This window comes from Danio aesculapii, chromosome 15 (assembly GCF_903798145.1).
Source record: "Danio aesculapii chromosome 15, fDanAes4.1, whole genome shotgun sequence".
Taxonomy (NCBI): domain Eukaryota; kingdom Metazoa; phylum Chordata; class Actinopteri; order Cypriniformes; family Danionidae; genus Danio; species Danio aesculapii.
Window position 1 is genome coordinate 19655991 of NC_079449.1, and position 144179 is coordinate 19800169.

General features: G+C 34.5%; 4 protein-coding genes and 1 long non-coding RNA gene across 6 annotated transcripts; 2 read left to right on the forward strand and 3 right to left on the reverse strand.

Annotated features, from left to right (window-relative positions):
* Positions 1 to 5172: 5172 nt before the first annotated feature.
* si:ch211-137a8.2 (uncharacterized protein LOC777613 homolog) lies at positions 5173 to 55866 on the reverse strand. The gene is given in 14 exon segments (XM_056473583.1): positions 5173 to 6150; positions 11422 to 11486; positions 11735 to 11905; positions 16100 to 16263; positions 16573 to 16624; positions 19508 to 19530; positions 19533 to 19571; positions 21506 to 21716; positions 25788 to 25982; positions 27413 to 27550; positions 32026 to 32208; positions 34358 to 34508; positions 34599 to 34874; positions 55640 to 55866. Coding segments are annotated over 13 exon segments (1893 nt in total). The 5' UTR covers positions 34868 to 34874; positions 55640 to 55866; the 3' UTR covers positions 5173 to 5918.
* A 7627-nt stretch (positions 55867 to 63493) lies between these two features.
* LOC130242216 (uncharacterized) lies at positions 63494 to 64829 on the forward strand. The gene is made up of 3 exons (XR_008838944.1): positions 63494 to 63812; positions 63892 to 63986; positions 64352 to 64829. It is a non-coding gene; the product is annotated as an uncharacterized LOC130242216 (long non-coding RNA).
* Positions 64830 to 80469: 15640 nt separating this feature from the next.
* dharma lies at positions 80470 to 81460 on the forward strand. The gene is made up of 3 exons (XM_056473096.1): positions 80470 to 80764; positions 81083 to 81267; positions 81362 to 81460. The coding sequence occupies exons 1-3, from the start codon at positions 80470 to 80472 to the stop codon at positions 81458 to 81460; spliced, it is 579 nt and encodes a 192-aa protein (XP_056329071.1).
* Positions 81461 to 87903: 6443 nt separating this feature from the next.
* clip3 (CAP-GLY domain containing linker protein 3) lies at positions 87904 to 106160 on the reverse strand. 2 transcript variants are annotated; one of them, XM_056474285.1, is made up of 14 exons: positions 106059 to 106160; positions 102292 to 102440; positions 101240 to 101379; positions 97955 to 98048; positions 97608 to 97769; positions 95772 to 95890; positions 94352 to 94588; positions 92820 to 92955; positions 92558 to 92704; positions 91718 to 91852; positions 91501 to 91624; positions 89427 to 89491; positions 89048 to 89120; positions 87904 to 88924 (listed from the first exon to the last, which is right to left on the reverse strand). In XM_056474285.1, the coding sequence occupies exons 2-14, from the start codon at positions 102419 to 102421 to the stop codon at positions 88870 to 88872; spliced, it is 1617 nt and encodes a 538-aa protein (XP_056330260.1). In that variant the 5' UTR covers positions 102422 to 102440; positions 106059 to 106160; the 3' UTR covers positions 87904 to 88869. The 2 variants fall into 2 exon arrangements, with proteins under 2 accessions (XP_056330260.1, XP_056330259.1); XM_056474284.1 differs by having other exon boundaries at positions 87904 to 88927.
* A 12039-nt stretch (positions 106161 to 118199) lies between these two features.
* Positions 118200 to 136370, reverse strand: gipr (gastric inhibitory polypeptide receptor). The gene is made up of 13 exons (XM_056473813.1): positions 136219 to 136370; positions 133677 to 133773; positions 133230 to 133337; positions 132056 to 132177; positions 130016 to 130122; positions 127535 to 127688; positions 123360 to 123519; positions 122595 to 122655; positions 122200 to 122269; positions 121563 to 121651; positions 120516 to 120654; positions 120325 to 120366; positions 118200 to 119071 (listed from the first exon to the last, which is right to left on the reverse strand). Exons 1-13 carry the CDS (start codon positions 136273 to 136275, stop codon positions 118733 to 118735), a joined length of 1545 nt encoding a protein of 514 aa, XP_056329788.1. The 5' UTR covers positions 136276 to 136370; the 3' UTR covers positions 118200 to 118732.
* Positions 136371 to 144179: the final 7809 nt, after the last annotated feature.

Below are 144179 nucleotides of genomic sequence, written 5' to 3' on the forward strand. Positions count from 1 at the left end.
CAAAAGTAACGCTTCCATAATGTGTGCAAAGCGAAGAAATCAAAATGTTCACTGAATGTTTGGAAACATTTATAAAACTGAACCCTTTGAACTTTCGGTGAACGTTCAGAAATGACTTTTGATCATAATAGCCTCTTTCACATACACTATTACTGGTAAATGACTGCAAAGAGACCATGTGTGAACAGGCCTTTTCAGAAATTGCAGTAAATCAGTCCTGGCTGTTTTCCAGGATTAGAAGCTGTAACGTCGCCACTAAATTATTGGTATGAAGCTGTTTGTGAACAAAGAACAGGACCACTAGGAGCGCATTAAAACTCTTTGAACCAGTTACTTTATAAGCTTTGCTGCATTTAATCCTTTATAGAACACTTAAAATACTCATTTTTAAAAAATCTGGAGTGTTACTGTTAGTTATTACAAGACTTTTGTGACTTTCATAAAACGTGTCAATGAAGTTACCACATACCAGTCAACATTGGGATATTAAAATAAAAGGATAACAATCTGACATTCACGCACCGCTACAGGAACTGACTGTTTTGAGGATTGTGTAAGAGGGACCACGGTGACTGTAATGGAAAGGAATGGAATCCCACCTTTTTTTATATTTATTTCAAAGTGTTTCTTGTCTAAATAAAACGAAAGCACGGAAAAGATTCACAGAAGGGTTGACATGTATGTACATAACAATCCTTAATCTCGGATAAAGACTTATGTGTGAAGTTCAGTGTGATCCTCTCCTGTTCCTTAGAGGTTTTTAAAAAATCTTCTCAGATTTAATAGATCATTCAGAACGTAGGGTATATTTCTTTGTTGATTTACATGGAGTTTACCGTTTTGTTACTGTTTGTGTTACAGGCATAAAACTGTACGACGTTTCAGATGACTGTTCTAGAGCCTACAGCTAATTAATCTGTCAGATTCTGGAGTTCATTCAAGTTCTAAAGAAAAATATAAATGATAAATTATGCTAAATAAATCTAATACATTTATAGATATGATATACAAGTATATAATTTCACTCACCCGGGAAATGGAGGCCACATGAATAGTTTGCGAGCACAATTAAGTGCACACAGCATGCCATATTATCTGATAATTGTAGGAAATAATTCCAAGAAGCAATTGACTGTGTAAAGCCACATAAAACAAAACAAAAATACGATTTATATGCTGAGCTCAGCAGCTAATCAGCCGGAATCAGCTGAGATCGGTGACCAGCGAGACCTAGCTGTCACTCAAGTGACCACACCCTTAATTATGCAGATTTAATAAAGCTTAATATGAACGAAATGGATGAGTTATAAAAAAAAAAAACTCACCCCCTCACAGTTGTCATGATGGGTAATATTAGCTATATGCACCAAAACCATCTTTTGTACCAGGCTGTAAACATGTTTTTATCAGCTGTAAAATTGGCCAGTTTAGCATTGCAGTAGGTGAACATCTGAAGTTCCTGGAGCCAGCCCCTAAAGGCCAGTCGATGAATTGCAGTTTCAGTTACTTCCGTATTGGCTTCATGAGGGAGAGTGGGAGGTTGCCGCTTGCGTATGACAGAACTTTGCAAGCTCAAACTCTAGTGTGACCGTGGCTTAAGTCCCTGCTTTTTTTGTTGTTATTGTTTTCATTTTTCATGATGTGTTCCTAAAGTCACAATAATTTTCATCATTTCAAACTATTGTGACTTACAAATGTTAATAGAAATGTTCAAACATCAGGATCCCACAGACTTCCAATGTACAAGTCAAAACTTTCTTCAAAATATCTTGTTTTCCACCATAGTCAGTCAGTCAGTCACACAATTTGGAACAACATAAGTTTAAGAAAAAAACAAAATGCTAATTTCTTTGCGAACTTTCCCTTTAAATTATGATTATCTGAGTCACGGTATTAGTTTTACGATCACATATTTGTCCCCATCAGCAACTCATTTAAGATATTTGTCAATTTACAAAAAAATCTGATCATTTGTCCCAGTGCCCCAGTGAACAACTCAGACTAGCTGTAGTGTTCGCTGACCTTTAATTGTAATGTGCTGATTGGTTAATGTGTCTGTTACGGCCTATAAACGTAACGTTATCTTCACGCATGGCCAACCTTTGAGGTGCAGCTGTTCTAGATCTGCAAATGCGCGGCTGTCCTGAAGTGCTGGCTTCGGACGGATTTCCATGTAATCTCTTTATTAGCACACAGCCTGTCAATCTCAATCACGTCTGTGGCCCTGCTGTGTGGCCCAGCCAATGGTGCCCCATCCTGTCGATTAACTCCATGCTATCTCATTAAGACACTTGAGTGCTTTTGCCCACTTCTGTTGGCAGGACGCAGAAAACAACAGGTTTAATCATTCATTTTAGTATTGATCGAGGAGGCTTTGGTTTGCCTGATGGACATGGACTTGTGCACCTTATGCAGAGGATGAAATGTGTGGGATTCACAGCTGCGATGCCAAAGGTGATGAATAAACGAGCCACACTAATGTTTATCTGTTAAAGATTATTGACATATTAAACTGGCCATTTCAAAAGGAAAACCAAAACTATGTTCTTTAGTATTTTGGCTGTTCTTAATTTTTCTATCTATCTCTCCGTCCATCCCTTCCACTCTCTATCCATCCCTCCATCTATCCTTCCACCTCTCCATCCATTCATCTCTATCCACCTCTCTCTATCCATCCAACTCTCCCTATCCATCCATCTATATCTATCTCTCTCTCTATCCATCCACATCTATCACTATCTGTTTATTCATCTCTCCGTCCATCCCTTCCACTCTCTATCCATCCCTCCATCCACCTCTCCATCCATTTATCTCTATACATCCAACTCTCCTTATCCATCCATCTATATCTATCTCTCCATCCATCCCTCCATCTATCCATCCACCTCTCCATCCATTCATCTCTATCCATCTCTCTCTATCCATCCAACTCTCCCTATCCATCCATCTATATCTATCTATCCATCTCTCTTTCTCCATCCATTCACATCTATCACTATCTATCTGTCTATTCATCTCTTTGTCCATCCCTTCCACTCTCTCTATCCATCCCTCCATCCACCTCTCCATCCATCTCTCTCTATACATCCAACTCTCCCTATCCATCCATCTATATCTATCTCTCCATCCACCAATCTCTATCCATCTCTCTCTATCAATCTATCTATATCTATTTATCCATCTCTCTCTATTCATCCATCAACATCTATCACTATCTATCTGTCTGTCTATTCATCTCTCTGTCCATCCCTTCCACTCTCTCTATCCATCCCTCCATCCACCTCTCCATCCATTCATCTCTATCCATCTCTCTCTATACATCCAGCTCTCCCTATCCATCCATCTATATCTATCTCTCTATCCATCCATCTAACTCTCTCTCTCTCCATCCATCCATCTTTCCATCTATCTATCTACTGTATACGTCTATCACTATCTATCTGTTCATTCATCTCTCCGTCCATCCCTTCCTCTCTCTCTATACATCCCTCCATCTATCCATCCATCTTTGTCCATCTCTCTCTATCCATCTATCAAACTCTATCCATCCATCCATCTATCCATCTATCTATCCATCTATCCATCTATCTATCTTCATCCATCCACATCTATCACTATCTATCTGTCTGTCTATTCATCTCTCTGTCCATCCCTTCCACTCTCTCTATCCATCCCTCCATCCACCTCTCCATCCATTCATCTCTATCCATCTCTCTCTATACATCCAGCTCTCCCTATCCATCCATCTATATCTATCTCTCTATCCATCCATCAAACTCTCTCTCTCTCCATCCATCCATCTTTCCATCTATCTATCTACTGTATACGTCTATCACTATCTATCGGTTCATTCATCTCTCCGTCCATCCCTTCCTCTCTCTCTATACATCCCTCCATCTATATCCATCTCTCTCTATCCATCTATCAAACTCTATCCATCTATCCATCTATCCATCTATCTATCTATCTACCCATCTCTCTCTCTCTTTCTCTCTCCATCTATCTATTTATCAATACCTCAATCAATCTATCTATCCTTTGACAACAGCTAAAATTAGAAAGGATATTTACACATTTTAAATTTTATTTAGTAAAAAATTAAAGAGGAAAATGTAATTAAACCGTGTTTACAGGATTGTAAATGTTAATGCTGTTACTGACACTCTGAAACACAGAGGAATGCAAAAGGCTGGGCCTTTAAGATTAGTTCAGCCAGATTTCAGCTGAATAGTACGCAAACAAAATGCTGTCTGTTCCGAAGCGTGGCAGTTCTCCTGACACAGACGAGGCTTGTTGTGGTCAGTGGCATCACATTAATCCACAGTAACCGTCGCAAAACTGAGTTTGCGATGCTCCCTAATCAGAGTCAGGTTGTCCAGCTCACATTTTTTTCATTTTCTGATACACATCTTCTGCCCTGTCAATTTGCGATGCAGCATCTAAAAGCACAAAATTGAGTCAGAAGGCAAAATTAAAATGCATTTGCACTCATTACAAAAAAAAAGTAGCATTTAGTTTAAGATCATGCGAGTTATGTAGCCCAGATAAATTGATATGCATATTTGATTAAATAGCCATGTTTCATAGCAACCAAATCAACACTTTATATTAGTAATTCCTAATACTGTAACGGCAACACTGACCTTCAATGCCTCTAAAAAGGCCATTTCCTCTAAAGATTTTATTGCAGAAATCCTCCATTTGTTCACATCCTCCTCAGGTGGATACCAGAGTTTATTTACTCTGACTTCATGGGCTTGCAGAAGTATAAGGTTCAATTGGATTGTGTTTTTTTTTTTTTTTTTGCTCTTGCCAAGCAAATAAACCCATGATCAAAAGAAAGGCAGGCTTGCTTACCCATGCACACTTCATTCTCGTCAGTGTTGACTGTAGTTGAGCTCTGAATGGATGGTTTTGGGGGTTGAAAGGCCATCTGTAGACGTTTCCAGCAAAGATCATTTGTGCGCTAATTGAATTTGAAACATTCTTTCATAATCTTTTTGAGTGTCCTCCTCTGGCAGCAGCACAAAACCCTCTTTCAGCATGTCCACCAAACCAGATACGCAGAGAAAGACGCTGACCGATTCTCCCCCCTCCCTAACTGAATGAGAATCACACGGCGAATTGCTTCAACACGCATTCCAATATCAGCCACATCCACAGCCAACAAACTTGTTCTCTCTCATCTCTTTTATTTTAGAAGCCATATAAAAACAGATAACAGTGCAAAAACGGTTCCTTGATGGTCACAAGGACTTGCTTTAAAGCTTGATTGGGTGTCTTCTTCATTTGGACTGACGCAAAAATTAAATACAGTGCAGAATGCCCCCCCCTTTTTAAAAAAAATGTAGTGATTACGGTGTACAATTCAGTGGTTCTTCAAATAATACATTTTGTGACGGGTTGAAATGTTCAATGATTTTCTAAGTAAAAAATAATTAGTTGAAAGCTACAAAATGTCCAGCAAGATTTTCTTTTTTTTTACATTTTAAAGCAAATACTATAGCACAAACATATATTCAATCATAATATCTACTTTTTTTACATTATTATTAATATCCCTCCAAAACAACAATATTTGGTTAGCCAACAAATATCTTAACATCAAAGTAAACATGCGTGACAAGGCGGTTTTAAATAGCGATGCTTTCCAAAGCTGTCAGATTCGTTCAATTCTATACGATTTACTCTGACACTGTGAGAAAATGACTATCTGAGCAGAATTAAGTGCACTTGTTACTTTGGTTTGCACTCATAGGCTTTGAGCCCAACCATAATTTAATGTAGCGGACAAGGCCTTAAGGTCAAAGTCAAATAAAGCAGAACTGTCCATCTTCAGGAGACATGCTTTTCTCAATTTCCTATCCTACATCTCTCTCGTTTGTTTTACTTTCTAAAATCTTACTGTAATGCCGTCCTCAGGTTGGAGGAGGTCCATTGTAATGTAAGGCCAGGTGAAATGAGCGGGTCAGGGTGTTGGACTGATGGCATGGGGTTTCGTGGGGCGAGAGGAGAAACCAGATCACCACAGCCAGCAGGACGGCAAATAGGAGAATAAGCAGTGGCACTGAGGCCTTTCCAAAGCCCTTAAACCTCACGATTCTTGATGACCATAAGCTTCCCGTAGAGGCCTTCGGTTGACACAGGTCACTGGAAACAGAAATAGATCATGATAAACGGGCATTTTTGACATTAACATAAGTTATTATAGTTCTCTGCTATGGTAAATATCAAAAGTCATGTAAATTTCCCCACCATTTTACTCACACTCAAATGGTGCTAAACATTCTTTTACACAAAATAAGATATTTTGAAGAATGTTGGAATAAAAACAGCCATTGACATCTGTAGTAGGAACAAAAATACTATGAATATTAACTGCTGTTTTCCCCACATTCTTCAATATAGAACTAAACTCAGACAGGTTTGGAACAAGTGAAGACTGAGTAAATCAGCGTTTCTCCAGGTTTCATCAAGTCAAATTTTAAGACCCTTTTAATACCAGAAAGAACGAAATTTAAGGCTTACACAGGGTTAAATACTAACAATTCTTTCTAATGGCCCTGAGGAATCATGTAATTGGTTTTAGTTTTCTTTCCCTGATTAAAGAACTGAATGGGGACGTTGTTGTATTCACAACAGCTGTGAATATCTCTTTGAAATTTAAACCTAAATATAAAAAACAAGGTTTTATTTAGATGGACTGTTGGTCATTGGATGATGTTAGCCCGACTGAGTAGCTTTACTTGAAAAAAGCTAAATTAAGACCCGTTTAAAATGATTTAAGACCTACAACACAATATTTCAGTGAATTTAAGACTTTACATTTAGTTTTTGAAATTTAAGACTTTAAGAGCCAGCAGATACCCTGGTAAAATGATTTCATTTTTAGGTGAACTATCCCTTTAAGTGAAATTAGAGAGAGATTACCAAAGCAATTAAGTTCCGTTGTTACAAACATAGTTCATCAATTTAATGTTTCCCTAATGTGTCGTACCAACGAACAATTGCAATCTGCATCGCAAACTTGAACGCTTGCAACTACACCACTAGAGCTGTATTTAAAGCATAGTTCCTGGTTGTGTTCTATTCTCAGTCATACATTTTTACAGTTTAGTTTTAGCGATCGTCATGTTTACAATTGCGCTCCCTTTGTAATGCACTTCGAAAACATTGATGACATTTTGAACGCAGCCGTGGCTCATGACGAAAGCTGTAAGTGACTATTATTTAAATGAGGAATTTTCATTACGTCTCCAAAGCTTGTGAAAACAAAAGTATATAGCATACGTTAATGCTTTTAACTTATAGTAGTTAGAACATATGAGTGGTTAGAACATTTCTGCAGTGGTTTGAATGAGTCACAGTTGTAAAAGTAGACTTTTCAAAAAAAAAAATTTAATAAAAATAAATAAATGAACAATATCCTACTTAATAATAATAATAATAAAATAATAATAATAATGATGATAATAATAATAATTACCATTATTATTATTACTATTTTTCTTAATAAATAGCCTACTGTAAATTACAACCATAAACAATTTATAGGATTTATATATGAGATTAGAGTGTACCAAGTAGTTTTATGTTTTAGCATAGAATATTGAATATTCTCAATAATATTTGTAATGGAAACATATATGTGCCATTTACATATATTTAAGTTAATATAGAAAACGAGAGCATGTTTTTACTAAAAGTAATATTGGATTTTTTTAAAGTGCGTGTGTGTATAAAACTTAAATTTTTTATACAAAAAATGATGGTCATTTTCTCTTTTGTTACTCCGCCCCGTCTAGAGCGTCATTATGGAGGTTTTACTTTATAACTAACATGGTTCAAATGATGGATCTGCGACAGAGAAACTACGGTTTTTGGGGTAACTGGTCATTACATCATTCATTTCTCAAATGATGCATCGTACTATGACAGTTCAGCCACTGGTTATGTCGTTGTTTGGGAAACGCACCCCTGGTTTCCAACTACTATTCCCTTTTTGAAAAGCATCACATGTGCATTATAAATCAAAAAAAGTAATTAAATTAAAAAAATGTAAAAAAAATAATCACATGATGTTCACTAATAGTATACCGCTGCACAGATATATAATAAAATAAATAAATAAATAAATAAACAAACATTCTTAACCATAAGCAAATAGCTAAAAAGGGTTTAGCAGTATGTATATATCAGGTTGTCCAATCCCACATCTGCAGAGTTGAGCTCCAGCTTGCTCCAACAGTGTCTAGTAATCCTGAAGGCCTTGCTTAACTAGTTGAGCTGTGTTTAATTAGGATCGGCTCTAAACACTGCAGGATAGTGAACTCCAGTCTTGCTATAAGCTTGCTTTTAAAATGAATTAGCTTAACTCGATTATAGTCCTTTGACTACTAAAAGTAGGGAATTCATGGATTGACTGATCTCTAAAAGTGTGAAGATATAATACCTTGGACATTGGATGTGATCTGCTCAAATCTGCCAATCACATTTCAGCTAGACCAATAACAAGAGTTTGGGGTGTGGCTACTGCAGGCTGAGCCAGAGGGTGTTTAGCTGGCGTGACACCATGACTGATGCATTAAATAGGAAAATTAATTGATTCATATGAAGATTAAGACTTGCAAAAATATGCAAAAACAGAAAGCAGGGTAAAATGAGGATAAATGTTGGTAGATTTCATTTGAGATGCTGATCTGTTGTTCCAAACCTGTTTGAGTTTCTTACTTCTGTTGAACACAAAAGAAGATATTTTGAAGAATGTTGGAAACCACAGAGTTCCATAGTATTTATTTTCCTAATATGGATTTCAATGGGTGATAGTAACATTCTTAAAAAATATACATCGTTGTGTTGGACAGAAAAAAGAATCCATGACCACTCAGGGCGAGTAAACTCCCTTTTTAAAAATAGGTCTGGTTGGAATAAAGGGGTTTACAAATATTGTTTGAAATTATGCTTTATCTCTGTAATTCAGCTCTGTGACACTAGTAGTGCAGAAACAACATACTTCACTAAGTTTGGTATGCGTCAAAAACTGCAGTAAAATGTCTAAAATCCACGGTTGTCCTTAAATAAACTCTACTGTGAACAGTGCTGATGCAAAAAATGACTTTAATAAAGATTTAAACACTCAAACCTAATATCTGCCTCCTTGCTTCATGTTTAAGTCCATTTAAATTGATTTCTTTCACAAAATTGGCCTCACTGCTCAAGGAAGCACATGACTTCACTTTGTTAAATGATTCTCATTGCATTTTTGCAGTCTAACAGACCCAAACCTTTCTTTGGACAGAGACCAAATCATTGGCTCAAGGGTAACTAAGAATGTTGCGTACAATAAATGTTGTACCAAAGAGATTTGAGGGGGTGAGGGGAAAAAACATTGGGTGTTGGTGAAGAGTTAAGGCAGGTTTTAGCTTTTAACTGCCATGAGAATAAGTAAATTATGACAAGTTGAGTGAACAGTCCCTCTAGATTTCCATAGTGAATATTTGCATTGCTACAAGTTACAACATTAACAGAAAGGCAATCTCACGAACACTGAAAGTTTGGAGCTGGTACAATTTTTAAATATGTCTTGTGCTCACCAACATGCATCGTATTGATCAAAACTACAGAGTAAACCAGTTCTATTTAAACAGGTTAAAATGTTAATTATTCCTGTGAGTAAAAGCTGAAATTCGAGCATCATTATTTCTGTCTTTAATTAAACATGATCCTTCAGAAATTATTGGAATATGTTATTTTGATCAACAATGGTATAAAAATAAAGGTGCGCTGCTTAATATTTTTGTGTAACCACAAAAAGTTCTTAATGAATCTTTGATGAATGGAATGTTCAATAATCTGAAATATTCTATTTCACTCATTGATGTAAAGCTGTTTTGACTAGGGTTGTCGCGATACTGTTAATTCATGCTACGATACTATACCAGCTGAAGTATCGTGATACTGTAATTCATAACTCAAATCTATAAAATAATAAAAATTGTCAAAAATACTATTTTAAAATGTCATAATAGGCCTACTTGAATTTAATTCATAAATCCCTTATTACTGAAAAAAGTAATATTTGCACATCACTTTACCAGCTGCAGGTACAAAATGTGTTGAATAAATGCTAGCTTTAATAAACAAATTATTTATTTATAAACCTAATAAAAATGTAAAAAATAAAAAAAAATAAAAACACGATTTTTAGCTAATCAATAAAAATTTTTTGCTAATCAATAAACAGTTAATACTGTTTGAAAGTTTGACAAAATATTTTAGATGTTGGGTTTTGTTTTATTTTGAAAAGAACTTGCAACAATTCCATATTTTATTGGGAAATAAATGTTTTGTCCATTATTATAAATAGACTTTTTCAATAATCTAAAAAGTTGGGTTGGTAAAGGGACACATTACCTTTATAAAAATAGACATTTTATAATCACATTGCAATGAAAATATATTTATATTACTATGAATTTGTTTAAGACACAATTTGAGGTTTGTTTACTGTTTTTCTGCTTGCAGTTTATTTATAAAAAGGGCTGGAGCTGACCAACATTAACTTGTGCTATAATTCATATTTATTATACACATTACTATGTGGTTAAATCAAAAATATCAAACTTTTTTTTTAATTCTGGTGTCTTAAAGGCACTTTATAGTGATATTGACATGTACTGTAGATAGAGCGTTGATGGCGATACTATCGTTTACAAACCACAGTGGCACTGCCAGTATTTTTGGACCCATAGTATCACGATACTACCATTGTACCGGTAAACCGTGCAACCCTAGTTTTGACACAATTTCTATAGCGCTTTTTGCAATGGAGATTAAGACGAATTAAATCTAATTAAATGGAATATTCTAAAGAAATTCGTTTAAACAGACAAATAATAATAATGATAATAATAATAATAATAATAAAGGCATTTATAATGACTTTTAAGGCACTAGTTAAACTTACTATTATCTTACTATCACTTATTATTAACATTTCCTCAAGTGGTTCCAAAGCTTTGAGTTTCTTTATTCTGTTGAACACAAAAAACATATTGTGAAGAGAGCTGAAAACCTGTAACCATTGACATCCACAGTAGGAAAATAAATGGAAGTCAATGGTTACTGGTTTGCAGCTTTCTCCACAATATCATTTCTCTTTAACAGAAGAAACTCAGACAAGTAAAAAAAAAAAAAAAAAAAGTGACATCCTTTTCAGTTTTGGCTGAACTATCCCTTTAAAGCAACTTTTGATCAATTTCATGCCTCTTTACTGATTATCTTTATACATTTTTCAAAAAGTACTAACCCCAAACTTTTGAATGCCAGTGAAACGTTTATTCGTCAACCTGAAAATATAACTAATGCCAAGCACAGTAAATCAAAATATCTTCCGCATACTGTAGGAAAACCATTTCTCACCGACTCAACTTTGTACGGCTGTTGTCCTCCAATGAGTCGGGGAGACAAAGCCTCTCCTGCTGCCTCTAGTGACAGAAAAGAACAAGACGATAATAGCTTGAGATTAACAAAGCCCTGCAGGGACTCTATTGTTTACCAGCTCTTTGGCACTGGTGCACATTACAAGCGCAATTATGTGCTGGGTGTGTCGAGAGGTGTAAAATGCAGCATCATAAAAATCATGCATTCGCTACACATTAACAGACCCAGCTTTAAACCCCAGGTGATCTCAAAAATGCATTTTGTGAGGGGGACGAACTTGTCAATAATGTACCTGTGGGTCTTGGTGACGCTGCTGAAAGTGATGCTGGAGGTCACATGACTGGGACGGGTGAAGGTTGGCGCACGTGGGTCTCGGGGGATGATGCACGTTCTCCTGGTACTCAAAACCCTCCTCCTCCTTGTCTTCTTTTCCGGATGGTAGAGATGAAAAACTGGAGCGAGGCTATAAAGATTCACAGAAGCAACAAACACTTTAGATTGCCAAAAGCTAGGACGGCACAGTTCTCACTACATGTGACAGCTTCGCTATGCTACAAAAAGGCGCTTGTAAATCGAAAGAGACGGGGCTCCATTAACTAATAAGGTTCAAGGGGGCTTCTGTGTTTTTTGTGCTCGCTCTCGTTCTTTGAGTCCTTTAATGGGACCGGCAGATCCGCGTCCACCTTTTTTCGCGTGACATTACACGGGCGCTCTTGGCCCTTTTGCGGTGCCAGTTCCCCACTATGTTTGTGCCCACAATTACGGCAGCCATTAAAGAGGCTGTTAGAGCGGCGAGTCTTTTTCCCATCCCTGTAAAGCTGCCAATTAGCCATGAGCGCTGAGAAATTACAAGAGGCTCTTTGAAATGGAAATGGCCTCTCTCGCTCGTGGAGGTTTTTTCAAGGCAGGGAAATCAGCCTCCGCATCAGAGAAGAGGATTCTCTTTCCCAGACAAAAAAACAACGTCTGTCCCCCTCCTTCAGACTTGATAGTTGAGCTTTATAGTTTTAAGTCAAGAATCAAGATGGTGCAGAATCATTGAGATGGATTAATTAGCAGCACTGCTAAAAATATATTTTTATATTGCCTCTAAATTAAGCTTTCGCTCACAGCCATGTTTATAAATACGATGATGATTTATGAATGGCACATTGATGGGTCTTCAAGTCAATGTGGCATCTATGAAGACGATGATCATAACAGAGTGGAGATTGTTATAATGTGCACAGATTTCGATTGTTGTGTTAGATTTGGGGAAGATTTCTATATGCGTAATTACAGAAAGAACTAATTTAGGACTGCAGCACTGATCGTAAAGTGAAGAAACTGAAATCTTATCTAGAACAAAATTGTTATGGAGTTATGAAGATGACTGAACCATACAGAGTAGAAATGAGCGATGAAAAAAAACAACAAACTTATTTGTTTTTGCAATTTAATATAATATGATAACATAATATATAATATTATGTTTATTTTTTACCATATACGATGACAAATTAAGATATAAAAACAACCTAGGTGTCAAATTAAGTTCCACTCATGCAGTGGTTAAATCAGAGGATTCATCCAATTTTCAGCAGCCAAAAATAGCATTAGATAATAGCATAGTGGTGCGCTGCCTAGCAAAGTTCAAATCGCTGGTTGCACTTTCCCTCAAGCTAGTCACTGCACAGAGTGAAGTGGTTTTCACACCGAACACAGAAAGCACTGCGCTATGAAACCCTCATTTAAATGGCTTGGGCTGCTTCGACCAAAGTGCAAGAGCAGTGAGGCGCACTGAAAAGCCCTAGCATGTGCATACCCCATGGTCAGAGTTCAAAATGGCTCAATATTCCACTCAGATGTACTTATCTGCACATCCTTACCAGAAAAGCAAAATCTCAAACACGCGAACACGACATTTTTATGTAATATATTTGATTCTGCTGCTTGCAATAATTCCGTTGTGCTGTTATGGCAATGCTGGTAATATGATGCAGCACTACTCCTTTACTCTCATAAAATGTGGTTATTTTACAGGCTTGAGAATTTTTTTTTAATCTATATAATTTGAGTAAATAATTATTAAACAAAATTACTTTATAGTATTTAATAAAGTAATAAATAACTCTCAAAGCATTTTTGGTTTAGTTTTTCAGCCCAGAATTTTCATTTCGGTGCATCCCTAGTAAAAACCACTAGTTCAGTACGCAAGTTTACAGAACAAAAACAAAAACCTGTTTGTATTGTAAATTGTATTGTACCATGGATAATCTATTCATTTAGGCAGGGATGCACAAAAGTAAGGGGTATATGTGAGAGAAAAAGGAAATGCACTGTGGAAAAAAGCTCAGGCCACTCACATTTGTAGAAAACTAATTGATGGCTATTATTTGGACAATCCCTATTTTAAAGTATATTGACAGCCTGTAATACTGCATTAGAGATCCATCTGAACTGAAAGCATCAGCTATAAGGTGCCAGTTTTAGTTCAAAAAACAAAACTGACATTTTGTGAATAGAGCTGCATATTTTTTTCCAAATGTGCTTCTCATAAAAAAGGCAAGCCATAAGCTTTCTGTTTATACTGGCCAAACTAAATGCTTGCAAATTTAAGAAAAAAAAACAAAACAAAAGTGCATGTATGCTTCTATACAATAGTGGTTACTGATTAAACACCGTTAGCTTCAACTATGTTCACATGTGCACATGACAAGAAAAATGTATTTTCCAACACCCATCTTGACATCATTTATTAAGAGTCTGTGGCTGTGCCATTGATGAAAAGTTCAATGATTTCATATAATTATTCATAATTAATGGCTTCTAAAGCCAACTGAATCCATTCGAAAATCTAGATGACCAATTTTATGAGCTGTAATTTATTTTAAACACACGGGCGACAGCAGGCAGCTGGCCATTTATTGCCTCTAAATAAGTGACACTGAATCCCCCCTCAAAAAGAAAAAGAAAATCAATAACATTGACATTAAACTACTGTCAAACGCAATCCACGAGAGCCATCACGTTTTTTTGACAGACTTATAATGAGCATCATTACTCAGAGCAGATTAAACGTTTTTAAACACTACTGCTCAAAATATTGTTACAAAAAAGTATGTAAGTCAACAATCCTGCAATTATTTGATCTGAAATATTATAAAAACAGTAATAGTCTGTTTTCTGTATTAATCCATTGCAAAATTGTATTCATTTTTGAGATTTAAAGCTGAATCGGCCACATTATTACTTAAAACTTGAGAATCCCTCAGGGTTCTCAAATGTCAAATTCCCTGACTTTCACTGACGTTGAGCACAAAAAAAATAAAATAATAATGTATATATATATTTTTAATGCGTGTTTTCATGTGACACCTGTTAAGGACACTGTGCTAAAGCCTGAAGAAAATCAGAACTAGACGTTATATTGAATTGCCTTATTTTCAAAGGTCTTGCGAATCTTCTCGATTATATTATAACATTAATACAACACGGATTGAAAGTTGGATTGGTGTTAAAAATCATTATTTAAAATGTACAATAATGACTTTCTAAGACTTTACATACGTGACTACATACCGGTTGCAGAGGCAAAATAAATAAATAAATAAATAAATAAATATATAAATAAATATATATATATATATATATATATATATATATATATATATATATATATATATATATATATATATATATATATATATATATATATATATATATATATATATATATATATATATATATATTATTTATTTATTTATTTATTTTTGGTCAAAATTTAAGTAATTAGCTTGCAACCTAATTTGCTATATTTTAATTTAGCAACAACAATAAGATGACAAAAAAAAATTTCATTACTTTTATTTTTACAACAAACATCCCTGCCATTCCATGACCTGGACTAAAATAAAATAAAATTTTAAAATAAATTATAAATCATATAAAATATAAAATGAATAAAATAAATAAAAAAAATAAAAAATAAAAAAATAAAAAATAATAATAATAATAATAATAATAATAATAACCATAAAATTTAAAATAATAATAATAAAAAAAAAAAAATAAATAATAATAATAATAAAATTATAAAAGAAAAAAATAATTAAAATAAATAATTTCAATAAAATTTAATTATAAATTATAAGACAAAAAAACTCATTAAAAATATTTTTAAAAATTATAAAAGAAAAAAAATAAATTAAATAAATGAAAATTATTTTAAAAAATGAAATAAAATTATAAAATAAAAAAAATTTAAATAAAATTAATAATAAACTCTGACTTTAAACGAATTGAATAGAGGTTTTTAAAATGACAAGCTATTTTTGAAATTCCAAGACCCATGGGAACCATTTCTTATGATCCATGATTTGGTACTCAAGAAATATTTATTAATAATGTTAAAAAATAAAACAAAAAAAAGAAACTTAAAAAAAAAATAATAATTTTATGTGGAAACAGTCATGCATTTCTTCCAGCATTCTTTGAGATGCTTCTCTTTTGTGCTTTAAAAAAAAAAATCTTCAATCTTTCTTGACCTCAATCATCAGACCATTAGTGCATAACAGAGGACATTAGTGAGGCCCTCGCTAATCACAAGGTCCAAGACAACATTCTTGGGCTGTGACAAACACATTCAAACTGTGTCACAACACTAAATAAAGTGTACCTGTGGATCATGCTCCGTCTGGACGGCTTTAGTGCACACTTGATGCGTCTGGCCAAGCCAAGCACTGATGCGCTCTGGGTCAAAAGTCAGCAGCTCAGGAGACCTAATTTCAGGTGTGGACATCTGAAACTGACCAGCAAACTGAGGCCTGCCAGCTCTGCTGACTGCATCCAAAACATACACAAACAAGAGATTACACCATAAACAAATCAACTCTGAACTTTCCTTCTGATCAAACAAGATGAATACAAATATATACGTTTAATCCCTGGAAACAAGCACCAAATTTTATGTTTTGAAATCGATCACAAACAAGGTTTAAGGGGGCTGTTGGCCATTTTTCAATGATATTAGAAAACGAGCCAAATTGAGAGCAGCTCTTCCATGATTATCGAGTGATTAAGCTGTGAGAGGAACACTGCCTACTGTGGATGGCACCAGGCACATGGACCAATCAGGAGCCACGGCTTTACCTGGCACTGGCGTCTGGGGTGGAGCCGTCTGATCTAAGCTCTTCTCATGGCCCTGAAAAACACACACTACATTCAGCCTTTACCTACATTACACATGCATCTTATCTATAGTTACTTTTACTTTCTGTGTGTTAAGATGCTTTTATTTAGAATATGTAATGGGCAAATTTTATGTAATGGCTAAATGTGATTAAACTAAACAGTAAATGTAATGGCTGAAGTTTGCTTTGTTTTTACACCTATGCACAGCCCATATATACTGTGTACAGAGAGCATGCAATACAGTGTATGCAAAGCTAGAACATGTGCTTTGAATTGTGTTTGCACTGCTCAGTTTGTCCACCGTGTAAAGACTGAACTGGGTTGCTGTTTTACAGTCAGAAAAAAAATAAACTACTGAAGACTACAAAAAAAAAAAATAGACACCGGTACTGATGAGTGCATGTGTGAAGCATGCATCCCAGGATTCTCACGTTTCACAATTGTATCCTGCTATCATTTCGTAAAGGTATTTTCCCATATTTCTACGAAGAGTGGCAATACACATTAAAGAGCCGATCCTCCCTATGAGCAAATCATCCCGCCGAACCAATAGGTGACGCTCCTTGCTCTTAAATGTGAATCTGTTCTGTGCTTTCATTTTATTTAGGCACAAAAACACTTTGAAACTAGGAGAAAAATGGCGGAATTCCTTTCCTTTCCATTACGGGTGCCGTTGCCCCTCTTATGCAATACTCAAATCAGTCAGATCATGTAGCGGTTCGTGACTGTCAGACTCGCTATATAGTGAAAAATAGACGTTGTTTCCCGAAACGATACTGTACAGGCAATTTGAAGGGGATTGTAAGTGGACACTCTGGGTTCTGGATGTGTGTTTGAACAGACATATACACATAATAATAATAATAATAATAATAATAATAATAATAATAACAACAACACCAACAACGTCGATCTTTTAAACAACAAATTTTGTCTAAAATGAGCATAAACTGTTGGGAAATCAATAGAATGGTTTCATTACAGATCTGTGCATCTTTAAAGTGACAGCTGTTATTTAATGTAATCAAGCAAAAAAAATCTAAACGAGAGATTCATTCGCTGCTCTTTCATCAGAATGTTTAAATTATACGGTGAAGAAAAGGTTAATGAGATTTGAGAACTTGATTCAATTTCTCTATTATAGCCATTCATTTTAATAGGCTAAACTTGAATTTATTAGCAGCTTTTTCTAATGTATACTACTGACCGTTTCAACTGTTTAGTTACAATAAAACAGCTCTTTTATGTGTATTGCCACCCTTCGTAGAAAGATTAAAAATAAGCGTGAAATGAAAAACAAAAAAGAAAAAAAAAATAAATAAATAAATAAAAATAAAAATCACAAGATACGTTTATTTTACTGGAAATTTTTAGAAAGGGGATACAGAAGTACTAAAATAGAAAATGTTTAAAGAAACACATTTTAATGCAATATTCTCATTGTCATAAAATATAAAATCAAATACATAAAATCTCATGAATATTTGGTGAAATAACTAAAACCAATACACATACACAGTTGAAAGGAAAATAATTAGCATTCTTGTTAATTTTTTTAATTTTCACATATCTTCCAAGGGCCATTTAATGGAGAAAATATTGAACACTTTAAACATAATAGTTTGAATAACTAAATCATAATAATGAACTGCTTTTGCATTTGCCATGATGACAGTACAATATTGGACTCGTTATTTTGCAAGACACTAGTATTCAGCTTAGTGTGCAATATAAATGGGTTAATTCTGTTAACTAGGCAGGTTTTCTGATAATGGTGATTAGTTCTGTGGCCAATTGGGGAAGAAGAAAAATGGTTTCTAAAGGGGTCTAATAAATATTTATTAGATATAATTATTAAAACAATTATTTAAATAAATATGAGGGAGAACAATACATTTAAATAAATGAAACAAGACTTTCCTCCAGAAGAAATATAAAATATGAAATACTGTAAAAAAAAAAAAAAAAAAAAAAGTTCTTTTTCTGTTAAACAGGACATAGGAAATTTTTGAAAAAAATAAAATAGACCCCATTTTGAAAATGAATATTTGTATTCATTTCTGAGTGAATATAGGCAATGTATTTTGATGCATTTAACAAAACAGATTTATTAAACAGATATATTTATTATTACAATAATAATTTAGTCACCAAACATATTTAGAAATTGTAAGATAATACAATTAAACTTAAAATATTGAAAAAAAAATTACAACCTACAAAATGTTCAACTCAATTTTTCATTTTAAATGCAAATGTGTATTTAATATCTTTCTCAAACACATACATTTGAGTGTACTAGTTTTTGGAGCGTTATCGTAAGTTATTAGAACAGTTCCAGATTTGGCTTCAGTACCGACTAATCTAACGTATATGCACAAATATAATATTGTATAGCTTCCTATTAAAAACATACATTTAAGATAGATTTGTGAGGGGTGCTTATTTAAATACTGTAAACAATCAGACTGTTCTTTAAAGCAACAATTTTCCAGGTCCAGACAGGAATGTAAAATCAAAGTACCACTTTTAATGCATTATATGAGTGTTAAATGTTCTGAAGTTATATCCAAACCCAGCTGTGTTAAAAAAAGACAAAAATACCATCTACCAAACCCTGTAACCACAGGTTTGCATGTTACACCCTTGCATGCTACAACATGCGCAGGCACACGTGTGTTTGCTTCTGTTCACCCATACAAACACACAGAGCACATATCAGGCAGAAAAAAAAGACTATGCAAGCCTTTCATTTGCATTTCAATGACATTTTGTTCCTGGACTGACTGTGTATTTAAATTCACTACGGGCCAAGGCACTGCAGTCCACATTTTAATGTGTACTTCAATGTAAATAAACACAGATTAAAGTAGGACCTGTTAGATGGACTTACTGGCTGTTTGATGCAGACTCTTTCCTCAGGGGATTTTTGGCAGATTCATCTGTGCTAAAAACACCTGAGAGGATAAAAGAAGACACTGATGCTCCTGGTGGGTCAAAGATAAAGGCTTTGTGTTTTAGAGAGAAAGAGAAAAGCTGCCAGCATTCAGAAAGAATGAAAGGCGATGAAATGCACCAAACCCCACAGTCTTCAAACGGGGTCATGATTATTACATAATCTCTTGATTGTAATTCACACGTGAAGCATGAACGCCTCTGCAGTGGTTCACACCACATGCACATGAATACATAAACTAGGTGTTAATAAGCATAAACCGCTCTAGTTTCAATTTATCTTAATATTCACTTGGGAATGATGTGTGGAATCACTTAAGGACAGAATGTATTACTTTTGGTTAATATTTCACAATTCCGAACAGCAGCAAGAACAGACACTGATAGTACAATACTTGGAAATAAAACGACAACAAACAAAGGTTTGTTAAATTACATGCACAATACAATATTAATTTTAGCAACACAAAACATGTCTACCAGTTTGAATAGTCACATATTTGAATCGATTTTCAACCAGCTCACAGCGAATTGTTACATCCCCATGTATCATATAGCAGAATGACGAAGAAACCATGCCATTTATAGTATTTTTATTATATTAAAGTATAAAGTGATAAATGCAACATCGATTGGCATTGTATTATAAGTGCACTTCATTCTTATCAAAATGCGTAGGATGGCTTGAAACAGATAAACTATATACTGCCATGTTCATATATTCGTTTTACACCGCTTAATTTAAGTCTTTACTTTCAGCCTGCATACGGATTGTGCAAATGTGTTTCACTTGTACTCTTAAGCTTTAGTTTGTTCTGACAGATGAAAGATGACACTTCTTAGGATACAGGACTTTCTTTTTTGTCTCTGTGGATACATATGAATTTTACATCATTAATATAATTACTGCAATAAACACCTGAAACTTGACATGCACTGAATTATTGGCTGGCGAAAAAAATATACTGGTCAAAAATGACAAAAAAGGGCTATGCTGTGCCGCAGTGTGCTTGTTTAGTAGTCACTGGTCAGTCTGAAGTGGCTTTCACACTGGATGCAGAAAGTGCTGCTCAGTAAAACCCATTCATTTCAATGGCTAAAAGCACAAGTATAACATCATACACAGCACATGCACATAAATACATAAACTAGGTATTAATAAGCACAAACTTTATCTTAATATTTATTTGGCAAAGCTGTATGGAAAGGAATCACTTAAGGACAGAAATGTACTGTATTTCTTTTGGTTAATATTTATAATTCAAGACAACAGCCATACCAGACAATGATAGTACAATATTTGGTAGCAAAACGACAACAAACAAATGTTTAATAAAATTACATGCACAATGCAATATTAATTTTAGCAATATTTTTACAAAGCTGTAAAGAATCAATTTAAGAACACTAGTGTTATATTTTATATCCAAGTGTTATAATTGAAAAGGAATAATCAAATCTTAATTATTGTTTTGTTATTTTAAATAATTTACTTATTTGAATATAAAATAAAATAATATAATATAATATAATATAAACACAACTAACTGAAATCAAAACAAAATAAGCATTGTATAATTTCAATACTCCACTGAATGCATTTCATCTTTCTTTCTGAAATCATGTTAAAAATAACTAATAAATGTAAATAAAAAAGAAACAAAAATTGAGAGTTATTGGTATGTCAAAATTTCCATACCAATTTTCATACATATTACTTCCCCTACTAGCATTTTAAGTTGACCATAAATAAGTAACTCAAGTTGTGTGTGCTGGGTTACACAGTCAATGACATGAACAAACAGAGCGCTTAATGCAATTATTAGCATGTCAATTATTAACCATTTCATAAACCCCTGGCCTTATTTTTCAAGAAAATGGTATGATATTTTTGTTCTTGGAGGAACTATGGTATCATAGGGTCAGACTTTATTACCTGCAACAGCACTGAAGGAGGACGAGTCAGTGTCGTCATGAGAGATTGAACCGCCGATGTCCACCGAAGGGTCCCACTCTAGAACCAGCTGATCGTGACTGGACTGAGGAAAAGGAGCCATGATCTTCTCCATGAAACCCTCGTCCTCCAGTAAACTCTCAGAGGGACAGCCGGAGTCAGGAGAGCACAAAGCCCAGTCCTCCTCAAACACCTGCACACATACACACCTGCAGTTACAGAACTACACTTAAGCATAAACAGATTCATTCATGACAAGATTAATTTAAAATATATATATAAATATTGTATGCTCATCAAGGTTGTATTTATTAGATTAAAATAATATAGCATAATATTAATGTTGTAAAATGCCATTTATATGCGTGATGCCAAGTTTAATTTCCTCCAGAAATAATGCTAATATTATTTACTTGAAGCAGAATACTTCTTTTTTTTTTTCTTCAAAGAAGGATTTGCAATGCCAATTAATAGTCATTTTGTGGATGTTTAATGTTGGAGTTTATTCTTTTCGGCTTAGTCACATTACTAATCTGGGGTTGCCACAGTAGAATGAACCGCCAACTTATCCAGCATATGTTTTATGCAACGGATGCCCTTCCAGCCGCAACCCATCACTGGAAAACATTCATACACACTCATTTACACACATACACTACAGACAATTTAGTTTTTTCAATTCACCTATAGTGCATGTCTTTGGACTGTGGGGGAAACCGGAGCACCCGGAGGAAACCTACGCCAACACTGGAGGAGCATGCAAACTCCACAAAGAAATGCCAACTGACCCAGCTGAGGCTCAAACCAGCGACCTTCTTGCTGTGAGGCAATCATGCTACCCACTGCATCACCGTGACACCCCATTGGAGTTTGTAATCCAATGATTACAGTCCTAATTATCCATTCATCAAACAATATCTATCCATCTCTATATTCAACCATCCATCTTTATATCCATCTAAACATCTCTATATCCATTCATCCATACATATTACCATCCATCCAACCATCCATCTCTATGATAAATTCATCTCCATATCCATCTCTGTATTCCTCCATCTCTATATCCATCAATCAATCTCTATATTCATCCATTCAATCATCCATCTATCTCCATATTCATCTATCCAATCATCCATCTCTATATCCATCAAACATCTCTATATCCATTCTTCTCTATCCATCCATCCATCCACCCCTATATCCATCAATCAATCTCTATCTATCCATTCATGCATATATCCATTCATTTCTAGATCCATCAATCCATCTTTATATTCATCCATCTAATTATCCATCTCTACATTCATCTATCCACCCATCTCTATATCCATACATTATTATATCAATCCATCCATGTCTATAGCCATCCATCCATCCATCCACCCATCCATCCAATCATTACACTACAAAACTTTTAGGGTTTGTCTTCTGTAAATCATGGTACAACACACAAGCATTTTTTTTTTGTCCAATTAAATTAACCAAATAAAACAAATCTTTTTATTTTTGACACCATACTATGGTACAATATACATTAAATCAATTGTAAGCCTGGAAAACAAAAGTAAAAAAAAATACATTACATGGGCCAACATTATTGATTTAGATTATTTGCCAAAAATCCTTTAGTTATTGAAGATTATTTCACACAGATATATTTAGCAAATTTTCAGCTGTAGATGGAACAAAACGTATTTTTTGCATGAGTAATATGCACTTGAAACTCAATTTGGACAAATGTGAATATGATTGAGTAGTTTGATTAGTTTTAAGCCTCAAACTTTCAAAAAGCTGCATTTGGACTAAATACTGCCCTAATATTAAGCATACATCAATAGAAAGATTATTTATTCAGCTTTCAGATAATGTACAAATCTCAATTTCCAAAACAATTGACACATCTGTCTGGTTTTGTGGTCCACATTTTGCATTTAGTTATACTGCATCTATGCAATGCAATTCCTTTATTTTGAAGTGTGAAAACATCCTTCTGAATCAAATGCTTCACATTCTAGACATTGCGTGCTTCTATGGAAAATATTCATCGAGATGTCTGGCGTGGGACTCTCCGAACGTCCTATATCCCACATCAGCATAAAGAATACAAGCATGCGACATTTTTAGCATGTCTTTAAGTGATCCACATGGACCTAAAGAGACAAAAGGCTCACAGAAGGAAGTTGTTCAAATGGACAGTACACGTATTGTACAGTGGCTGCTTGGCTGCGACACAACTATTCAGGCTATTCAGAGGACGCATTCATGACTTTTCTGCCAGAACGCATGAAGCTGGATGCTCGGGTAGCTTTCCCTTGGGATAACTGTACAGAACAAAAATGCAACAGGCCTACTCGGAGCGAGTGAACTTAAGATGGCATGAATTAAATGATCAAATAAAAAAAGTTATCAGAGTGACTCTTGATGGTTTCATAGTCGATTGTGCACATGGTGTGTGTATGATAATTCTAATCTATGGAGGACTGACCATAAATATATGTGCTGTCGAAATATAAGCCGCTCGGTTGGCAAATGAGTTGAAACGATTACACGCATCTTGATTTCATTCCAATATAATGGAGCAATTGGATTAGACATGAGTTTAGTAGAGACTATAAAACTTTCTTCACACCTGGAGTGAGGTTAAGCTGGTTTGTGCATGGATTAGGGACGGGTGACATCTTATGGTTTGAAATATACATCAAAAAACTGGAAAAGAATTGGTCTTCGCACAATAATTCAGACAAAACATAGAATCTGGTTTGAACATAGATATGCAGTGTGGAAAAAGAGTATGCAATGAATAAATGTATTACAGTAGCAAATGTGCAAATAAGTTTTGCATGTTTATGAGCCCATTAACAAACAAATCTGACAAACTTTTACTCCAAATTCGCTTCATAACATCAGTTGGGTGTTTTGAAATAACTTCTTAATGTGACCAGATGTACCATATAGCGAAATGACAAAGAAATTACTCTATACTGTATAACATTCTTATTATATTAAAGTATAACGTGATAATGCAACATTAATTAGCATTATAAATGCACTTCATTCTTATCAAAAGGGTGGCTTGAAACACAGATAAACCATATACTGCTATGTTGAAGCATTTATATTTTCATTTTACACCGCTTTACTTAATTCTTTACAATCATCATGCATAATATATGTGCAAATGTGTTTTATTTGTACTCTTAAGCTTTAGTTTGTTCTAACACCATATTTTTGGTTTAAAAATATGAAAGATGACACTTCTAAGGATACAGTTTTTTTTTGTTTCTGTGGATACATATGAATTCAGGGTTTCTGCTGGTTTCACCAAGACAAATATAAGACTTTAAGACCATGATGAATGAAATTTTAGACTTATACAGGACATTTCAAGATTTTTGTTTGCCCCAATAAAAAACTCTTTTTTATAGTTATTTTATAGCCACATATTTTAAATAATGTGTCAAAACAAGCAAGCCCTAGTTGCACGCATACACATTTTATCAACATATATTTGTCTGTTTAAAAAAAAAACAGTGCCCTCAGCATATATGGTCTATTAATACACGAAGAACTTTTAAACAAATGTTACTGTAAGGTAGATAATTAAATCATATTGGTAAATAGAGTTTTGTTAAAAGTTTTATTGAGATGGATTGTTTGTGATTGGATGGGTGTTTGCCCGACTGGGTAGCTTTACATAGACATAGGAGAATTAAGACTCATTTAAAATTATGTAAGACCTACAACACAAGTTTTTGAAATATAAGACCCCGTGGTCACCCTGGAATTTTATATCATTACTAGATTAATCACCAGAAACTTGGGATGGACCGAATTTTTGGCTGCCAAAAAAAATGGTAAAAAATGGCAAAAAAGGCCTATGCTGTGCCGCGAAATGCGCTGGTTTAGTCGTCAGTGCACAGTCTGAAGCAGCTTTTTACACTAAACGCAGAAAGTGCTGCTCAGTGAAACCCATTCATTTCAATGGCTAAAAGCACAAAAGCAAACAGAGTGCATCGTCGACTAATTTGTGCACACAGCAGTCAAATGAGATTCAGACGAGCTGAATATTCCAGTCTATCAATAAAAGTCTTACAGAATTTCTTAATGTTATTTAATAAAATAATTAACAATAACTAATTATCAACTGCATCTAGAGTTTTCGGTTTCTGCCCAGAATTTTCATTTCCATGCATCCCTATCAGAAACTATGGTGAAATACCTGTAAGTCCATTGATATATGGATACAAGCGTGGATATTTACCAGCCTCATGCTGAGCAAGCGGGTGTGCAGGCGTCCAAGGGCCTGAAAGACGTGTGTGCAGTGAAGCAGGAGCTCCTGAAGCTGGCTCTCGATGGCTTGAGCGTCTTCTGGCTCGCTCCTCTGGATCAGCTCTTCTCCTCGCTGGAGCAGATCATTCAGTCGACCTGCGCTCTCTCCAACTGCCTCCTGGAAGCCCTGAGAGACAGATAAACATGCTTCATTACCTTACACATACAACATCTTAAAGATCAGGGCTAGGGTGGAGGAACAAAACCTGGATACGTAATATGTAACTGCTATGTACTTCTTGGAGCAGATCAGAATCCAGATTTTGATGTTGATTTGGTAAAAAAAAATAAAATAAAAAAAATAAAAATTTTGTTAAAAACAAGTTTCTTTACATGAAGACATCAACCGCCTACATATTTTTTACAGTCATAATTTCAGCAGAAAGAAACAACAACAGAACCACTGAAGACAGCAGAAACTAATTTAGTGTGTTCAAACATGTATCATTTTCATTTGTTCACAACGTATTATGGTTTGATGCAGTAAAATGTATTTATTTCAATTTTAGTTTGTTATTGGTTCATGTTTTATAGTAATATATTTAATAATGGCCATTTAAACTTACACTTTATATGATTTAAATTGTAATATTTTAAGTCGATACAGTAATAAATTTATTCATTTAATTTTGTATTTTAATACTTAATGCATTTAAGCTCATTATAATAAAATATGAATCAAGAATTCATTCGTTTACATAAGATATTTTAATTTGATCTTATTTTATTTATTTATATTCATTTGCTTATTTTTATTTAAATTTCATTCATTCATTTTTTTTTCGGCTTAGTCCCTTTATTAATCTAGGGTCGCCACAGTGGAATGAACCACAAACTTATCCAGCATATGTTTTACACAGCAGACGCCCTTCCAGCTGAAACCCATCACTGGTAAACATCCATACACACTCATACACTACTGACAATTTATCCAACCCAATTCACATATACCACGTCTTTGGACTTCTGGGGGAAACTGGAGCACCTGGGAGGAAACCCATGCCAACATGGGGAGAACATGCAAAATTCCACACAGAAACGCCAATTGACCCAGCGACCGACCAATCGATCGAGTGACCGACCGAGCAAGCGACCGACCTTTCGATCGATCAATCTATCGAATAAATTTTTTAATTTAATTAATTTATTTATTCATTTATTTATTTATTTATTTAAGTGCCTGGACACAAAAATTACACTATGCAAGTATTTTCACAGCCTTTTAAAGTAGGCTAGGATTAAAATTTTTTTTACGAAAATATTGAAGGTGAAGACAGAAATCTAATAACACTTTGTAATTAATTTCTGTACCTCAATAATTTTAATGACCTTTTATACACTTATTACAGGGACAAGGTTTGAAATGCAAACTGGTGCTCAAGCTTATAAACCACCTTTTGCTTGTTTGTGTTTTTGTTTCTTAACCTGCAACTCGGGGGTTAAAAACCTGCACCTGTACGCCATAAACCAGACAAGCCAGATGCCGAGCCTCTGCACCACACACACACCATCCCTCTGCATGGCCTGACACTTGAATCTACATCTTGCTGAAAATACCTGAAGCTGGTGCATCTTCGAGCAGGTGTCTGTGCCCGAGAAATGCTCCACTTCAGTCAGCCTGAGGTCCATATCAGCCAACCAGACCGCCATCTCTTCCCTCTGCCTCTCGAAATCCTCCCGCTGGCACACCAAATGCTGTCATACATACACACACACACACACACAGGCAGAGCGTGATTGTGTCTGACCGTCTACATCCTGATGCTGTTTTTAGCACAGACACAGACTGACAGGGAGACGCATCAAAATTACAACAGGGACGTCAAAGTGGAAACGGCATAAACAAAACACTGCACCGCTGAGCACAGAGAGACGGTTTGCAGGGTCACTGTGGCTGGAAGGACAGAATTATGTAAGCCAAAGGCGGGCGCAGCAGAAGGCCGTGTGGATAAAGAGTTAATGGAATTAAAATGAAGGCAGGAAAGGGGCAAGAGAGACTTAGATGAGTAGAAAGTAGTGGCTAAAAGTGTCTTTTAAAAGGGAGACTTTTTTTTGGTTGGTTTTCAGAACCAAAAAGGTTATAATCGGAGAACATTTAAGCACTTTGTACACTGTGAAGGAATGTAAATTACCATTCTAAAAGCCTGTAATTATTGGGTCATTGCTTTACCAAATACTCGCTGTTAAATATCAGTTAAGTAATTAAGCTTGCGATTTACTGGCTTTATTTACGTGTTCTGATTACATTATGAGACCATAATCTGTACTGTCAAATTTTGATGGTGAAAATTTAACTTTTGACACATTTAAGAGTTTTAAATAAAGAATATAATAATAAAATAAATCTATATAGCAATAGGTTGTTTTCAATCACTTGGTTCTGATGGGCAGGAAGTTAAAAATTGAATGGGAGAGAGGAAAGTCTGTATTTTTGTGATTTATACCATATTTCAAAAGAGATATAAATATAAAATAAGCACATGTGTTGGGCATAATCATTATATCATGAAGAGGGCTGAGTTTTTAACTGAACTAAAATATATTTGCCTGTCAGAGGCGGTAAATACTGTAATGCTATTACGTTACATAAAAAAATAGTACAGTAAATACTATAGTGTTTGTAAGCATACTGTAGATGATTACTTGAATTAAACTGTCCTAGTAATTATATAGTCGCTGTGGTACAACCAAGTGTAGTATTAAATTATTCAATAGGCTTCAATTTTCTACTCTATAATTATACACCAACACGATGCACAACAGTTTACACTAACGTTACAGTATTTATTACAGTTTTTCGGTTTACTGTGTTACAGTATTCATCAACGAGTTGTACACATTATACACATTATTATGTGGTTCAAAAACAAGTTTATTATAAATTACTATAGTTTTCGCCCATGTGGATATCCTCCAGACATCACGAAATAACAGATGAAAGCACACAAAAGCGTGGACGCAGGGTCTACATTATTATTTACTTATTTTTGTAAGGGGGAAAAGTGTCCCACAATAATAACCGTATAGCTCTGTCGCAAGTGTTGCATTTCATTTTTGTTGTTTATGAACGTAATCTCAATGAACATTCACCATGCTGCACATATAGATGTGAACATTACAGTTACCAAAACAGCAATAAAGACATGGATTATTGCAAAACAAGACGGACATTTCATTATCGAGATTACATGGCAGGGTATGTTATTTCAATTCTCCTGGATTTTGTATAAGTGTAGTATTTGCATCTGATTTTTATATAACACTAACATATACACATAGCTAGACCTGTATATAATCTTAATTGGTGCTGTCAAGTGAATTATCACGTTAAAAAATAAATAAATAAATAATAAAAAAAGTTTATACACATGGACGTATTGAATAAATGTTTATTACAGGCTGCCTTTTCTTCCGTTTTTCAGCCAGTTTCTTGAACTTTTCCCCCTTTATGAGCAAAAACCTTTGAAAGTCTACAAACGCTGTTCGGCATTAGTTATTTTAGCCAATTTAAACAATTATAAACAACACAAAATAGAAACATTTTGATGTTCTGATAGCAATTCCTATGTATAAGAACCACTTCCTGCCCTCCATCTGAGTCCCGAGTGCCATTATTAAAACAACCTCTAAAGATGTACAATAGAAAAAGTACTAGCAGTTAACTCTTTTGTGTGTGTGTGTGTGTGTGTTATGATATATTGTTTGGGTTATAGATCATATAAAATGATTGAAGTCTGGACATTGAGATCAATAAAACTTTTCAAGATCAAAATGTCATGGCAAAGGTCCCATAATGCAGTTCAAGAGTGTAAATAAACTGAAAACCCCAATGAATCACAAATTATGGGAAACGCTTAATGTACAGTGTGTGTTTTACAGTGTTGCGTGGCTAAAACAGCTTATCTCATGCACAATTACAGTTTATTTACAGTGTCTGGAAGCCAACAAATGAACTTGTCATCCCATAATTTAGAGTGAAAAACATAAATTAACATTCTCTGAATTCCCAGTGTGACACTTCACATGTGATGCTCTTCCACTGTAATAATAGTCTCTTTGTTCTTGTCTTACCGGTCACATATACAGGGTTCATACACATTTTTACTACTAAAATTCCATGAATTTTTATGTCTACGTACACATGGTAAATCATAAGAAAAACAATGCACATTCAAATTTATTACCGATTCATAAAACACGCAATGATCGATTTTGTTTAAATTTGTTTTTATATGTATGTAAAATTTATTTTGATAATGCTTAAACAGCACTAATAATGTGAAAGCACGTTTTTAGCCAAGGACAGAAAAGACAACCAATATTCAAGTTCTATTCAAATTCATATAGTTTCAGTATCAATACTGCAATATGTGCATCCGCAAGTCACATCGCAGGATATGCAACGTTAAATAGGGATTATAGTTTAATATGGAGTTTAATCATAATGGATTAAAAGTTTATCATCTGCATGCATTTGTATAGAGATCATTACTCAAAAATTACTTACCATTTTCAATACACCCTTTACTTTCTTCAAACATTCTTTTTTCAAATAGAACACAAAGACAATTTAATAACGCTACACTATTGAAACAAGCGAAGGGTGGGAAATGTTGAGTGCATTTTAAATAAACTGTCCCTTAAAGGCCTGACACTGTGAACATTTCAATATTTCGGAGTTTAAAACATCCGGCAATAAGTAATTTTTTGTAACTTTAATAAAGATTTAATAATATACAATGAAGACTATACAGTGTTGATTATTCAATATCTGTCCCAGAATAGTTAATACCTGAAAACTGTAATTCACTTTTGTCTTTGCTATATTTTATTTATCAATGCTTGTAATTTATCTGTTATATATTATTCGAGATTCACTTCTCTACCAAATCCCCCAATCAATCCAAATAAACCTGTTAAATCATATGGTGGAATTGTATCACATCGCAATATATACACATCACAGAAATACAAAATATGGTAATTTTTTGATATTGTGCAGCCCTAATTCAGATAAACAGATTTCCATGACTTTGTGGGTTTTTCTGTTTAGCCAAAACTTTTCCAGGCCGGGAAAATGCCAAGTCAAAATTTCATGACTTTTCTAGGTTTTCCATGACTGTATAAACTCTGCATATATTAGGGTTTGTGTTGTATCTAAAAAAATAAAAAAATAAAAATAAACCACAATAATAATAATAACAATAGTTTTTATTATTATTATTATATAAATAGTATGCACACAAAAAAAAACACAACATGATATGCTATATAACATTATGGCCTATAATAAATTGTAATAATAATAAAAGTAAACAAATAATAATAAAAATAAAAAAATAAAGATAAAAAAGGGCTAAAATTAAAAATATATTAGTATAAATAACTACTGTAGTTTAATAGTTTTTGTTTTTATAATTTTCTGTATTTATTTATTCATTCATTCATTTTCTTTTATTAATCTGGGGTCGCCACAGCGTAATGAACCGGCAATTTATCCAGCAAATGTTTTACACAGTGGATGCCCTTCCAGCTGCAACCCATCACTGGAAAACACCCATACACATTCACTCATACACTATGGACAATTTAGCTTACCCAATTCACCTATAGCGCATGTCTTTGGACTTGTGGGGGAAACCGAAGCACGTGGAGGAAACCAACGCCAACACGGGGAGAACATGCAAACTCCACACAGAAATGCCAACTGACCCAGTCGATGCTTAAACCAGCGACCTTCTTGCTATTAGGCGATCGTTCTACCCACTGTGCCACCGTGACGTCACATTTTCTGTATTTAGTTTAGCAAATTTGATATTTCACATTATTCGTTAGTAATATATATTCGTTTAAAGTCCAATATCCATATTTATTTTTAATTATCTACTCTAGTCAACATTTGAAGTGAATAAAAGCCTTTCATCAAAGTTATCCTAAAACTATTCAACAACACTTATTCTTCTCTTAGGACAATTTAAAAAAAAACTATTCTGACCCATTTGTTTTGACCCAAATGTTGAATACTGCATGTAGTTTTAATTTATAATTTTAGTTCTAGTAGTTGTAGTTAACCTAAAATGTCGCTACTGTTTTTACGGTAAAGTCCTGCCAACTGCTTTAGATGGCTTTATTTTTTGGGGTGTTTTTTAAGTTTGAGGGTGTTTGTGTACCTTTAACCTGCGGCACACAGTCTCAAGTGTGTTGCTGAGCTGATCCCAGCGCTGTCCACAGTCTTTGGTCATTTCTACCAGTCGAGTGCCCATCGCGCCTCTAAAGAGCCCAAGCAGAGCGCGACTCCTCTGGGTCAAACCGTCCAGCTGGGTTAAACGCATCCTGGCCTCAGCGCGCAGGTTCTGAGTGCACACAAATAAACAAACAACAAACAAACAAACAGTGACATCAGGAGATTAACTCTGAGGTAAACTCTAAAATTAACCTCCGGAAGGTGAAAAATAAACACATCCCGATTAGCTAAAGTGGGATATTTTAGGAAACTGGTGTGAGGGTTAAGACGCAGGGCGGCGCAGAGCTGTTTAGGAGCGAGCCAAGGAGTTTGATGAGCATTTGGTGTCATTTATCTCCACTGGCACGAGTCCCGGCCTTCGAGACCATCTGAGTAAATGTGCTGTCTGAGCGCGTGTAAGTGTGTCCATGTGTCGTTCATTACACTTTCATTGGAGGAAGCGTCAAAATGCTGGCTGTTCTCCATTCGCCATCAGACACCTGTAATGACTGATCCCAGACTCTCCTCTCATGCAGTAACACAGCAGCTAGAGTTTGGGGGTGCTTTGTCTTTTATTTTATTTTTTTTTTTAAGTTCAGCTTTTAGAGCTTTCAAACTCTCAGCTTGTGGCTTTGCTTCTGCTGTGTTTCTGGGACTATAATGTGTGCAATTTAATTTTTTATAGATTATTTTGAATTAGTTTTTCTTGATGACATTAATTCTGAAAGTTTTTGATGACTATAATCTAAACAAAACATAACTACTTTAGGCAGTTTTAAATGGATTTAAACAATTTAAATTACACACAAAAAAAGTTTAATAAAATATTTTTATTTCAGTTATAATTATAATTTCAGTTATATTTTCATTTTTAAAAAGATTTTTAAAAATACTTTAATTTTTACAATTTTAATTTAAATGGCACCTATTTAGCCCTTTTTCCAAGATTTAAGATAAGTCTTTTCTGTCTCTAGAATGTGTCTGTAAAGGTTCAGCTTAAAATACCCAACAGATTTTTTATTATATCTTTCTAAATCTGCCTGTGCCTTTAATGCAAATGAGCTGGTTCTCCCCCCCCCCCAACGTTTCCCACATGCATGTCAGAGCCACAGAGATCGCTCTGATGGGTGTAGACTTCACGTAGATAAACAGCAGACAAGCCACTGACAGACAGTAAGAACTTTCCCAACTTTTATTTGATATATTTGTTTTTGAGTTAATTCAAGCCTTTCTGCAAAGATGAGTCACACACAATGCTGTTATAAAATTCACACGCGTGCACCCCTTTACCCCCCAACATGTTTTTGCATGACAAATGTGACGGGATACATGTAAATATACACTGCTGTATGGACATCCGTTAAGTTAAGGTACAAAATAAACCTGAGTGGACAAACTGGGATTGAAGCGTCTTTTGTAATTATGCTGACACCATGTGGCTGTGGTGATGAATCATGTAGCAATTTTATTGCCTTTATTAGAAACATGCACTGTTTTAAAAACGTTTTAAACTTGTAAAACTCATTCTTGAGGTGCAGCTGATCGCAATGTGCTGAGATCTTTTAATCCCAGTTGTTTTACGCATGTCCTGTCTTGTGAACATGATTATATGAGTTACTACGACTACGATGGTAATACGCATCCGTCAATCAATTCAGCTGGCAAGGAAACCACACTTTTACGTCACGTTGCGGTGGGCCTCAAAACGGGAGGGATTTGGATGCTTTTTTTATGTCAGGAAATTGAAAAAATAAAAAGACATTGTTTTTCTATTACTCCAATCTGACTGTAGACACACTAGATTTACACAGCTCCACTTACCGCTTACAAAAGATGACTTTCATCATAGGTTGCTTTTAAGTTGACTAGAATAACCCTTACATGCACCAATGTATAAAAATAAAAAACTACATGGTCACTTAGTCAAATCTTTACCATTTTTCAGAAAACATGTTAACGGTTTTAAAACCCCTTTAAAAAAAAAGTATTATTTGAAAACCTTGAATGCATTTCTAAATATTTTCCCCTCTATTAAATCATTCCCAGTGCTTCATGTGAGTGAGCAGAGCTAAAGATTCAGTTCACCAATTAATCCACTGCAGCCCTCTGATTGGTGGAACATTCTACACAGCATCATGGGTAATGTAGTCTTTCCTATACAAATTATAATATTAAACTAAAAAGTAGGGTTCAAAAAAAGCAGAAAAAAAAAATTCAATGTCCCTACAAAGAAAACAAATTAAAGTTTTCATTTCAAAAACTCAAATATCTGTCATTACCTCATACTTTCGTAACTCGTCTTTTGCCGTAACATACAGCACATGGCTGGAGTTTGGTGAGGCTGCAATTTTTTCAGCCGACCGAAGCCATTCATCCATGCAAGAAAGCTCTTTTTTGAACTCGTGCCACAACATCCACCTTCTCTCCAGCCTGACAGATAATAATAAAAAAACAATTACAATAATACAGAACAGATCAATTACACAGACAGGCTGTCAATAGTCATGAATGGCCACTTACTTGACGCAGCCCTCGAGGGAGAACGAAACATCCTGGCTCAAGTCTCCAATGGACGACCACTCATTAGAGAACTCATTCAAGTCATCATCATCATCATGTGGTTTAGGGCTTGTTGTGGGACAGCAGGTCTCTGAGGATTGGAGGTACAGGCCATTTTGGTCCATTTCGACACATGTTGGCTTTTCTTCTCGGTCTTCGTCTCTTCCTCTGCTGATTCCATTGGCTTTGAGTAAAGGCTCTTCTAACATCCTAGCATCAGCAAGCAGCATCTGTTTGCTGGAAAATAAAGAGAGGTCAGTTTATTATAGGGTCAAATTCAACATGATGAACAGATGTATTGGGGTCCTGTTGGTAAAACTGAACTTCTTATGAGGATGTACAGTAAACGCATTGTGAATGTTTTTCAAATGGATACATTAAAATGAAATTTTTAAACCAGTGGTGACCAGTTATCAGAAGCATTTTATATAAGAAATGCAAAAATGCGGATACAAATCAAAACCATTAACAAATATAATATCATTCGAAAGTCTAAACATTAATTCATACGCTGCTATAGATAGATAGATAGATAGATATAAAAACTAATGAACAAATCTAAACGTGTAAATACTAGTAAATTCATAAAATAAGTTGTACAAAATAATATAGAAAATGACAAATATACACAATGATCAATCTCAAAAATCAAAAAATAAAATAGTAAAAAAAAAAATAGTAAAAAAATAAATAATAATAATAATAATAATAATAACGCAAAACATCAATAAAAAAAAACAGCAAAAATGTTCATGAAAGAAAAAGAAAAAAAATCATACAACAAAATGAAAAATGTCACATTTATTAAAAACCTAATAAACAAAACTAAACATGCAAATGTTAGCAATTGATAAAAATTAAATGCACAAAATGACAAATAAATTTAATACAGTTACAATGATCAAAATGTAATAAATATCAAAATAATGAAGATTAATAAAAATAATAATAATAATAATAATAATAATAATAATAATAATAATAAGCAAAACATCAATAACACAGCAAAATGTTCTCTTAAGAAAAAAAAAAATCATGCAACAAAATGAAACATCTCACATTAAAAAAAACTAACAAATTTAAACATTAGCAATTGCATAAAATAAAATTTACAAAATAAAATATATAAAATGACAAAAATATTAGTTACAATAATCACAATCTAATAAAAATTATAAAATGAAAAAAAACAATAGTAAAAAAATAAACAAGAAAAGCAAAACATCAATAATGTTCATTTAATAAAAAGAAAAAAATTATTCATACAACAAAATGAAAAAAAACTCATTTATTTAAAAAAAACAAATCTAAACATGTAAACACTAGTAAGTGCATAAAATAATTTGTACAATATAAAATATATAAAGTGACAAATAAAATATACAAAATGACAAATACATTTAATAGTTAATGATCACAGCCTAATAAAAATCATAAGTAAATAAAATAGTAAAAACATTAATAAAAAAAATAATAATAGTAATAATGCAAAACATCAATATAAAAACAGCAAAAGTTCATTAAAGAAAAAGAAAAAATCATGCAACAAAATGAAAAATCTAACATTTATTAAAAAACTAAAAAACAAATTTAAACATGTAAATACTAGTAAGCGCATATATACAAAATAAAATATATAAAATTACAAAAATATACAATGACAAATACATTTAATGCAGTTACAATGATCACAATCTAATAAAATCATAAAATGAAATAAAATATTAAAAAATGTACTATAACAACAACAACAACAACAACAACAACAACAACAACAACACATTTATAAAATAAAAATCATACAACAAAATGAAATCACATTTATTAAAAAACTATTAAGCAAATCTAAACATGTAAATACTAATAATTGCATAAAATAAAATGCACAAAATGACAAATACACACAAACGCCAAATAAATGTATTAGTTACAATTATCACAACCTAATAAAAGAAAAATCATAAAATAGTCAAGATTGTAAAAAAAAAAAAATTAAATAAATAAAAAAAAAACATGAAAAATGTTTATTACAGAAAATAAAATCATGCAACAAAATAAAAAAAATTAAATAAATAAAAAACCTCACATTTATTAAAAACTAATAAACAAATCTAAACACTAGTTAGTGCATAAAATAAATGTCCAAAAGGAAATCAACTAAAATTAAAACATAAACACACAAGGACAAGGCATGTCTGAAGCATATAACAGCAGTTCATAAATCGGCCAGTTTAAATGTCATACGCCATTCAACTTCCTTCAGAGAGTTTCCACCATTGCCTTGTTTTCTCCAGCCATCCCTCATATCAAAACAATTTCACGATTCATTCATAGTGCCTAGAAACTCACATGTCGCAGAATCTGGTGAGGAAAGCTGTGGTTTCTCTGCATGACAAACGGATTAAAACTTTCAGACATCTCAGACACAGAGAAAAGCTCCTATGCTCTGGGGTAAAACTTCAGCCATCAAAAACCATAAATCAGTTTTATGCCCATTACCCAAAGGAGTTACGACACCGCCGCCTCAGCCCTGACAGAAAAAAAAAAGCCAAATAGATTTTCCTCACTCTAATACCTGCATAATGTGACTGGCAGAGCAAGGTCAGCTTTACCAGGCCACGGCTGCTGTCAGTCAAGAGTCACGGGCCCCAAAAGTGCCTCAGGCTGACCTCAATGAAGACCTCATGACAGAAAAACAACAACCAATGCTCACGAACAACTGCTTCTTGCTTGTTTTACTGTGGCTTCAAAATCAAGTGACCAGCAAATGGTGCTAAAAAGCATGTGTTTGCAGAAACCAACAACAGCCATTGTAATAATATTTGATTAAACTGCTTTACCCATTTATCACAATCTGTTTTTAAAGTTGTAAAGTATTGAATACTGTTTCCAAATACAAGCCTCTACTCTTTTAAACTGAAATCTCCATCTCAATATCGGTTTAAGAGCACTTTTTAGCCATATCACAGACACTGAAGTGAATCCTTTACAAAACCGCGGCGTCACTACTGGGCTGCAAATCCCAAACACCAATATTTTAACTGTAAGATGTAGGGGGAAAAAACCTGTAATATTTCATTTTTCTACTGCAATATGAATGAATATTACTTCACAAGATGATTTAAATAACTATTTGGGAACAATTCATAAGTTTACATTGATTGGGAGTGCAGCTGCATAAAATATAATAAATTAAAAGCATAAATTAATAAAATAGAACAAAGATACAAATGAGACAAACAGTGTTTTATGGTATTCTAGAGTCTAACAGTATAGAGGTATAGAAAATAAATGTTTAAGCTGTAAAATAACACTATATACAGCAGTCAACATTTAAAGTTGATCAAAAGCTTTCATCAAAGTTGTCAAAACTATTCATCCCCCATTATTGACATTTTTTGATTTTTAACTTTTTTATTGGTCCACTTCAAATGTTGACTACTGTACACTATAAACATTGAGGTAAGTGGTTGCAAACAAATTTACTTGTGCTGAATTTAAAAAGACAAATTAAAGTTGAACGTTACTAAATTAAATTTGTTTGTTAAACTAGCATGAAATCTTAGGAGTTAAATTGGTGTTAAACTTTCCATTTGTTCTGAACTGTGCTTTCTGGTTAATTATAATCCCAACTTGACTCGACATCCTGCGATGTGACTATTAAAGATTTGCACATTATCCAATATTGATGCCGAAACGATATATTGTTTAGCCCTAATTTCAACCTCTTAGAAAAGATGAATCGTTGTCTGACCATCTAAAGTTAGGCATGGATATAAACATTACGATTGATCATTATTTCCAATAATACAGCACACAGTGACGCATGATATCAGGCTTAATAAGCTGATTAACATTAATTCAATCCTACATTGTGGGCAAACTAAGGAATGCAAAAACAATTGCATGTGTAAGATATGCATGCATTATGCACAGTTGAGACCCAAGAATACTTAATCATGTGCACACCTCTCGAAGTCGGAGTTCATGCAAGTTTGTCATGTCCCAGTTAGTGGACATGAACATTAACAAAAATTATGATCAGTGCTGACTTTTGAAGTAAACATACAGTTTTAGAAAAATAAAACAGGTTATGCATACAATAAACTGATAATGAACATTATTTCAAAAGCCCTCTGTATGCATACCCATGCAAAACACTGTCAAAACCTAGTTTAGCATTAAACCTACTGATGTTTAAAAGGGCTAAATAATGCGTTTTTGCTTGATTTAAAATCACTTTTGTAAAACCATGATTCTCAGAATTTCTACCAGAGTGTATTGCTATACCAGGTGAGCTTTCGAGCAAGTTTACTACAATGGGAATGTCCTATAGATATAAACCGTAACATTACATGTGCTTTTAATAATTTGGCAGATGTCTTTATCCAGAGCAACTAGATTTAATTTAAACATCTTGGCTCAAGTGAGTAAGACGAGTCCCAGAGAGTATAAAGGTCTTTGCACACTGAATTTTGACATTTTCATATGCATTTTTTCGTAAGCATATGCAAAAAATTCATCACGTAAACAAACCTTGCACACTGAATCCGATGCGTATAAATCAATCCGTTATGAAAAAATGGAGTCGGGTTAAGCAGTGATACGTTCTCCTCTCTTCTCCAAAGTAGAATAGGCTGCATATTGTGTTCCATCAAATAAAGAGGAAGAAGAGTTCAGCTCATTATCAAAGAGCTGCGCTGGATTATCCCAAAGTTTATTTCAGGAAATAAGTGGAATTTTGATACATTGCTTGTGATACTTCACACATTCATGTGCATAAACAAATCCTTAACAGAGACACATTATATGACATTATAATAGATGGCGGCCGCGTTGAGGTATCAAAGCAACATGCCAAAAGTGGACCATGCTTTTTATTAGGTCTATGGGCAGAATGTCAAATGCACGCACGCACAAAGCAGCAGCAAGGGAGATGTGCGCCAGTCACTGAATCCAGCAAATAGGGGCTCTCAACTGTTCGCCAAATTCTGTATTTTATGCACCGTGTTTGTCATTGTTATCTGTAGCTCAAATGGCAGCAATCTGTATTTAGCTTTTCGCTTGTACGCTGGCTCTAAACTGTCAAAACACCTCTCCAAACGCTTTTTCGAATGCGAAAAGTGGGAGAAAAAAACAAACAAACAAAAAAAACGAAACAATAATAATAAAAAAATTATTTTAAAAACACAGTAAGATTTTTTTTTTTTTTTTAAATGACGAACTAAAGTTTCGGAGGCAGTGTGTCAATACGATTTACACAACCTGAGGTCGAATTCATTTTTTTTAACGTGCGAAAATTACCGATTCAGTGTGCAATAAACTTAAAGGTAATATATGGTAGATAGAAGAGAAAAGAGAAGAGAATATCAGTGTTACAAAAATTCTCTCCACTGACGATAGAGTTAGTGAAAACTAATGAAAAAAACTCTTTATACACAAAAAGTTTGACAGTACAGTAACTTTAGGAGATATTTTACTCAAATATGTGCTGTGAATTTATTCATCTTTAGGCTGTTCGTCATGTTATTGGTGATTATTAAAATAGCTAATTCAGCGTCTTAAAAGAAACACCTTTCTGTATGCAGACAAAACAAAATTACCCACATAGACAATATGGTATAGAGGCGCAAAAATGACCCTGTAGCATAATGATGCATCTACAATCAAGGTCAGCTAGTCTTTATTTCATTTTGCCTGTATTTATGTTTGACACCAATAAACAGTGTACCATTGGCATTCTACGAAATCAACAAGAACCACAGAATCAGCTAAAAATATTTGGTTCTAAGAAGAAAAGAAAACTTGGATGTCAAGAGTGTGTGTGTGTACAAAAACTAAATTTTCCATTTTGGCTAAGCTATTCCTTTAAGAGCTCCCATCGTTCTTGAAAGTATATTTATGAATGGACTTGCCTCACTTGAGAAGAATAGTTCTTTCAAAACTTGAAGCCTGACTAGCTTATAACTCAAAGTTAGATGGGTGTAATTTACAGGCAACCTTGTCATCCACCTCACCCGTCTCCACCGCAGGTACATGCCGGCTTCGGGGCTGAGCCGAAAATGGCTGTCATTTCTCAGGGTCTGCTGTGAGTTTGCCCCAATAGAGGGCATTAAGGCACTGGACTGAGTCTCAAGGCAGTCAGCTTGAAAATCGAAGTCTCCGTTATTGCTTTTCTTAGGCTGCAGAGAATGTTGCTCTCGCCTGAGGAGTAATGGAGTGCAAACACCACTGCAATCCATACTCTGTTCCTAACCTTTTCAGGAGTGAACAAACTTATAGCAGGCTGCAGGCCATTTCCTATCTCAGCGCTGAGCCTGTGTCTTCAGGAACAGGTGTGTGTAAGGATGACACAATGACTGTAAATGGGATGTTGAGAATCTGATTTCAGCCTGATTTTCAGCCTTTGGGCCTATAGTGCATCCCAGCCCAGTTTGAGTTACAAATCATAAAGGTTTTAACACAAAAAACAAGCCATGGAGATGGATATACAAGATCAACACGTGGTATAGGAGGACAAGTTCACAAAGAAAAAAAATGCAACAATAACGTGACCATTCTGGCATCATTAATCAAGCAAAAAATAATCGTGCAAGACCGTCAAAAGGATGGTGTTAAAATAATACTGGTGGTAAGTTTAGGACTAGCAACTATTGATTTGAGAAAAATATTAGACATTAAAATTGTTGGAGCAAATCCATGCAAATGTCAACCTTGCCATGAAAAAAAAATTACTTTTCACCAAAATAGGGAAACTATTTCTACAACTATTTATTCACCAAACTATTTCTACATTTGTGTAAGCAAGTATTTTACATTACTTTAAAAATGCTCAAAAATGTCACTGTCTGTGTTTTCAAACTATTATATTTCACACAAGTGCCAATTTCACATCTGTCACATCTATAACAGAGAAGTGTCACATCCGTAACAAAGTTTTTCCCTCATAATTGCAAAAATGTTAAATAAAATAAATGATTTTTGTTTTATAGTGATGAAATTATTCTCCTTTTGATTAGCGTTATTTCTTTTAAGTTGTGCAGTTTAATTCACAGAATTTCTACAAAGTATGTTGTATAGTGTAAACTCGTAAACATTTTTGTCACATCCATAACGCATGTTTATTTTCCTAATTTAAAAAATAAAAAATGTTTACAGATTAATATTTTTCTGGTCCCATAACTCTGTTTTTAGTTGTTTTGGAAAATATAAACAGTTGCTTCAACATAATGTTAACATATACTTTCTCTGTGAATTTATGTTTTGAGTTTTTACTATAACTGTCACATCCATAACGCTGGAATTGGTCGTTTTCTTTCTAATGAATAAAGCCAAAGAATGGTAAAATGGTGTAAAAGTGTTGGTTATTGGTTCTATTTTTTTTAAAGAAACAAATCTTGACAGAATTAATTGCAAATAAATAAATATTTAAATAAATAAAACAAATATTTAAATAAATAAATGTAAACAAATTTAAAAAAGTCACAAATAAAAGTCTATTATTTTTATTAGACTCAAATAAAGTAAATTAAACATGTAATTAAAGAAATGAAATAAAGTAAATAAAATAAATAAAAATAGAAATAATACAGGCGAAGCGGTTGCGCAGTAGGTAGTGCTGTCGCCTCACAGAAAGAAGGTCGCTGATTTGAGCCTCAGCTGGGTCAGTTGGCGTTTCTGTGTGGAGTTTGCATGTTGTCCCTATGTTCGCGTGTGTTTTCTCCGGGTGCTCCGGTTTCTCCCACAGTCCAAAATACATGCGGTACAGGTGAATTGGGTAAGCTAAATTGTCTGTAGTGTTTGTGTGTGAATGAGTGTGTATGGATGTTTCCCAGAGATGGGTTGCTGCTGGAAGGGCATCCGCTGCGTAAAACATATGCTGGATAAGTTGGCGGTTCATTCCGCTGTGGCAACCCCAGATTAATAAAGTGACTAATGAAAGAATGATTAAATAATACATAACACATAAATAAAAATAAGTCACCAAATAAATAAAAACTGAGATCACAACTCAAATAAAATTAAATAAATAAAACAATTAAATAAGTAAATAAAAATAGTAAATAAATCAAGTAAATATTTATTTACGTTACATAAAGAATTAAATGAAGTAAAGTCACTAAATAAATAAAACTTCTATTATTTTTCATGAGAACACAACTCAAATAAAAGAATGTCAATAAAGAAATAAAGAAAATAAATGTATAAAAATGTAAATGTGTATATTTTACTTAAACACGCAAGTAAATAAAAAAAATAGTTTTTTATGAGAACACAACTCAATAAAATAAATAAATAAAACATGTAAATGAATTAAAGTAAATTAATAAAAATGTAAATGTGTAAATAAACAAAAAAACATGTAAATGAAGTAAAATATACCAAATAAATAAAAACTTCTATTATTTTTGAGAACACAACTCATAAATATGTAAATAAAGAAATGAATAAAGTAAATAAATATAATTTACAAAAAAAAAAGTCACCAAATAAATAAAAACTTCTATTATTTTTAAGACTCAAATATAATAAATAAATCTTATGTAAAGAAAGAAAGAAAGGTAAATAAATAAAAAAACTTCTACTATGAGACTCAAATAAAATAAAAAAAAGTAAATAAAGAAATAAGTAAATAAATATAATTTTATAAAAAAAATTATGTCCCCCATAAAAAATATTTTATGAGAACAACTCAAATAAAATAAATAAAATATATGTAAATAAAAGCACAAAATTTAATAAAAGTAAATTAATGAAAATGTAAATAAGTAAATAAAGACAATAAAACTCAAATAACATAAAATAAATAAATAGCAACATGAATCGGTCCGTTTCCCAACCCCATCAAGGATAACTTGGCCATGGTAATCATATACATGTCCTGCAAGACTCATAGACAAGTACCATGTAAAACAAACAAGGAGCACCCCCAGAAAGCAGCATGAGAAATGCAGGGATGTAAATGACAAGCTGGATTACAGATGCTTAGTCATCCCATTGAGCGAGAGTCTGTGGTTTGGCCAGAAACAGACGATGAGGCAGGTGCATCTGGGGACCTTTCCATAACACAGCCCGCATCTGAATGAGCCAAAGCTGAATAAACATGCAAACCGCTGTCTGCCAGTCTGACGGAGAACAAAATAAACAAAACTCTTCCATTTAGGAGAAAGGTGATGCGCGATGAGTCTGCATGTAGAAGCGAATGAAAAGTAATGATGCATTCAACACATCAATGAAGTGCGAATCACTCTCCGGCTCCTTATTCAGGTTTTATAGTCCATTTTTCCACATCACATGACACCTCAATGCAGGCACAAAACACCCTCAGAGACACTGAACGTGGCTCTGGGGGGGAACATCGTTTTTCTTTCTTAACAGCGGATAAAGTGGAGCTCGTCTCCTCTGCAAACGGGGCCAATGTTACCCTTTCGGTGGCCAATGACAATTACTTCGCTCTGTTTATGATAAGCCGAGGAAAGGTCATAACAGACCGAGGCTTTTTTTCATTCAGAGCAGTAAACAGCAGATCTCCTGCCAAGCTCAGGGCTCATACTAGAGCTCATCTCACAGGCTGCCAAGCAAAAAGCACAAGCGACAGTCTCTGCCCACATTCGATTGATGAATCTGAGGTGGACGACAAAAATGAGTTTAACAGCGTCTCTGATGATGCTAATCAATCTCAGGCTCTCCGGTAAATCATCATTAGACTCGTGGACTCAACGTTCTGGATGTAAGCAAACTTTTGCTATAATGACCCGTTTCCACTGAGTGGTACAGTATGGTACGCTTTTATAGCCATTTCCACTGTCAAAAGGTACCTAAAAGCGAGCCGTAGCATACCACTTTTTGGGTACCCTTTGCAAAGGGCACCTAGCACAACAAAAATGTACCAAAAGGCGGAGCTAGACGACAGCTGAATGCTATTGGTTTACAGAGATGCTTCACTCCCTCATGCAACAAGCCAGAATGAAAACAAAGGAACCACCATGTTTTAAATACACAGCCAAGACATTACAACATAATAATACATGCATATAATAATGAGCCATGGTCGACCAGAGCTCAAACAAACCTTGTCGTTGTCTTGATGAAGAGCCACAAAGCCAAGACGAGGAGCAAAATCTACCCTGTGCCCCGCAGTTTTTTTACAAGGCTGTCTAATGCAAGAGCGGTTTTGCTTTCTTGCTTGCGCTTGCCGTGCATCTATATTTGACAAACTTGCTGATGATAATAACGTGCACATGATCATTAAAGTGCATCCGATCCTGTCAGAAATAAACAAACGCGAGACTGACGTGCGAAAAAACAAACTTAGAAGCCTGAAAAACAAAGGAGCAAATGATTGTTTCAGCAACCTAAAACATGAACAAACTCACAACTAACTTTAACTATTATCATCACCTTTTGGACTATTATGAATGACGGAATTACTTTCTAACAAGAGGTTACATGTGCTGGCGAAGATTAAAGAAACAGATGAGAGGTTTGCACTGACTGTGGGCTATATTTAGTGTTATTTTTAAACTCAAGTAAGGACTAAATCTATGCTGTGTGTGGTTTTTCGGTAACATCAGAGACTGTAAAGGTCTGTATGTGTTCATATATGTTGCATTTATTTATTTTATATAATTGCAGATGTTACAGTAGGCTATTTCACCTTATCATTGATCTGCAGTTATAATCTAATCCTGTTCACAAAAAAACGGTACAATGTTGTACCAAAGAAGGTACAAACCCTTGTCACTGGGGCAGTACCTTTTTATTAAACAGAATTGTACTTTAAGACAAGGAAACAAATTTGTTCCATTGCAGTTTGTACCTTTAAGGACATGATTTGTACCATGGGAAACCAAAATGTACCTTTGGTTTTTAAAACCTGCAGATACAATATTGTACCTACACCAAAGATACAAATCTGATCCATGAAGGTACCAATACAGTGACAAGACACTTTTTACCTTAACAGTGTCAAACGTGTTCCTTCAAGAACTATTTAAAGGCATTTTGCTTTATTAAAAATGTGTCGATTTATTTTCAGTAAATATAAAACATCAAATATATTTTTAAACAATGTCTTCAGCTGGTTGTGTATGGTTGTAGGACATTTAAACTTGTTTTAGCTGTCTGTGTATGGTACTAGAAAGTTTACCCACTGTTTCCTTGGTTACTGTAGGAGCTTGTGTGTCGAGCGCCCCCCGCCACAGTTTCGGGTGTTTTTACTCTTTTTTTTTTTTTTATTCGTTTAATGAAGGACATTTAAGACATAGTATAGTAGATGAAATAGTGTCTATTTATTAGATTATCGCTGCATGTTTTAAATTTGAAATAACAAAAATAAAAGTCTTATTTGAAGACAAACCTTAATTCAAATAAGTTACACAAAATAAATTGCTCCTTTAAAACTAGAGGAAAACAATGCATTTAAATCATGATCCAAACAAAGATGCAACATACAAGCAGCATGCGTAATCTAAACATGATTGTATAATTTGAAATGTAAAAAATGTTAATTTTTTTTAACTATTGGCTAGGGGTGTAATGGACCACAGTTAATCCGTACGGATCACAACCCACATGACCTGCGGATTAATAACTTTTTTTGAACTTGTAGGTTAATCCAACATTTATAACAATTGCAGAGAGATCACCACCCGGGTCATTCAAATCAGGTGTATGAAAGCATTTAGGCTTTCCTATAAAATATAATGATGACGGAAAAAATTGTGGTGGGACCTAAATGCTTTCTTAGGTTATTAATTAAAGGTGTTTTCTGTCATTGTTTGTTTAGCCTGCATTAATGCATTCACTGTAAAGCTGCACAATTGAACATTAAAAGACTGTGATCTCAATTCAAACCCACGCAACATGAATGAATAATGATAATGACTTGCATGTTTATTAATCCTTTGAAGCGCTGCATTCAAATCTGCATTTGATCAAGAGACTTTTTACACATTTTCAGTTAATTACAATTAAAGTACTACAGAAGTACTGGGAGAACAGTTTATAGTTCCGATAGAAACACTAATGTTTATGGTAAAGATTAAAATCACCGTTTGGTATTTGACGCTGGTGAATGTTGTAGCAATTACATTGTGTAACCAATAGGTGGCAACAAACAACCATCAAAAATGCAACTGAATAGATTTTCAAAAATGATCCATCTATAAATGAAACATGAAGTGATATGTGTGAATTGTTGAATCATTAATTGAAAAATATGTTGTACAAGATGTTAGATTTCTATATTTGGCATTATCAGCAGCAGCAAATATAAATTTTCGTATTTAATATTTTCCTTTTTTCAGATATTTTTTCCTTAATTTTTATTTTTATTAAAATTACAGGTTCAGTCGGCACCAATTGCCTAGTGGTTACGTGCGCCAACATATAGCACCAAAGTGCTCACGGCGACCCAAGTTCGATTCCTAGCTTGAAGTCCAATGCAGATCCTTCCCCCTCTCTCTGCTCCCAATCCTTTCCTGCCTGTCCTATCAGATTAAAGGTCAAAAAACCCTAAAAATAATAATTATTAAAAAAATTACAGGTTCTAAGTTCTTGAAACCAATGGTTTTTGCAGTAATATTTTTGTATAAATGGAAAGCAATTGACATGTCTCCTCCCTTTTTTGCTGATCCGAAAAATGGTCCGATCCGTGACTCAAAAACCACAGTGTGATCCGAATTGTGAGATTTGTGATGCGTTACAAGACTACTATTGGTAAAGTACTTAAAAACCATTTAAAGAAAACTGCAGATGAACACTACTTTAATATGCATCGTTAAGAGGAGCCAAATATAACGCTTAAACTTTTCTAAAGCCAGTCTAAGAGATTCATTCATATAAACTCCTAAGTTAGTTCAATTGTAAATTACAACTTATTTAGGCATCTCAACCGATTTATTGTTACATCCCTAATCATTTAGCACACGGGTGTCCAACTCGGTCCTGGAGGGCCAGTGTCCTGCTGAGTTTAGCTCCAACTTGCTTCAACACACCTGCCAGGAAGTGTCTAGTATATCTAGTAAGAGCTTGATTAGCTGGTTCAGGTGTGTTTAATTAGGGTTGGAGCTTCAAGCTACAGTCACACTGGGCTTTGTGTGTGCGAAATTCAGTCGTGCGGAGCTGCGAAAAGGGGCAGGATTAAACAAGATGATTAGACATTAAAAAAAAGCGAGTGATTGCTCCATGTTTTAAATTTCTGTCCAGAGAGGTCATGTTTTGATCCTCGATTGGTCTCACGCAGTCAAGTGATGCGATTTCGCAAGTTAGAGTTCACCAAGCTTGAACTTTGCACCGCAGCAACATGCAAAACTTGACGCATGACCTTGCGTTTCCAGTCTGACGCATTCGCGTGCGTATGAATTGAAGTCTATGGGAGGAAAAGCCCAGTGTGACCGCAGCTCAACTCTCCAAGACTGATTTTGGACACCCCTGATTAAGCATATTTGGCCTCTGCAGGTCATGGGAAACGTTTTCATTTTCACCAAAAATTTTGTGTTTTAAAAATGTAAGTACATTACACATGATCCTCACACAAACCCAATGGAGAACTACAGCTTTACATGACAAACCCACTGCATTACCGCCATTTGATCAGTGGGAGTGACAAAACGGTCTACAATCTAAAACAGTCCCGCTCAATGAATCTAAACATCTTCAGAAAATGTATTTTTAAAAATCGCAAATGTGTAAACACACTCCCACCCACTCCCGTCTGTGGCATCCCATGCAGGCATCTGTGTTTCCGGTGCACATGAAGATGGAGGAGAGAAGGACCCTGGTGCTCCGAAAACTCCCTGTCCTCACAGAGACTGCACTCATTGTCTCTTTGGTGCCACAGGCCCAAATCGCAAACAAACAGGCCTTTCTCAGCACCCGGATAGAGAGAAGAGGCCAGTGCCAGGACACCTGATCTGATCCACTACACACACACAAAAGCAGGAGATGAGCGAGGAGCCCCCCAATCTCAATTCGGGCCCCTCTGAGACCAACTGTGGAGATGGCAAAAGAGCATCACACAGCAAACCCGCTCTGGGCCCTGCAAATTACAGTTCATTATGTCCAATTTACCATTAAACAGAAAATGTGTCTCAATTTAAGCCCGACCATGCCCTTAATACTCCTAATAGGAGCTCAATGCTCTCCGAGAAATTGTCAGTATGTGATTCAAGTAGCAAGATCAGCCTTCAAATCCAATCCAGGCTTCTTCTAATCCCATTTACAGCACTCGCAATCTGGTGAGAGCTCTCAAACAGCTTCCTTCTGGAATCGCCTTCATTTCCCTTGCCATCATTAGAGGAACAACAGATGACAAAGACAATCTGCTAAATTTGAGACTATATCAAATGTACAGTCTCAGCTTCTGATGGGCTTTTGGTCTAAATATGCTAACAAAATGGGAAACACTGAGTAATTTGAACCAATTTAGTTCAATTGATCAGGAGATTGGTCATGTTCTTTGACAATCCAAAATTGGAAATGAAGCCATTGGGATACCAAGCCCACTCATGCGCACTTACACATGGCTTTAAAATGCCTCTCCATCAATCTGATCACAAGAGGACAATGCTAAATATAAAAGTAAACAGGGCTTTTAAACGTTTTGAGATTGCCCACTTACAGAAGTACTGGAAAAATCTGTAGCTTCAAAAGAAGAAAGCTTTAACAAAATCAGCGTCAGTGGTTTAGTTCAAAAGCAGAACATAATGAGTGTTTGCTTCTGTCATTTTAGCAAAATTGGTTAAAAACTGAAAACCATAAACACCAAACACTCAAGATGAAGATTACAATGGTGTCAATCATCACAATTTCTGGAGCGAGTTCTGTTCTGCACACAACCTAGAGGAAATTTATATTAAATCAATCCTTACTTCTTTCCTTAAACTGTTTTTATTCAATTTGAATAGCACTTTTAACAATAATTACGGTTTCATTTTTAAAGCAGTTTTACAACTGCTTTAACGTTAAGTTAAAGTGCACAATATTGCATTATAATCAAATTAAGTTATTGAAAACAAGTTATTTTATACAGGCAATGCATGCGGCCATAATGTAGATGCTCAAAAGGCTACCTACTCTGTACCAACAAGCCAAACACGATTGTTATAGGTATTCAGATTTCACTTTGATTCTTCTTTTAAAAAAGACGCGGTTCCAGTTCATGTTGATTGTCCTGTCTCTACGAATTTAGTAGGTGTGTGACCAATGTTCTTTATGTTTATTCAGATGGCAAAGTTACTTAGTATCGTCAGCAGTACTCTTACAGTTTTAAAGACATACCTTAGTCAAAATTATTCAGTTACTAAGTTTACAGTAATATTATTACAATAGTATGGACTGAAAATCCTCCACTTCCACACAGCTCTCAGATCTGCTGCTCTCTGAATCACTGCCTTATCTCCCCTGCGTTTGTGTTGCTGGTGTGAAAATCAGCTGTACTGCATGTAATGAAACTCCCTTTTTCATGCAAACCCTTCCCTCTTTCGCCACTCGACACTCCCACCTAAATAATGCTGGACTCACTGACTTTCCTGTGTGAAAACTGTGTGAATGGGGGTTTGTGTTCATGGCTCTTTAAGGCACTTGGTATAAATGAAAACACCCTGATTTTTTTATTATCAGGACATTGAATTTACATTCTCACAGTAGGTTACATGTCAGTCACACGGCCACTTGAACAACTTTAATCAATGAAAGCAACTGTGTAGTCCAGACCTTCTGCCGTCAGTCTAAAGGTCTGTATAGTAATAGTTTATCAAATGTAGGACATCTTCTATTAATTGCAGCATATAGCCAAAGGCAAACTTCTAGAAAAAGCACTTGTTAAAAGATGAATTTTGCTGTTCCACATGAATGCGTCATAGCTGGAGATGGAAATGATTGTTCTGCGAGCTGTGATTCCCCAGCCAGCAGACGCCTGACAGGTGTTGTGCTCTGGGAGAAAAACACAGACTTATTCACCTGACGACTGACAATTCATTCAAGGACAGACAGCAGGTTTTACACAGCAGAATGTCTGTTTGACACATCGCTGCCGGTGCCCGGAGCGAGGTCATTCTCTCAGGAGAAAAATAAAGACACAATGGAGCTCTGTAATCAATTTAAATGTGCAACAGAATGTAAAACTGGTTATACCTAAGCATAGCTGAATAATAAGCGTTCAGTACACTGTAATGACATGCTGGGAGTCTCAAATGTAATAGTTTCCTTGTTTTAGTAAATTCTTCTGAGTGCTAAGTTCTGGTGTAAAACAGGGCGATTTAAACAAAACACAGAGTCTGACATGATTAAATTTAGGGTCATTTATTGTTATTAGCAGATTTATTTATATATTTACACATGAGATCATTAATATGCACTCCCCTGCTGCAGCATTTAACAGCCAACATTACCTAGTGAGATTTCAATTATATATTATTAACACTTAAGTTTAAAATGGGACAGGCATTAGCTTTGCATTATGTCAATGCGACAGTATCTTATGTTTACAGGTCGTCAAAATTCAGGAAAGACAAATTGTTTATTTAGCACCACCCCTGGGTGGCATACAGTCTGTTTGATTTGTTTAACGTGTATATTGTGAGATTTTCAACGTATAAGTGCATTTGTAATAAGGCAACAGACATGTTCACTGTTGAATATGTTTAATGCACATATATGGATGGTGTTATATCGCTCTGCTCTTTCAGTTATTTTTCTAGTGAAAGGAAGGGCATAAACTTTTGTGGAGGTCACTTTTAAAGGAGTATAAAAAACTAAAAAAGTAAATTATACTTAAGAACTTTTACTATAAATTACATTTTATTGACCTTATTCTGCAATGTAGAAGTGCCATGTGATTTTTAATGACCACAGAGAGTCAGCAACTCGGTTTAACGTCTCATCCGAAAGACGGCGCTCACTGACAGTATAGTGTCCCCTTTAAAATACTGGGGCATTAGGACTCACACAGAACACAGGTTGAGCGCCCCCTGCTGGCCTCACTATAACCACTTCCAAGAGTAACCAAGTTTTCCCATCCAGGTACTGACCAGGCTCAGCCCTGCTTAGCTTCAGTGAGTAACCGGTTTTAGGCTGCAGGTTGACATGGCTGTCTTGAGCCAAAAAGATTCTAATGGCAGCGCCCACTCATACATTAAGAATAAGGTCAATATTATCTCATTTATTTATATATTGCTTGTTTATTTGTTATTGTTTGTTCATGTTTTGCAGTAAAAATACATTATTATTAATAGGTGTGTACACAAATAAACTTTAAATTACTAATATTACTACAACAAACAATCTATTGTAAAAGTATAATATAAATTCATAAACATTCAAATATTAATCATCTGAATACTATCATTAATATACATAATACAAATAAAATTCTTTATAATAAAAATATTATTATGATATAAACAAACTGAATAGCATATTAACAATTTTACAAAGATTTGTAAACAATGCTAATGAAAAATTGTTCAATTACACAAATAAAAATTCTTTTATAGACAATTTTCAAAACAATTTTACATATGTGATTACATGCAAATTATAATTATATTGTCCTCATTACATGATCTATGACTTCAATTTACCTGCTAACACAGATGACATCCATGTATAAAACCAAAGTCAAAACTAACCTAAAAATCACAGATCACCTTCATCCTTCTCCACTTTTCTCATGCGTGAAAACCAGAACACAAAACTGTCATTCATCTCTTACAAGTGTTGGTGAAACCTGACTCCTACCATTCAAATGAAGCTCTGCTCAGGGGGCAAACGCAGTTTCAGCAACCAAACTCACCAGCAGCAACAGTGAGGAGAAAGAACTTACAATGAAAGCCAGAAGCAGCATTAGACTGAATGGCCAATTACTAGCGATGCATGATGCCATTCATCATTAAACTCAGCATGGTGTCATTCTGGCCAAGAAGTGTGTTTTGTTGAATGCATCTATAGCCTGAATTGAAGCACAATAGGCCTGCGAGGGGATATTTAGAAAGAAAAGACAAAGCAGGAAGCTCTCTTTTGCCCTTAACAACCAACATACGTTCTTCAACCAACATTATTCAAATAAATCCACTTAGACTAAAGGGGAAAGCCACAGAAAAAATAGCCTAAAGAGTAGGACATGTTCAAGCAGGAGGATTTTATAATCCATTTTTACATTTAAACTCTAGTTTGTCGAGTTTAGTAATCAAATCATTGGGTTTAAGACTACATTTGAAAAATTAACTAAAGAAAACATCAAATTAGAGGGAATATTGACTGCAAATCAAGTAATTGTTTTTTAAAGGGCTCACTGGAAGGTCTCTGAAAAAAAGATTGAGATAAGATTGAGATGTCTAGAGAGAAAAAAGGCACAACACCGATTCACTTCAAGTCATGCAGCCTTGAAATCCACTCAGATGAATGAAAAAAGCTAATACGCAATTGTTAGTTCACAATCAGCTGTCTGACCATGAATTATTTAACATTCAAATGTCATTCTGATTAAGATGTCAGGAGAACAGCAACCACAGATTGTGCTGTAAATAACAGTGTATTAATAACATTTTGTTATTGCTATATATAAGAACAATATTTAATTACAAATGACTCATTTAAAATTTTACTTAAATTATTTTAAATGGAATAAAAAAAAAACTTCACTTATTAAGATCAACAACAACAGAAAACACATGCAGGTTAAAATTAAAAATACATTAGAATAGGATCAACCATACTGTACTATTTTAATAAAACTAAATAATTATTACAAAGGCTTAAGTATAATATATGGGCCAACATTATATTTAAAAAAAATGCATGCATGTATGTATGTATGTGTATATATATATGTATATATATATGTGTGTGTGTGTGTGTGTGTGTGTGTGTGTATGCATATATATATATATATATATATATACACACACATACATACATACATACATACATACATACATACATACATACATACATACATACATACATACATACATACATACATACATACATACATACATACATACATACATACATACATACATACATACATACATATATATATATATATATATATATACATATTAGAAACAAATTAAAATGTGATTACATAAGTAAGTGTTTAAATAAATAATTATTAGTACTGTAATGTGTTAAAACCTAATAATGAGTTTTTGGAAAATAAAGTAATGATAATGGTGATGATGTTGATCTTAAGAACAGCATGCAAAGAGGATGACTTCAGCAGGTTAAATATTCAAAAAGATTTTACTAATTCCTAAGTATTTCCTAATAGAGTAGATTCAGATGGTAAAATATTATACACCTTAATCGAGATTACACATTGTAGATATTGTAGTCTGATTACACAATACTTTTAGAATACTTCTGACCTAACCTGTCACATAGATTTGATTATTTTGTACCATACAGAACTAAAGATACAAATAGAAAAAAAATACAAACCATTCTTTGTGAAAATATAAATACGTCAACCACAACAATGTAAAAACAAACCCCTTAAAAACAACACTGTTAATATTTTGAAATGTTGAAGGGATAGAGTAATCTGTAGTACTTGAACTAACATTAACTTAAACATAAAAATGACATTGTGTTTTTTTTTCCCTGTGTATATAAAATTCATTTCAAAAAATGACCAAAGGGAAACCACAAAAAGAAAAATCCACTACTAAAACATTGAGGTAAAGTTTATATTCGCACATTCGTCCAGTGTGACACGGACCCTATATTGTTTACTTTAAATATTTGGTATGAAATCACCTGTAAGAATGACTTTAAAACAACTTTAGCACTATTTAATTGGCTGAGAACAACTTTGTATTTTGTCATTGGCTGATAATATGACTTCCGTATTTAGAATCTGTAAACAATCCTTTTCTGAGATTATATTATTAAGGAGAAAGTCGGAATGAGTGAATAGAAAACCAACCTAACCTCAATTTCTAAAACTGACACTACTGGTTACAATAATAGACATTACTGAACTTCTAAACCTCATCTAAAGAAAAATATAAATGATCTGCTTTTGAATTTCTTTATGAATGCTTGCTAGGATTAAAGATTGTCCAGATAAAAAGAGGCCTGCACAGAAACCCCTCATTTAAGTGCTTCAAATCATCACGAGTTCAACCTTATCATCAGCCTCATAGAGTTCAGAGTCAAACTTATGAAGTTCAACCTTATCATTGACATTATGAAGTTGGTTAGGAAAATGCACAGGGCTGTAAATGCAGACACTGTGACTACTACTATACATGGAAAACATAAGCTCCGGCATTTTAAATTCTTTCTATTGCTAAATCGCTGTTCTATAATAGTGGAGTAGATCTAAGCTTTTACTAGGGATCATTAGGCTAGAAACTTTGTCCTAAAAAACAAAAACAGGTCAGAGGCCGGCTCTTTGACCGATTATGGCTGGAAATGCAATTTAAGCACAATATAATTAATTAGATTGACAACAAAAGATCTTTGACCCAGAATACAAGGCCAGTTCACATCTGACTACAACGAGAGGCATCAGATGTCATTGCAGGGATAATCAATGGGCAGTGTGGATCACATTCAGCATTAGTCTGTAACCTGATGGCCTAGTGTTGTCACCCAGCTGGTGACTCATGCATACCATTACACAACAACACAAACACACATTTAACGTTAAATACTTTCAAAACAATGGTTTGTACGGACGCAGAATACTTAAGCTACCCCTGTGTGCAGGTTAAATGAGAAATTACCATCTGGTACGTTTCCCAAAAAGTTTTACGTTGAATTTAAGTCCTATTTAATAGAAAATGTGTTTTAATCAGTCAATATGATAGCTTTTTTTTTTTTAAAGTGTACAAGTTTGTTAGTAATTATACACCACATTGTCGATAAAACGCGCGTGCTAACGTTAAGTTCCCAAAACGCGGTGCAGATGCACGTGGATAATGTTTGCAGGCGATATTTTGTCTTTTTAAAATTCACTATAATGTTGTGTAATTCCTCCTAACACTTACGTGCAAACATGTACTCCAAGCTTCCACTTGTCTGCTTCAGGGAATCCCTCGAGGTTTCAGGAATCACACAGGTGCAAAAGTTTTCATCCTCAGGGTTAGAATACTTCTGATCAGCTTTGAAATGCTAGGTATGCTTTGCTAACACACATCAAACGGAAACTACTCGAAGTTATGTTGTGCGATTAAAAGAGGCTCCCTGTTTCGAGTCACTTAGCACAGCCATTAGACTTTTGAGTTGTAAGCAAATTGAAACGTCACCTGACACAGGTAAAGCGAAGTCACGCCCCCGGAACAGTCCACGCGCTCCGCCTACTCACCTTTACAACTCAGCTGCGTGACTTCAGGCACGGGCATTTATTTACGTGGAAATACGATATGATGTTGGTTTGGAAAATGAGAGAAGGATTGTACTCAGCTACTTGGGAAAGAAATATTGTTTTCTTTTTAATGGTTTTTGTTGTTTTTCTTTTTTTCTTATACTTATTTTTATACTAAAATGTTGCAATGTAGATTCATTCATTTTCTTTTCAGCTTAGTCCCTTCATTAATCTAGTCGCCACAGCGGAATGCAGCGGAATAACTTATCCAGCATATGTTTTACGCAGCGGATGCCCTTCCAGCTGCAACCCATCACTGGGAAACACCCATACGCTCTCATTCGCACACATACACTATGGGGGAAACCAGAGCAGAGGAAATCCACACGAACACGGGGAGAACATGCAATGTTGACTTGTATTTTAAAACGTTGAGACATTCTGGAACTAAATTAATAAAGTTCAGAGATATTTAAAGATGTGTGTGCAATTATCTTGGCAATGTTATTGTTTTGGAAATTAAATCTTGTCATTCATGAAAATTCATTTCTGAATCTTCTTACATAACACAGAGGTCATAAAATCATATTCATAAGAATATAGGAAATATGTATTTAAAAATAATGTTATATGCTATGCATATTCAGAAACAGCCTTGAGAGAACATTGGGCTGTTAACATTTTTATTAGAAAGTGCATATTTGGATAATGCAGCATGATAATTCGGCGTTCAATATAATATGCACACTCTAAAGTAGCCATGTGCGTAATAATATAAGTACAATTAGGAATGAACTTAAATGAACATTATGTTGTGAGACTAAGTTAAATTCGACTAAAGATATGATCAAAATCAAATCATATCATATATAATGATATATAAATATATATTTTAGGCCGGTAGACAGCCTGGTGAAAGGGGTGGTTCTTTTTTCTCAAAAAGTGGACGTTTTTGCAGTAATAGGCGTCATTTAGGCTACTATTTGATTATGAGATTTAAATACTGAATTTTAGTGACATTTTAAGCACTATTTTAGCTGAAATAGATTGTCGGTTGGTCATCATAACCAAAAAAAAAAATGAATGGATAACAACAATAGCCAAATGGTCGCTTTTGGTGCTTTACACCTTTTCATTAGTCATTTTTTTTTGTTTCAAGAATAAGGTACAAGATTTAGAATAAAAGTTACTTGTAAAACATTTACCCTATTTAAAAACAAAACAGTATGTTTTCTTGCACAGCTGGATGTTGAACTCATGAAAAGTAATTGTGTGCACTGGCTAAAACTGATTAGCTGAAGTCACACCGAAGTGACAGCCAACAGAGGATTCCACTTGGTCTTAAAACCTTTTTGGATGGGTTATTTCCACAATTTATGATGGCATAGCAGTCAAAATAGGACAAATGAACTCTTATATGGGGCAAATACTGGACCTTTGTCAGTAAGGGGAGGGTTTTTCGAACCACCCGACCCCCCGGCTACGGGCCTGTATATACTATTATTAGCCCCCTTTGCAGTTTTCCTTTTTTAAATATTTCCCAAATGATGTTTAACAGAGCAAAGACATTTTCACAGTATGTCTGATAATATATTTTCTTGGAGTGTCTTATTTGTTTTATTTCGGCTATAATAAAAGCATTTAAAAAAAAAAAACATTTTAAGGTTTAAATTATTAGCCCCTTTAAGCAATATATACATATTTTTGTTGATAGTCTACAGAACAAACCATCGTTATCCAAAAACTTGCCTAAATACTCTAACCTGCCTAGTTAACCAAATTAACCTAGTTAAGCCTTTAGATGTCACTTTAAGCTAGAAGTGTCTTGAAAAATATCTAGTATTTACTAGATTTTTATTATTATATTATATTATTATATTAAAAATATCTATTATTTACTGTCAACATGACAAAGATAAAAGAAATCAGTTATTAGAAATGAGTTATTAAAACTATTGTGTTTAGAAATGTGTTGAAAAAAAATCTTCTCTCCGTTAAACAGAAATAGGGGGAAAAATAAACAAGGGGGCTAATATTTTTCTGACTTCAACTGTGTGTATATATATATTTATATGCTTCTTTCAAAAAACACTGCTCAGTGCCTTGGAAACTGCAGCATGCATGTATGTTGTATTTGCAGGATGGATTAGCTCACTGTAATAGGCAGATCTCCCACAGGAGCTCCTTTGTTGATTGTGGGGAAACAAAGAAAAAGGTCCCATAAGGGGGCCAGTACAGTCTCTACTGTCTGACAACTGCTGGATATGAACTTGGCAGGACACCATTTAGCCCCCTTGAAGAGCATGTGTGAGCAGACGGTACCAATACACGAGGGTACAGGATCCACTGGCCAACCTTCACTCATGTACCCTGTGTTCACTCATGCAGTCGCCATTTGTCTCATTCCTCATCGAGTAAGGAGGTGCGGCTCCTGCATGTGTTTATAACTCTGAGTGATTCAGCGCTCACGTCAAAATCAATCGGTCACTCTGCTAATTATGAATAAAACACAGTGTAATAATGCAGTGGAGTGCATTTACTGGCTTTGTGCAGCTAAAGAAAAGCCCCCAAATGTGCAAGAACACAAAACAATAGAGATGTGTCCACTGAGGGTGAGAGGTGAAAAGGTCACAAGCTTCATTGTAAGCCAAAAGCAATGATTTAAAGGGACAGTTCACATCGAAAAACTAAATACTTGCGTTGTTCACTCATCATCCTCCTCATGACACAGCAGAAATGATTTTTAAGTGTATGAACTTTTTGTTTAGAGTATTCAGAGCATGGTCAGAATTTTAAGCGAATGTATAATACATATTTTTTACATTTTACATTTCAAAATATGAATGAATTTCTGCATAACAAACAAAACAAAAACATTTTACCTAAATACATTACTATAAACTGAAAATTCAGAGAAACTTAGAATTGTCTAGTGGTCTCTTAATTTTATTTATTTATATATAATTTTGCAGTAGCCTATATTATATATGACATTTGGGCTATTAAGACCCTGCATGTGACCTCACCTTCAAAGCCGTTTTGATTTGCTACGTTTAAATGGTTGCTCCTTTTCTGCAGACAGCATCAACCTGACAAACAGAAAGTATGACACAATTATGTCAGTTTGCATAAATTAACTTCCATTCTTCCTATGAATCATTCAATGTTATTGTAATTATGCAATGTCGTCATCCAGATGGGAGTCGGTCTTCTAATGGAATGTCTCCCTCTTCTGGTCACTCTGTAGACCGTTTAACACGTTCGTCGTCATCCTTTGATGTCGGGCTTCGTCAAAATCATCCTTTCATGGCAGTACTGTAAACCTCAAAGCGTGTCAAATGAGTGTGCTAATATAAGATGTCTTATTTGGAGGGGTTTCAAAGGACACTAGAGGCTTTGTTCGCATTTGCAAGATCGCGAGCCAAAGCAGATGAAATTAGGTCACTGCTGTGTTTCATCCAGCAAAGAAGCGCGCAGCAAATGAGCCTCAACATTTTCACTCAAATGCCTCATGTCTAAAAAAAAAGGGAGGCTGTGTTGTCTGAATCTTGTCTTGGGTGTTTAATATTTTAGCTTAGCCCTCTCTCCCTCTCTCTGGAGCGGGTCTCTGTTTCACCTTATGTGGCCTCCACAGTCTACTGAGCATGTTCGGTCAGAACCGGGTTGCGGAGATGATTAATCGACTCTGTAAAATCTACTGTTAATAACGCAGTCCTCCAGAGAAATATTATTATCTTAAGCTACTCTACAGAGCGAGCTGAACATCCTATTTCATTTCCTGCAGACTGACGTTTTTCCTCCGAGGAGATTAGTCTATAACGTGCATAGAAATTACAGTAGGATATTTGACGCAATTAATCACGCAACCGGGGGTGAAATGCTCCAAAAATATGTCGACGTGAAATGGGTATTATAAGAATGTATCCATTGAACAAGAGCTTTTACAGTTATTCAGTGACATGACATATATAGGTGGGGGTGACACGGTGGCTCAGTGGTTAGCACTGTCGCCTCACAGCAAGAAGGTTACTGGTTCGAGTCCCGGCTGGCAGTTGGCATTTCTGTGTGGAGTTTGCATGTTCTCCGCTTCCTCTGGGACATGTGGTATAGGTGAATAAACGAAATTGGCCAAAATGTGAATGAGTGTATATGGTGCATCTGCAGCTGGAAGGGCATCGTTGTGTAAAACGTATGCTGGATAAGTTGGCGGTTCATTCCCCCGTGTGACCCCTGATGAATAAAGGGACTATGCAGAAGGAAAATGAATGAATATATAGATAAAACTGTGTTTCTCTTTAATTAAACCATGAAAAAAAACAAAGGTTTTGTGACTAACCATAGTTTAACCAAAGTATTTGTAGTAAAATTTTGCTTATATGTGATAATTAACATGGTAAAAAATAAATTAAAAAAATGTCTGCTCTTAATTTTAGGTTCATTTTAGTATAGATAAATATTAAGGCAGTTTAAATGAAAAAAGTATTTATCAGCAGCCCTAAGAATATTATACACTCTCAGAAATAAAGGTACGCAAGCTGTCACTGGGGTGGTACCTTTTCAATAGATACAAATTTGTACCTAAATGGTCCATATTAATACCTCAAGGGTACATATTAGTACCTAAAAAGTACAAAAGTGTTCCTCTTAATATTTGTAGGTACAAATATATAGTTTTGAGGCACCAATATGGACCCTTCAAGTACAAATATGTAGCTTTTAAAAAAGCACCCCAGTGACAGCTTGTGTACTTTTATTTATGAGAGCGTAAAGACTATTATGCTTTTTTTTTTACTTCTAAATGCACTAAAGCCAAATTAAATCAGGCAAAAAAGTCACAAGTTAAAATGATCTGAAAAAAAAATCATGATAACAAATGTTTTCTTATGTTATTTGAATTAAGTGATCAGGTTTCAGCCAAGAAAAAAAATGGTTTTATAAAGTTCAACTTAATATTTTTAGTCAGTTTGGTTGGTTGAATGACTTTAAAATTTAAGTTGATTGAAATATTATAAAACATTTTAGGCAGCATTAATTTGTTTTACAGTGCAAAAGTCAGCTGTATTTTTGAACAAAGTAAATGAGCGAAACTATCAAATGAATGATTCACAGCCATTAAATGAATCAGCGTTTTTGAACTAATCCTTCATGAAATCATTGACCCAAATGACAGTCACTTTTTCACACTGAATGAATATGTCTTGTGCTTGGATTATTGGAGACCAGAAGTAAGATATATTGAAGCATTATAAATTTAATTCACATGTATTTATATAGCATTTTTCAGATCAAATGTAAATTTAAAGTCACTTACAGGAATTAGTTCCCTTCAGAGCTTTAAAAATATCAGATGCAAGAAAAAATTATGTTTTTATTTTATATTTTTATGTTATTTTAGCATTTTAGCCCTATTTTGTCCGATCCCAAAGAAATCTCTTTACAAACTCATTTAGATAACATATAAGATGCTATTCTTTCAAATTAATTAGACATTTTTAATGCTTTATTATATATTGCAGCAATTTAAGTACATTTTATATGTACTGTATCAGTCTCTAAATACTTTTTAGGAAACACAGTAACGCAGTTTGATTTATATAACTCTGGTTTCTGTTCATTGTGATAATCACCTTTCCTTAGCATACTTGTATTCGGTGGCATTTGCTCTCGCTATATCAGGAGCAGCTTGTGTAGAGCTGAATTTGAAAACCTGACCTTCAGATGCTCGACTGAGTCCGTGACACACAGTTCGTAATTCTAATTGCTTTGTGGCAGGGTAACAAATCAAGCCGACCTGATGCAGACACTCTTACCTGGGATGAGATACGAGTTGCTTTTCCAGCCATCTGGAACAGTCAAGAAGAAGCTTGGCCTTTAATACAGTAGTTCACCAGTTGTCACTAGCTCTCAGGAGAAGAGAAAAAAAAACACACACACACACACACACACACACACACACACACACACACACACACACACACACACATACTGGTTTTTGTGAATTACCAGGACACTGCAGCCCAAACTGGTGTGTTGGTGTATTAGGGGGACACCCCTTTCCACTTGCTGTACAGAGATGTGGTGAAGATCAAAAAATCTATTTTGACCCATACAACACAGATTTCACTTTAAAGTTTGTTTACACAAAACACAATCTATAATGTAACAACCTGAAAATATACCCAATTATGAGGACAATTTATAATTTGACACACAAGCTCCGCCTACGACACAAAACTGTATTATAAAGACTAATGTGATTTCTAAGGACACTAGCTATACAACACACAAAAGTGTCATTTGAGTGTATTGAAGGGACATACCTGATCTATGAGGACCAGTGGTTTAACACATACACAACAGTAAAGATTGTGTATTAAAGGGACATACCTGATCTATGAGGACCAATGGTTTAACACATACACAACAGTAAAGATTGTGTATTAAAGGGACATACCTGATCTATGAGGCCCAGTGGTTTAACACATACACAACAGTAAAGACTGTGTATTAAAGGGACATACCTGATCTATGAGGCCCAATGGTTTAACACATACACAACAGTAAAGACTGTGTATTAAAGGGACATACCTCATCTATGAGGACCAATGGTTTAACACATACACAACAGTAAAGACTGTGTATTAAAGGGACATACCTCATCTATGAGGACCAATGGTTTAACACATACCCAACAGTAAAGACTGTGTATTAAAGGGACATACCTGATCTATGAGGCCCAGTGGTTTAACACATACACAACAGTAAAGACTGTGTATTAAAGGGACATACCTCATCTATGAGGACCAATGGTTTAACACATACACAACAGTAAAGACTGTGTATTAAAGGGACATACCTCATCTATGAGGACCAATGGTTTAACACATACCCAACAGTAAAGACTGTGTATTAAAGGGACATACCTGATATATAAGGACCAATGGTTTAACACATACACAACAGTAAAGACTGTGTATTAAAGGGACATACCTGATATATAAGGACCAATGGTTTAACACATACACAATAGTATTAGTAATAGTATTTTATATTATTATAAAATATTGAGAAGATTTCGCTAATATAACTAAGATTTAAATTTCACTTATTTTTTAAGCAAACTAGTGCAATTACTAAGCTTAATTTGAGAAACCAATTAAGCGAATATTATTGAGGAAAGATGGCTTCACGTTTATTTTAAGAAAATTCACTCAATTATGTGGATTTGATTGAGATGTTTGCATTTGAATCTCAACAACGGCAGTGATCAGACGACATTTTGAAGGAGCAGATCAACAGCGAGCATGTTAAGAGGTAAGCATTAACAGTTTATCATTTTATTGTCTTAAGTAGCCTAAGCTCTTTCAGGAAAGACACATGCTGTTCAAACTTGTTCAGGAGGTTAGTTTTTGCCATATGATGTATATAGGGATACACGGGTATTTTTAACCCATTCCTATTTAAAATTGATTTGCTTCAATATTCATTCTGAATTATATAATGAAGTTGAACAAATTATTTGCATCGTAATATTTAACAGCAATGATCAGGCAACAGTTAAGCAGGGTGGACGAACAACAGTGAGCTTGTTAAGTGGTAAGTCTAAGCTAAGCTAAGTTAGCTAGCTATTCAATGGGGTTTATGCACAGCTAGTGCTTTTCCATTTCATAAGGTTCCTTTTACAGCATTGATGATGTAATGTAATGAACTGTGTTTATATATAATACTGTACATAAATACTAATATTTGTTTGCTTCATTTTTCAGATCAAAGAAAACGTTTGCAGTATTTTCCCACTAAAGAGGAGCAGTTTATTGAGGCAGATTTTGATAAAGAGAATGGGTGCCATACATCAGGTATTTTTAATAATGTTATTTGTGTATTATTATTATTATTAGGCAACATTACTAATTTCTACACTTTTTTTTGCATCAGACCTCACATTAAATCAGGGATGAATCGAGAGATGTCGTCCTCTGTTGCTGGTCTATCTGTATAAATAAGATGAAGAGCTCATCCAGGAGTGCAATGTAAGTGTCTCAAACCGTTTCAGATATTTACGATCTTCAGAAAACTGCACTTTATATTTTTGCATGCTTACAAAAAAATATATAGCTACATTGTTGAATGCACTATTCCTTGTATAAACATGGTTTGTTTTTATACATTTCTGTACACTAGTATACATTTAAACACCCTGTCCATTATAAGTCAAAATACTTGTGTACTTGTGTCAGTCAGCAACATCTACTCAAACATTATGAAGAATTACTGTTCACTGAGATACAAAGAAATGGTTTATTTCCTTAATAGATTTCCTTAATGTGTTTTAGTAAACATTTGAAATGTACAACTGCATAATTTAATAATGATAAACGTAATGTTTATTTTACAGTGTGGGAATGCACAGAGAATTGTTGTCTGTCAGAGGGATGACCAACCATGAGGACTTCTGCATTGTCTTGGAGGATAAGCGAGTCATGGCTAGCTTGGAAAATCTAGAATTGCTGAACTAGATTTATACAAATATTCTCCAAATAAAAATCACTTACAAAGAAACGAATATTAAATTTGACACAAATTCACTGCTAAAACCTTTTGGGGAAAATTTCAGTGCATTGACTGATTGATTGTGTTCCTAATATTTTGAGATATGGCTTTTATACTGGTTTTAGATGTTATGCAATACACTAATTCTGTCAAATTTTGTCTAAAATGTGACTGTTCCTATAAAAGAAACATTTGACAGAACATTTTATTTTCCATGACATGGATAAAGGAATTTTTATCAGAGATTAACATTGCTGTAAATTTTATATAGATTTGTTTAACATATTGCACCATTTTGTTATCAGTGTAACATGTAATAAAATGATATTTGGCCAAAATGTATTGTGTATGTATTTCATTATACATTATATATTTTACACTTTATGAATGAGCAATTTTCATTAATAAATCTGAGTAAATGGTGATTTATTTGCATATATTATAAAAGCACATTTCACATGCTTCATTCAAGTGGTTTTTGTAAAAAAAAAAAATATGAGTAAATGGTGGTGGATTAGCTTAAATTATAAAAGCACATTCTGCTTATAATTTTAAAATCTTCATCTATCACTCAAAAAAAAATTGTAATTTTCACATGATTCATTCAAGTGGTTTTTGCTAAAAAAAAAAAAGTCTTGAAATTTACTTAAAACTAATATGTGCAATTGTGTTACCACTATTTTTTTTAGTAAATAGCACATAAGATTTTTTACAGTGTATAACAGTATGCACAGTCTGTGAACAAGGAGCAAAGTTTAATTTTAACAACATTACAGTAGTTGGCCTTAATATTTTCCATCACAAGACCATTTTGTGTATCAAGAAACATTCTGTGTAGTGTAAAGAAAAAACAAACGCTCTCACTCTAAGTGTAAAGAGGGGATCTTAAATATTTTAACTGTTCCTAAACATAACAGTTAAACTAAACATTGCTGAAAGCATATTGAATCCATCAACAAACTTCAACAGCAAAAGAATATTCCACTTATTAACAAAAAGAAAAAACAAAAACACCTAATGAGATGGTTTCTTTTTTAGGGTTAAGCCGCGATTCCTAACAAAATCCCTAATGTTTTGGAGTGTGTGAGTAGCCAAAACTGGATACTCAGCATTCTTGCACTGCTGGCATTCAATTTTAGTGGTGAGTTTACCCCCTGCTATGTGGTCGCGGAAGTGCCTCTGTACTGCTGCAATTTCAGTTGAAGACCAGGTTCGTTTCTGCTTCCTTTTAGCATCGTCCAGATTTTTTTCAGCAGAATTTTCGTGATTCCCTACAAAAGAGAAAAACAGGTTCCTGAACCCTGGGGTGAACACTATGACGACCAGAGCTCCTCTCCCTCTTTTCCCAACCAGCCACACTCTTACCAACCCTTGCTTTAGTCAAGTCTTATTGTATAGATCACTAATCCATAAGAGTAAAAAATTATGGGCTGCTTTTTTTATTAATCATGTTTGTTTTAGTAAAAGGAGCAATTTATTTATTAAGTTTTTTTGTTACATCCTTGTAAAATTGGTTTTAACTGTTGGCCCAATGTTACATTCCTCATATATCACATATCAAATTGTAAATAAAAGAATGAAATTAAAGACCTGACTTGGCCTGTCACTATTTAATTCGTTTAATTTGTCATGTTTAATTAATCATAAAGTCTTCTCAACACAGCGTTTCTGCTGCACGGAACAAAACTGCTGCAACTAAACAAAGTTTTGCAAACTGTGTGCTAGCTTAAAGTTCAGAGCTTATAATAGACATTTTCAATGTCTCTACTCTGGTCCAAAAAGAAAAAAAAAACACTCAATGAAAATACCAAACAATTTTGTAATGTAGTTGATCACAAGTGCCTTTAACTACAGTTGTTCTCTTTAATAGGTAAATACTTAGCAATTTTTTTTTTTATTCTTATTTTTTATTTATGTATTTATTTATTATTCTGTTATTTATTTTCAGTGTAAAATTATTACTGGACTGGAAATGGACTATTAGTTGTTTATCATTATTTTGTGCTGTATTATTTGGTTACTGAGCAGCAATAAATAACACTTTAAAAAATAAGGAGTTTACACCTGATTTTCTTAACTAATAGTGTTTTGTATGAATTAATAAATAATAATCACTGTGATAACCGTGAAAAGTGATTATTCCTCAGACTATAATCGTACAACCAAATCTATAATCGTTGTATCCCTACCTGTCACAATAATCAATATATATCGACCTATCGCACAATAAATATACATGACCTCAATTTTTTGTAATGCAATACATCACCATTTATATTTACATAAAAAACACAATAACATAAATGTTAAATAGGGATTGTGTTTCTCAGCAATAGTGTTTATGTTATCTTATTTTTCAGAGGAAAAAAAAAGAAAAAATCTGTAGATGGAAAAATCTCCATAACGGTTCTATTTGTAAGAAAATGTGAATTTCTTGTTTATTCAAGTTTTTTAAGGCATCTAATATTTGGACACTTAATTTTCATGATCTAAATAATTTATGAATGAAATCTTTGTTCATCAATTGAAAGTGTGTGGCCTTCTTGCATTATTATGCTGTTATATTATGATTTTACATTCATTGGCATAAAACGGTCTTAAAATGTCAATAATATCACTTATTGCGATTATTTTATGGGGCAATATATCGACCAACAAAATGTTATCATGACAGGCCTATATAGATTAGTAGTTAAAAACATTTTATTTTCATCATACCTTGAGATGAGCCTCTAAAGGAAGTCTCGATATCTGTGAATAGACAAATAAAACCCTATAACAAACAGTAGTATTGCTTGGTCTGCATGAATTAAATTAAATCTTAATGGATATGCTGGCTGAGTGAGGTAGATGATCATACCATCTGAGGTGCCTGGTGGGTTCACAACAGGCTGCCTAGCTTTCTTCATTCCTGCAGTATGAATAGTATGGATCAGAATATAGGTTACTCAAACATTTCATAAATTATTCTACAAGTGGAAACTGTAAATCTGTAAAGCAAAAAAATCCTCCTTTATTATAAAACCAGCTAAAATGATTGATCTAAAGAATTCCCTAGTACAGTGTTCTTTCTTTTTATGATTGTGTGCTTTTACCAGGTTGTTCGTGCTCTTCCCTCCTGCTGTGATATTTGTCCTTCTTGCAATGATCTTAAAAAAAATACACATTCAAAACATGGAAACACTTCATGGCAAGTGTGAATCTCATGAATTATCAGGAACTAACACAAGCTCAAAGTCTTTCATTCATGACTTCATGGATGAAAAACACCTTAAGACATTAAGACGAGTACATCATCATGATTTATGTTTATTATGCACAATCATGATTTTCATTGTTCACAAAAAACAAGGTCTTTACTATACATTGTAGATAAACCTATGCTCATGGTACGTTTCAATTCAATTAATTTTAAATTATTAAATATAGAAATATAGAAAAATAATCAATATTACCTCATGCATGCATACAGGCTAGAACAGTATATCAATTAATGTGAGAACTGAATATGAGATATTAAGTATGTTCATGTCTTCTTCATAGTAGCCTATGAATATGTGCTATATATGGACAGAGCACAACACTGGCCAATCACAGCACAGAGTATGCGAAATTTGTTGACATCCAAATACAGCAGTCTTACATCCAAATACAGACTGTATATGTCACTCATTCTTTACACAGTGCAGAGATTGTGAATACAACGGCTAAACAAAAATTGTTTGCAACAAACAGTTTAAGCACAGGTAATTACCATTCTGATAAGCTGTCCCAACCAAAATCTCTCTGCACTGTGTAAACAAATAAGTGACATAATACTACTATGCTAGAGCATGTATTTGGTTTAGTCTGCACATGTTTTTTGACTCTCAAAGCCATGAGACCCATTGACTGCCATATATGACTGAAAGACTGCAGCGGTTTGAGTTAAAAATCTTTGTTTGTGTTCAACTGAAGAAACAAAGTCATCTACATCACTGACTCCTGGGGGTAAGCAGTTAAACATCACATTTTTATTTCTGGGTGAACTATCGCTTTAATAACACACTGTTTATAAGTATTCCAGTGGACCAAGTTACCACTTGAGGGGTCATACACAATGAGGTCATGAGAAATTAATGCTTAGTTAATGATGACTACTGTATTTGGATGTCAACAGAATTCGGTGTTGGGGGTCTGTCCTTTTACATGCAGGCTGCTATAAAGAAGACATATATACGTGCTCATCATTTATCATCATAACTCATCATAATTAATAAAAAACATTAGTTCTCACATTTAGTCTTACTAGATTGAAAAAATAATAATTCAGTACATGTACCATAAGCATAGCTTTACCTATAATGGATATTAAAAATCTTGTTATCTGTGAAAAAGAAAACATCATGATCATGCATAATAACCTATTAATCATGATGATGTACTCATCTTAGTGAATGTCTTAAGGTGTTTTCATCTATGACGTCATGAATAAGATTGTGAACTCATGCTAGTTCCTGATAATTGAGATTTTAATGAATGAAGCAATTCAACATTCTCTATTAATTTATGCATTAATTCATGGTAATTCATGTACCTGTAAATTTCAATGTCATTTACACAATATTATAATTTAAGCAATCAAAAGCAATCGAAACTGAATCTTAAACATTTATAACACTCATTTTGGTTTCAAAAGTATATATACTTTTGATATATGTGGGTTTTCAATTCAATTCAATTCCCCTTTATTTGTATAGCGCTTATACAATGTAGATTGTGTCCAAGCAGCTTCACATAAAAGGTCACAGTAAATAGGAACAGTGTAGTTCAGTTTGTAGTGTTTAAGTTCAGTTCAGTTGAGCTCAGTTCAGTGTGGTTTAATAATCACTACTGAGAGTCCAAATATTGAAGGGCAAATCCAACGATGCGGTTTGAAGTTAAAAAAGTTTTAGTATTGTCATACCTTTAGATGGGCCTCCTAAGGCAGGGTCTGTATCTGTGAATAGAAAAATAAAATACTATAACAAACAGCAGCAGTGTTTAGTCTATATGAATTATGCACACAAACCTTGGTGCAGTTGGACAAAACTTACACTGAACTTCTACCCATCCCCCACAACATGACAAAAGCAGTAAGTATGGGGACATATGACAAAAGCAGTAAGTATGGGGACATACGACACACAAACCATGGTGCCGTTGGACAAAACACACACTAAACTTCTACCCATCCCCCACTACATGACTAAAGTAGTAAGTATGGGGACATACGACATATGATACACATGCTAGCTCAGAATGAACCATCCTTCATACTATTGTAAATTAAACAATTCCTATGACTGATGATACATGGGGCAACTTAGATTATTGTTGGCATCAGAGGGCAACCAGATGAGACACAGGGCCCATGACTGATTTAAAGTATGCAGATAAAAAAATTGTTACCCATTCTCAGTGGGGAAAGTGCCCAATCAACACTGCTTAAAAAAAGTTGCCTGGCAAAATTGCTCAAAATGTTGTCCTGTGTATCATCAGCCTATCGCTGTCTTTCAATTCTTTAAGTTTGATTGTAATTAAAAATCACTGTTGTTGCCAACTAAAGAACATTTAATAAATAAATACTTATTAAATGCTCATTTACCTGTTGAGTGTTGTCATGACATGTCAGCTGAGAATCAGACGTTGTTGAGATCTGAAAAGGTTTGAGTACTGAACATTAATTTTGGATAACACGGCAACACATGGTGATGCTTTGAGTATCCAAAACAACTAATGTGAAAATTACATAATACAAGTGAATTCTTAGATCAAACAATTGTTAGATCAAATAATAGCTATCAAACATTACAGATGATTAGGACTGTGTGCTGCAATGAATTCTCACATATCCTGATGTGAGAATTCATTGCAGCACACAGTCCTAATCATCTGTAATGTTAAGGTAATGATTCTACATCATCTTACCAAAGTTAATGGAGATTTAACTACCTGTTGAGCATTAGAAACACACACTTACCTCCTTTGACCCATCTCCTGCTGCACAGCTGAACAAAGCATGCTCCTGTTGTTCAGTCTCAGAACAAACCTGTAAAATATGAAAGATTTGTGTAATCAGGTTAACAAAAGGTCAACTATACAATGCTATAAAACATTTATGGAAATTTTAAAGAAATCATACAGTTACAGGATTTTGCATCATCTTACCAAAGTTAATGGAGGTTTAACTACACTGTAAAAAAATGGCAGTGTTTTCAACGGTAAAAAACTGTAAATATACTACAGTAAAAATCCGTAACCTGGTTAACGGTATGTTTCCTTAATATATACGGCGAATAACCGAAAATTGACTTTCCCAGTTCCCTGTATGGCACATCACTTTTTATGCTTTTTGTTGACATTACTATGGATCTTTGCAGTTGTTTCTCCATCAGTTATGTACATTAGAGATTTATGTTACATCTAATACTGATAAACAATGTTTTTTTCATGACTTAAATTTTATTTGTGTTACCATACTGGTGTTTAGTAGCTGTTTGAATGACACTGAGCACCTTCTATATACGGACACTTTTCTGCTTGTGGGAAAAGTTGTTAGTGATGAGCTTTGGTTCATTAAGTAACTTACTCATCACCACCTGCATGTGGCTGTGTTAACATGTCTAACTGTGTAACAAAATATGTGTAGATGTTGGTAATTCAAAATACAGACATATTACCTCTATAAATTAATGAAATATGGTAGTTTACCATAAAAATGAGGAATTACTTTTACGGTGTGTACCGTATTTTTAACGGTAAAGTACTGGCAACCACAGCTGCGTTTTTTTTTACCGTAAATTTTACAGTGTACCTGTTGAGCATTAGAAACACACACTTACCTCCTTTGACCCATCTCCTGCTGCACAGCTGACCAAAGCATGCTCCTGTTGTTCAGTCTCAGAACAAACCTGTAAAATATGAAAGATTTGTGTAATCAGATTAACAAAAGGTCAACTATACAATGCTATAAAACATTTAAGGAAATTTTAAAGAAATCAATTAGTTCGACCTCAGAACAAACCTGTGTGGATTCTAAATCAAGTACTATCACTTCTCCACATGGTTGAAAAACTGTTTTTACTGTAAACTCTGTAAATGTCTTTAAATTAAAGTAAAAGGATTATTTCAATCTGTTAATACCTTTCTTCTCCAAGGCCAGTCAGAATCTCAATAATTATACAATATCTCTTCCCCAGGACTTACCCCAGTCAGGGTAAAAGTTAAAACAATACTTAAAACATAGACAATTGTGTTACTCACCTTTAAATGAATTTATATATTTTATTTCAAATCCATCCTTATCTTTGAGCATGGATGAAAAATATGCAGCTTCATCTTTTGGTTTTAGTTTAGCCCTCCAGGACCATGTTGCTGCCATTTCCTGCAAAAGCCAGATGATGTATTTTGTCACTTTATGTAATTATAATAATTCTGTTTTTTTATCACTGACCTAATCAATTATGAGTTTATACTTTTATTTGCTGTAGAGGGCTTAAATATAATCAACAGGGATAATTCTGTACTACTTGCAGGTCAGTAAATAGCACCAGTGAAACAGGAAAAACATCTTAGACCTTACAAATGTGTTTAGTATTTTTAACAATCTGAAACATGCTGCTTTTCTACTTCTCAACTACACTGTGACTGTCACTAAAGGCAAACATTATGATAATAGCTATCAGACTTTTATATACAGTTTATAAAACCTCTACAGAGACCTACAGTAAGGCTAAAACTAACAGCCGGTCTGACAACACTGATTAATATTAATGCACAATTACAGGAATAACCTTCACAAAGAACTGTAAGCAATTAAAAAGGACCTGATTTGGGATCTGACACACAACATAGTTCACAATTAAACAGCTGTGTGCCCTAAAAAACATCAAGTTCACCATTCCCATATGAAAACTACTGTAATGGACTACTGTACTATAGTAAACTAGAGTAATAATCCTAGATACAATAATGTTTTTTAAACTTACCATAGTAAAAATTAAAGAATACTATGGTTTATCAACTCACAAATATTACAGGATACTGAAGTGCATTAACAAAGTGTAGTAATCACTATAACATACTGCAGTAAACTCCAATTTACTACGTCAAATACTACAATATTTTTCCATGTGGCCTTTCGTACATTAACCCAATTATCACTGAACTGCCCAGATAGCAAAATAAATTTGACCTCAATCTGGCATCACGAGTTATTTAGCCATTAGCCATTAACTTTTAAACCCAAAATATACATAATACAAGCGATTTAGTTATTGATTATATGTATTTGTCAGACTAGTTAGTTAATTGTAAATTACTTATACATCCTTATATTCCTTATAGGTCGTGATAAAACGCTAGATAAAAGCTTACAAACGTGACCAAAACTAGCCTGTTTAACTGCTTTATAACGTTAACTAATATAATATAAGGTTTTATTGTTTATTGAGTTTTATCATCAATCTTACCTTAAGTGTCTTCAGAGTGGCGCGCTCATTATCTCAGCCGGAAGTGACTCGGTCGGAGGTGGAGGAGGTGGAAGAAAATGATTCCAATGATATTGCTTCTCTGTGTTTTAATTTTTATTGTTGTGGTGTGGACTTTGTTATTCCTTTATATTTAGAACGATTTTACAAACATATCTTTATCGTTATCGTCCTTTGTGTGAATAGCGTAAAACACAGCGCTTAGACAAAACCCGAATTTATGAGGACTTCTCACCCGTCAGCCAATCAAAACCCGCGATTCCATACACACATGTGAATATTCATAAGGAGGTCCAGTACCAAGACCCACCTACAGGGGCGCAGTTCCGATACACACTGTTAACACAAAGTCTGATGATTGTGAACTATATGGACTTTTGGAGAAAATTTGAATTTGAGCTCCTTACACATGTAGAAGCACTTCTACATTGCTTGAATTATGAGGACACCGGCACTGTCCTCATAATAAAAAATGTCCTCGTAGTGTGGCGTGTATTCATATGAAATGTCCTCTCAAATCACAAAAACCCACACACACACACACACACACACACACACACACACACACACACACACACACACACACACACACACAGAGGAATAAAAAGCTATGTGCAGATTGAGTAACCAATGAATCAAGAGCTGTGAAATGTATCTAAATTATATAGAAATACTGAAATGTTTAAACCACAGTAGTTAGAAGTAAATAAGTGATTTAATACAAAATTTTTGTATGTATTCCAGGCAATGCAATTACATTTTAATATTGATTTGTGAAACCAAACAGAATGACATGATGGATTTCTTAAAAAAATGTTTAAAAATTGGGTAATATTTAATTAAAAGGTGTCATTGTTGCGCATGTTCCATTGACTTATTATTAATAACAATTCATTACATATAATTACATGCAACTAAACTAACCCACATGACCATATAGTAAATACATTACTATTACTCAATAAGAAATTAATAGTTACAATGAAACAAATCAATAAAGTGTAACCAAAATCTGTAACCATTACAGTATGGATGAACGCACAAAGACAGCAAAGAAAAAACTCCATATTGTTTTTGTTTTTGTGTTTTTGTTTACCTAATTTTATCAAATTAATGTAACTTGGAGCAAAGTGGTGAGATTATTATTACTAAATTAACGTTTTTGTTTGTTTACATTGTTAAAATGTCTGAATTTTCAAAAATGTAGCATTTTTCTTCAATATTACACAGCTCTACACTGAGAAATATGGTTCATTGGATTTACTCTTACCTCAATTTTTAAGATAAGGGGTTGCAAACACTTTATATGGGCTGATTTTAAACAAACAAATTACAAGCTGAATTTACTTATAAATGTAAGTATTTCTGTTGTAACTTAGAAGTGTTGAGTTCACTTAACTTGATTTTTGTAAATATGCATGTAGCTTATTTATTTAATAATTTGAAGGCAATGGGTTTACTCACTTTTTCAATTAATCGCTTTTTACAGTGTATAACCGTTTAGATTTTAACGTTGTTACTTCTTTTCAAAACTGGGGGCCCCATGAAAAGGAACCTTCCTTCCGTACTGCACATGAAAATATTAAAATCTAATCACAAATATGGCTAATTAACTGTGCATATAATTTTGTGAACTTGTTTTTTTATTTGTGAATTTATTGTATTTAATTTCACATTAGGTTGATAACGGTTCCACATGCAGTTTATTTACAAAAAAAAAAAAAAATGCAGAAATCTACAGAGAAAAAAATATATATATCTATAGAGCAAGAGAATGTTTCGAGTTTCAATGCAAGGGCCCCATACCTGGAACTGCTTATAGGGCCCCAAAATCATTATTTCCTTTCGTTTTTTCTTGTTAACTCAATTTTTGAAAACATCAGTTTCACTGACTTTGAGTTGAGAGAACAAAAAACTCTTTTGAAAATTGGTACAAAGAAATAAAACATTATCAGAACAAACATAAAACTAAAACGGAGACAAATGTTAACAAAACATTTTAGACACAGAATTAGAAACAAGACAAGAGGCAAAAAACCAACAATAACGGTAACCAAGACAAGAATCAAGCAGGGAAAAATGCTTTGTAATGTTTCACAGGGAAAAACAAGCCTCAGCAAAGAGTCTGTGTGAATGAGGTGTCTTTATGGTCCTAGCAATCAGTTCATTATGAGCTTGCAGTTGAGTGTGTGTAATTAGGAGGAACCAGAAACAGGATTTTACTGAGTTGTTCATGAAAAATAAATATCAAATACACCTGATTTCTCATTTGAGAATGTATTTGAATTTACTATTATATTTGAGCATTTGATTTATCGTTTGGTAGTTGTTTTGAAAGTTTAAAATGTATTATTTGATCTTGTTAGGCATTTGAGTTTTCATTATGTTAGGAAAAAACTTCTGTATACATAACAGTTAAATACAAATTAACAGTCTACATGCGCTTAGAGTTGCCCGTCCCCCACCCCCACGACCACAAAAAAGACAAATTACAAATAAATTATAATTTTGAATTCCGTTAGCATTATTGCAGTCGAATTTTGTTGTTATTGTTGTTGTTGTTGTTGTTAATAGTAATAATGACATTAATGGTATTATTGGTGTTACTATTATTTTTGATGTTGTTGTTAGGGTTAGAAATACTACAACCTTTATTTTTTCAAGTGAGGAGGTCTGAGATTAACTCAACTTAAAGTGTTAATTTGTCAGAAGCTTGTTTGGGTGAATTTGCGCTGTAAAAAATACAGGGTTCCATATAATTCATTCATATTGTCCCAACACAAATCGATTAACTTAACTTAACACTTTTAACAAATTTATGTGGATTAAACATAAAATTTGCTCACAAAACTAATCTTTTTAACTTATTGGAGAAAATGGTGATTTAGGTTAAGTAAACATGTTAAATGTAGTTGTACAGATTTTGGTTTGATTTTTTCAGTGTACAATGCATTTGAACAATGTGTTAGATTACAAAAAGATAGTCTAGTATAAAGAGAGTAACTTCAGCAACTGTTCTTTAGACTATTATAAGCATGTTTCAGCCCCAAATTCATTTTTGCAGATGCAAAAGACACCATCAGGGCTTATTTCCTCAGTAAAGAATGACTCAGCTAATCTTAAATCCAAACACCATCTGCCCGGCCTATTATTGAGACCAACTACAACTGTTGTGGCCCAAATATGGCAAATAAACCTTCAATCACATGCCGGTTTATTGTAGTAAATGCACTCCATTGAAAAAAGAACCAAGAGTAACCTTCAGAAATGCCCTTGTTTGATTGTTTCAGATTGAAATAGTTCGACTTCCCTTTTTGTACTTTCTATCTAACTCACTGAAGCTTGAATTTCATCCCCACATCAGTTTGATTTGGCAGAGCAGCATAGTTGGAGGATCTCAATGAGCATCATGCTCTGTTTGGAGGAGGTCATGCATTTGTTAATTGCCTGTTGGACCAAATCATATCAGTACTTGTCAGTGGCATTGTGCAAACCCTGGCTGTACAGATGGATGCGTATACAACCACATTGGATGTTCTCTAAACATATCGCAGAATTGAATATGGGTCAACCATATGATTCAGTTCAGCTCTCTGAATCAGACTGTTGCCTTTATCATGCAAATGAGGTTTGTTTAGTGCGAGTGATTTCTGAAGTGGACGATACCGAGTGATTAAACAAAGACTGTTGGTGCTCTTTTATCCTGCTTTTGAAATTGGGATCTCGGTTTGATCTACAGTAATGTCATTTTTAATGAATGATCTACATCAAATGGCTTACAAGTTGTTAGGATCATTCATTCACTCTTGAAACTAAATCTGTGTAACTGATCTGTTCCAGCAGGGTGGCGATATGCCAGGGCATTGAATTTCATATATGAGTATAGAGTTTGAATTTAATACATAAAGACTAAACAGAACAGTGAAGTTGGTCTGGAACAGTGATCTTTATTTACATGAGTAATGCAATGTAAAAGTATATTATGAGAAAGTGATGATAATATATATTTTTAAGTTATTTTAGCTTATTAAAATGAGCTTTTCCAACTTGTACAAGATTCAATTCTTTTTTTAGATTTTTGTCTTGTTTCAAATATCTAAAAATTCCTATATCAAGAAGCAGTTTCAAAGCAAGCAAAACATATTGTCTTGTTTTCAGAAATGATATGCCGATATTGATTGAGTTTTTCCTTAAAACAAGAAAATTAGTCCGCCAATGGGGTAAGCAAAATAATCTTGTCTTTTCTTTTGACATAAAATTATATTTCTTACCCCACTGGCAGATTCTTTAGCTTGTTTTAAAGAAAAACTCACTTCGTTTTGGCATATTATTTCTTAAAACAAGACAATATGTTTTTCTTGTCTAGAAAATGCTTCTTGATTTAGCAATTTTTAGATATTTGGAATAGAAGCAGGACGAAAAAATCTAAGTAACAAAAGTATTTTTTTTTGCAGCGTGTCAATGTCATGCGCAATTACTTGCTAAGTTAAAGAGATGGATCTAATGAACAAAATACTTATTCACTCTTAAGTGGTTTCAAACCTTTATTGGTTTCATTATTGTAATGAAAAATAAAGAAGATATCCTGAAGAACTGACTGCGGAAAAATAAATACTATGGAAGTTGATGATTACAGTTTCCTTTAAAATATCTTCTGTTGTCTTCAACAGTAAAAAATCCAAACAGGTTAGGAACAATTAAAGTGATGACAGAATTGTAATTTTTGGGTGTATCCCTTTAATTTAATACAGTAACTATTGTTTTTTACAATGTCTAAACTGATTTAAGGATGTAGCTTAAACAAAATTAACAAACAGTATTTTTAAAATCCATTTTGAACAAATTGTCACATTTTAAAATACCATAAAATAATATGTTGGGGATTCCCAGTATTAGGATGAGGCTGGAAGGACATCCACAGCATAAAACATATGCTGGGTAAGTTGGCGGTTCATTCCGCTGTGGTGACCTCTGAAATAAGGGAAGCCATGGGAAAATTAATGAATGAATATGTTGAGGAAAAATGCCCTTTCTGGTTGATTCGGCTACATGAAAAAGACACCAAAACTTTGACAAAATGCCAATAAATCTACTCTATTAATTTTTAAACATGACTTCGTGTATCTCTTGCTAAGGGTTTTGACGGAATACGTGTTTTTATTTATTCTACAGCAGTTTGGGGGTATATTGGGACAGACTAATTAGTAAAATGGGACACACTTTCATCTTTGTGCTTTGATCATTTTGGAAATGTTCAAAATGTAAGAGAATAACAACATAAAAACAGATGTGAACTCATATACACTTAACATTCAAAGAATTAAGAAACTTCAACAGAACAAATCCACATATTAAAAAAAAAACTAGCATTTTAGCCTACAAAAACTTAAAGAACGGAAACTGTGCTTTAGTTTTGACACGAAATGCACAAATTATTTTTTATACTTTCTTTCTGTCAGATTTTTATACAGACTTTCTGTCATAAAATGCACATTTCTAATGTACAATAGTTGTCAAATATTAAATCTTACCTGTTTTTTTTTTTAACCATGCATTATAATCAGAAGCGTCACTCTGTAATCCAGCCATCAGTGACGCATTGATGGTAAATAAATCCCACCTTCTTTGATTTGATTGGCTAACTAACAGAGTTGTATAAATTTGAAATTAGATGGGGGAAGCAATGTTTATTTCCAGTTATTGAATGCACTTATGGCCTTGTCAGATATGCAGTATTTTCATATTTTAGTTTATAGCCTAGCCTATGTGCTGTGTGAGTCTTGCAGATTATCAAATGATCTCGTTTGGCAAAAAGGCAAAACCAATATCCGCTCAGTGGGATTTTCATGTGAGTTCTTTGTAAACCCAAGTAGCTTAAAAAGAATCGAATATTAATGATGTAAGCTGAGTTATATTGGGAGAATCTGCTGCTCTGTAAAAAGCGCGCTCTGCCATGCCAGACTGACTGCTCGTGACGTCCATAAACTACATCTCTGGCTTGTGCTTTAAAACAACCATGATCATTTAATCTTCAGTTAACCCTGATTTATTGGGATGCCGCACATATGTAACGCTACAGGCTTTTAAATAAGTCTATTCACAGACAGACTGTGTCTTTTTTGTAATGCTATGATAAAAACAGTCCTTTTATCCCCAGTACAGTTGACTAGGCAACAGCCTACATACATGATTGGTTACGTTACTCAATGGTATCCTGTTATGTAATCATAATAAAAGCAGTTATTGGGTGCTGTTTATATTTTTTTTAATTATTTATCATTTTGTTATTTAAACCATTTATATTTATAGACAATACAGATAATAAATATGTATTATATATGCCTATAATATAAAATAATAATAATAAATTATGTTATTATATTACAAGTATTTTATAAAGTATTTTTAGTCTATAAATCTGGTCTGTAGCCTAATGTTTTTTTTTTCATTTTAGCTTTATTAGCTTTATCAAAGTTTCTATAAGAAGCCACAAGAGGGCGACATTTATTTACCTATTTGGAACTGACTTACTTGAAAATAATTCCTTGCTGTAGAATTCTTTAAAAGAAAGTTATAGTCTACTCACTCATGATATTATAATAATTATAAAAGCAAAGGTAAACTGTTATTAAAACTGTATCGAAATAAAACTAAATCAACTGAACGAACATCAAAACATTATATGTCTCTTTAAATGGGACCATTAAAATGACTTTCGTCAATTTTAAATTCAAAGAACGGAAAATTCCACACGTCATCATTTCAAAGCGCGCGAATTTCTTTGAACAAGTTTCGTCCATTTTTATCTTTCAATGATGCAAGCCTGGCGGTTCATTCCGCTGTGGCGACCCCTGGATTGATAAAGGGTCTAAGCCGAAAAAGAAAATGAATGAATGATGCAAGACAAACTTCAATCAATATCAACTTTATCCAGTAGCTATATAATGTAGTCTAACATATTGTGTATCCTTCAAATTAAACTATTTATGTATAGAAATGATGCATGATACTAATACATAAATAGTAACATGTATTGTACAAGTGCATAGGTTATTTATTTATATTTATGTTTGTGTATAAACCACTATTTATTGAGCTTATAATAATGGTCTATTTTAAAAAATGTAAGCTATAAAATAGCTAATCCACTGCATCCAGGTTAATGTGTTGAAGTGTGATCAATAAACAAGAATCATGATCACAGGTTAATTTGAAGTGTCAGGTTTAAAGGGTTTCAGGGTCTTCAAAGTGGATCTTCAAGAGTAAATTTCCTTTGACTTCCACTTCTCTAAATAGGTGTTAATGGGCCAATATTAAATGCATTAATACCTCAGTTAAAAAGACACAGGGAGTACAAATACAACTTTCCAGTTGTATGTCATTATTTAGAGACAGAGCAAGAGGAGAGAGTACTACATACTCCAGCAACTTCTGTAGACCCCTACACTTGAACATGGCATCTCAGAAGTTTTCAAACTTCTCCATTGATTACATCTTGGGAGACACTAACAGGCAAACAGCAGAATCCCCTGGAGTCGATCATCCAGCATCTTCTCAAGATTTCCAGGGGCACTTGAGAAAGCTGGATCTGCTCTACCAAGAGGGATGTAGAGGTCACTGTGATCGTGCAGCACTGATGGTGAACTTTCCTTCTCCATCATGGCCAGGGATGTACTGCTGCTGCGTTCCAGTCTCCTACTACCAGCCGACCTACTTTGCAGGGCAACCGTGGCCTTATGCCGTAGCAGGTATGCATTTTCAGTTTATTAAAAAAGAATAATGTAGGCTAATTTATTTTATGACAACATATGTTTTTAGTTCATTGTAACTTATTAAACTAAGTTAATCATGTTCTTACTTAATTGTATAAGTTATGCAAGCAGTTTTAAGTCAGTTTAACATAAGTTCAATGGACTTAAAATGTTAATTTGATTCAGTTTAAAAATGTAAAGCAACCAGGGTTTTTATAGTGTACTTATAAAACATGGACCTATTTATACTTATAAAAACTTTAAAATGTCATATAAAAATGTGTTGTTTATAATTAATTGTAAAATTGCATGTAGGTTGTGAAACAGCTGAGAATCACTATCACCCAAACGCTCAGAAACAGCGCGGTCGAATCCGAACGGTTTTTACCGACAACCAGACGGAGCAACTCGAGCGACTCTTTGCGGTCACTGACTACCCGACCGCCGAGACTCGGGCAGAGTTAGCCCAAAACACGGGCCTCAGCGAGGAGACTGTGCGGGTAAGACAGTGTTCTTTCATTAACTTATGCATAATCTTTCTCCCTTCGTCCTTCCATGACTGAAATGTTGTTTCGGTTTTTTTTTACAATTTAGGTGTGGTTCAAGAATCGACGTGCACGCAGAAAGAGACAGACAACCTGCGCTGACAAACACGCCAATCGAGCTCTGGAGGACCATCACGAATCAGATTAGGCTAATTTATGACAGAATAATGTCAAAATTTTGATGGACTGTCTTTTAAAAATATACACATTTGTTCAACAGTAACTTATGTACATTTTATATGAATAAACATGATTTTCTCAAATTAACTTGAGGTTCGTTTGCTCTAAGATTTTACAAACTGGTCTTCACGTTAAATGCAGCATGCGTTTTTCTCCTCAGAACACAATGTACACCTTAAGGCCTTATACTTACCTGTAAATGTTATTAATTCATTTCCAATTCTCATAAATTAGGGGAGAGTGTGGACAGTTGTAACACTTTTGCATTTCCATTCAGTTTCTCAGAGAAAGTTTTTTGTGGAAATCCAAAATTTTTATATAATAAACTCATTCACTGGACACACACTCACATTTCTATAATATGTGTACATATGATAATATATGACAAGAATTAAACTTGAACAGAGAAAGTCACAACAACAGGGACAGTAGCAACATCCATTAAAATGTAATAATAAAAAACATCTATTTTTATTTTTTTGGTAAATAGACTAAATGTAAATTTGTTAAATTGTACAATGTGTCAACTTGGCCATATAAATACAGACTATTCCCAGCAAGCATTTTTTGTTTTTAAAAGATGTCTAATAGATGTCTAATAGACGTCTAAACATAGTCGACTTGTAAGACATTTTACAATGTAAGACAATAACAACATAAAAACAGATGTGAACTCATATACACTTCACATTAGAATAATTAAGAAACCAACAGAACAAATCCACATATACAAACATTTAAGAACTGAAACTGTGTGCTTTAGTGCTTTTGACACGAAATGCACAAATTATTTTACATTTCTAATATACAACAGTTGTCAAATATTAAATCTTACCAGTTTTTTATCCATGCATTAAAATCTGAAGCGTCACACTGTAATCCAGCCAGCAGTGTCGCATTGATGGTAAATAAATCCCGCCTTCAGGGGGGAGGGGGGAGACCATGTCTATTTCCAATTATTGAACGCGTTTATGGCCTCGTCAGACATGCAATATTTTCATGTTATAGTTTATAGCCTACTATAGCCTATGTGCTGTGTAAGTAAATTTGGGCTGTCAGTGAAAATCTAATAGACATTTAAGAATAGGCCAAAACTAGACTAGTCGTCAAATAAACAGAAATGAATGACTACACATATAAAGTCTGTCTAATCTGTCTATTTGACGACTAGTCTAGTTTTGGGCTATTCTTAGATATCTGTTAGATTTTCACTGATAGCCCAAATTTAGCCTTGTTTTAGCAAAGCTGTCTACGTTTAGATGTCTATTAGACATCTATTAAACACACAATTGTTTGCTGGGTTAAAAGAGCAAGCAACAACCAATCATCATTTAAAAAACTGAACAAAAATATTTTTACTGAAAATCTAGACTGAACCTTTAATAAACTACTTCTTCGAATTTTAAAATTAATTAAACAATCGTTCATTCATTTTCTTTTCGGCTTAGTCCCTTTATTAATCTGGGGTCGCCACAGTGGAATGAACCGCCAACTTACCCAGCATTTGTTTTATGCAGCGGATGCCCTTGCAGCTGCAACCCATCACTGGGAAACACATACACACTTATTCACACACACATATACTACGTACAATTTAGCCTACCCAATTCACCTGTACCACATGTCTTTGGACTGTGGAGGAAACTCACGTGAACGCGGGGACAACATGCAAACTCCACACAGAAACACCAACTGACCCAGCAGAGGCTCAAACCAGCAACCTTCTTGCTGTGAGGCAACAGCACAACCTACTGCGCCACTGCGTCGCCATTAAACAATCAAAGAATTATAATTATTTTTTTAAGGTAAACAACACTGAAACTGTGATCACATTAAAATTGTACATTGTTAATATGGCAAGCTTTTAAAAGAATTTAATGAATTTTCGAAATGAATTTTGTAATGTTACAACTCTGTCAACCATGATTAAATTGTCCATGCTGGGGATATACAATATCTTTAACACTTGATAGCTATAAAGCTAAGAAAACAGTGATTTAAATTATGCGAATGTTTCACAAAAACAGATTAGACAATATGAGAAAATTTAATGAACATTCAAAAATTACCTTTTCACCTACAAATGCGGTTTATACTGAAGCAATGGTCACATATAGCTGATTTCTCTCAGATTGAAGGAGGGTCTAACTGAAAATATGTAGTATGAATATCATCACTCCAGCTCATTCCTGAATAGAGTAATAAGTCTTGTTGCAACTGCCCCATGTTACAACCGTCCTCACTCTTCATTACTTTCCTGACAGAAAGTGATTCAATTTCAGACTTAAACTGTTGCTTTTAATTCATGAGAGGTTTAAGCGAACAGTAGGCTAAGCTAATGAAAACATAGAAAACCTGCGTTTGTGATTGTGTTTACTCTATTCATGAAAAGAGATAAACAACTGTAAGTCAGCAAAAAGAGATGACCATTTAATGTTTTAAATTACAAAATGTTACTAGGAATTAGCCTATGTGTCCCCCTTTATTAACTAAGCTCTGCTTTCCCGGTACCAGGTTTTACCCGGTACATTTCTTTTTCATAGATTATGATAGACATTTTTCTTTTTTTCTGATTACTGACATGTGCAGAAACCAACAAAATTAATTACAGCAACCTAGACCACAAAGAAAAGGTACACTTTCAAATTTGAGTTTACAAAAAAGTGCCTCTTTTTGGAAGGGTTTATTATAACACAGACAACATACAATTATTGTAATCACTTTCACCAGTATTTTATGAAAATTCAAAAATTCAGGGTTTCTTTAAAATGATATCAACCATTTGCATTTACACCTCTGCATGTGGATTTGGGAAGCTTCTGAATTGCACTTGACTTAATTTATCCACTTATTAGGACTGTTTATTTAATTCATTTATCCAGCTTTTTAAAAAGAAGTTTTCCTGGATTTATTTCAATTTAATTCACATCTAATTTCATGTCAATGTAATTTCACTGACTTTTCTTAATGTCAGTTTCTTGAAAAAATGTACCCTTATGTCATATTTTGTAAATTATGTATCTCTATTTCCACCCAGGGATACTCATCCCGAGGTCTCTAGAGATTGTGCAGCGCCATTGATGTGATCCAAGTCCTGTGAAGAGATGAATTCAATCACAGAGAACTTCTAGAGGTCTCCATAACCCTGGACCAGGCCGTATCCTGAGCAGATGCTATGACGGTCATAGAGGAGTGGAGAGTAGAGAGCATAAGACTGACTTCTGAAAGACCCCAGTGACAGATTAGTCTCCTCATGGATCCCGTGGGCCAGCCAGAACACCCACCGGTGACCTACTCGCACCTGCAGCTTCTCCATGATAGACATCCAGCATTCTCCAGCCCCTGGCTCCTAGACTGCAGCTCTGCACAAGAAGTTTGGCCAGAGAAGAAATAGTTGTGTTCAACTGAGCCTGGTTTCTCTCGAGTCTTTTTACTTCACTTTCGTCATTGGTGAAATTTTGTTTCTCGCCACTGGCTTGCTTGGTTTGGGATTGTGGAGCTGTGCATTGATGGATTTGCTCTTCAGTGTTTGAACTTTCAGCAATGAAATTTAACCACACTGAACTGAACTAAACTGAACTTCAACTCTGAAAATTGGACTGACACAGTTTCTTGACAATATACTTGACCTGCTATGCTAAGCTGCTTTGACACAATCTACATTGTAAAAGCACTATAGAAATAAAGATGAATTAAATTGAATAGTATTTTCACATTTTTGCATTAAACAACAGAATAACAATAATCTGAATACTCCTTCTATCTGATCTGAATAACCAAAACAAAAGCCAAACCAAGTACAAAACACTAATGTTTATTAGTCATATATCCATAGTCAGGATAGAGTTCCACTTGAAGTAATTAATAAGCTTTTCATGCTGATATATACTGTAGGAAAAAGGAACCTGCAAATGTATACACAGCATGCAGTACAGTTATGTTGTCCATCGAACTGAATTCATGAATAAGATCCACATTAATCTGCATTTACAGACTATAGTTAACATGAAAACACAAAGCACAGGACGTTAAAAAAGTACCTTGTGAAATTATTAAAATATATATATTTTCTCAGACGAATAAATGCTTACAAATGAACAATATACCAATTACACAACTGGATAGAAAATGACGGAAAGCGTTTGCTGACGATGCTAGATGTCACAATGAAACTCTCAAACGAGTAGCTTGAAAGCATGAAGGGTGAGCCTGTTGGTGCCATTTACTTACATATGAAATAGTCCATTTAACTTTACTCGCATTTTGGCATCAAAAACGGAATGTGACTGTCCTGAAATTAATAACAGTGATATATTGATGCGTCGTACAACTTTAAGTCACCATAAAGCAATATACCGTACTCAGTCACAAAATGATAATGCACAATTTCAGGTTTTGTTGTGAGCTGACCTTGTGAGCACACTCCATCATAAGAAGATGCATAATTCTACTCACTACTCATTGCTAATTCTACTACACAAATTCAAGAGCTTCTCAGTGAAATAATGGCATGGTGGCTGAGAAAAGAAAAACCCTGCTTGAGCATTTTTTTTTGTAAATCAGTGCAGTTGATCAAGTGTTGAGAATAGGAGAGTTCACAATTCAAGCTGATATTTTTTATTTTTTATTTGCAAATTCTCTCCTTTAATCTGTCCGCTCTGGGTTTACTGTAGCGATTGACCTACTGTTATCTGTAGATCCCAGGTCATATATTAAGGACAGACACGTTTACTCATGCTGTGCTTTCGTAGGGTGGTAATAAAGAGTTTCTATTCATAATTCATAAAGCACGTTGACACCGAGTAAATATTGCTGTTACCCACACATTTGATTATGATATCTGAAGCACATACTGTTTTCACAATCAGGATTTTAAGGAACAGTGTTTACAAAAACCGATCCAAGTCAAACTGATGGAGGGGGAGAGTTGGAAAGGATAGGTAGTTTGGCCTAACAGTAAAACTGTAGATGATAGAGGATGAACTTTGTTCAAGTTAAATATAAATTGTACATCACTAAAGTATACTAGATGATATATGCATTTCATTTTATTTTTTGGTGAGATAAATATGATTGTGATCAAATTTGTAATGATATTTGGGTTTATAAAATAGACTAATGCTTACATTTTCACCTCGTTTTATTTATTTATTTATTTATTTATTTTAAAATGAAAGCTCAATAATGAACATTCCTCCTTGAAAGTGTTGCATTACTAATAGACAGTGCTGGGTAGTAACTGATTACATGTAATCTGGATTATGTAATCTTACTCTCTGGCTCACTAGATTTTTTTTTAAGACTTGGGATTCCTTGACTACATCACGCCCTGCCTACCTGGTGCTGGCGTAACATTTACCATTTTAGTAGAAGGTTTTCATTTTTTAATTTCATTATTCATTCATTCATTCATTCATTCATTCATTCATTCATTCATTCATTTGTTTTCGGCTTAGTCTCTTTATTAATCTGGGGTCGCCACAGCGGAATGAACCGCCAATTTATCCAGCATATGTTTTATGTAGCGGATGCCCTTCCAGCTGCAACCCATCTATGGGAAACATCCATACACACTCATTTACACACAAACACTACGGACAATTTAGCTTAACCAATTCATCTATGGCGCATGTCTTTGGAGTTGTGGGGGAAACCGGAGCACCCAGAGGATAATTCATTATTATTATTATTATTTTAAAATTATTATTGTTATTTTAATTATTTTATTATTCTCTGATGTCATGTTCTTATGTATTTATTGTATTTAATTTGGAATTTATGTATTTATTTATTGTTTTTTACTAACTGAGTTAATGAATGAGAATTTAGGGGATGGGATTAGCAATGGAAAATACATTACTGTTTACCTCTCAATATTTAATTTGCATCGTCATGCAAAAGACCATTAAAAAAGATTGAAATAAAAACGTAATTGATTATTTTACATTCTAAAATCACCTTGCAGTTACTTTCTGTGGATTACATGATTACAAAATATTCCCACAGTAGCAGTAAATTATTTATTACTTCATTCATTTAATCATTAATTTTCCTTCGGCTTAGTCTCATATATATCAGAGGTTGCCCCAGCGGAATGAACCATTAACTATTCTGGCATATGTTTTACGCAACTCAGTACTGGGAAACACCCATACACTCTCGCATTCACACACACACTCATACACTACAGCCAATGTTAAATAATCCAATTCACCTATAGTGCATGTCTTTGGACTGGGAGAGCATACAAACTCCACAGAGAACATGCAAACTGGCCCAGCAAGGACTCGAACCAGCGACCTTCTTGCTATGAGGCAAAAGTGCTAACCACTGAGCCACCGTGCTGCCCTATTTTTAACTTGATTCTGCGTTTGTTTAATAATAACAATAATAATAATAAAAATAATAATAATAATAATAATAATACAGGATAGTCATGTAATGATGGTCAAATTTGGTACTGAATAGTAATCCAAAAGTACTTAGAATACATTACTTAAAATAAGTAATCTATATTATTTTACTGACTACAATTGTAATTAATAACAGACTACAATTCATAAGTAATCTACCCAGCACTGATTATTGATGTATGGTGTACATTATTTTGGAACAAAAATCTTCATGGATCATGGAGCTTGCGCTTTGGTTTTGTGGTAGATTTTAAGTGAACGAAAAGTGATATAGTAGCATTTAATATTTAAAGCAGGCCTCTCGCCTCATTTCAGAGCAGTTTTATGACCCCAAAACGTGCCCATGCCTGCTTATTTCATGCAACATATTTTATATTTGAATCTACACACTTAAAAGTTTCACTAGATGGTGAAAGCATCGGGCTTAAATGGTGAAAACCCTGTTATTTTTTCACACTGGCAGCATCAATATTTTCAGACAAGTTGAGGTTGTTCACAAACAAGATGTCACCTACTACTGTAACCCATTTAAAGGCATTAAAATGTAAGATTTTATGCAATAAAATACTGAAAAGTAAGACAATAAAGGTGCATAATACAGCAGCATGTTTAAAAACCTAACCAAAAAAAGCACCTTTACAAATTATAATGTATCATGACTATACTACCAAGCTTTAATACTGCCAATGTTATTTAGCGAAGGGAAAAAAGCAGATAAAGAGATATGAATGGCTTTTAGTGGGGGTGACTTTCCCTTATTTTGATTTCATAAAAGATTGTTCATCTATAATTCGATCATCGGAATGCAGGACGTTAGTTACTTGTCAAGGCACTATTTTTTTGCTATTGAATTGCCGTCAAAGGGATGGGACAGCACAGATGATTAATGGAAGTACACAGAGCGCGGGTGATAGGTGGAACGGAAACAGGAAAAGAGAGAGAAATAAAGATGTGACCGGTGACTTTAGGACTGCATTTCCGCACGGAGCATCCAGGGAAACCAGCAACAGAACAGCAACCTGCTACAACACAAACAAATCATGAAAGTAAAATGCTGCTTAATCTTGCAACACAGTCAGGATGCATTATATATTCACAGCTGCAGCCAAATGGATGTGTTTGTCTGCGGGACACTAGCCTACCTGGATATGGAACTTTCAGATGTTATGTCTTTCGGAGATCGTACCGCATTAAAATTACGCTTCGGTTGAGACACTGTGGAGAAGAGGAGGAATAATCAATGTAGTCGTGCGCCTGAGGACATCATTTGGGACTGTGTCATCCATTCATATGCATATTGTATGACACATATTGCATAATAAGTATTATGTTTACTTTCCACATGCAATCATGCATAGACAGTACACATGGATGGAGCGCTAAATATGAGCTACTGGTGGCTTGTGAGACCCTATTTGTGTGAAAAACATGATGCTTTGTACTGCAAATAAGGAGAGATCACGTTTTTCACATCAGAACTGATGGGTATTAGATGAACATGCTCCTTATCGTTGTACTTACTAGTCACCTGGTGGACTTTCTTCACTAGCGTCCCGTCTCCCTGGGGATCTTTGGGCCCTCCAATTCTACAAGATTAAATGATACTATTATTAAGTTTTGGAGAATTGATCTGAACATTCAAAGTGTCCCTGTTGTTCACTTTTAGGAATTTCCTTCTCATTTAACTCCAGATGGTTTTGTGTTTTTCTTTGTGCACTTTTTCAGTTACCTTTGTTCAGAAACTCTATTATTATGCTTTTATAAATAGTAACACTTCATTGCAAATGCTAATCCAGGAACACAGAAAGCCAGTGGTCAGCTCATGTGATTTAACCAAGAACAACAAAACAGATGTACTAATTGTCCTGTAGTAATGTGACAGTGTTATTTTAGTGTTACTTGTATAATAATATAGGTTTTATTAATATTTTGAATGACTTTTATTTATTTCGTTAGTGTTTGCTATTTTGTTTAACCCTCAAAATGGTGAAATTTTCTAAATGTTTTGTAATGCTTTCTTCATAATATCGCCTTTTGTGTTCAACAGAATAAAGAAACTCATAAAGGTTTATTACCACTAGAGCAGTGGTTCTCAACTGGTTTGGCCATGGGACCCACATTTTTACATGGTCATCAAGCCACGACCCAAATTTTTAGGAACTATAATATAATTTTAGGAATTATAATTAATTTGTGTTTATTTGTTATCATACACAAGTAGTGACAGATAATCATAAGAAAAATAGTCTTTAAAAATAGTCCACAGGTTTGTCCTTGCAACTGGGATGTTTGGTTTCTAAATGTCGCTTTAATTTAGAAGGTTTCATGCTCTCTTGTGAGAGCACCTCACTACATATGAGACACTGAGGTTTAAGCTTTTTTTGTCGTCGATATATGTTAATCCATACTTTACATATTCGGGGTCGTACTTGCGCTTCGACAAATTTGTTGCTATAATTAAATGAAATTTCACATGTCAAACGGTACGGTTGTAACGTGCGCATGTCAAAATAAAAGCCCGGTATAAGCAAAATAAGTTAAAAATAAAACTTGTTGTTTTTTTAACCACACTCCGCGACCCATTGAAAATGTTCCCGCGACCCACTTTTGGGTCACGACCCACCCACCAGTTGAGAAACACTGCACTAGAGGGTGAGTAAGGCCCAATCCCCATTATACCCCTTAGCCCTTCCCCTAACCCCTACCCCTTGTTTTGTGCATTCTCGTGAAGGGGTAGAGGTGTCCCAATTCTCTTTAGTTTGAAGGCGTAGGGCTAAGAAAAAGGACTAGATACCCCTCGAAACTGAGATTTTTCAGGACTACACTTGAAACCAAGGGGTACAAATATTTCCTATAATACACCATCTACAACGGCAGTATGGCTGCACTCGGAAGTCAGGAGATGCAGAAATTTGTATTTTTTTGTCATTATTAAGAATTTTTACAACAAACAAGCATAGGTTTTACAACAAGGTTTTTAAAAAAATGCTAAAATTCCAAACGCAAAATTTCGCTATCTGTAATCCCTAATAATAACTCCTTTATAGCAGTCCAACAACATACTTTCACATTCTGTCCCTCGATGACACTCAAATACCCTGTCAGAAAAGTCTGGTGGCTGGGAATGACCTTTTACAGTGTCTGGTGTAATGTTAATGTTGTTTTTGTGTGTTTACATAGATAAATATGGCCACAGTGTAAATACACAGTACAGTTACGAGCTTATTGCCACATTATATCATTATGATAACATAATATATGCCTTCAGTGATTTCCTGAAGATAAATACCAAAAATAACGCAACTGGAATAACTACAGTAGTCGCTGTTGTCGATCTCATATGAAGCAAGAGATTGCGATGACATATGATGACATGTTCAGGTGTTGTAGTGGTGTCCCATTTCTTAGGGGTAAATTTTTAAGGCCTTCTCCTTCACACTCTGTTTTAAGGGCCAAGGGGAAGTGGTAGGGGTACAAAAATAGAATTGGGATTGGACCTAAATAGTGAGTAAATTTTCATTTTTGAGTGAACTATCCCTTTAAGTTTAAATTTCCTTTAATTGCCGTATTTCTGGTACATGTTGAAGATTTTTACCTCTGAACACGAGATGGTGGTGCAAAAACTCCATATTTGGGCAAACAGTGGAAGTAGCGTACTCCAAACACACTGCCATCATGCTTTCCGGTGGGCTGCTCCAGTTCAACACCAAACCAATATCCTGAATGCACACACATTGTCCATCCAGCATTAGAAGTTTCATCACATATTTAAAAATGCCCATTTTGTACATTAATATGTAACATAAACACACCAGGAGCAAAGTCAGTCTTTCCGAAAAAGCGGACAATCCCTTGTTTTTGTCCTGCCACCAGCACTTGATCTCCAACCTCAACCTTCACTCCATCAGGATCCAAACTGACCCCAGACAGGGACTTCTTTCTTGGAGCTGTAAAAGAAGAAATTCAAATGTAAAGCTCAGACGACTAACTTCAGAAATACTGTACACTTCAAAATGAATGATTTCCAATAATTAAGATTTTTTCATGTTATTGAAAGAAGCATTTTATTGGACTTATTGATTGAAGATGTAGTAAAACAGTAATACTGTGAAATATTAATACATTTGTGACATGGTGTTTACAGTAAAGCCACAGAAGAACTATTTTAAGTTTCCTAAGGAACTTTTTTTGATGTGAAGAACATTTTAAAACTTTTAAAGAAAATATAAACATAAAAAATAATATGAAATTTTTTTTAAAGAACAAAAAAAAAAATCTTATTTTTTTATCATTTAAAAGAAAATGCTTGCTGTAAAGCATCTTTTTTTCCCAATGGATGATTAAAGTTATTTATGGAACCATTATTGATGCCAATAAAGAACCTTAATTTTTAATATTATAAAATAATTTTTCTTTTTTTTATGAGAACAATTTCAGAAAGATCATGTGACTGGTGTTGTTACAGCTGAAAATAAATCTTTCCATCACATAAATAAACAACATTTTTAAACATACTCAAATATAGACGTCTTTTATGTAGCAATAATATGTGACATAAAACGTAGATCTGACAACAATCTGACAAAGGCCAAAAAAAAAAAAGTATTTCATATACATATTTTAAAAGGATGGATACAGACATTATTACTCACTCTTTTCGCGATCTTTCTCTTTTTTCTCCTTCTTGATCTTGCCGGTTACACGGGACAGATCCATGCGAGGAGTTTTTGGTGTGGAGGTGACTGAAGAAGGGGTCTGTTCAACAGCTTTGCTGATTTTTGATACAGGAGCAAAGATCCCTAAAATAAAAACATATAAATCAAATATTTAACTCTTCATTTATGACTGCTGTTGTCTTTATGGTAATTCTAAATTCTAAATGACTATGAACAAGTAATATAAATAAACACACACCTTGCTTTGCGGAGCAGATAAAATAGCGGATCCCACCCACACTCCCGTCATTCTTGCCCTCCGGCTCGTCTAGCTCAAGACCAACCCACTGGCCACTAGCGAACTCAGTGGTGCCACAGAAACGCAGTGTGCCAGTCTGCAGGGGAAAGGCAATCATTTTAAAATATTCTCTAAGGGCTTTTCTATATTGAAATCTATGAAAGCCTGCATGTTCCCACCTCTGAATAAAAAAAGAAAAATGTTGCTGAGACTTTTTATCTCAGAATTGTGTGATACAAACTAGCAATTCCAAGTTATAAAGTCAGAATTCTGAAATAATTGCATGACGAGATAGTCTAAAGATAACTGACATTGTTTTTATAACGCAATTGTGACTTTAGAACTTAGAATTGTGACTTTATTTCTCATATTTCTGGCTTTATAATTCAGAATTGTGGCTGTATATCTCCATATTTTGGCTTTATAACTCAGAATTATGCCTTTATATCTGAGAATTGTCCCTTTATATCTCAGAATTGTGACAATAACTCAGAATTGTGATTTTATATCTCAAAATTCTGGCTTTATAACTCAGAATTGTGCCTTTATATATCAGAATTGTGCCTTCATATCTCAGAATCTTGACTTTATAACTCAGAATTGTGATTTTATACCTCAGAATTGTGACTATAAATCAGAAATGTGCCTTTATATCTCAGAATTCTGCCATTATAAATCAGAATTGTGATTTTATATCTCAGAATTGTGCCTTTATATCTCAGAATCTTGACTTTAAAACTCAGAATTACGCCTTTATATCTCAGAATTGTGACTATAAATCAGAATTGTGATTTTATATCTCAGAACTGGAACTATAAATCAGAATCGTGATTTTATGTAATCGTGACTTTATAACTCAGAATTGCGGCTTTGTATCTCGTAATTCTGACTTAATAAAACGTTTAAAATTTACATCTCACAATACTGAGAAAAAAGTCAGAATTGCGAGTTTGTATCATGCAAATTCTAAGATGAAAAGTTGCAATAACATTTTTTTTATTATTCAGAGGTGGGAACGGGCTTCCATAATAATCTGATACGTAGAAAATATGCAAATTACAATTATGACATCAAAGTTCATATTTGTATTTTACATATATAAAATATCATATAGGCAACACTTTTTCATTTTTTTCAACCATTGGAATAAAACATATGTACAGTACATGAATGTTCAAAAATAAACATACATATAAACATACATCCACATATAACATACACATAAGTATTTTGGTTTTGTATTTTTTTGTATTCTACATAAACTTTATACACAACATTTATACACAGTGAGTCCTTATTAATGGTTTGACAGCAATAAATCATATTTGTTCATATATGGTCTTATGGACATATATATTAAATGATAGATATTATATTGCAGTATATATATGTACATATTTGTAATTAAAATTGTTGAAAAATTTCTATGCAGGTTCAGATAGATTGCATCCATTCTAAAGGCTTTAAACACATACAGACTCTCATCAACTCGCCTTTGTTTCGTCCAGCACCACACGGTCCCCCAGTTTGAGGCCGAGGGAGGAGAGCATGAGGTTTCCGGGGATGTTGTCGTAGTTGGGCAGCGTAGCGCGGGGGAGATTACAGCTGAGAGGAACTGCATCCAGCAGCAGCTGTTTCAGCTCTTTAGCCACCATTGCGGCCTCAGCTTTATCCAGACTCATGTCCATGGGGTCTGGGACAACCTCAGCAGGGTCTTGACCTTTATCATTCTGTAACATGCAGATCATTTAAAGGGTTCAAATAATGCCTTTTTATTGAACTTTTTAACTTAAGTGTGTTATGTAGCTGTTTATGTTTTGTCACATACAAATATATTTTTTCTGCCTAAAATAAAATGTCTAGATTGAATGTCTACATCACTGATGTGTGTGTACAGTACTGTATATAACTGCATAATTCCACCCAAAAGTCTATATGCAAAGAAAAGGTTTAATTGTTGTTCAAGTGCCATGGAGGCACACCTGCTGCATCTCAATTTGCATAATATCCTCCTTAAATAGTAATCCAAAATACAATTAGTGTTGCCCAAATTGTAGTATGTTTAAAAGAGTCACAGTGCTATTTCTGGTCGAACACTCTCTTAACAGTGTTGTCCTAATGGTCTGATATGGATCTTAACGGATGATATTGCCCACAACACATTGTGGGTTTTACGTTAATTCAATTAGAACTACAAACAATGGTAAAAGTGATAAAAAAGACAAACCTGAGAGATGTGATAGACCCAGGTTTAAGTGAAGAGTATTATGTACAGTAAAGGGGTTTGAATGATTAATGACTGTCTTATGATTATCATTATCTTAATGATTATCTAAATATATAACTTCTCGTTATCCATGTTACATCTGCAACAAAATTAACTTTTATATAGAGACATTTGTTCTTTAATTTTTTAATGCAGAAGTATGCAAAGACGAAAGATGCTCATGATATTACAAAAGATTTCAATTACAAATACATGCTTTACTTTTGACCTTGAACTTTAGGCTACACCAAACTATTAAGCACCACAACCATTTTTTAATGTTGATAAGGAGAAAAAAGTGCACCAAAGTTGAATATTAAAATGATTTCTAAAGGATCATGTATAATAAAGCTGAATAGCTTTGCAATTACAACGAAAAGAATGTTATAAATATGTTAAAAAATAATCATTTTGAAATAAAATTTTTATATTTTATTATTTTACTGTACTTTCCAACCTTAGTCTATATCTGCCCATTGTTTTGATGCATAATTAAGATCATAACATAGTTTGGCTACTAATCTTAAAATTCTGAATAACAGGCCTACAAAGATGTCTGAGACATTGATTTAATATGAGCAGAGTGGATTTACGGCAAAGCCAATTAGGCTGATTGAGTCGAGGGAAGTTTAAATCATTCTGCTCACTCTGACAGCAGGGTTGGCTCCGTGCTCCAGCAGACACTTGACTGCACCCAGGCAGAGGTTGGAGGCGGCGATGTGCAGAGCTGTGCCATGATAAAAGTCACTGCAGGTGGAGTTCAGCACTGTGGAGAGAAAAAAAAGCAACAGACATGTTAAATGACCCCTTACTTTATTCATGGAAAATGCAAAGAGTTAATAATATTGACAAACATTAATAACATATTTTGCGGATTTGTTCCTAAAATAATTAAACAATATTTTCTGAGTATGCTTTTATGTCGGTCCTTTGGCTGGTTTAGACTTTTCATAGACAAATTTGACTCAACAGCCAGTAGGATTGTTGTCTTGATAAATTATTCATTGATTCAATCACTGATTCAAATAATTCATTCAAAAAGCTGATTAATTTAAAACAAAATCAAGTCTTTTTGAATGGTCATTGAATCATTGATTAAAATGATTTGTTCATAAACTGATTCACTGAGAATGGAAAAAACTGCCGTGTAAGTCAGTAAAACTGAGAAGTAATCTACAGAAATTAATTCTGTTGTCCAAACAGGACAAAAATATATTGTGTCTAAAATATAACTCAGTCAATATCTTCGTATCATAGTTGTTGAACTGTAGCATTAAAAATATCACATCTTAAGAGCTCATAAGATCCTCGAGCCCTGGGCTCCCTTCTGTTAGCAAGGTGAGAGGAGAGTTTGAGCTCAGTTAGATATGGATGAACTCCCCCGACTTATTTCTGGCTAATGACAGATAAAGGGATGGCTAAAGAGGGATATACGGCTTACAAAGAGTTGGACTGTGATGCCAATTTAGAATTGTCTGATTGGTGAATCATGTGTTAGCTAATGCGGGACGAGCCGTAGATGATCATAAGCACGTAATCCTCTTGAAATTAGTTTATAAATAAACTTCACTTATGAACGAATATATACAGTTGAAGTCAGAATTATTAGCCCCCCTGAATTATTAGCCCCCCTATTTTTTCTCCCACAATTTCTGTTTGGCAGAGAGACGATTTGTTCAACACATTTCTAAACATAATAGTTTTAATATCTCATTTCTAATAACGATTTTTATTTTATCTTTGCCATGATGACAGTAAATAATATTTGACTAGATATTTTTCAAGACACTTCTATACAAGTGACATTTAAAGGCTTAAATAGGTTAACTAGGCAGGTTAGGGTTATTAGGCAAGTTATTGTATAACGATGGTTTGTTCTGTAGACAGTCGAAAAAAAATTAGCTTAAAGGGGCTAATAATTTTGACCTTAAAATGGTTCATAAAAAATTTAAACTGCTTTTATTCTAGCCGAAATAAAACAAATAAGACTTTCTCCAGAAGAAAAAATATTATCAGACATATGTGGAATTTACTTGCTCTGTTAAACATCATTTGGGAAATATTTAAAAAGAAAAAAAGAATCAGAGGTGGGCTAATAATTCTGACTTCAACTGTATATAAACAAAAACCCATACAGTAATTTTTTTTGAGTTCAAAACTTATTATAAGGCCATCCTAATAGGCGATTTTGAAAATGACAGGCATAATCAATAATGATAAAACAACAATAATGATATTATCATATACAAAAAATAATGCACACCCCTAAAAAAAGCTAATACAAAATACTCATTGTCCACTACATAATTTCCTTAAAAAATAAAAACACCTGCCATTTTCTTAATTATCAAGCGCCTTATTATTTTCAACCTTAGCGTATTAATGAGAATGTGGCTAGATGGTTTGAAAGAGCACCTGGCCCACTGAAAAGTTCAGATCATGCCACGAATACAAAAACAAACCCAATCACAGCTGGACGTCACCTTTAGGCTTGGAGGCTTTCAGCAAAATGCGAATCAGTTCTGGCACGTCGAAGTAAGCGGCATAATGGAGGGCGTTCATGTTAGTCCAGCGACTGCGCAGACTGACATCGGCTCCCTGAGCTAACAGCTGATTAGACAGCCGCAGCGCTGCCTCAGGGTCGCCTAAGAGGAAAACACATTATTACTATAGATTGCTTTCATTATGTTGTCAAGTTTGAAAATGCACCGCATGCAAGGTTTGAGCTATTGAACGATTTACAGCAAGAAGTTTTTCAAATTTTAATGACCTCAATTAGCAAGAATGTCAGAATTGTATTATGGATTGTGACCTCCAGCCATCAACTCACCGACTCCGTGAGCCCCAGCTTTGCAGCAGTAGTGGAGAAGAGTCATGTCCGTCAGGCCGTCGCGGTCATTGACGTGGCAGCCTCGCTTTAATATCTGTAAACGAGAGAACATGAAAAGTTGATCAACACATGATGGATTTCCATGCATCTGGAATCCAGTTCATAACTAATGCAGACTTGCAGGCAATTATGGCCTTGAGTAGATGAAGCTTTTTCAAAGCAAATGGGCACTTTCAAAGCTGGACGAGGGCCATTTTAGTGAAATGCACTCTAATGATGAAAAATTACATCAATTAATATTGATAATATGTGATAGAAATAATTGCTGAGTCATCTTTAGCATCACATTTTCTTAATGTACAGTAGCCATTTTGTGGAAACTTGGGAGATGATGTTTTTTTGTGTTTGTTTTATTTGTTTATACAGGGACAACGTACAACATGACATGTTGTGCCAGAGTTAGCTATAAAGCTTATTTACATCTGTAGTCCCTGGGCGGGATGTTGTAACAAAAGTAACAATATTAAATTAGAAAAAATAGCACAATACACACTAACAGTTCATACATAGGGTGCGAATTACAGGGGGGTTTGGGGGGGATTGACCCCCCTAATTTATGCTTGATCCCCCCTGAAGGAGGTTAAAACAAGATGTATGGGGGGGGGGGGGGGGGTGGTCAGTTCTTTAATACAGAAAAAAAAAACTTTGATCTGTATTTTAAATAATAATGTTAATAAATAAAATATTAGATAATATAAATATACATTTGACCACCCATATAGCAGTTCAAATCATTGTTAATGCATAATTGCGCTAATCAATCTATTCAAGAAACAAAGTCTGAAAGTGGCACCAACAGACATCTAGTGCATCAACAGACATTGTGTTCACTAGACTTTGTTGTCTCGTAAAATAGGTGTTTGTATCTATATTTAGCCTGAAAATAAAATCAAATTAGACACATAGTTTGTAGTTTAACCTATAGTAACATCTGAAATAGTTAATCAGAGAATACTGTAGGGCATAATACACTAAATATCCCTCAAAATGCTGAAAAATTAAATATGTTTTATTAATGAACTAAATGTAATTAAAAATTAAATGACTGAAGCATGTATTACACAAACTAACCGAAATAGTTGATCCCCCTGATCGTCAATGTATAATTCGCACATTGCATACAATACACAGTCAAAATCAATAAAATTAAATTAAATCAAATCAGTGATTACATATTTTTGATCTTCCTTAAGCCAAAGTTTAGGCACAATTTGAAAAATATTAAAATTTGCTTAATATTAATAATAATAATTAAAAATAATTTGCTGATTGTCATTTTTAGTCAATAGTTGGCAAAATCAAGTCAATTTTAATATTTTATTTGCACACCAAAAGAGAACAATTTAAAATTGTGTGACAATTTAAAATTTGTTTTAATAAATTTTCAAAATGTTTTTAATCCTCTGTCTGAAATTTCCCTGCTCAAAATACTCAAAAAACTAAACGTCAAGGTATTTTTTTGTTGGTCTTTTCTGACAGCTAGACTAGTTCTGGTTGGTTCTGGGAATGATTATTTTCCCTTTAGTAAAAACCAGCATAAATCAACTGGTTTAAGCTACTCCCTTCACGATGGTTGTAAAACCTTATGAACTTTCTAACTTATGAAACCTCTTACTTTGATTACCCATTACAGTTCCTCCGGGTGCTCCGGTTTCCCCCACAAGTCCAAAGACATGCGCTATAGGTGAATTGGGTAAGCTAAAATTGTTTGTAGTGTATGTGTGTGAATGAGAGTGTATGGGTGTTTCCCAGTGATGGGTTGCAGCTGAAAGGGTATCCGCTGCGTAAAAAACATGTGCTGGATAAGTTAGTGGTTCATTTTGCTGTAGCGACCGCAGATTAATTAAGAGACTAAGCCGAAAAGAAAATGAATGAATGAATGAATGAGTTCAGCCTCACCAGGGCAGATTGTGGTGGGCAGTGAGAGTTCAGAGAGAATCTGACAGGTGGAGCTGATTTAGGGCAGAACCCAATGGGCAGATCAGTCAGATGAAGGAGGCTTATTACCGCTGCCATCAATCCCTGCTGTTCCACTTCCTCTAGGGACACCCTTCGAGAGCAGGAAATCTTATCCTCTACACTGTTAACCATTTCCAGTAGAATCTACCGTGACTTACTGGCAGCAGTTCCCCAGTAACTTACTTTAAATCCATTACAGGAAAAATACTGTACTTACATTTACGGCACCATTTATTTAGCTGTATACGTATTTACAGTACTGTATATTTTTGCTGTAAAATATACAGTAATTTTTACAATGCAACTTTAAAATACAGTAATTTTCCCCAAATTGTCCTACAGTATAATACAGCTCATCTTACAGTTACTTATAGCACTTTAGATAGTGTAAAATATCCAGTAAATGTCAAAATACAACTTTAAAATACAGTAACATACCGCATAACTGCCCTGCGGTATATAGAGCTCATATTACAGTTATTTACAGTACTGTATATATTTACTGTGAAAAATACAGTAATTTTCACAGTGCAGCTTTAAAATACAGTAACACCAGTGCTTAATTTGTAAATAGCGAGGTCCTGGAACAGATCGGGGTAATGGATCCAGCATGTTACCAGAAGAGGAAGCGGTGTACTGTGGTACTGATAAATGTCAGTGGATTTGTTATTTTAAATTATATGAATTTCTAATTGAAAATAACAATATCATAACATTTATCATAACCACAGTCAAATTGTTTTGGCAATAGTTAATATAAAGCTTAAGGGAAATGTGACTGTGCAGTATTTTTGGATGGCAAAATAACAGATTATTTCAAATGCCTGTACATTAAAAAAAGATTTAAAAAAGCACATTTGCTCAGACAATTTTCAAAAAGTTAAGAGAGTTTTCAACAAGTATAAAATCAACTCGTGGATTGGAAACCAGATTTAATCACCCACTAATCAATAGGTCATATTGCAGAGAAATAACCACAGCTGAAAGAAACTCAATACATCTCTCTATGCCTTCAGACAAGGCATTTATTTATGGTTCACCACCTTCTTTGTTCATTAAAAGAATAGTACCCCCCAAAATGAAAATGTCCTGTCTATTAAGTCACCCCCAGGACATCCTACTGTATAAATGACTTTCTGTTTTCAGCCAAGTGAAAAGAAAGGTTCAGGGATTCCATGATTTTTGTTCATCTAAGTAAGGTGGCAGGTTTTAACATGCATAGAAAACATTTAGAAAGCTAGAAAAATCTTTCAAGCAAAGACTCACCTCATTGCCTATGATGTCGATCTTATGCTGAACTTGTGGAACCCACTGACGGATAATGGCAAACAGTTCTGGAATTGTTGTCCGGGGGTCTGTCAGAATCTCCATGCAGGCCGGATCATTGGGATCAAAGAAGGTGAACGCTGAGACAGAAGCAAGTAAAAAGCAGGATAGAAATTTAAACACTGTAGGATGGAAATTAAAACACTGTACTTTTTTACATTCAGCTACTGTAGTTCAGGATTTACAGCAACTACTGAGGAGGTGGGGGTAAATATAGTAAGGCACCATCTGATTAGTCAAATTTAGATGGACAAGATAGATAGATAGAACCAACAATGTATAAAATAAATAAAATTTATCGCACATCTATACAGTTAAATTATTAGCCCCACCTTTGATTTTTTTTTCTTTTTTTAAAAATTTCCCAAATTATGTTTAACAGCAAGGAAATTTTACAGTATGTCTGATAATATTTTTTCTTCTGGAGAAAGTCTTATTTGTTTTATTTTGGCTAGAATAAAAGCAGTTTTTATTTTTTTAAAACCATTTTAAGGTCACTATTAATAGCCCCTTAAAGCTATTTTTTTCGATAGTCTACCGAACAAACCATCATTATACAATAACTTGCCTAATTACCCTAAGCTGCCTAGTTAACCTAATTAACATAGTTAAGCCTTTAAATGTCACTCTAAGCTGTATAGAAGTGTCTTGAAAAATATCTAGTCAAATATTATTTACTGTCATCATGACAAAGATAAGATAAATCAGTTATTAGAAATGAGTTATTAAAACTATTATGTTTAGAAATGTGTTGAAAAAAAATATTCTCTTCGTTAAACAGAAATTGGGGGAAAAAAAATAAACAGGGGGGCTAATAATTCTGACTTCAACTGCATATATTGCATATACAGTTATACAGCCCACCATTAAAGAAATGTTTGTGAAATGGAAAGGTTCTTTAGATGTTAAAGGTCCTGCATGGAACCATCAATGCTAATAAAATTCTTTATTTTGAAGAGTGCAGTTCTCAACATAATATCTGAGAAACCCACCATAGTCCTTGGGCAGTGGAGCCTGGGCAGCAGGATGCACCATGGGCTTCTTGCGGGGCTCATGAACAGGGCTGATGAATTCAGAGTTTGGCTGAGCCTCTTCCACATCGGAGGTTTCCTCTTTAGTCATTCTGCTTATGTAATTGGGCCTGGACACAAATTGCATAGTTAAAAATAATAACCATACGCCATGCAGTTTCATAACTTTCATAAAAAAGAAATGACAATTGACAAACTTGACATTGTGAAAGCAAAGTGATTTCAATGTTTACAAGAAGAAGGAAACAGATGTAAAACTGCACAACAATACTGTAAAAAGCGATTAGTTGACCAGAGTAAACTTGTTGCCTTATAATCATTAAGTAAACCTATGTGCATAATTATAAAAGTTAATGTAGATTTAGTCATTAGGTTTACTGACTTATAAAATCAAATTGTTGCTTTTAAGTCAACAGGTTTACTTACTTTTTTAAACAAATCGCTTTTTACAGTGCAGGAATATACAGGACTCAATCATGTAGCATGGACAGCAATTTATTTGTTTGTTATTATAATGACATTAAAAAAGGCTCTTAGTATTCTTTTGCTTGATCACTGCTCAAAAACAGTGAGAAGAATAACTGACAGGGAACATATGAGCATCCACCTTTCCCCCACAGATATCCCCCCCTGTGAGGCTCTAAGTTTAGCAAGCAGTCTGACGGAGCGGGCGAGTGACTCACTGCTTCCAGTGCTGTCTAGAACAGAGGAGAGAGCAGACTTCACCAGTTTCTGTGCCATCTTACTGGAGATTAACGCTAAATAGAAGTAATTGCAATTTACTTTGATGTCTCAGACAGACACCCATAACTGCATTCTGCTAGGTCAGCTATCAGAATTACTCACAATGCAGTATATTTCTGCTTAAAGTGAAATGAATGTTTACTGTTAAATTATTCACCCTCAAGCCATCCAATATGTAGATTAAATAGAACATTATTTACAACATTATTACCTTTAATCAACGGTCTCAGCAAACAGTCATGAGCACATTCCCAACAATGAATGAAGCTTAAAATAATAATAAAATATTAGGAAGAGACAGATTGTTTCACTTCATAAAGTGGGTCTTTTGTTTTCCCTGTATATCTCAAAGTGATGGTGACCATAGTCTTGCATTTCATGAATCACCAAGCACCACAGTTGCGTTTAAAATCATATTTAATGTTATACTGAAGAAAGGAACTATTCGTTTAATCTGTTTAACGATTGCCAAGTTTGTTTTATATTCAATTATTAAAATAATTTGAAAGTGATCCCAAATATATTCCAAGCAGACAGTGAGAAGCTATTTAGCATCATTTTAAAGCAATATAATATCTTATAATACTATAATAATAAAAACAAATAACTTTACAGAGTGGTTTACCACAGAGTCAGATAGTGAGGATCTTTAAAACCAGCTTTGACTGTATGCATTTATCTGTAAAAAAAAATATGACAAGTCATGATAACAAATGTTTTTGTAACAAGTTAAGCAGGTTTAAACAAAATTTTCAGAATTTTTCAAAGCTTAACTGTATTATTTTAGTCAGATTGATTGATGTAAGTTAAGATAAATACAAATTTCTTTTGATTGAAAAAAAATCTGCTAATTTTATTATTTACAGTGTATATAGAATTATTTCAAGGACTATATGAAATGTTGTGTGACACAGTGGTGCAGTGGTTAGCACCGTCGCCTCATGTAAGAAGGTCACTGCTTCAAGCCCTGGCTGGGGCAGTTGGCATTTCTGTGTGGAGTTGGCATGTTCTCCCCATGTTCACGTGGATTTCCTCTGGGTGCTCTGGATTCCCCCACAGTCAAAAGACATGCGCTATAGACCATTTAAATGTGGTCACGTCATTGCCCATGAACATTTCCTGCTTGTTATCAAACTATTTTATAACTGTAACAAGAGGTAATCCAATCATAACTTAATGTTAAAACAGCTATCATAACATTAGTTATTAATATGGGGCTCTTTTTGGATTCTCACAAGCTATAGAAATTAAAAATGGAACACAGGAAATATGTTGGGACCATTGTTTTTGCTTACATCCCTCAAAAGGGTCTATAGGTGAATTGGGTAAGCTAAATATGTGTTTCCTGGTCCTCTAGGTTGGGGGTTGAGCATTGGGATAACAACCCACCTCATAAAAAGATGTTACGAAACACCAATATGATGAAGCTCAGTATCAACTTCAATATTAAATGCCCCTGGGAGTGAGATTAAATAAGTATATGAAATGTCATAAAGCTTATTTTCCATAAAGAGTAGCATTAAATTTCAGTCAAGATCTATTGACAATGGGAGAACATCCACTTTCTGCCCCAAAGAAAACATCCACTGTCTTCTACAGAACATCCCAAAGACTTTTAAGTGTAGTTCTGGCTAACTAGTGGCCAATTTATATCTAAAAAATTAAGTGTTCTTTCACAATTGCCTGATGAATCTTGGCTTTATGATTTTGAAATGTCACGATGGGACCTGTTTTGACATGGTTGTTTAAGAAATTAAAAAAGCTTCAAAGCATCAGGGTTGCAAAACTGCCAAACATTCGACATGGCAGACACATTTTAATCACTGCAATAAAAATCTAAACACAGGCTAAAAATTTTCATAAACCCAAGCAGCAACTTATCCTTGGTTAGGCAGTTTATTTAATCTTTTTGACTATCAATATAAAAATGTCCGCAATACACAACCAAGTAAATATTGAAAACACACTACATCTCAAATACATGATCCAGAAGCAGCATTTGAATTAAAAACCATATACAGTAAAATCAAAATACAGTTCAAAATTTTTTAAATCCTGCACAATGTAATCCATCCCTCATGCTGCTTATTTTATAAAACGTCTACACACTCAATAGCTGATCTGTTCTGAACACATTTTCATCAGAGCAAAGATCAAAGTGAATACAAGCTTCAGTATCTCTCACTCATTTTAATAATACATAATGTATTCCTCTAAAGGTTTTTAATTGCATCTGGAATATGACAAGCTCACACATGAGTTGCTTGTGGTGCTGCTTTCAATGCCCATGTATTGCAACAGACTGGAGAAGATACTGATGCTGTTTGATTACAAAGATGTCAATTAAACAAAAAGATCTCATTTGTATGTTTTGCTACGACCCCTTTAATCAGAATTCATTTTTGAACATTATTTTCGTATCACCATTTAGATATAGTCTGGAAAGCTTTCTTAGTTTCTTAAAGGAAAACAGACTGTGTTTTTTTCATAATGATATAATAAGTGAGTACAGATACTGTAAATGATATAGTCTACATGTTCATTTTACGAGGGTAAAACTGAATTAAATAACAACATGAAAATGTATTTCTTCTAATTTACGTACACAACACTAAGAAATATATTTAAAGCATATCTGAATAATTTCCTAAGCATCATTAGCCTTTCCACCAAAAAAGGGGCGTATTCAGAAATGAATCGTGCAGAAATGAAACTGTCACCGTCTTTGATTGCTCAATATTGAAATAATTCGTCGATTAATAAGTCGCAATCGAATAAAAACGACCTCTCGTGTAAAAGCGAGCGCATTGTGTTCTCGTCTCCTCTTAAAAGGCATGTCAGTCTTGCCCTGTGTCAACAAGAAAACATGGACGCTCCATCACGCAGCACATGAAAAACAAGCAGGCTGTTTTTCTCGCGTGGAGAAACAAAATGGCCATTTAGATTTCGCCAACATCGTTCTTGACATATTTCATCCGTCTTACCTGACAACAAGCCTCGAAATCGCGATTTGGTTTCCTCTCTTTTGTGAGTCGTTGTTGTGCTATGGAGGATGGAGAGGATGCTGCGCCTTGTCCTTCTCTCTGCTTGCGTCACGGATGTGATTCACGGCTGGACCAGTCATGGGACCACTCTCCTCTCCGCATCTCCTCAACCGAACTTGACGTTCATTCTTAAAGGGCTTGCTAGTTGAGCCTTCAAAGCTTCTCCGTCACATTTGTCAAGGCACCTGCCTGGGTATTTAAATACGAAGGATAACATGGATACTAGATATAAACTTATTAATAATTATTATTTAATGGCTGGGTAGGTAGGCTATGTTAAAGAAATTGTATTGGCGGTCAATAAGCATATCTAACGTTATAAACGTTTAAAATCATGGTTTAAATGAGCGGACGACAAGAGTTGCTAGATCATATAAGGTTGTGGCCGGAAGTTAACGAGAATTGTTTATATTAATTATTAAATTTCCCATTAATTGTATTTTATTAACCTCGACCCCCAGCCCGACCTTAAACCCACCCGTCAATTGCGTAAAAACAGTAGTTGTACCTAGTATTAATTATGTTATTTATTAATTACCCAATAAATTTTTTTTTTTACGTCTGCACCTAACCTAACCCTAAACCCAACCGTCACAGTACTGTAAAAATAAAAATTATTGTTATACAATGTCATAAACAATTCTGCTATTTTGATGTGCATATGCATAGCTGTATCCCATCTAGAAGTGCTGGAGGATTATGGAAATGTTTGGATAAAATAATAAATAGTTGAATTAATAAATAAAAAATATAAAAAATAAATAATCAAATGGAGTATTACGATAATCACAGCAGTAAAACAAACAACAGAGAACAGAGAAACAAACAAATAAACTTTGGAATTAAAATAACCTTTATAGTAGGCTACTTATACAAAATAGACCTAATAAATCATATAAATATAAAATATAAGACAAATATTCTAATCACATTCTATTTATATTAATAAAATAAGAAAAACTATCAAAAATGTTATTAAAATAAATGGTTAGAACTGAATTATCCATTCAGATGATATTAATGAATAGACAAATCATTCATTCATTTATTTTCCTTTGGCTTAGTCTTTTTATTAATCTGGGGTCACCACAGCGGAATGAACCACCAACTTATCCAGCATATGTTTTGCACAGTGGATGCCCTTTCATCTGCAAAACAGCACTGGGAAACATCCATACACACACACACACACACACACACACACACACACACACACACACACACACACACACACACACACACACACACACACACACACACACACACACACACACACACACACACACACACTACGGCCAATTTAGTTTATTCAAATCACTGATACCGGAGCACCCGGAGGAAACCCACACGAACACAGGGAGAACATGCAAACTCCACACAGAAATGCCAACTGACCCGGCCGGGACTCGAACCAGTGACCTTCTTGCTGTGAGGCGACAGTGCTAACCACTGAGCCATTGTGTTGCCTGAATAGACACATCATAATAAAAAAAAGTAATTTATATAAATAAAAAGGGGGATTAAAACAAACTAATACAATTCAAATGATAAACTATTTAGATGAGTGGTTGGTTCTTTATAAGAAACCATATTGATGGCTCTTGCATTATAAAGTGCATTGCCAGAGGATTATTGTATATGGGATTTGTGGCATGTAAATTGTTGAAAAACTCTGTTGTAAACAATATGTTTCGACTGGTTACAAAATAAATGCTTTAATGTCTTTCTATGGGGTAACTAATGGTAACTAATGTAGCTAAACATCATACTTGAAAGTGAATGTGCATGTAAAGATGAACAGTCAGCTGTGGACAGCCTGTCATTTGTCAAAGCACAGACACTTTGTCTTCACATCAGTTCTATTGACTTGTTATCAGCATTGTGAAATATGTAATATGGATATGACATTGGCATCGACAAATGCATTATATGGTGTCGTAGTTGTATTGGTTCTGTTAGTGCTGTGGTAGAGTCAGAGAAATGCATGTTGCGTTTGGACAGATGCCACCAAATCTATGCAAAATATACTTCAATCTGATGTCAAAAAAGCTGAAGTACTTCCTAAGTGGCAGATTTCAATATACAGAAATTTTAGTTTGACATATTTGACAATATAGGCTGTTTAAAGAACTCACAAAGATGTACTGTACACTGTTAAAAAATGTATTTACCACAAAGAACATAGAACCGTCTTTATTGTAGAAAGGCTCTTTAGAATATTGAAATGCTCATCACACTACAAACCAGTTCTTTCAAAAACTCTTTATAGAAAGAGTCTTAATGGATGTTGAAACTGTACCTCTGCTGATAGCCTACTGTGAAATGTCAAACCACCGGAGCTAACACTCATAAATTGCTCATTTAAAATACAAATCACCTGGCAGCTCAGTGTGGTAAACTAACAAGTTGCATTACTCATTTTAACCTAACAGACTGAAAATGAATGAATGAATGAATGAATGAATGAAAGAAGGAAGGAAGGAAGGAAGGAAGGAAGGAAGGAGGGGATGAAGAAAATGAATGAAGGACCCAGAAATCTTCCATTTCCACTAGAGAAGATTTAATGCTATTTCTGTAGAAGGCAGAATATTGTGAAGATAAATGCCCACTTTACTGCTGTTGCTCAAAGATAAATAGCCTGTTCACCCTCTGAATTGCTGACTGAAGCACATTATGACCCATACCTCTATCATTTAAGTCAATTACAATAGTTTTACATGAGAACTGGTTTCTGAAAAAAAATATATTTCATCTGTTTTTCTCCTAGCTCAGAACAAAAGCATGGCTCTGCTGGCAAACACTTGCATATTTTTGTTTAAGTTTAATTTAATGTATGTTTAATTTAATTTAAGTTGTTTTACAGTTTCACACACTAAATTGTTGCTTGTACTACATTGTAACTTAAACATTGTTTTTCTCATAAATAGTTATTTATAATATTTATAAAGATATATGTATATATAATAAATCAAAATTTAGGCATCTATAGTACATTTTCATAGCACAACATTGCAGTTCAACAGTTTATCATTTGAATACACATATAACATTCAAATGTACATCAAACTGGTTATTTTTTCTTAGCTCATTAAGATATATAGCTCTATTGTCACAATTTGGTTGGAAATTACTACTGTGGTGATTATTTCTGGATATGAAGGCTTCAAAGAAAACTGTGATTATTATTGGTGAAGAATTCAGCGGCAGAACCATCTATCCTCTTATGAGGAAGTCTGCTCTTGGATATCGTGAGTTCATTGTTTCACAATCATTAGCCTGTTTGTTTGTAAGTACTAAGTTGTGCGCAAGTGTTGTGTCCACCGGTAGACCCCGATGGAAGGAGACATACAGATTTTCTCTTAAAAATGGGCCGCAGGAGCATAGATGAACGATTCAAGATGATTTTTATTCAGATAAAACAAAGGACAGACAAACTAAAAAAGGTCACCCAGGACCACGAAGCCAATCTGTATATTGCACAGGTAAATTTTTAGCAGTAGCCAAAAATACATTGGGTCAAAATTATTTATTTTTCTTTTATGCCAAAAAATCATTATAATATTACATAAAGCTCATCCTGCATGAAGATATTTTAAACAATTCCTGCTGTTAATTTCTTAAAACTAATTTGCATTGCTAAGCGCTTGATTTAGACAACTTTAAATGTGATTTTTTTAACCCTCAGATTCCACATTTTCAAATCATTGTATCTCAACCAATTTTTTTAATATTTACTTTAAGTATGCACCAATAAGAAGCTTGTTTTTCAGCTTTCTGGTGGAGGATATATATGATATATGAATCTCAATCTAAAAATATGACACTTATGATTGGTTTTGTGGTCCAAGGGTCACATATGACAAAGGATGCATAAGCAAAACACTAAATACTTATTGAACAGCTTTTTGCATCTAGTACAACAGGTTCAGGAACCAAAAGAAAGTGATTGACATGAAGTGCATGAGTGCGATTACATCCTAAGACTCACCTCATCTTACAGAACATGCTGTGAGTTTTTACAACACTCTACATTTCTGAAACTTGAACTTTTTGCTATTCTTTTCTTCATTAAGTTTTTGCATTCATTCCAAAGACATGCTGTTTAGTGTTGTGAGCAATGTGGTCTGCAGTATTGTTTTTGGGAATCAGATTTGCAGTTTAAGTCTCTCCTTCAGACTGTAAATAATTACTTCACTATCTTCTGCTGCAGTTATTGGACAGGTGACAGGTATTATACTTTTTGTTTTTTAGGTTTTTTATATATTACTGTTAAAGAGTCTGTGGTGCTTACAAAAACATGGTGATGTGAAAAGTAAACTTGAATAGAGATTTCAAGGATCAATACAATAAAAGTCTATAACAGTTTTCCATACATTCAAGTGTGTTCTGCTTAGTTTTTTACTGAACAAAAAATAATGAGAAAAAATAATAATCACACATTTTTTGTTCTCTGATTTACTGAAACAATTTGCTTAAATGTATTTCAGTGTATCAATAACTTAAATAAAATACAGTTTAATGCTACATTCTAATTGCCATAAAATATAAATCAAATACATAAATTAAATCTCATCGATATTGGGTGAAAGAAATAAAACCAATACACACACCATATCAAATCTATTAATTTAAGGTCTTGTCTTTTAGTCATGTTATATTATACCATATTAAAATCTATTTGTGGTTCTGTTTAAGACAAAGCCGATTTTTAGCAGTCTCACATTATCCTTCAGAAATCATCTTATCATTCTGACATCTGTTTATCATTGTTGTTGAAAAGAGTTTTTTTGTGGAAATGTCTATATTTTTAAGGATGAAATGAAAGGTAAGAAAAAACTGCATTTATCTAAAATAGAAGTCTTGTCACTTTATAAATGTCATTACTCAGTGCATTAAATATACGTATTAAACTCAAGTATTATTCAAGCCCATGCAAACACACAGAAATGCCAAATGTAGGGCTCGAACCAGCGACTTTCTTGCGGTGAGGCGTTCGTGCTACCCACTGCGCCACCGTGACGCCTTTTTAAAATATATATATATATATATATATTAATCTATTTTATATAAAAAATGATAAAACAGTAAAACATGCATTGTTTTGAATATGTTTTCATCCTTATTTCTTATTTTTCATATTTATTTCTCAGATCTATAACATTAGTGAGTCTCTTTCCTGGTAAACATCATCAGAGATTTAAAAATCTAGAAAATGGGCAAAGAGTACTGCAAACACAGGCCCAAATGAAGACTTTAGATCCCTCCTGCCCACAGGACTTCGTGGCATTTGTGCTAAAAAAAAATCAAGATGTAAACTATTGAATTTCCCACAGTATGCAGTATAGCCATAATTCTGTATGCATTTACTTTAACAGCCTCTGCTGGTGGGATCATGACATGCTGTCAAATAAGCACATGTTTACTAGTAACTTCCCTTTATTTTCAAGTTTTGATACATCCTCAGAATTTGGTCTTATTGTGTTTAATTTTGTAGTATAAATAAGACATGATGCTGGTTAGTCCAGTTATCTAATCTCTCTCTCTCTCTCTTTTTTTTTTGATCTACATCGAGAATGTTTTTGGTAATTGTGTTTCTGTCTTAGTTTATTTTCATATCCCAAAAAATAATCTAACTCGATATGATCCAGATACTTTTCAATCTTTTGCAGAAGAAAGACAAGCCTGACAGAATATTAAATTGAAAACATGCGTTCTTTAGTGTGGAACTTGTTCAGCAAAACATCTGCATCCACAATCAAACACGCTTTATTTCTGATGATGACGCACCCAGATGTTCAAGGACATGTCCAACAAATGCTTATCAGGTTGAATCCAGAGTGGTTTTACTTTCACGTGTTCTTCACAATGCGGATTCAGCTGGAAATTGTTGCAGTTGTAGGACAGTCCCGTTGCATGGAGGACAGATAGAACATGCCATACTGTATTCAGATGCTGTGATTCATGAGGTCCAATGCAGCATAGATCCCACACCCATCGATTTCCCGCATGAGACAATGTGTGGCCATGGTTATATAATTCCTTACCAAGGTAATCTTCTGTTTAAAGTGTTTTTATTTAAATAGAAAGTTCACCCAAAATGTAAATTCTACAATCATTTACTATTCCTTCCTTTGTTCCAAACTTGTTTGAGTTTCTTTCTTCTGTTGAACACAAAAAAAGATATATTGAAGAATGTAAAATAAAAGAACAGCCATTGACTTTCATATTTTATGTTTTGTTCCACTATGGAAATGGTGAGGAAAATTTCATTTTAGGTGAACAATCCTTTTATTAGCATTACTAAGTGTCTTTCTTTTAGGGCACTGTAGTTTTTCCACTGTTCTCCTCTGTGCTTTTTGACCCCAAAATGTGGAAGAATTCAAATTGCTTTGATCCAGAAAATGATTCCAGGAGAATGATGCATTTGTTGCATTCAGCATGGATGAGTTCAGAGCTTTTTTGCGCATGTTAGACTGTAGAATCCTGCTGTTTATATGGAAATCAAAGGCACAGAAAACTGAAAAGCAAATTGAAAAGAAATATTGTGTTGTGCCTCAAAGCGGCAGACACCACACACAGTTATAAACACTGTCATGTTATTGTGAGTGTGTGTGTGGGGGGTTGGGCTGATGTTTGAGAATATAATCATATTAGACAGCTTTGTGAGGTAATTATACAAAATCGTTTTGATGATGAATTAATAAACAGTATGCAAGTAGTGCAATTCTCCAATCACTTTTTTAAACTAACTTTTTTATGGTATGTATTGAAGTAATTTATTTGGTATATGAATTAGATAAAAAAAACAGCAACAACTCAATAACATTGAGTCAATAACATTAAAAAAACTCAATTGAGCACAAAATTTTATATGACTTTTATACGCACATTTTTAGAATTTAGGTTCATTTTAGCCTTAAAAATGTGAAATACTAAAAGAACCTTGACACAACACTGACAAATTGCAGTTTGGCTGCTTGCCTTTTACTAGTGCTACACCATTTCCAGGAAACAGAAAGAAAATAAAGCATTCAACATACTCTTATTTCAGTCTGATGCTTTAATAAATAGCCTGTGTCCAAAATGATATTGCACAAGTACTTTTTTTTTGGCAAATACAACATTGATATTTAGCATGTATATCCAAGTCAGTTAGCCCACTTTTTACTTTGTAAGTTGTCTTTCTGATCATTTACAGCTTTCAATACATGCTATCCAGTGGCTTAATGCTTAAGCTTATCAAGTCTGTGGAATGTTTTGAAGCCGTGAGATATTGTACAATATTAATGGCACTTTTACAAATAATTCAGTTTAACGTCTGTCAGCACAGTGCTTTGTTTTTTCACACATAGGAGTACTTCACATTTAACATAAATTTGTGTTTAAATATGCAAGATGCAAGGCAGTGGAATTTAAAAAAAAGCAAAGTCTAGTGATTATTTAATTTTTTTCAGGACAGGAGAGCCTTAAAATAAAAGATGACAGTGCTGAGTAGATCTGACAGTAATGCTGCAATACAAGTGTGAATAACAATGTTTTACCATATATCAGATCATTTGACATGCACTTAATGTTTGTTTTTAACCAAACAACCTATAAGCCTACTGTGTTCAGAGTAGCCAACATCATAGAAGCCTCCATGCATATTAATATGCAAATGTTTCCCAATCATGTCAGTAGCCTACTTCTTGAATGTGGCATGTCTATCCAAAGTGGTTCCAAAAATTGAAACTGTCTACTACTCTTGTTTACATGAGTGGACATTAGAGAATATTATTCTTAATTTATTTTCTTTTTCGGCGTAGTCCCTTTATTAATCAGAGGTCGCCACAGTGGAATGAACCACTAATTTATCCAGCATATGTTTTACACAGCGGATGCCCTACCAGCTGCAACCCATTGCTAGGAAACACCCATACACTCTTGCATTCATACACTACGGCCAATTTAGCATATTCAATTTACCTAGCGCATGTCTTTGGACTGTGGGGGAAACCGGAGGAAGCCCACACAAACAAGGGGAGAACATACAAACTCCACACAGAAATGCCAACTGACCCAGCCGGGGCTTGAACCAGCGACCTTCTTGCCCCTTCATGAACTTTATTCATTAATAAATATAAATATGAACGTTTAATATAGTAGCCTATTTATAACATGGGTAATTAAAATAACTTTTTTAAAATATATATTTATAATTTTATATAGAAATAGCTAAATGATGCATAATGATGATTATATGTCTAAATGAACAGTTGTCTAAATTAGTCGATACTATTGTTTAGTGTTGACACACATGAAATTCCTTCAAATGATATTTTTAAAACAAGTGCTGTATCCAAAATCGACCCCCATAGCCTTAAAATTTGTACTATTTAAGGGAGCAGCCATTTGCTGTGATGGACGTACACGAGAGTTCGCGCGCAAAATGAATTTCCGCCTCTGACCACAAGATGGTATCCACAGCGGAATCCTACATGTAAGTTTCCAAAATAAATTATTTAACCATTAAATTCACGTTTATACACATGGCAGATTTAAAAACACACAATTCCATTTAAATAGAGAGCTGTAAGTGTCAATTATAGCGCGTATAGTCTGACTAGTAAGTGTGAAAACTCAATTTGAGAGATTTGCCAATCAGCAAGGCACACAACGGCATCTTTTACAGCGCACTCGCACTTTTCATTCACTCTTTTAAGTGGGCTAAATTAGTGAACAAGGGAATAGTGAATAGGGTATAGCAGCGAATTAAGGACACAGCCATGAGATAACCAGCGGCGTTCTATAAATCACGTGTTTACACACCTGACGCAACAAACACCTTCCAATTAATTATCTTTTGTCTCCATAAATACAATTAGACGTCAATTTACATCTTTACATTTTACTGTGACCTTTCATCCCAATGCCCTGCATCTTTAAAGGTAAAACTCAGTGAGAGAGAACGACCTTTTTATTTTGTAATGATTAGCTACTGGACAAATGATATGTGGGTAATTACTAGCCTATGCATCTTTTACAGTGGATTCATCAGAACCAGATTATCTTAACAAGAGTTCAACAATAACAACATCATACCGAATTTGACAAATCTTGAAAGACTCTTTGCACTTGGTTAATGTCATTTAGCAGTTGCTAAAAGATTTCTACAAAGGACACATCATGTGCAATTCTCACTCCATCCGCCAGGTGGCTTTAGACGTCAATGAATCCAAAAACAACCCCAGTGTGAAAGCAATAAAACAACCACCTTCGCTTAATGAATACATTTAGAAAGGACTTGATATATTGAATAGAAATCACAGTGACACTTCATAAACTACATAGATATCACTATTATTATTGCACTCTTCCATTCATGTTGGTAGAAAAAACGAGTCTACTGAAATAGTGTTTCAAAACATAAACAGAATTAAGCCTTCATATGGTTTTGGAAGCAAACTGTTTCCATGTTTAATAATGTTGTTACTGTTGCCTATTAACTAAATGATCTACTAATCCTCTTGAAACTCTGTTGTAGACATACTACAGTTCACAGTTGGTTCCTGTCATGGCACTGAATGAGGCTGGATTAGGCTTTCGAGTGGAATGCAAAAGCATAAAAAAGGAATTAGATTTCCTGCTGTTTAACAGATCGCCTTGAGCATGTAGTCCTGTTTGAGAGGGTTGCATAACAGCCATTTAAAACCTTGACATTAGACATTTAACACCTCCAGAGGCACTTATCATATCAGGCTGAGGATGGACTTCACTTCCCTGTATAATGTGAGAAGAACTTCAGGCTAGTGATGATGTGGACATCTTATACGTTTAATTTAAGGTAGCCTATAGTTCACTCTAAACATTTTTATGTAATCGGATGTAGATGACATTTTTTTTCTTCAGATGAACATTTGAGATTTTTGTTGTTGAAACTGTGGTCCTGAGTGGTTAAAAAGAAAATAAATAGTGGTCCTTAGAAAATAAAATGCTAGAACAGTGTCATATATTTTGCTTACTTTTGTACATTATCCTAAATGTTTCGAGAAATGTTCAAATCAATAAGCAATTTTGTTTAGCGACACAACCTCGATTTGTAGTTTGGTTTTATGGAAAATACAGAAACACCAAAGATGCTTCAATGTATTGTGTAATTTATTAGACTGCACAGATATTGTATTTAGTCTGATAAAACAGCACTGCTTTTCCCCCATGTGATCATGAAGAACCGGAAGCAGTCGACTGTGGCATAATAAAAGCTCTGCTGTTTTGAGCAACCCAAGCTCATTCTGGTTACACACCCCTATGTACATTTCTGGAGAGAGCAATATGCCCCAGAAGCTACGTTTTTTTTTGTTGTTGCAGTTTTAGTTTTCATGAATCTACCAGAGGCCACTGTGTATGTTTTTTCAGATTTCAAATTTCACTCATGAGTGCTATTCGCACCTGTTGTTCTCATGTAAACCCACCAGAGGCTGCTGTTTACTGACTGACTTACTGACTGACCAACTGAACGATCCCCACCATCACCCTTCCCTAAACCCAACCAATAGTGTTTTAAAAATCACCGACTGACCCGCCCACCGCCTTCGCTAAACCCAATCACAGTGTTTTAAAAAGCAATCCAGAGAAAGACAAGCCCTCGCCTGATTTTTACTACATTTTCAGATTTTACCACATTCTCACCCTGTTATTTACTTGTTTATTTTATTTATTAGCTTTTTTGCCTTACCTGCTTTCTGGAACCGTTCTTCCCATTGTTGCGGTCAACTCCGCTTTGCGTCTCAAGTCTGCCAACGTACATGTCGAGCTACCAGATAAACTGGTAACAGCGGTAAAGCCGTACATATGGAGGTAAGCTGGTAAGTTAAAAAAGGAACAGCATCATACTGCTCCCGTATCGTTTATTTTAAAGATAAAATGCAGCCATACATTCTTCTGGCTACATAAATCGCGATCTCCAGAAATGTATATAGGGCTACACTTTCAGAATGAGTGTATGTTGGTTTTGAGTCACATCGTGTTTGTCTCTCATCAGTGATTGCAGAAATGTCTCATTCCGTTTCTATGGCTTTCAGCCTTAGTCTGCTTCATGCTACCATGATAATAAGTTTTGAATATTTTAGCTCACCCATAAACATGATTTCTTCAAGAGTGATGTAGGATGTATTAAAGAGCACAACCCCCATGATTCCACACTCAGACACAAGGTCCTCAAACTATGCATTTTTTCTAGTGGCAAAAATTATCTTGTGCCTTTAAATGTATTACAAGGAGCCACTGGTATTAACTTTGTTTTGTTTTTTGACTCTCAAAGTATTTAGCAGTCACCAAGGATCACAGTTTCAACTTAAACTTCTCCTTAATGTTCTATTGAGGAAAAAAATCACTTTAAATTTTTTTAGAGAATGCTATTGGTTCTTGAAGGGATATTAGTTATTGTCTCTCCTGTAATGGCAAAAAGCTGATTTATTTTAGTATAATTACTGAATCTTTTAGTCACATGATCCTTCAAAATTCTTTCTGATATGCCGATTTGGCACTCAAATAAAAGTTTTTTAATCAATGCACATTTTTCTTTTTTCAATCTTTCAAAAGAACAGTATTTATTTTACTTTTTTTTTAACATTAGCTATGTTTCCATCCAAGATGCGAATAAAATTTATGCGCATAACTGGAATGTCGCATAAAAAACATGCGAATAAAGCAGCATTTCCATCCAAGTCAAAGAGAACAAAATCGTCACTTCCTGATAAACTGGCGCCAAATATCAAAAGTAAAAATTGCATTTGCTGCAGTATGAGAAGCTGCATGAATCTTTTCTTTATTTAATAAATAATTTGCGCCTCAGAAGACAATGTCAACATGCACTGAACGCGTGGTGGCATTTTAAGGCATCAGACGCAGAGCGCAGACGCTCTTGACAGTTCTGGAGGTAATTAATAATATAAAAACACTGTGTTTTAGAATCACCAAAACAACATTTCAGATGTTTTACAGTGTGCTCAGCCTGCTGGTTTGGCCATTCACACACATTTTTATCTATATTTTACACGTATAACAAAAACACATGACTTTTTAATGCGAATACTGGAATTTGTTCAGAATTTGTTCTTATCGAATAAAAAGTTTATCCTACTCTTTGCGCATGTTTATGCACATTTTCAAAATTGATGTGCATCTTGGCATTTCCATCAACCATTTTTAATGCGAATATCCAAAATGCCCATAAAAATAGGTGGATGGAAACATAGCTAATGTAATCTGTACTGTCATTTTTAATTCATCCTATTAATTTTTTTATCTTACTGACTCAAAACCTGTAACCATTAATGTCTGCGTGGTAAAAAGTCAACATACTTATGCTTATTTAGTTGATTTTGCAGGCTATATGATGTTTGCGTGCCTTACCTCTGAACGTCCAACAGATAATCCACATGCACGTCAATCTATATTTGCATTTGTGGTAATGTACATAATATGATCCATATCGTTGGCACATAACAAAATTCATCTGGTGTCCAAAATGAGGTATAGTGGTAAATATCAAACACAAAAAAAGGGTTGCCAGACGTTACGTGAATAATGTGATGTAGGAATATCCTTGTGATAATAAAAAGACCAAGTCACGTTCAGCAGTAGCTCTCAGAATACATGCCTGCTCCTTCTCCACCACACTGCGGTAAAGCTGGCACATCCAACCCATTGACGACCTGCTTTCGGGCAGATATATAGCAGTACGCCTTGCCTTTCTTTGCTCCAGGATGGTAGTGGTGTTGGATGGAGGGTGTTGGGTCTGAGGACAGCTGGCTGCCACTGTCCAGAGGGCATTCGGGAGAGCAGGACGGGTCATGGTGACATTGAGCACCGGTTCCTACCGGCTGAGTGTTGCTACCTGTGTTACGCTGGTCATCCAAAATACTTATTCCCAGTTTCCATCGCTGCCATTTCTTTTTGATTTCCGACTGTACCTGGACCCAAGGAATATGTAAAAATAGCAGATTAGCCAAAGATTATTTCAACACAAAATTTAAATTCTGTCATTCACTTACATGTCAGAAGGTATTCGGTCAAGACATTTTGACATTTCTGTCCCTGCATTGATAGTCTGTTCACTCAAAAATGTGACTCTCAAAATATTCATAAAGAGATCCACATGAATTAATGAACAATTTATTTATAAGATTTAATTTGGGCTTTTACTCATGTTTAAACTTTGATGAGCAAACAGTGTTTACAGCATTCAGACTTGATCATAGAGGCTCATGCTTGCTCGATGTGTGAGAACCTTTAGCTTTACCTTAGCTTTATTATGTTTATTGTGCTGTTTGAGCTTCCACAAGAACCAATCAGATTTGTTCTTGTGCATCAAGCAGAACTCTGAGCTCAGAACTCAGGAACTCTAAGCTTCTGTTTATATTTGCTGACCAATGTTTAATTGTAATTAAAATTGAGTTCTTTTGCTGGTTTTTGCATTAAACTGCTTGATTTCTAGGGAGTTTTGGTTTTATGGATGTTTCAAAGCATTAGAAATTCTACAGACTTCCAGTGGAGGGCAGAAATCTCTCAGATCAGATTTAAAAAACTTAGTTTGTGTTCTGAAGTCAATGGGTCAACATTAAGATGAGTTCATAGCAGAATTTTCTTTCTGAATTAAACAAAAATAAAATAACATTTACATAAAGGGAGCAATGTAAAGATAAGTTAATGAAAACGGGTCACATTAAATAATAGCAACATATACAATTTTTTTATTTCAATAATGTATTGGTTTTTGTATAAATTAACTCAATGGTTAAGATGTTTTAACCCTTAATAATATAAGGCTGGATATATTTGATCAGAAATGCAGTCAAAAGTTTAAAAATCGTAGAAAATTTGTATTTAAACTAATTGTTTTCTTATTAAATGTAGTTCAAAATGTAATTTATATTTCAGATTTAAAGCTGAATTTTAAGCATCATTAATCCAGACGTCAGTGCCACATGTTCCTTCAAAAAATATTCTAACATTTATAATTATATGAATGATATTTAATGTTTGAGTACAATCATAGTACAACAGCCAATCAGCATATTTAAATCAGCATATTTAAAGATTTCTGAATCAGGCTGAATGATGCTGAAAATTTGATACAATGTTAAACAATGTTATTTTAGTCTCAGTACTGAAATACTATTAAAAATATATGTATAAAATAATCAAATATATTGACTCCTCTTACCTCTTTATTGACAAAGCAGTATAATATGGCCACCAGAAAACCCTGAGGGGCAACGAGAGCAAATGTGTCAAACCGCATTAACTGTATGGACTTACACTACATCAAAATAATGTGTGTGATGGAAAACAAGTAAAGCAGTAACTAGGCCATGTTGTGACACGGTCTGTCTCCCTTGATTCGCTTAGTTGTACCTGAAAAGAATTGAAGAAGAGTTCAAAGAACAGGTTGACATTGCGAAGCACTCCTTCAGTCTGTTCCTCTGTCATCACTGCAAACACCACCTCATGAATCCCTAACAGGGGAATGAGGGTCAGTGTGGACTTGGCTAATCTGAAACACCAAGAATATTACAGTCATCGATTTTTCAGTAAAATAACCTGAACCATAACACCTTAAAATGTCATCATCATTTGTAAGTTCAATTACAAATTTGCGGTTGATTTCTTTTATTTGTTTTTAGAATTAACACCAATGCTTTCAGATTAAGAAAAAAATCAAAGGCTTTTTTAATAGGCAATTTCAAAAGAAGCTTAAATGACAATAGCGAGGCACTGAGGCTAAAGCAAGAATCTAATTAGCCTCTATCATTGTTACCACTGTAATGTTAGATTTTATTCTACTTAAACAGGATTTAAGCTTCAGGGATAGAAATATTGTCTCTGCTAGGGAAAGAAATGTTCTCTAAAATGAACGCTGGCCTTAAGGCTGACATTTGAAGAAGAGGACGAAACATTTCCTTTAAAAAGGTTGAAACATCAAAAGCTTTGCGTGACACACTTCCAGTTACGCAACAAGGATGAATTCAGAGATATAGATTTTGCTAGCACAAGGGAAAACTACAGTAAGAGAGGTTGGTTTCAAGCAGCAATTTTTATACTGTTATAAGCAAATCTGTAAACAGATGCTGGGAGGAATTATATATATTTACCACCAGAAATGAGTACACCCTGACCTTTTTCAGGAAAAGCCAATGAGATATTTGTGCAAATCCGGTTTATTGGTTTTATATTAAGTTAGTCAGTATCAAAGGCAAAACTATTCTGATAATAGTAATATATTCTAAATCAATATTCATGAAAATATTCTAATAATCTTTAAGGTCATGGAGCAAAAATGAGTACACAATGAAAGCCTGAGAAAAACCTGAAACTAAAATTTTAATCAACAAACAAACAAATAAGACATTTCATTATTAAACCAAAAAAATCTGAAATATTTAAGGGAACTCAAATTCTTACCTAAATTTATAATCTGTATATCTCATCTGATGTGCTTTTAATTTGGAGATGAGGATCAGAATAATCCGTATAAATATGAAAAAGTTCACCTGCAAAATAGGATCATTTTCAAACTCATATATAAATAATTACATGTAGAAAACACAACGTAAAGACTTCTTCTTATATTATTATTCCATTCTTCAAACTATAATTCAGTAATACTTCACTAAATTCTCCTAGCTGATGGTGACTTATACTGTATGCTCACAATGATTTGCAAAAAGTGCAGAAAAACTTCCTTGAGGATGATTTGGACTAATGAGTCATCCATGTATAATACATGAGTGAGAGTATATTTAACTGCTTATTCATACGTTGTGTTCCAGATGACTCGGGACTTGGAATTCTCTCAACTTCCACTCAAAATAACCATTGGAAAGAAATCCTACTTGTAAAGTCGGGCAGATCTTTCATCTCTGGCTTTAATGAGAAACGGCATTTGACATCTTTTTAAAAGATGGTGGCAATTAAAACAAAATTCCATTGCTTCTTTCAAACAGAGAGAATTCCAAGTCTTTAAATCAATCAGAAATTCAAATACATAAATACAGATTAAAATTGAAGGCAGACTGAAGTAAATGCGGTAAAAACTCACTAAAATGGCCAAAAGGATTGGCGTTCGGATGATCCACCAATATGCCATATTTTCATTGATCTCCCAGCACCTGCAGAAGAAATGTACTGTATACTCTCAGAAATAAATGTACGCGAGCTGTCACTAGGGTGGTACCTATTCAAAGGTACACATCTGTACTTTAAAGGTCCATATTGGTACCTCAAAAGTATATATTAGTACCTAAAAATTTTGAGAGGAACATTTTTGTACTTTTTTGGTACTAATACTGTATGTACCCTTGAGGTATTAATATGGACCTTTAAGGTACCACCCCAGTGACAGATCGCATACCTTTATTTCTGAGAGTGTATAGGCACGCTTAATCTTTAATCAAAAGAAAGAAAGCTGTTGCATCAAGCCTTGGCAAATCTTACCTTGTGTTTTCATACAAGTAACGAACAACTATCCAAGGCACCACAAAGAGCACAGGCGTTCCTGTCAGAAAACATCAGACCAAACACCATATTTGTGCATGTTCATTCAAACATGACTTTGTTTAAATGATAGTAACAATTCAGCTTTGGTGATATGAATTGTAATATTTGTGTTTAAATTAAATACATTAAAACTTCCTTAATAATTGATTTAATTAATTCAGTTATATTTGATTTATGGTCATCATCCTATTTTTCCAAGCCTGTTTGAGTTTCATTCTTCCGTTGAACACAAAAGAAGATATTTTTAAGAATGTTGGGAAGTGGCAGCCATTGAACATTTGCCATAGTATTTTTATCTACTATGTATCTAAATAATCCTCGTTAACATCTGGCCAGAGCTGTATGTGATCTATAGCTGATTAACCATGTGGATGGATGATAACAGCCCCTAACAGAAGATAAGACCCCTACTGGCCCATATCTGTCAGGTGATAACCACTTATAATGCCCATTCAATCGAGTGATAACATTTGAAGCGGGTGGTCTACCAGTTTCCAACAATTATTAAAATATCTTTATTTGGGTTAAACAGAATTTTAATTTAAAAAACTCATACAGGTTTGGAACCACTGCACAGTGAGTAACCTTTCATTTTTTGAGTGAACTATTAGTCTTAAAAGGATAGTTTACCCAAAAATGAAAAGTTACTCACCCTCATGTATTACTCTTTGTTTTCATGACAGCTTGATGACAGTTACACACCCCAGCCGATGAAGAAGTATACACAAATGTAACTGTTCTCTGAGAAGACCATCAGCACCAGCAGGTTGTGGAGATATAAACCTTCCACCAGAAGCCAATAGTAGTTGGCGCCGACACAGTACTGCATCAGGACCTGAGCCACACGGCAGCCTGACATCACCTGTGAGGGTTTAAGGTGCGTTAAATATTTTTGTAATAAACATTGCTTTTATTGTGCTATGGACAGAGGTTATGATGTGTTTAATGGTCATCAGCAACTTAAATCCTTGAAAGATTTTAATAGTTTAATTTATAAAAAAAAGCATACAGTGCTCAGCAGAAATGAGTACACCATGCTTTAAAAATGAATAGGTTTATTCATTATCAGTGAATATATGCAATACATTTTGGAGTAATTAAACAAAGCTGTTTTATTAAACAGTTATGTCAAGTAAAATAAGAGTTTGGTCACCAAACATGTTTAGAAATAGAAAAATAATACATTTGAATACAAATAAGCTATTGCAAAAAAAAAAACAGACTATATAATTGTATATTTTGTATGTTTCTCTTGATTTTTCCTGTTTATGAAAATTTTATTCACTATTTTTCACCTACATATTAATTTGGGTATAGCCATTTTTGGGTAACACTTCATTTTGGTGGTCCATTTGAGACTAGAAGAACCTTTGCAAGTACATGTCAACTTACACTAACCCAAACATCAACCTAACAGTCTACTTATAATTTAATGAGAATTAGTTGGCTTGTAGATGCAATGTTATTTAAATTCAACAAACGGACCATCAAAATAAAGTGTGACCGATTTTTGGACTGATCTTGAGTTTCTTTGTTAGATTATTTCCAATTTTGGCTTTGGCACTGACTAATCTAATGTATATGTACAAATATATTGTTGTAAAGAATCCAGTCGAAAATATGAATGTACAAGAGAGATCTGTGAGGGGTGTACTCATTTATGCTGTATGTACATTTATAAAGCTACTGTATACTTTGTATCAGTTCATCTTTGCATCAAATTAAAAAACAAAAACGAAGTACCACTTTGGTATTGTGAGGGGTTTCTAATGCTATCAGTCGCACACATTTTTTTGAGTTGAGTTTTTCTTTTATTATTTAAACAAATAGGAATGCAAAAACAGTTGTGTGGTGCTCTCCCATTCGCTGCACGCTTCAGTGTACTCAACTATGACGGAAATGTAAAAAGGGTCCATTATTGGCATATTACATTGTTTATGCAATAAATCCTGGCTCTCATGGTGAGCAGACTGCTTAGTGGGATTATAGGTGAGCTTGACCGAAGAGCCAAAAATAGGCACTATTAAAAAGAAACTGAATATCTGAAGCTGAATATCTGTTTGCAAATAAAATTTACTTCGAAACTAGCGATTGCTTTGATGCTTGATTAATGACATGGCAGCTCCTCAAAGCATTTAGGCATGTGGACGTGCTCCATAAGATCTACTCCATAAGATCTAGTTCTTACAGCATTACATTGATAAAGAAATTGAAGTGATTTTGTGACATGGTTGTCAGAGCCAGACAGTCTGGTCTGAGTATTTCAGAAACTGCTGATCTACTGGGGTTTTCGTGCAGAACCATCTATGCTGGTTGGATACACTTTACAATAAGATTTCATTAGTTAATGCTAGTTTATGTATTTATTTACTAACATGAAAAGCAATGAACACTTTTTTTAAATCTAATAAAAATACAGTCAGTTTTTGCTAGGGTCTGTTGAAATTCTTCTTGAGATTCAGTCAGTTTTGATCACAGTTCGAAATAAATGTCCTTTCCAATAATAATAATTATCTTTAATCATACTTAGATTATGTGCTTTATTCACATCCGATAGACAATGTTTTGGTATGTAACATTTAATCTATTCTCTTATTAAAATCTTAGTTAAAAATCTAGGACCGTAAATTAAAATCTAGGACCGAGACGTTGAACTGTATCCAGGTGTGGGGTTGGGGCTCATACGAGTGCCTGATGGCCAGATTTGTCCCCCCGCAACCAGGCACTGGAAGGAGTGATGTGGCTATCCTCATGTAACTCACCACCTGCAAGAGCCCATAAAGGGCTTGTGCATTGTGAATTAGGCAGTGATCGAAGGCCATGGTCACGATGACCCGATCTTTAGACACAGAAATGTCATCTAACAAACATTATCTAATGGAACCTTATTGTAAAGTGTGATCCTCGGATATACAGAGAATGCCCTAAAAAACCAACTGAATGTCAGCTCTGTGGGTGAAAATGTCTTGTTGATGTCTGAGGCCAGAGGAGAGTGACCAGACTGGTTTAACCTGATAGAAAGACAACAAAGACTTAAAGGTCATATCAAATTAAAATAAAGTTTTTAAGATGTTAGTATCAGTATGTTTGTTTTAAGGATATCTATAAGCTAGTGTGCTTCAAAACAGTGACAAACTTTGTGTTTAATAGATACAAACCTGTTATAAACGTCTAAAGCTTGCAGTTTGTCATTTCTGCCTAAATGGATCAATGATTTTTTTTCACCTCATACCTTCAGTTTCTTATTAAATCTTCTGACCCATCACACTCTGGTATCTGACATGCCCTACCCCTTCAAGGTTCTCGTTTGCTTTTCAATTGATGCACTTGAGCTCAACTGCTTTCACTGGCAGAGCTGTAATGAAAATAAATGTTTTTTAAAAAGGGGAGGGGCTACTCTGTCCCACCCTCTCTTCATGTTTCAGTTGAGATTACGCCATACACTGAATAAAATGCACATTTCAAAGCACCTCACAAGACCTTTATACACTCATTGCAACTGTGATCTCCAGAAAAGCAAATGCTGAATATAATGCACTTCTCATGTTTAAAACAACATCGGTCATGCGCATTTCTGGCAACAACTCACTCTGTGTCCTCTGCTATACAATGCATTTTTCATGTGTTATTTTTCCCCATGAAAATCCATTATTCACCACTGTAAAGTGACATGAATGACAGATGTTTTCAGATTAATCGCTGATAGTTTTTTTATGAACATTTCTATTGATTAGTAATTATTTTTTACTGTATTCTTAAAATTTATATTTTTAGAAGAAATATTCTTAAATAAACCTGCTTAAAAAATTACTTGGTTTTCAAAATAGAATATTAATTACCTTCTAAATGAAAAAAATTGTGTTATAATAGTGTTAAAGGGGTGGTCCAAAGGGTATTTTTAAGGCTTATTTTATAAGTGTTTATAAGATGCAAAGCAATATGTGCTCATGCTTCATTTGTAAAAAAATCACATTATTTTTTCATATATCTTACTTTAATTATATACAGCCACTCAGCTAACATTAAAATGACAATCATATTTCCTAGTTCCTCCCAAAGGCCCACCCTAAAGAGGCTCTGATTAATCGGCTAACATAATGTGCTGTGATTCGCAGATCGGCTCCATGTCACCAGAAAGCATCTCTGCTATAACATGACAGTGCATCTGGCCACGCCCTTTTGCTGCGTGTAGTGTATGCTCGGAACCTGAAGGGTTAATGACATCATTAACCCTGATGTATTTTTTGTAGTCCCAAAACTTTGTTCGCTGTAGGCTTTGCTAAGCTAACTCTTTAAAAGCCAATGTCTCCCTTCACATTGAACTTTGAGCATCTTACGTTCAGAGATGTTGTTTATGTTCACACATCTACCTTACACATCAACTAAAGTTTAAAATATGATATCGTAGTGGACCACTCCTTTAAAATTCATTTTTTTATTCATTTTCCCTTGGCTTAGTCCCTTATTTATTAGGGGTCGCCACAGCGGAATGAACCGCCAACTATTCTGGGATATATTTTACGCAGCAGATGTCCTTCCATCCGCAACCCAGTACTGGGAAACACCCATACACTCTCACATTCTCACACATACACTACAGCCAATTTGGCTTATCCAATCAACTCATACCTCATGTCTTTGGACTGTTGGAAACCATGCAAATAGGAGAACATGCAAACTCCACACAGAAATGCCAACTGGCCTAGCCGGGACTCAAACCAGCGTCCTTCTTGCTGTAAGGCGACAGTGCTAACCTCTGAGCCACCGTGCCACCCTTGATGTAACTTACAACACAAATTTTACGTGAACTAGAACATGATCTGACCTTTGATGAAAAAGTGTGTAAGTACAGTAGTAGACTGAGTGTTCCTGCTTACCTGGTCACTCAGAACGATAGAAACATCTTTGTTGTCCCTGAACTCGGGAGCATCTTTCATGAGCAGCGCGTCTCTTGTGAGGATGGACACGGCTCGCAGGATGAATGAGGCAAACAGGTTGGTGTGGATGTAGTTGCGTGTGCAGCGAAGCTTCCTGCAGTGACACACAAAAGCACACTGAAAGGTTTATTTTATTCACGGACGAGTTGAAAGTGCAATTCTCCTGCTGACACCAACAGCTAATGACTCCATGTTAAAGCGAAGCAAAAAATGATATCCTCTGGGAAATCAGACATTCACATCTGCATGCTCTCAGACCTCAATTTTGATATGGTTTTGTGAATGTATGCCTTTATTTGTCATAGTTCATGGTGCGTTAGCTTAACAGCTTGGTATAATATGATGCAATGCGATTTTATTCGTCCAAATCATGTTTCCTTTTCTGATCTGCATTCCATTTTATATGCGTCCTCCTAGGGCTGTGCAATATGACAAAAGATATTGTATGGACAACTTATGAAGAGTTCAGATGCAAAAACCTCTAAGTGCCATCTGAAATTTTCTTCTAAAATTTGAAATTTTCTCAGACTCCTATCTCTTGATTCAGTAATTTCACATTTATGGCAAAGAATAGGTTATTTTCAGCAATTTTAACATGAAATAACTGAACATAAACATAAGAGGCAGAGAAAAATGCTCATTGTAGAAGAAAATTCTACATAGCACTTAGAGGTTTTTGCATCAGAACTCTTTATATATAGTTTCATATTTTGCTTTTTCGTTTTTTTTTGTGGTGTCGCAAAATACATTGTTTATGTTAATACTTTTGCATCATTTGAATGAATGCAATCTTACACTCCACCACAGGATATGAATATCAGAATGGTGAGAAAGTTGCAAGCTTCAAAGTTCAATGTTTTTTAGCAACATTTTCTCTTGGGTCTGTAATCATTTGTTTGAGAAATGTGTTTTATATAAAATAATTTTTTATATATTTCATTCATTTTCTTTCACCTTAGTCCCTTTATTCATTGCCACAGTGCAATGAACCACCAACTTATCCAGCACGTGTTTTACAAAGCAGATGCCCTTCCAGCTGCAACCCAGCACTGGGAAAAACGCATACGCCAGGACTCGAAACAGCAACCTTCTTGCTGTGAGGCAACAGTGCTAACCCCTGAACCACCGTGTTGCCTTATTTATTATATATTTCTACATTATATAATATATAAAATAAATAAGGCAACACGGTAGCTCAGAGGTTAGCACTGTTGCCTCACAGCAAGAAGGTCGCTGTTTCGAGTCCCAGCTGGGCCAGTTGGCATTTCTATGCGGGTTTCCTCCGGGTGGATTTCTGCATGGGTTTCCTCTGGGTGCTTCGGTTTGCCCCACAGTCCAATGACATGTGCTATAGGTGAATTGGGTAAACAAAATTCGCCATAGTGTATATGTGTGTGAATGCAAGAGGGTATGAGTGTTTCCTATGTCCTAGAAGGGCATCCGCTGCATAAAACATATGCCGGGAATAGTTGGCGGTTCATTCAGCTATAGCAAACCCTGATAAATAAGCCAAATGGAAATTAATGCTTGAATATTATTAGATTGAATATATATATATATATATATATATATATATATATATATATATATATATATATATATATATATATATATATATATATATATATAAAGGCATACTGTACAGTCACATATACAGTATCATTCTCAGGATATGAGATGACTGGAAAACAAAACCTCTCATGAAAACATGAGTCATTTTTCATTTGCATATTATGTTCCATAAGGATATTTTGTACATTTTGTAAAAAAACAAAAACAAAAAAAAACTCTTTTGACTTTTGATTTTTTTTTATTAATATGGATTGCTAAGAACTTAATTTGGACAAATTCAGAGGAGGTTTTCTATGGAGAAATTAGAGAAATATTTCGATTTTTATGAACCTTCAGAATTCAGATTTTAAATAGTTTCAACTTGGCCAAATATCGTCCTATCCTGCAGTAAGAGACAAAAGCAGATTGAAAGTTTTATTCTATTCATGACGAATTAAACATGCAATTCTCCTGCTGACACCAACAGCTAATGACCTCCATGGTAAAGCGAAGCAAAAAAAAAAAAGATATCCTCTGGGAAATCAGACATTCACATCTGCATGCTCTTGGATCTTAATTATGATACGGCTTTGTGAATGTATGCCTTTATTTGTCATAGTTCATGGTGCGTTAGCTTAACAGCTTGGTAGAAAATGATGCAATGCGATTTTTATATGATTAACCCTTCGATTTTCAAATTAGCCGTAAAAAATGCTGGGCTTTTCATAAGACTTCAAATGATATATAAATCTCAGTTTTAAGTAAAATGACCCTTATGATTGTTTTGTATTTAGCTCCAGGGTCACTTATCATGGATTTTTTGTCATATCTCCCAGCCCTATGTCTTGATGAAAGAAAGCACTTACTTACCTGAATATGAGAAGTATGATGAGTGCTAAAGACAGGCTGGCCAGAGACAGAGAGTAACCGACCGTGTACATCACCCTGAAATAGGCCAAGACCATCATCTGATTCTCCTGTAAAAGACAACGAGTGAGAGAACGGCACTGAAGTGACATGAGTCATATCAAATCATGTGATTCTGAACCTCCTCAGACGTCTCGTGTGGGACATGAAGACAAAGCTTTAGAGCACTGAGTAATTCATTCTCGCAGACTTGCAGACATTTGTCTAACTCTGCTCTGCTGACAGCCTTTGAAAAGCCGCCTCAGGCTAAGAGCAATGACATCTTTATATTCATGGATCACTATAGCGAGTAATAGCCTATAACTCTGTGAGTAGGAGATAAAGTCTGCTGCACCGCAGTAAGAAATGAGTTCAGCGCTCTGCAAATGACACTAGTGTGGCGCATTTCCAAGTGCTTTGCCTCATGAAATTACCGAACTGCATAAAAATTCGCAGAGCTAGTTTCATATTTTACGTCAATTGCCCATGCGTCACTATTAAACTGTTTTTTGCTGTTTTGGTTTCTTTCAGTTGGACTCAAAAGTCATTTTTAATACCAATGTGAGCATAAGTAATGAGTCAAATAAAATAAAAATGAACTCCTTTCATTAATTTGTTAACAACTGCTTGTTAACGCAAATTTCTAATCAGCCAATCACGTGGCAGCAACTCAATCCATTTAGGCATGTAGACATGGTCAAGATGAACTGCTGCAGTTCAAACTGAGCATCAGAATGGGGTAGAAAGGTAATTTAAGTGACTTTGAACATGGCATGGTTGTTGGTGCCAGATGGGCTGGTCTGAGTATTTCAGAAACTGCTGATTTACTGGGATTTTCATGCACAACAAAAAAAGAGGAAATATCCAGTGAGCGGCAGTTCTGTGGGCGCAAATGCCTTGTTGATGCCAGAGGTCAGAGGAGAATGGCCAGACTGGTTTGAGCTGATTGAACTGCAACAGTAACTCAAATAACCAGTCATTACAACGGTACCTTTCCTGTCACTAAGAACAGTAAACTGAGGTTACAATTTGCACAGGCTCAACAAAACTGGACAATAGAAGATTGGAAAAATGTTGCCAGGTCAGATGAGTCTCATGGATCCATCCTGCCTTGTATCAGTAGTTCAGGCTGGTGATTGTGGTGTAATGGTGTGGGGGATATTTTCATGGCCCACTTTAGGCCCATTACCAATTGAGCATCGCACCAACGTTACAACCTTCCTTGAGTATTGTTGCTTACCATGTCCATCCCTTATGACCACAATACAGTATACCCATCTTCTGATGGCTACTTCCAGTGGGATAACACAACACGTCATAAAGTGTGAATCATCACAGATTGGTTTCGTGTACATGATAATGAGTTCACTGTACTCAAATGGCCTCCACAGTCACCAGTTCTCAACCAATAGAGCACCTTTGGGATGTGGTGGAACGGGAGATTCGCATCATGGATGTGCTGCCAACAAATCTGCAGCAACTGCGTGATGCATCATGTCAATATGGACCAAAATCTCTGAGGAAAATTTCCAGTACCTTGTGGAATCTATGCCACGAAGGATTAAGGCAGTTCTGAAGGGAAAAGGGGATCCAACCCGGTACTAGTAAGATGTATCTAATAAAGCGGCCTGTGAGTGTATATTGACATAGAAAACAGTTATTTAATATTTGATTTATTTTGTACTGTATAATGGGATAAAATAGATTCAGCCTTGATGAGTAAAAATAATTTCTTGATGTAGGCATATTACACTAAAAAATGCAATTCATCGATGTTATCCCAACACAAATCAATTAAGTTAACTTCAAAAATTTAAGTCAATTGAACATAAAACAATTAAGTTGTCACCAAAAAATCTCAAGAATTGTGTTATTTCATGCCATTTTATATACTGTAATTAGTTTGAACAAACAGCAAAAATATTTACATAAAAATAAATCAGCTACAAAAACAAAGAGTGACAGCATTGACACGATTTAATGCTGAGTTTGGGGTCTCTGTACCTGTGCTATCTGCTGTCTGCCATCTGCATTGCACTGTGAGTGGTCTCTCCATGTGCTGCTGTGGTTGACAGTGAGCCACTGGCCATCTGGACCACATTCCCGCGACACAAACCCATTACGAACTACAGAAGAAAGTAACACAGAACAGATCCTCAAGTTCAAAGTAGTAGTAGTAGAGTAGGTCTGCACAATATTTTATTGCAACATTGTGTGTGTATATGTGTGTGTGTTTCACCAGATGAACTGAATAGCTTGACTTAGAAAGAATTATTTTCTTTGTAAGTAAATTATGAGCATTGTTAAACTTGTACAACAAAGACTTTTAAAAAAATAAACAAATGGTGCTTTTTATTTTTCTGGTTAGTATACTGTAATAGTATTCCAAAACAGAGATTGAATTATCAACCCTTTACTGCAAAAATTAAATACTGTTCAGTTCAAACTGAGCATCAGAATGGGGTAGAAAATGATTTACTGGGATTTTCATGCACAACAAAAAAAGAGGAAATATCCAGTGAGCGGCAGTTCTGTGGGTGCAAATGCCTTGTTGATGCCAGAGGTCAGAGGAGAATGGCCAGACTGGTTTGAGCTGATAGAACTGCAACAGTAACTCAAATAACCAGGATGTTAGGGGCGATATTTTCTTGGCCCACTTTAGGCCCATTGGTACCAATTGAGCATCGCACCAACGTTACAACCTTCCTTGAGTATTGTTGCTTACCATGTCCATCCCTTATGACCACAATACAGTATACCCATCTTCTGATGGCTACTTCCAGCAGGATAACACAACACGTCATAAAGTGTGAATCATCTCAGACTGGTTTCTTGAACATGAAAATGAGTACACTGTACTCAAATGGCCTCCACAGTCACCAGTTCTCAATCCAATAGAGCACCTTTGGGATGTAATCTTTTTTCTATAATCTCAGATAATCTTTTCTCTAGATAATCTCTAGATAGATAGATAGATAGATAGATAGATAGATAGATAGATAGATAGATAGATAGATAGATAGATAGATAGATAGATAGATAGATAGATAGATAGATAGATAGATAGATAGATAGATAGATAGATAGATAGATAGATAGATAGAGTATAGATGCATATATGTACTGTATGTATGAACTGTATATATAAGCCAGCTGGCACTATCATTGGCAGCCATACCTTGATCATGCCAGGGCAGATACCAGGGGCACGGCACTTTCACTGTTGTGTTGGGAACTCCATCTGTCCAACAAGCGTACATATCAAACATGCTTTTGCAAAACAAACCTAATGGAGAAAATAGAGTTAATGTGATGACAACGTTCATCCAGAGAGGTTAATTACCTCCACATACCATCCTGTCAGAGCTCATATCACACATGAAAAATGTACAGCTAATCCTTAAAATTTTCATATTAGTTGCTATAATTATCCGTAAGGACACTCCTGAGATTTATACTGCAAATAAGATATACAGCATTCAGAGTGGTTAGTGAAATGTTCCTCTCTAAAGTGTTTACTGCTCTTTATATACATAGTAAATCCCAACTAGCTGTTTTGCAGTGTTGATGTAGACACACATAGACACACACACATACACACAGATGGGATGAGGGAAAGTCTTACCAGAGGGGGTTGGTTGTGAGCTTATCTTCATGATGCACTCGCTCCGATACCTGTTCCATTCCTGCACTGTGTCCTTCACCGTCTTCCCACTCACTCTCTGAAACATACAGTGACACGTAAAGAGGTTACACATTTCAAAGTTGGTGTTATTTACTTAAAATGTGATCTTAAACAGTTTTTACACAGTTAAATAGATTGAGCATTAAGCAATTATGTTTACGTTCCCCCCAAGAATCGTGATGTTTCAGGTCAATTTAAATAAGTAGATTGTAAATATGTAGAAACAGCAAATGTCATTTTTTGAGTGCATTGCCCTACATGCAAAACAATGACACCTTTCCTTGCATTTTGCTACGAATAACAGTGAATAGAGACTGAAGATTTAGTTACAAATATAGCACAAAAATGATAAAACTTAAATTTGCCTCTTATTGAACTAAATGTGTAATTTATAAAAAGTTATTTGATAATACTGCTGAATGCAATATTGAATAAATGTTACAGTTTTTCTCAGCGACTTTGGTTCAGTTAAAAACTGAAACAGTCAAACAGTCAAAACTACTGGTTCAATCTTCACATCATTGTCACTTGTGCACATCAGAAAAGCAGTTTCTCATTTCTTTGAACAAGCTGCAAATGCGTACATCCATGCAAATGATTATGTGCAATTCTCTGATGTTTCCTACAGTACATTATCAATTGCTTATGTCATGTTGATCAAAATGTATTATTTTGGTCTCTGTTGAATAGTCTCACCCCCCACAACATTTAATTGTTTGTTCATAAGTCTTTACATGCAAAATGGCTGAACAAGTAGTCCTAATATTTAGCCATAAGGCATTTTTCTATGCATTTCCATTAGACATTTTGTTTTAAATCTATCTAGAATTGGTAAATTTCTCCCAGGTGAATCTTGACTTTGTCTTATGAAGGTGCATCTGAAAGGAGATTGTCCTGTTCACATTTATACTTTTGTTGTGTTTTTTTCTTTGTTATACAGTGCTGTCTTTTCATTTATGTGTCACAATGACATGATCTGGCAACAACGTACAGTACAAACAGCAAAAAAAAAAAAAAGAAAAAATAGCCATAGTTTACATCAGACAGTCCTCCAGAGTACACTGTTAAATATAATAGTCAACATGACTAAGTAATTTGACTGTCTTATCCGTACACAATGACACAAGGACTTGTCATTCTGACGGCACTGACACATTCATTGACACAGAAATTTAGCTTTGAGAGATGAACTAAGGAATTTGAGCAAGAGACTGGCTTTTGCAGGTAATACTGTTTTGCTATTTGTTTGTGTTGTTTTGAGAAATGTACTTACTGTTTTGCAAATTTCAATTCTGATCTGAGAAAGGTACCAAAGTGACTGAGAAAAACTGTAACATGAATATAAGTTTTGACATTCTTGGATTTATGAAGTAAACGTTAAACTTTACTAAAAGAAAAAGCTATTTAGACCAATTTAATGTCAATTTCTTAATCATTAAAATGTGTGAATAATTATGTATTCATTAATCTTTGACAAAGATAAATGTCCATGCTGTAAAAAATACTCTAAAAACATTGTTGTAAACTAAACAGGAGTAAATTTCAGTCTCTTTACTTGAGAGACTCTTTACTTCCCAATTTTAACACATTGTCACCCTCCATTTCTTTATATTTAATTATGAATTGAAATTAAAACTCTGTTTACACAGTATATTATGCAGTGAAATGCTTACACAACCACTCATGACCTTAAAATAGTAACAACAGTAGCAAAGTTAATAATAATAACAATAGGAATCTAAATTATGTGGAAATGGAAGAACATCCACTGCGTAAAAAACATGGTGGAATAGTTGGCGGTTCATTTCGCTGTGGTGACCCCTGATAAATAAAGAACTAAGCCAAAGGAAAATGAATGAATGAATTATGTAGAAATTGAAGTCATGCAATAGAAAATAAAAGCAAATATAAAATATTTAAAGACTTTTGATATATACAATGTGGCTGTAGAAAATAAAGTACAAAGAATAAAAATATAAAATAGCTATCTGTACAAACAGAAACATAAAATTGTTTCTAACAAAGTGCGTAAGAGAGAGGGGAGTGTATCTTATAGGTCAGTGTTTCTCAACCACGTTCCTGGAGGACCATCAGCCTTGCACATTTGTCTCCTTAACCAAACCCACCTGATTCAGATCATCATCTCTTTAGCAGAGACTGAAAGACCTGCATTGGGTGTAACAGAGAAAGGAGACATCCAAAACATGCAGTGTTGGTGGGCCTTTAGAAACATGGTTGAGAAAACTGCTGTTGGTGAATTTACCAGCAGTTTCTGAGTGAAAATTCTTACTACACACTAAATAATTTTCAGTGCATAATATCTTTTATTATTATGCCATGCTAACTCAACTAATGCTATACCAAAAATACACTTATTGTATAATTTTACCACTATTCGTGTAAATATACCATTTAAAATACAGAAATGCACGAGCAGCTCTTTCCTAATACCAGCTTTCAAATGTGCATCTCAATGGTGTACCTCAGCTCTGCACAAGACAGCCAGAGTGAGGAGGAAGATGGTGGAGGTGCTCTTCATCACTGAGACAGGTACCAGGGGCCAGTCATCTTAGAGCTGAGCCCTCGTCCAGCCCGATCCCGAGCAGGCCATTCTTTCAGACTTGCGTGCCTCCAGCTGCTCCCTTCAGGATCAAAACAAAGAGGAGAGTAGTGAAATCTGACAGCTCGAAAAGAATTAATAACCAGATGGCTCCAAAGCTCTTGAACCTGCAGTCTGTGTTTGTTTACACTTCACGTGGCCTTATTAAATCCTCTGGAATAAAACTGTATTATAGATAAAAAGCCTGCATTAACTCCTAAATATACTGTGTGATTCTGATGACGTAAAGGTTGGTGACTTGTTTTTTCTCACACGAATGTACATTCATGAACTTCTGTCTTTACGTACAGTAAAAAAAATCTAATAAAAAAAAGTAAAAACGTATTGGGTAGTAAAGCTGGTGTTTTACTATTCTACTATTAGAAATGTTACATTTAGTATTTGAATAGCGAAATATTTGGTAATTAATAAACAAATTCAGAGTAAACATTTTTTCAACTTTATATTTTTACATTTTCTCGCTGGGTTTCTATCACCCTGTGTTAATGCGCATTTTATCGCATGAGAAATGAGTTACGCCAAATAAAAATCCTTTAAATTACGCTTGCGTGATAATAATAGGAGACAGAAACACATTTGCCAAGTAAACACTGCCTTAGCAAACGTTATAACCTTGTGACCAAACAGCTGTCTCCATTATGCTTGCCTTGTTTAATGTTGGTAACTACAGTAGGTTACCAATACTACACTCAAAATATAATAAAAGTCAATAAAAGTCACTTTGTTAAACTGCGCGGTTGAATTTTCAACATCAAAAGTTGACAGAGCAGAGATCAAGCTCCCATAATACAGTTCATTCACTTTCTTAAAATCACTCCATATCTCTATAAAAACATTGTGCATTTCTGAGTGTGCTTCACACGGGTGAGTGGGCTTGATAAACCACCCGTCGAAACACTCTCCATATGCTCCGGACACTTTGCTTAAACTCCATCTGACAAGGACTCAATAAGAAAAACAATGTTAACCTGTGGTTGCACCACAAATCATGTTGCACCACTTGTTTTCATCAAACTTAAATACCTCTTTTGCACAAAATGTGGGACAATATTGTTCTGACTAATGAAAAAGTACTTGTATAGTCTGTCTTAGTTTATGTGTATAGTTTATGTATAATAGTAAATGCATAGTTGGTAGTTAGTGTAGTTAGACTACCTCTCCGGTATGTCAGTTGTATATAGGTTTAAAATAACTCTTCTGTCCCGTGTTGTTGTTTTATTTATGATTATGCTTATTTCAAGAGTTCACACTTAGCTGATAATTGATTATAAAGCTTGTTTCTAGGGTACAAAATAGCAAGGGGCCTTAAAAACCCATAGCAACCCGATTATTTAAAAAATATATATTATGCATGCTATCAAGTAGTTGCTGTTACTTTGTAAAAAGACTGCTATGATGTAAAGTATAATGGACTAATTGCTGTTCAATTGCCTTACAATAAAACATTAGATTCACATGACTTAAAATGAAATATGTAGAACACATGATCACATTGTAACAGAGGGACGCTTGACATCGGAGTTGAGAATCCATGTGGGTAATTCAGAAGCGTACTCGAGGTTATAGGAAAAGAGGTTAATACAGGCAGCAAACAAAATAAACAGGGAAACAAGGATATGGTCAAACACTGGAAGACTAAACAAGGAGAACGCTTTGTAATGTTACAGCAGACAACAACAGAGGTGTACTGTATATATACACTCACCAACCACTTTATTAGGTGCACCTGTCCAACTGCTCGTTTATGCAAATTTCTAATCAGCCATTCACATGCCAGCAACTCAATGCATTTAAGCTGCAGTTAAGATCTGCTGCAGTTCAAACCAAGCATCAGAATGGGGAAGAAAGGTGATTTAAGTGACTTTGAACACGTTTGAAGCACGAATCATCTCAGACTGGCTTCTTGAACATGATAATGAGTTTACTGTACTCAAATGGCTTCCACAGTCACCAGATCTCAATCCAATAGAGCACATTTGGGATGTGGTGGCACAGGAGATTCGCATCATGGATGTGCTGCCAACAAATCTGCAGCAACTGTGTGATGCTATCATGTCAATATCGACCAAAATCTCTGAGGAATATTTCCAGTACCTTGTTGAATCTATGCCACGAAGGATTAAGGCAGTTCTGAAGGCAAAGGGGGTAGTACCAACCCCGTACTAGTAAGGTGTACCTGATAAAATGTATGTAATCATCGGTGATATGGAACTGGTGTGTGTATGAGGTGCCTGATGGGAAATGTGGTGCAGTTGAGTTGCAGAAATGTAATTCGAGTCATCGTAAATGTCATTCAGCGATCTATATAGGCTACATTACTGGTGATCTTGACACACATGGGTTCACATAAAAAAAGTTTAAAGTTTCTCATGTTTAATCAAATGATACCTGCATCTTATTTGAGTGCAATTGTTTTTATAAAGCTTTTATAATACACAGAAAAATGTATTGGATTCAATCTGGAATTATGAAAGTGCAAAATGTAAAACCACATTAACAATAAATATATTTCCATGAAAATGAACATTCCCTTTTAGACAAAATTGTCAGACTGAGCCCTGAGCCCGGCAGACATCAAAGTCCAGACACTCTAGCTAAATCTCAGCTCAATCAATATCAGTTTGAGGAGGAAGGTCATTTGAAGAGGAACATTTCCAGAAGAACACTTGACTGAAGCCTTTTGAAGCATGCTCAAAAGACGGAAACAGTATGCTTAATCTAGACGATCTGTAAATAAGGGAGTATCCTGTTAAATCATGTATGATCAGGTTAGTGCTGAATAATTTAGTTGGTTTTGTGCTAAACAGAGTCGAAAGTGGAGAGGGTATAAACACAACATACACAAAGGACTAAAAAAAGAAAATTCCGGAAGAGGACGTCCATGTAATAACTCTAGTCAGATCATGAGGGGAGCAAAAACACACTTCACCTGTAGTTTTGAATAATTCAATAAAAGGGGGAAAACTTTGACCTTGATGCCACACTGTAAAGTCTAAACGCTTGAGTTGATGATTATGATTATATAATTAGTTGTGTAGCTGATTACATAAACATGCAAACTGGTCATGTTTCCTTTAAATGGTGTCCCTAAATAGTGGTAAACTGATGCTGTAATTTTAGACTGGGTTTTTGTTTAACTACCCAAGTTGTGAAAGATCACACTGTGACCTAATTTAGCATGAAGATCATTTTTGCCACAGGATGAAAATAATAATAATGATAAAATTATTTCACAAATCTGACTTTTTTCTTGCATTAAAGTGTCTGAATTTTCTGAAATGTAAATTGAAAATGAGAGATAAAGAATATTGAGCTTTTTTCTTAAAATTGTAGGTTTATATTTGAAAAGTCTGACTTTTCCTTGAGAATTTTGACTTTTTTTCTTTTGAATTGCAGCTTCATTGCTTGAGTTTGAAAGGACTTCTCACAGTTCAAGTTTCTGAGTTCTGGGTAACTCACAATTCATTCGTTCATTTTTCTTCGACTTAGTCTCTTATTAAGCAGGGGTCACTACAGCGGAATGAACCGCGGGAATGAACTATTCCGTCATGTGTTTTACGCAGCGACTGCCCTTCCAACTGCAACCCAGTACTGGGAAACAATTTAAACTCGCATGTCATTATGTATGACCTTTTCCCTCAGAACTACGAATTAATAGCTTAATATAAAAAAAATAGTATGATCCTTTTATTTATTTATTTGTGTTTTGTAGTGTAAACAAGCCTCCATAATTTAGTACTTAAATTCCAAAATTGGCAAATATTGAAATGTATAATATTTACTAAAATATTTGCATGGAAAAAACGAATATTACAAATGAATACTAAGAAGTTCCTCCAGAATTTTGCAGCCGCTTAGATTGAATGGGTGTTATCAGTGGTTATCAGCTGATGGGCCAGTAGGGGCCTTCTGTGCCTACTGGTACGCTCAGAAGGCTGGTATCATCCATCCACATTGTTAATCAGCTATAGGTCACATACAGCTCTGGCCAGATGTTAATGAGAATTATTTATATTATTTATTAAATTTCCCATTAATTGTATTTTATTACCGTCTACCATACTCCAACCCTAAACCCAACTGTCAAAGTAATGTAAAAACAGATCTGGAGTCTTCTCTATTCGTAAAGCTGATTAACCACAAGAATAGTTTATATTATTTATTCAATTTGCCATTAATTGTATTTTATTAACGTCTACCCCTACCCCAACCCTAAACCCAACCGTCATAGTAATGTAAAAACAAATCTGGATCTGGAGTCTTCTCTATTAGTATAGCTGATTAACCACGATAATTACTTATATTATTTATTAAATTTGCCATTAATTGTATTTTGTTAAAGTCTACCCCTACACCAACTCTAAACCAACCATCACAGTAATGTAAAAACAGATCTGAATCTGGAGTCTTCTCCATTAGTAAAGCCGATTAACCATGTGGATGAATGATAACAGTCTTCTGAGCCTACCAAAAGGCGCAGAAGGCCCCTACTGGCCCATATCTGTCAGCTGATGAACACTGACAACACCCATTCAATCGAGTGATAACTTTAGAAGCAGGTGAATTCTGACAGTGTCAAGCTTTTGAAAGTTAATAATAAATCATTTTTTTGTGTAACACTTTACAAGGTTGTATTAGTTAACACTTTAATAAGGTTATATTAGTTATTAGTATATTAGTAATGCATTTACTAGCATGAACAGTGCATTTATTACAGTATTAGTAGCTAATGAAAATAAAGTTGTTCATTGTTGATTCATGTTAACTCATGGTGAATTAACTAATGTTAACAAGCATGAATTTGGATGTTAAAAATGCATAAGAAAATAATGAACTATGATTAATAAATGCTGTACAAGTATTGTTCATAATTAGTTCATGTTAGTAAATAAAATAATGAAACTGTATTGTAAAGTCTCACCACTTTTTGTACCCTTTTCACATACATTTATTTATGTTTTTGATGAGTACCAAGTAAGAAATTCCTTTCAAAATAGGAACAAAAACATAATGGAAATGTTTTCACCTCTTTTGAATGCTGTTGCTTATTTTGCTTTACTGTACATGGCAAAATGTATCTTTCAAAGTTTTTTTTTTTTTTTTTTTTTTTTTACAGGGGTTTTCATCTTTATTGATAGAACAGTGGAGATTTAAAGACAGGAAAGTGTGGGGAGCAGAGAGAGGGTAAGGATCGGCAAAGGACCTCGAGCCGGGAATCGAACTCAGGTCGCCGCGAGCACCTGGGTGCTATATGTCAACGCACTAACCACTAGGCTATTGACGCCGACTCTTTCAAAGTTTTTAATTTTTAAAAAAAAATTATTTGTAATCGTTAGTATGTACTCACAATTTCTGAGGCAAAATAGTTTGTACACTAATTTGTTACATTCATTTATGATTAATACTCAAATTTAATTTTACTTTAGCGATGATTGCTTGTTTGTCATAAAAAACACCTCAACAACACCTCACTTCATCACATTACCTTGAGCAAATCTCTTAATCACAATCAGTGACTGTGCTGTCATGTTATCATGTTCTAGGCTCATTTTTAAACCAATAATTTGCAAACAATTAATTTGTAATTAAGGTGAGCTACATGACTCTCAGCAACAATTTATTCCTGGAAATGAGAAATCAAGTCAGAAAAATGTATCAAATCACCTTTAAAAGTTCTTTTGTTTCATTTGTATAGTATACTTAACCTAGGATATCCACTTGTGCTCCAGCCAGAAATATAATTACACAAAAACCCAGACACAGTTAAATCACGACAGCTTGCCAACGTACAACACACATCAACCAGCATTTCACAAGCAGCCATTTAAGGATAAGAAAATGGGTCTTTAGACAAATACGTCGCTGCAGCTGCCAGTTAAGCTGTGGCAAGTGTTTCTATAAGATGATCAACACAGCTTTACAGTGCTGATGGAAATTAGTCATCATTTTAGTCAGACAAGTGAACTATGAATATATAAGTCTGGTTGTTTAAAAACACAGATTTTAATTCTTCTTACATCGGCTTTACTGTATGAAAAACAACATTTAGCAAATGAAAAGTCATTTAGTTCATTATTAATTTATAGTTCACTTGTCTTCCTGGAGTGTCCTTGGGTAAAGTTTCTTGCTTCAAAGCTCAATGATGATATGACTCAATCCTTGGGGGATTAAAACCAGCAATCATCAGGTTACAGGCACCGCTGAACAGCCCCGTTTGGGACCAGCAATGTTCACTTAAAAAAAAATAAAATCAGAATTGTTGCATTCATTTGATCAAAAATACATTCAAAACAGAAATATTGTGAAACTGCAAGTGTATATTGCCAAAAATGTATAGGTCAAATTATTCTTTTATGCCAAAAATATTTAGAATATTTAGTAAATTTCATGTTCCATTAATATATTTTGTAAATTTCCTACTGTAAATATACTCAATATATCTCAATATATATCTCAATATATCAAAACAGCGTTTCATTTAGACCATATTAAAGGCCATTTTCTCAGTGTTTAGATTTTTTGCAACCTCAAATTTCACATTTTCAAATAGTTGTATTTCGGACAAATATTGTTCTATCCTAACAAAGTATACATCAATTGAAAGCTTTTATGTGATGTATAAATCTTAATTACACATTAAAATTATGCTTATGACTGGTTTTAAAGTTTAAATCACATATAGTGATATAATGCAGATTTTTTAGTCCTTGAAATAATAGAAAGTAGGGCTAAGCGATTTGGTCTAAAATCTAAATCTCGATAAATTGAACATTTTAACTCGATTACCATTAATGAATGATTATTTCACTTATTTATAATTTTTTTTGCCCTCTCCACACTGCCTACACTTGTCAATGCTACCAAGCAGATGAATCACAGAGCTTGTACTATGCGTCGTCGCAATGTGCAGTTACATTTTTTGAGGGGTCAGGGTCGGCATCAGTTACAGCGAGGGATATGCAAAAGCGTGAATGCCCGGCATAAGTTACAGCGAGGGATATGCAAAAGCGTGAATGCTGCGCCAGACCATATGCTGCGCTCAACACAGAAGTGTAAATAGAGCAGGTTCACGTGACTCCACACGCAGTAGGGAAAATAATAAAAAAATTGACCTGGAAAAATTTATCGATTATCGATTATACTGTAGGTTCTGAATGTCGATTATGATTACTTTTCGATTATCACCCAGCCCTAATAGAAAGTTTAGATGAACATTTAAAATTGTGTACATTTTGTATTGCATATCACTTCTGGTCAACCCGAATTGATGTGGTGTTGTCAATTTGAAGTAACAACAACAACACATTAAGTTTGGCATCAGAAAAAGTGTCAAAGTGTAGCAGAGCTTATAACTTTAGTAAAGAGTCATTTAGTTAGAATTTCTTTAGTTAAAATCATTTAATGAATGTCTGATTAAATATTCCTAAAATCAGACAATGAAGTGTTCAGAAAACTCAAATTTAGATTTTTCACCAGTCAGTGAACAGGAAGACTCAGGCCTATCGGATAAAACATGTAAAGCACTAGATAAACACACAAAGTATTTTCATTGATTTTCACTAATATTTGCAAAAATATTCTAACTTCTAAAAATATTCTAATATTCTAAAAAAATATTTTTTCCAAATGTTTCGAGTGCCTTGGACTTAATTTTGCTATTTATTCTGATGAATCCCTTACCCAAAAAGCACCGACACATTATTTAAGCTACCCCTTGGCACTTTTTGTTTTATTTTGGATTTTTATTTGTTTATATCAGCATGGCCTGAAGATGATCTAAGCCAACTTCTGTGAACATCTGAACCATCTTGGATGAGTTAGGC

Bases quoted from the DNA above. Each gene is read 5' to 3' on its own strand.
- gipr (XM_056473813.1), bottom strand. From the start codon at position 136,275: ATGAAGAGCACCTCCACCATCTTCCTCCTCACTCTGGCTGTCTTGTGC. The intron at 133,338-133,676 runs GTAAGACTTTCC...TTTCTCCATTAG, and splicing joins CTCACAACCAACCCCCTCTG to GTTTGTTTTGCAAAAGCATG. The intron at 123,520-127,534 runs GTAAGCAGGAAC...AAACCCTCACAG, and splicing joins CTATCGTTCTGAGTGACCAG to GTGATGTCAGGCTGCCGTGT.
- dharma (XM_056473096.1), top strand. From the start codon at position 80,470: ATGGCATCTCAGAAGTTTTCAAACTTCTCCATTGATTACATCTTGGGA. The intron at 80,765-81,082 runs GTATGCATTTTC...AATTGCATGTAG, and splicing joins GTGGCCTTATGCCGTAGCAG to GTTGTGAAACAGCTGAGAAT. The intron at 81,268-81,361 runs GTAAGACAGTGT...TTTACAATTTAG, and splicing joins TCAGCGAGGAGACTGTGCGG to GTGTGGTTCAAGAATCGACG.
- clip3 (XM_056474284.1), bottom strand. From the start codon at position 102,421: ATGACTAAAGAGGAAACCTCCGATGTGGAAGAGGCTCAGCCAAACTCT. The intron at 94,589-95,771 runs GTGAGCAGAATG...TGCATGTTACAG, and splicing joins GAGCCAACCCTGCTGTCAGA to AATGATAAAGGTCAAGACCC. The intron at 91,853-92,557 runs GTGAGTAATAAT...CTTCTTTTACAG, and splicing joins AGAGAAAGATCGCGAAAAGA to CTCCAAGAAAGAAGTCCCTG.